This window comes from Phyllobates terribilis, unplaced genomic scaffold, assembly GCF_046119375.1.
Source record: "Phyllobates terribilis strain yellow unplaced genomic scaffold, ASM4611937v1 Scaffold_1__5_contigs__length_1240528914, whole genome shotgun sequence".
In the NCBI taxonomy this organism is placed as follows: Eukaryota; Metazoa; Chordata; class Amphibia; order Anura; family Dendrobatidae; genus Phyllobates; species Phyllobates terribilis.
Window position 1 is genome coordinate 209,143,591 of NW_027362761.1, and position 117,287 is coordinate 209,260,877.

At 52.0% G+C, this 117,287-nt stretch overlaps 1 protein-coding gene across 1 annotated transcript; it reads left to right on the top strand.

Annotated features, from left to right (window-relative positions):
- The first annotated feature begins 61,213 nt into the window (after positions 1–61,213).
- On the top strand, positions 61,214–105,627 carry LOC141253902 (fructose-1,6-bisphosphatase 1-like). Its single transcript, XM_073670969.1, has 7 exons — positions 61,214–61,523; positions 82,498–82,660; positions 85,674–85,766; positions 86,767–86,907; positions 87,075–87,212; positions 99,811–99,930; positions 105,285–105,627. Exons 1-7 carry the CDS (start codon positions 61,354–61,356, stop codon positions 105,474–105,476), a joined length of 1,017 nt encoding a protein of 338 aa, XP_073527070.1. The 5' UTR covers positions 61,214–61,353; the 3' UTR covers positions 105,477–105,627.
- The last annotated feature ends 11,660 nt before the right edge of the window (positions 105,628–117,287 follow it).

Consider the following 117,287-nt stretch of genomic DNA (forward strand, 5'->3'; position numbering starts at 1 on the left):
TTCATTTAGTGAATGACACATTCGAGTAGAGCTCACTTAATTTCCAGGGGGGGTTCTCCAGAATCTAAACCTTCCATTGCGTGCTTGTTTCTGGAAATCATCCATTGAGTTAAAATGGTCACTAAACCCATAGATGAATTCCCAGAGGGGTTTCATTTCCAAAATGGGGTCACTTCAGGGGGGATTCTTTAGCTCTGGTACTCTGAAAAGTGCCAGAACAGCATAATCCCCCCTGAAGTGACCCAATTATAGAAATGACACCTCTGTGGGAATTCATCTATGGGTTTAGTGACCATTTACCTATCTACTTATTTTCCCACCACTAGATTAATTTATACAGAGGAGTAGATTGTAAAATTCGGTCACTTGTTGTGGGTTTCCTCTGTTTAGGCACCTCAGGGGCTCTCCAAATGCAACATGGCGTCCGCTATCCATTCCAGTCAAATTTCCATTCCAAAAGTCAAATGGCGCTCCTTATCTTCCAAGCCATGCCGTGCGCCCAAACAGTGGTTTTGCACCACATATGGGGTATCAGCGTGCTCAGGAGAAATTGCACAACACATTTTGGGATCCATTTTTTCTGGCTGCCGTTGTGAAAATTAAAAATTTGAGGCTAAAGTAGCAGTTTTGTGTTAAAAATGTGTTTTTTTATTTTCACACTTCAACATTATAAAATTCTGTGAAGCCCCTGGGGGTTCAAGGTGCTCACCACACATCTAGATACGTTCCTTGAGGGGTCTAGTTTCCAAAATGGGGTCACTTGTTGGGGGTTTCCTCTGTTTAGGCACCTCAGGGGCTCTCCAAATGCAACATGGCGTCCGCTATCCATTCCAGTCAAATTTCCATTCCAAAAGTCAAATGGCGCTCCTTATCTTCCAAGCCATGCCGTGCGCCCAAACAGTGGTTTTGCACCACATATGGGGTATCAGCGTGCTCAGGAGAAATTGCACAACACATTTTGGGGTCCATTTTTTCTGGCTGCCCTGGTGAAAATTAAAAATTTGAGGCTAAAGTAGCAGTTTTGTGTTAAAAATGTGTTTTTTTATTTTCACACTTCAACATTATAAAATTCTGTGAAGCCCCTGGGGGTTCAAGGTGCTCACCACACATCTAGATAAGTTCCTTGAGGGGTCTAGTTTCCAAAATGGGGTCACTTGTTGGGGGTTTCCTCTGTTTAGGCACCTCAGGGGCTCTCCAAATGCAACATGGCGTCCGCTATCCATTCCAGTCAAATTTCCATTCCAAAAGTCAAATGGCGCTCCTTACATTCCAAGCCATGCCGTGCGCCCAAACAGTGGCTTTGCACCACATATGGGGTATCAGTGTGCTCAGGAGAAATTGCACAACACATTTTGGGGTCCATTTTTTCTGGCTGCCCTTGTGAAAATTAAAAATTTGAGGCTAAAGTAGCAGTTTTGTGTTAAAAATGTGTTTTTTTATTTTCACACTTCAACATTATAAAATTCTGTGAAGCCCCTGGGGGTTCAAGGTGCTCACCACACATCTAGATAAGTTCCTTGAGGGGTCTAGTTTCCAAAATGGGGTCACTTGTTGGGGGTTTCCTCTGTTTAGGCACCTCAGGGGCTCTCCAAATGCAACATGGCGTCCGCTATCCATTCCAGTCAAATTTCCATTCCAAAAGTCAAATGGCGCTCCTTACCTTCCAAGCCATGCCGTGCGCCCAAACAGTGGCTTTGCACCACATATGGGGTATCAGCGTGCTCAGGAGAAATTGCACAACACATTTTGGGGTCCATTTTTTCTGGCTGCCCTTGTGAAAATTAAAAATTTGAGGTTAAAGTAGCAGTTTTGTGAAAAAAAGTTAAATGTTCATTGTTTTCTTCCACATTCCAAAAATTCCTGTGAAGCACCTGAAGGGTTAATAAACTTCTTGAATGTGGTTTTGAGCACCTTGAGGGGTGCAGTTTTTAGAATGGTATCACTTTTGGGTATTTTCTGTCACAAAGGCTCCTCAAAGTCACTTCAAATAAGATGTGGTCCCTAAAAAAATGTTTTTGTAAATTTTGTTGTAAAAATGAGAAATCGCTGGTCAACTTTTAACCCTTATAGCTTCCTAACAAAAAAAAAATTTTGGTTACAAAATTGTGCTGATGTGAAGTAGACATGTGGGCAATGTTATTTATTAACTATTTTGTGTGATATATCTCTCTGATTAAAGGGCATGAAAATTCAAAGTTTGAAAATTGCAAAATTTTCAAAATTTTCGCCAAATTTCCGATTTTTTCACAATCAAACGCAAGTGATATCAAAGAAATTTTACCACTATCATGAAGTACAATATCTCACAAAAAAACAATCTCAGAATCAGGGGGATCCGTTGAAGCGTTCCAGAGTAATTACCTCATAAAGTGACAGTGGTCAGAATTGAAAAAATTGGCCCGGTCACGAAGGCAAAAACAGGCTCTGGCGCGAAGTGGTTAATAAAAACCAAATATAATCCCATCTCACTTGTTTATTTTCACCAGGTAAACCAATATCAGTGCACAAAATTTAGAAATAAACATTTCTGACATGTAAAAACAAAAACCCAAAAAATTAGTGATCAATATAGCCACCTTTCTTTATGATGACACTCAACAGCCTTCCATCCATAGATTCTGTCAGTTGCTTGATCTGTTTTCGATCAATATTGCGTGCAGCAGCCACCACAGCCTCCCAGACACTGTTCCGAGAGGTGTACTGTTTTCCCTCCCTCTAGATCTCACATTCTATGATGGACCACAGGTTCTCTATGGGGTTCAGATTAGGTGAACAAGGGGGCCATGCCATTATTTTTTCTTCTTTTAGACCTTTACTGGCCAGCCACGCTGTGGAGTAGTTGGATGCATGTGATGGAGCATTGTCCTGCATGAAAATCATGTTTTTCTTGAACGATACCAACTTCTTCCTGTACCACTGCTTGAAGAAGTTGTCTTCCAGAAACTGGCAGTAGGTCTGGGAGTTGAGCTTCACTCCATCCTCAACCCAAAAAGGTCCCACAAGTTCATCTTTGATGATACCAGACCATACCAGTACCCCACCTCCACCTTACTGGCGTCTGAGTCGGAGTGGAGCTCTCTGCCCTTTACTGATCCAGCCTCTGGCCCATCCATCTGGCCCATCAAGAGTCACTCTCATTTCATCAGTCCATAAAACCTTTGAAAAATCAGTCTGAAGATATTCCTTGGCCCATTCTTGACGTTTTATCTTATGTTTCTTGTTCAAAGGTGGTCGTTTTTCAGCCTTCCTTACCTTGACCATGTCCCTGAGTATTGCACACCTTGTGGTTTTTGATACTCCAGTAACGTTGCAGCTCAGAAATATGGCAAAACTGGTGGCGAATGGCATCTTGGCAGCTTCGCGCTTGATTTTCCTCAATTCATGGGCAGTTATTTTGCGCATTTTTTGGCCAACACGCTTCTTGCGACCCTGTTGGCTATTTGCCATGAAACACTTGATTGTTCGGTGATCACGCTTCAAAAGTTTGGAATTTTCAAGACTGCTGCATCCCTCTGCAAGACATCTCACAATTTTGGACTTTTCAGAGCCCATCAAATCCCTCTTCTGACCCATTTTGCCAAAGGAAAGAAAGTTTCCTAATAATTAAGCACACCTTATATAGGGTGTTGATGTCATTAGTCAACACCCCTCCTCATTACAGAGATGCACATCCCCAGATTTACTTAATTGGTAGTTGGCTCTCAAGCCTATGCAGCTTGGAGTAGGACAACATGTATAAAAAGTATCATGTGATCAAAATACTCATTTGCCTAATAATTCAGCACACAATGTAGTATGAGCCTCCACATAGCCTTTCTATATACAGTATGAGCCTTCACATAGCCTCCTATATACAGTATTTGACCCCTATATACAGTAGGAGCCCCCACATAGTCTCTCAATGTGAGCCCTCACATAGCCTCCGATATACAGTATTGCATCTATATACAGTATAAGCCCCCACATAGCCCCTATATACAGTATTTGCCCCTATATACAGTATGAGCCCCCACATCCTTTATATATACAGTGTGAGCCCTCACATAGCCTCTCTGTATACAATATAAGCCCTCAAATAGCCTCCTAAATACAGTATGAGCCCCCACATAGCCTCCTATATACATGCAAACTGTTACGGGTCTGGGAGGTGGAACCTCTGAGCTATTATACGAAGGGGCAGTCTTTGTAAGGAGGCAGGTGGCTCCCAGGGAAGGCAGGAAGGTAGTCACGGCAAGTGACAGGGACAGTCTCTGGGTAGAAGGGCAGGAGGTCACGGCAAGTGACGGGGACAGTCTCTGGGTAGAAGGGCAGGAGGTCACGCCAAGTGACGGGGACAGTCTCTGGGTAGAAGGGCAAGTGGTCACAGCAAGTGACAGCAGGGAAAGAGTCTCTAGATAGGCTAGCAGGCAGGTATCAGGTGAGCGCTCCCAGGTGAGCGGGCAAGAGTCTCTGGACAGGCAGGTGGTCACAGCAAGTGACGGCAGAGCCTCCAGGTAGGCTAGCAAGCAGGTGAGCGCTCCCAGGTGAGCGGGCGAGAGTCTCTGGATAGGCAGGTGGTCACGGCAAGTGACAGCAGAGCCTCCAGGTAGGCTAGCAGGCAGGTAGCAGGTGAGCGCTCCCAGGTGAACGGGCGAGAGTCTCTGGACAGGCAGATGGTCACGGCAAGTGACAGCAGAGCCTCCAGGTAGTCTAGCAGGCAGGTAGCAGGTGAGCGCTCCCAGGTGAGCGGGCGAGAGTCTCTGGACAGGCAGGTGGTCACGGCAAGTGACAGCAGAGCCTCCAGGTAGGCTAGCAGGCAGGTAGCAGGTGAGCGCTCCCAGGTGAGCGGGCGAGAGTCTCTGGACAGGCAGGTGGTCACGGCAAGTGCCAGCAGAGCCTCCAGGTAGGCTAGCAGGCAGGTAGCAGGTGAGCGCTCCCAGGTGAGCGGGCGGGCAGATCCATAGACAGACTGACAGGTGTTGGAAGGCAGACTGTCGGACTGCAGGAATGCAAGCAGATAGACAGGAAACAGGTAGGTATCAAGCAGAGATCTGGCAGGTAACTGGTAACGGGACCTGAGGGCTGAAGCAGAGTTGAAAGGCTTTGCAACAACATTGCTCGGGTACCTCCATTTTGGAGGAGGTGCCTTAAATATGGGAGGTCCAACGGCAATTGGCGGGGACTCCTTAGGACGGCGCGCGCGGTCCCTTTAAGAGAGGGGGAGAGCGCGCGCGCCCTAAGCACACTGCCGGGGAAGGAGCGCGTGCCGGAAGCAGCGGGGAGAGAAGCGCTGGAGGACGCCGCGCCAGAAGCGGGGAGGTGAGAGGGACGGCGTCTCTGCCTAGCAAGGGGCAGAGACGCCGATGCTACAGTACACCCCCCCCCTTAGGCCCCCTCTTTTTTAGGCCAGAAAGAAATTTTTCAAGGAGAAGCGGGGCGTTGATGTTCTCCCTGGGTTCCCAAGTTCTCTCCTCAGGACCAAACCCCTCCCAATCTACCAGAAAAAAGGTCTTTCCTCTTACCCTCTTGGTGGCCAGAATACTCTCTACCTCAAAGACGTCTTCAGCAGAAACCGGAGCAGGTGGAGTACCTGGATTGTTGGAAAAAGAGTTAAAGACAACGGGTTTGAGGAGAGATACGTGGAAGGAGTTGGGAATCCGTAAGGTGGCCGGGAGTTTTAATTTGTAGGCCACTGGATTAATTTGCCTGAGGATTTCGAATGGGCCGATGAAGCGAGGACCTAACTTGTAGGAGGGTATCTTGAGCCGTACATGTTTGGAGGAGAGCCAAACCTTGTCTCCCGGACGGAATTGAGGCGGATCCAGACGTCTCTTATCAGCATATCTCTTCATCCGCTCGGAGGACTGAAGAAGAGCAGACCTAGTACTCTCCCAAATGGTAGAAAACTCGCTGACAAGAGACTGCGCGGCAGGGTTGTCCACAGAGGCGGAGACGGGAAACGGAATCCGGGGGTGCTGGCCAAAGACAATAAAGAACGGGGATTTGGAAGAGGATTCGCTCTCGTGGTTATTGTAAGAGAATTCGGCCCAAGGGAGGAGGTCCACCCAATCAGAATGGTGGGCATTAACAAAGTGCCGGAGATAGCTGGTAAGGATCTGATTGATCCGCTCCACTTGACCATTGGACTGAGGGTGGTAAGCGGAGAAGTCCAGGGTGACATCCAGCAGTTTACATGTGGCTCTCCAGAAGCGTGAGGTGAACTGAACCCCTCGATCCGACACGATGTGGAGGGGTAGGCCATGGAGACGGAAGATATGCCGGATAAAGTCCTTAGCCAGCTCAGGTGCAGACGGAAGACCAGGCAGGGGAATGAAGTGGGCCATTTTAGAAAAGCGGTCCGCGATCACCCAAATGACAGTACATCCGGCAGAGACAGGAAGATCGGTAATGAAGTCCATAGCGATGTGTGGCCACGGGGCAACAGGTATGGGAAGCGGCAGGAGATGACCAGCTGGTAAGTGTCTGGGAACTTTGTTGCGGCCACAAGATGAACAGGCAGAGACGAAGTCTACCACATCCTTACGCAGGGTAGACCACCAGTAATGTTGGGAAATGAGTAGGAAGGTTTTTTTTGGCCAGCATGGCCAGCTAGTTTAGAAGAATGACCCCAGCGAAGAACCCTCTCACGGTCAGGAGGCGCCACGAACGTCTTGCCGGGTGGAAGACGAGTCAAATCCAAGGGGGCCACATTCATTTCCTTGGAGGGGTCGATAATGTGCATAGGCTCCTCCTCTTGGTCGGAGGACAGGAAGGATCGGGACAAGGCATCAGCTTTGACATTCTTGTCCGCCGGGCGGAAATGAAGGATGAAATCGAAGCGGGCAAAAAAACAAAGACCACCGGGCCTGACGTGGATTAAGTCTCTGGGCATTTTGGAGATATGCAAGGTTTTTGTGATCCATGTAGATGATCACCGGGTATAGAGCCCCTTCAAGCAGGTAACGCCACTCCTCCAGCGCCAATTTAACGGCTAACAGTTCTCGGTCTCCTATGGAGTAATTGCGCTCGGAGGAGGAGAAGATTTTAGAGAAAAAGCTGCAGGTTACCATTCTCCCGGATGAAGACTTTTGGGTGAGCACCGCTCCGGCTCCAGAGGAGGAAGCATCAACCTCCAGGTAGAACTGTTTGTTGCAGTCCGGACAGGGGCAGAGGAGAAGGCTTGCTTCAGGGAAAGGAAGGCCTCCTCAGCTTCGGGTGGCCATACCTTGGGATTTGCTCCCTTACGGGTGAGCGCAGATATGGGAGCAGTCCGAGACGAGAAGTGAGGAATGAGGAGACGATAGTAATTAGCGAAGCCCAGGAATCGCTGTATCGCCTTCAAGCCCTCCGGACGGGGCCACTTTAGCACAGCAGAGAGCTTCTCGGGATCCATTCGCAAGCCTGTCTGGGAGATAACATAGCCCAGGAATGGAAGAGAGGTCTGCTCAAAAAGGCACTTCTCGTATTTAGCATAGAGGTGGTTCTGCCTGAGCCTAAGCAGGACCTGCCGAACATCCCTCCGGTGTGTGGGAAGATCCGGAGAGAAGACCAAGATGTCGTCCAGGTATACCACCACGCAGGAGTAAAGAAGGTCACGGAAGATGTCGTTGACCAGTTATTTGAAGACGGTGGCAGCATTGCAGAGACCGAATGGCATCACACGGTACTCATAGTGTCCGTCTCGGGTATTAAATGCCGTTTTCCACTCGTCTCCCTGACGGATACGGACCAGGTTATATGCACCACGTAGATCCAGCTTGGAAAAGATCCTGGCGCCTTTAAGGCGATCAAATAACTCAGAGAAGAGCGGAAGGGGGTATTTATTTTTAACCGTGATCTGATTGAGTCCTCTATAGTCAATACAGGGGCGTAGCGAGCCATCCTTTTTTTTGACAATGAAGAATCCGGCTCCAGCCGGGGAAGTAGACTTCCGGATGAATCCCCTGGCCAGATTCTCCTCTATGTACTCAGACATGGCCCGGGTTTCAGCCGCAGACAACGGATAAATACGCCCACGGGGTGGAGTGGCGCCAGATACCAGGTCAATCGGGCAATCATATGGCCTATGAGGTAGCAATGTCTCTGCTTCCTTTTTACCGAAGACGTCAGCATAGGGCCAGTAAGGAGCCGGAAGACCGGGTAAATTAGCTGGGGTAGGTGGAGGACGAACCGGAACCAGGCAAGTCTTATGGCAGGCCGGCCCCCAACGGAGTACTTCACCGGAATGACAGTTCAACACGGGTTCATGTAACTGGAGCCAAGGTAGTCCTAGCAATAGGGAGTGGGAGAGTCCGGGCAACACATGGAAGGAGATTACCTCAGAGTGCAGCATTCCCACCTGCAGGGTTATGGGTTCCGTGACGAGCAGGATGGTCACCGGAAGAAGTCTTCCATCCACGGAGGCGACTGACAAAGGTTCAGCCAGAGACTTGGTGGGAATACGGTATTTCTCAACCAGGGACTGGGAGATAAGGTTACCAGCGGATCCAGAATCCAGGTGAGCGAGTTTAAAATGACAGTTCTCTCCCCAGGAGATAGATACAGACAAAGTCAGGGTTGGAGAGGACTTATTTTTGTCTAGGGCGACCTCTCCGAGCGGTCCTAGACACTGGAGTTCCCCGGCCTCTCCGGGCAGGAACGAATCAGGTGCTCCTTGCTGCCACAATTGAAGCAGCTCCCCTCGGCTCGGCGTGACTCTTGGCGAGACTTGACCATCTTGGTCTGGTCGATCTGCATGGACTCGGGTGAGTGCGCCCGGGGAGTGACAGAAGAGGAGACAGGTTTCTGGAAAGTAGGAGCTAGGCGGGGAAACCTTCTCTCACGGGTGGTCTCTTTGGTGCGTTCTTGAAACCGGATGTCAATCCGGGTAGCCAGCGACACCAGGTCATCCAGGGTGGTAGGAATGTCCCGACCGGCGAGCTCATCTTTAATCCGACCGGAAAGACCCTCCCAGAAGACGGACACCAGGGCCTCATTATCCCAGGCAAGCTCAGAAGCGAGGGTGCGGAACCGTATGGCATATTGGCCCACGGTGAGACTCCCTTGGCGGAGACGTAGCAAAGAGGAGGCAGATGAGGTCTTTCGTCCCGGTTCATCGAAGACTCTCCGGAAAACAGTGAGGAAAGACGACAGGTCGGACACCAGGGGTCCCCTCTCTCCCACAGGGGGTTAAGCCATGCCAGTGCCTCCCCAGTGAGATGGGACATGATGAATGCCACTTTGGCCCAGTCGGAGATAAACTGGTGAACGAAGAGTTCAAAGTGCAGGGTGCACTGGTTTATGAAGCCCCGAGCTTGAGCGGGGTCGCCTCCGAAGCGAGGAGGTGCAGAAAGCCGGGGTCCGGGGCAGGATGCCATGGTATTGGTGGGCAGCGGCGCTGCCGGGGTGCGAGTCATGACACTAGCGGTGGTTGCTGGTGGAGCAGACAGTGTGTCCAGGCGGGAGTTGACATTCCGCAGGTGGTTCAGGATGGACTCCTGCTGGGATCTCTGACGGGAGACTTCATGGTATAGGTCAGAGAGCGAGGGAGCACCTGCACCTTTCAGAGTCTAAAGTGTCCCGTCACTTGCTCCTGTGCCCTGTAACTGATTCCTACACCGTGCCTGACTCAAGCGACCTGTCACTGGCTTCTCCCTCTGACTGCAGCAACTTGTCAATGACTACTGCGCCCTGCCTGACTCCAGCACCCTATCAGTGACTCCAGCACCCTATCAGTGACTCCCGCACCCTATCAGCGACTCCCGCACCCTGCCTGACTCCCGCACCCTATCAGCGACTCCTGAGCCCTGCCTGACTCGTGCATCCTATCAGTGACTCCTGCACCCTGCCTGACTCCTGCACCCTGTCAGTGACTCCTGCGCCCTGCCTGACTACTGCACCCTGTCAGTGACTCCTGTGCCCTGCCTGACTCGTGCATCCTGTTAGTGACTCCTGCACCCTGCCTGACTCATGCATCCTGTCACTGACTTCTGCACCCTGTCAGTGACTCCTGCAACTTGTCCGTGGCTCCTGCTCCCTGCCTGACTCCGGCAGCCAATCAGCGACTCCTGCACCCTGCCTGACTCCCGAACCCTATCAGCGACTCCTGCGCCATGCCTGACTCCCGCACCCTATCAGCGACTCCTGCGCCCTGCCTGACTCCCGCACCCTATCAGCGACTCCTGCGCCCTGCCTGACTCGTGCATCTTGTCAGTGACTCCTGCACCCAGCCTGACTCGTGCATCCTGTCAGTGACTCCTGCAACTTGTCAGCAACTCCGGCACCCTGCATGACTCCTGCACCCTGTCAGCGACACCTGCGCGCTGCTTGACTCGTGCATCCTGTCAGCGACTCCTGCGCCCAGCCTGACTCCTGTAACCTGTCAGTGACTCCTGCGCCCCCGATCATTGTCTCCTGCGCCCTGACTGACTCTTGTACCCTGTCAGTGACTCCTGCGCCTGGTCATTGTCTCCTGTGCCCTGAATGCCTGACTACTGCACCCTATCAATGACTCCTGTGCCCTGACTGACTCCTGCACCCTGTCATTGACTCCTGAGCCCTGCCTGTGACTCCTGCACTCCACCTGACTCCTGCGCCCTGACATCTGCACCCTGTCAGTGACTCCTGCGCCCTGCCTGACTACTGCACCCTGTCAGTGACTCCTGCGCCCTGCCTGACTCCTGTGCCCCGTCAGTCACTCCTGCGCCCTGACTGACTCCTGCACCCTATCAACGACTCCTGTGCCCTGACTGACTCTTGTGCCGTCAGTGACTCCTGCACCCTGCCTGACAATTGCATCCTGTCAACGACTCCTGCGCCCTGACGGACCCCTGCACCCTGTCAGTGACTTCTGCGCCCTGCCTCTTACTCCAGCACCCTGTCAGTGACTCCTGCGCCCTGTCAGTGATTCCTGCGCCATGTCAGTGACTCCTGCGCCCTGCCTGTGACTCCTGCGCCCTGCCTGTGACTCCTGCGCCCTGCCTGTGACTCCTGCACCCTGACTGTGACTCCTACGCCCTGACTGTGACTCCTACGCCCTGACTGTGACTCCTACGCCCTGACTGTGACTCCTGCGCCCTGACATTGACTCCTGCGCCCTGACATTGACTCCTGCGCCCTGCCTGTGAGTCCTGCGCCCTGCCTGTGACTCCGGCGCCCTGTCAGTGACTGCTGTGCCGTGCTTGTGACTCCTGCGCCCTGCCAGTGACTCCTGCGCCCTGTCACTGACTCCTGCACCCTGTCACTGACTCCTGCACCCTGTCACTGACTCTTGCACCCTGTCACTGACTCCTGCACCCTGCCTGTAACTCCTGCGCCCTGTCACTGACTCCTGCGCCCTGTCACTGACTCCTGCGCCCTGTCACTGACTCCTGCACCCTGTCAATGACTCGTGCGCCCTGCAACTGACTCCTGCACCCTGCCTGTGACTCCTGCGCCCTGTCACTGACTACTGAGCCCTGACTGACTCTTGTGCTGTCAGTGACTCCTGCGCCCTGCTTGACAATTGCACCCTGTCAACGATTCCTACGCCCTGACTGACCCCTGCACGCTGCCAGTGACTCCTGCGCCCTGCCTGTGACTCCTGCGCCCTGTCAGTGATTCCTGCGCCATGTCAGTGATTCCTGCGCCATGTCAGTGATTCCTGCGCCATGTCAGTGATTCCTGCACCATGTCAGTGACTCCTGCACCCTGCCAGTGACTCCTGCGCCCTGAATGTGACTCCTGCGCCCTGCCTGTGACTCCTGCACCCTGCCTGTGACTCCTGCGCCCTGCCTGTGACTCCTGCGCCCTGCCTGTGACTCCTGCTCCCTGACTGTGACTCCTGCGCCCTGACTGTGACTCCTGCGCCCTGACTGTGACTCCTGCGCCCTGAATGTGACTCCTGCGCCCTAAATGTGACTCCTGCTCCCTGCCTGTGACTCCTGCGCCCTGTCAGTGACTCCTGCGCCCTGACAGTGACTCCTGCGCCCTGACAGTGACTCCTGCGCCCTGCCTGTGACTCCTGCGCCCTGTCAGTGACTCCTGCGCCCTGCCTGACTTTTGCGCCCTGCCTGTGACTCCTGCGCCCTGCCTGTGACTCCTGCGCCCTGCCTGTAACTCCTGCGCCCTGTCACTGACTCCTGCACCCTGTCACTGACTCTTGCACCCTGTCACTAACTCTTGCACCTTGTCACTGACTCCTGCACCCTGCCTGTGACTCCTGAACCCTGTCACTGACTCCTGCACCCAGTCACTGACTCCTGCACCCAGTCACTGACTCTTGCACCCAGTCACTGACTCCTGCGCCATGTCACTGAGTGCTGCACCCAGTCACTGACTCCTGCACCCAGTCACTGCCTCCAGCGCCCTGTCACTGACTCCAGCACCCTGACTGACTGCTGCACCCTGTCACTGACTCCAGCGCCCTGTCACTGACTCCAGCACCCTGACTGACTCCTGCACCCTGTCACTGACTCCTGCACCCAGTCACTGACTCCAGCGCCCTGTCACTGACTCCAGCGCCCTGTCACTGACTCCAGCGCCCTGTCACTGACTCCAGCGCCCTGTCACTGACTCCTGCACCCAGTCACTGACTCCTGCACCCAGTCACTGACTCCTGCACCCAGTCATTCACTCCTGCGCCCTGTCAGTGACTCTTGCGCCCTGCCTGACTTCTGCGCCCTGCCTGTGACTCCTACGCCCTGCCTGTGACTCCTACGCCCTGTCACTGCCTCCTGCACCCTGTCACTGAATCTTGCACCCTGTCACTGAATCTTGCACCCTGTCACTGAATCTTGCACCCTGTCACTGACTCCTGCACCCTGCACTGACTCCTGCACCCTGCACTGACTCCTGCACCCTGTCACTGACTCCTGCACCCAGTCACTGACTACTGCACCCAGTCACTGACTCCTGCACCCAGTCACTCACTCCTGCGCTCTGTCAGTGACTCCTGCGCCCTGCCTGACTTCTGCGCCCAGCCTGTGACTCTTGCGCCCTGCCTGTGACTCCTGCGTCCAGTCACTGACTCCTGCGCCCAGTCACTGACTCCTGCGCCCAGTCACTGACTCCTGCGCCCAGTCACTGACTCCTGCACCCAGTCACTGACTCATGCACCCAGTCACTGACTCATGCACCCAGTCACTGACTCATGCACCCAGTCACTGACTCCTGCACCCAGTCACTGACTCCTGCACCCAGTCACTGAATCCTGCGCCCTCTCACTGACTCCTGCGCCCTCTCACTGACTCCTGCGTCCTGTCACTGACTCCTGCACCCAGTCACTGACTCCTGCTCACTGTCACTGACTCCTGCGCCCTGTCACTGACTCCTGCGCCCTGTCACTGACTCCTGCACCCAGTCACTGACTCCTGCACCCAGTCACTGACTCCTGCACCCAGTCACTGACTCCTGCACCCAGTCACTGACTCCTGCGCCCTGTCACTGACTCCTGCGCCCTGTCACTGACTCCTGCGCCCTGTCACTGACTCCTGCGCCCTGTCACTGACTCCTGCACCCAGTCACTGACTCCTGCACCCAGTCACTGACTCCTGCACCCAGTCATTCACTCCTGCGCCCTGTCAGTGACTCTTGCGCCCTGCCTGACTTCTGCGCCCTGCCTGTGACTCCTACGCCCTGCCTGTGACTCCTACGCCCTGTCACTGACTCCTGCACCCTGTCACTGAATCTTGCACCCTGTCACTGAATCTTGCACCCTGTCACTGAATCTTGCACCCTGTCACTGACTCCAACACCCTGCACTGACTCCTGCACCCTGCACTGACTCCTGCACCCTGTCACTGACTCCTGCACCCAGTCACTGACTACTGCACCCAGTCACTGACTCCTGCACCCAGTCACTCACTCCTGCGCTCTGTCAGTGACTCCTGCGCCCTGCCTGACTTCTGCGCCCAGCCTGTGACTCTTGCGCCCTGCCTGTGACTCCTGCGTCCAGTCACTGACTCCTGCGCCCAGTCACTGACTCCTGCGCCCAGTCACTGACTCCTGCGCCCAGTCACTGACTCCTGCACCCAGTCACTGACTCATGCACCCAGTCACTGACTCATGCACCCAGTCACTGACTCCTGCACCCAGTCACTGACTCCTGCACCCAGTCACTGAATCCTGCGCCCTCTCACTGACTCCTGCGCCCTCTCACTGACTCCTGCGCCCTCTCACTGACTCCTGCGTCCTGTCACTGACTCCTGCACCCAGTCACTGACTCCTGCTCACTGTCACTGACTCCTGCGCCCTGTCACTGACTCCTGCGCCCTGTCACTGACTCCTGCACCCAGTCACTGACTCCTGCACCCAGTCACTGACTCCTGCACCCAGTCACTGACTCCTGCGTCCTGTCACTGACTCCTGCGCCCTGTCACTGACTCCTGCGCCCTGTCACTGACTCCTGCGCCCTGTCACTGACTCCTGCGCCCTGTCACTGACTCCAGCACCCTGACTGACTCCTGCACCCTGTCACTGACTCCTGCACCCAGTCACTGCCTCCAGCGCCCTGTCACTGACTCCAGCGCCCTGTCACTGACTCCTGCACCCAGTCACTGACTCCTGCACCCAGTCACTGACTCCTGCACCCAGTCACTGACTCCTGCACCCAGTCATTCACTCCTGCGCCCTGTCAGTGACTCTTGCGCCCTGCCTGACTTCTGCTCCCTGCCTGTGACTCCTACGCCCTGCCTGTGACTCCTGCACCCTGTCACTGACTCCTGCACCCTGTCACTGAATCTTGCACCCTGTCACTGAATCTTGCACCCTGTCACTGACTCCTGCACCCTGTCACTGACTCCTGCACCCTGTCACTGACTCCTGCACCCAGTCACTGACTCCTGCTCCCAGTCACTGACTACTGCACCCAGTCACTGACTACTGCGCCCTGTCACTGACTTCTGCGCCCAGTCACTCACTCCTGCGCTCTGTCAGTGACTCCTGCGCCCTGCCTGACTTCTGCGCCCAGCCTGTGACTCTTGCGCCCTGCCTGTGACTCCTGCGCCCAGTCACTGACTCCTGCGCCCAGTCACTGACTCCTGCGCCCAGTCACTGACTCATGCACCCAGTCACTGACTCCTGCGCCCAGTCACTGACTCCTGCGCCCTCTCACTGACTCCTGAGCTCAGTCACTGACTCCTGCGCCCAGTCACTGACTCCTGCGCCCTGTCAGTGACTCCTGCGCCCTGTCACTGAGTCCTGCGCCCTGTCACTCACTCCTGCGCCCTGTGACTCACTCCTGCACCCAGTCACTCACTCCTGCGCCCTGTCACTCACTCCTGCGCCCTGTCACTCACTCCAGCGCCCTGTCACTCACTCCAGCGCCCTGTCACTCACTCCTGCATCCTGTCACTCACTCCTGCACCCTGACTGACTCCTGAACCCTGTCACTGACTCTTGCACCCTGTCACTGACTCTTGCACCCTGTCACTGACTCCTGCACTCAGTCACTGACTCTTGCACCCTGTCACTGACTCCTGCACTCAGTCACTGACTCCAGCGCCCAGTCACTGACTCCAGCGCCCAGTCACTGACTCCAGCGCCCAGTCACTGACTCCAGCGCCCAGTCACTGACTCCTGCACCCTGTCACTGACTCCTGCACCCTGTCACTGACTCCTGCACCCAGTCACTGACTCCTGCACCCAGTCACTCACTCCTGCGCCCTGTCAGTGACTCCTGCACCCAGTCACTCACTCCTGCGCCCTGTCACTGACTCCTGCACCCAGTCACTCACTCCTGCGCTCTGTCAGTGACTCCTGCGCTCTGTCAGTGACTCCTGCGCCCTGCCTGACTTCTGCGCCCAGCCTGTGACTCTTGCGCCCTGCCTGTGACTCCTGCGCCCAGTCACTGACTCCTGCGCCCAGTCACTGACTCCTGCACCCAGTCACTGACTCCTGCACCCAGTCACTGACTCCTGCACCCAGTCACTGACTCCTGCACCCAGTCACTGACTCATGCACCCAGTCACTGACTCCTGCACCCAGTCACTGAATCCTGCGCCCAGTCACTGACTCCTGCGCCCAGTCACTGACTCCTGCGCCCTGTCACTGACTCCTGCGTCCTGTCACTGACTCCTGCGTCCTGTCACTGACTCCTGCACCCAGTCACTGACTCCTGCTCACTGTCACTGACTCCTGCGCCCTGTCACTGACTCCTGCGCCCTGTCACTGACTCCTGCGCCCTGTCACTGACTCCTGCACCCAGTCACTGACTCCTGCACCCAGTCACTGACTCCTGCGTCCTGTCACTGACTCCTGCGCCCTGTCACTGACTCCTGCGCCCTGTCACTGACTCCAGCACCCTGTCACTGACTCCAGCACCCTGACTGACTCCTGCACCCTGTCACTGACTCCTACACCCAGTCACTGACTCCAGCGCCCTGTCACTGACTCCAGCGCCCTGTCATTGACTCCTGCACCCAGTCACTGACTCCTGCACCCAGTCACTGACTCCTGCACCCAGTCATTCACTCCTGCGCCCTGTCAGTGACTCTTGCGCCCTGCCTGACTTCTGCTCCCTGCCTGTGACTCCTACGCCCTGCCTGTGACTCCTGCACCCTGTCACTGACTCCTGCACCCTGTCACTGAATCTTGCACCCTGTCACTGAATCTTGCACCCTGTCACTGACTCCTGCACCCTGTCACTGACTCCTGCACCCAGTCACTGACTACTGCACCCAGTCACTGACTACTGCACCCAGTCACTGACTCCTGCGCCCTGTCACTGACTCCTGCACCCAGTCACTCACTCCTGCGCTCTGTCAGTGACTCCTGCGCCCTGCCTGACTTCTGCGCCCAGCCTGTGACTCTTGCGCCCTGCCTGTGACTCCTGCGCCCAGTCACTGACTCCTGCGCCCAGTCACTGACTCCTGCGCCCAGTCACTGACTCCTGCGCCCAGTCACTGACTCCTGCGCCCAGTCACTGACTCCTGCGCCCTCTCACTGACTCCTGCGCCCTCTCACTGACTCCTGCGCCCTCTCACTGACTCCTGCGCCCAGTCACTGACTCCTGCGCCCTGTCAGTGACTCCTGCGCCCTGTCACTGAGTCCTGCGCCCTGTCACTCACTCCTGCGCCCTGTGACTCACTCCTGCACCCAGTCACTCACTCCTGCGCCCTGTCACTCACTCCTGCGCCCTGTCACTCACTCCAGCGCCCAGTCACTCACTCCAGCGCCCTGTCACTCACTCCTGCATCCTGTCACTCACTCCTGCACCCTGACTGACTCTTGCACCCTGTCACTGACTCTTGCACCCTGTCACTGACTCCTGCACTCAGTCACTGACTCCTGCACTCAGTCACTGACTCTTGCACCCTGTCACTGACTCCTGCACTCAGTCACTGACTCCAGCGCCCAGTCACTGACTCCAGCGCCCAGTCACTGACTCCAGCGCCCTGTCACTGACTCCAGCGCCCTGTCACTGACTCCAGCGCCCTGTCACTGACTCCTGCACCCTGTCACTGACTCCTGCACCCTGTCACTGACTCCTGCACCCAGTCACTCACTCCTGCGCTCTGTCAGTGACTCCTGCGCCCTGCCTGACTTCTGCGCCCAGCCTGTGACTCTTGCGCCCTGCCTGTGACTCCTGCGCCCAGTCACTGACTCCTGCGCCCAGTCACTGACTCCTGCGCCCAGTCACTGACTCCTGCGCCCAGTCACTGACTCCTGCGCCCTCTCACTGACTCCTGCGCCCTCTCACTGACTCCTGCGCCCTCTCACTGACTCCTGCGCCCAGTCACTGACTCCTGCGCCCTGTCAGTGACTCCTGCGCCCTGTCACTGAGTCCTGCGCCCTGTCACTCACTCCTGCGCCCTGTGACTCACTCCTGCACCCAGTCACTCACTCCTGCGCCCTGTCACTCACTCCTGCGCCCTGTCACTCACTCCAGCGCCCTGTCACTCACTCCAGCGCCCTGTCACTCACTCCTGCATCCTGTCACTCACTCCTGCACCCTGACTGACTCTTGCACCCTGTCACTGACTCTTGCACCCTGTCACTGACTCCTGCACTCAGTCACTGACTCCTGCACTCAGTCACTGACTCTTGCACCCTGTCACTGACTCCTGCACTCAGTCACTGACTCCAGCGCCCAGTCACTGACTCCAGCGCCCAGTCACTGACTCCAGCGCCCTGTCACTGACTCCAGCGCCCTGTCACTGACTCCAGCGCCCTGTCACTGACTCCTGCACCCTGTCACTGACTCCTGCACCCTGTCACTGACTCCTGCACCCAGTCACTCACTCCTGCGCCCTGTCAGTGACTCCTGCACCCAGTCACTCACTCCTGCGCCCTGTCACTGACTCCTGCACCCAGTCACTCACTCCTGCGCCCTGTCACTGACTCCTGCACCCAGTCACTCACTCCTGCGCTCTGTCAGTGACTCCTGCGCCCTGCCTGACTTCTGCGCCCAGCCTGTGACTCTTGCGCCCTGCCTGTGACTCCTGCGCCCAGTCACTGACTCCTGCGCCCAGTCACTGACTCCTGCGCCCAGTCACTGACTCCTGCGCCCAGTCACTGACTCCTGCGCCCAGTCACTGACTCCTGCGCCCAGTCACTGACTCCTGCACCCAGTCACTCACTCCTGCGCCCTGTCAGTGACTCCTGCACCCAGTCACTCACTCCTGCGCCCTGTCACTGACTCCTGCACCCAGTCACTCACTCCTGCGCTCTGTCAGTGACTCCTGCGCCCTGCCTGACTTCTGCGCCCAGCCTGTGACTCTTGCGCCCTGCCTGTGACTCCTGCGCCCAGTCACTGACTCCTGCACCCAGTCACTGACTCCTGCGCCCAGTCACTGACTCCTGCACCCAGTCACTGACTCCTGCGCCCAGTCACTGACTCCTGCGCCCAGTCACTGACTCCTGCGCCCAGTCACTGACTCCTGCGCCCTCTCACTGACTCCTGCGTCCTCTCACTGTCTCCTGCACCCAGTCACTGACTCCTGCGCCCTGTCACTGACTCCTGCGCCCTGTCACTGACTCCTGCGCCCTGTCACTGACTCCTGCACCCAGTCTCTGACTCCTGCGTCCTGTCACTGACTCCTGCGTCCTGTCACTGACTCCTGCGCCCTGTCACTGACTCCAGCACCCTGTCACTGACTCCTGCACCCAGTCACTGCCTCCAGCGCCCAGTCACTGACTCCAGCGCCCAGTCACTGACTCCTGCACCCAGTCACTGACTCCTGCACCCAGTCACTGACTCCTGCACCCAGTCATTCACTCCTGCGCCCTGTCAGTGACTCTTGCGCCCTGCCTGACTTCTGCGCCCTGCCTGTGACTCCTACGCCCTGCCTGTGACTCCTGCACCCTGTCACTGACTCCTGCACCCTGTCACTGAATCTTGCACCCTGTCACTGAATCTTGCACCCTGTCACTGACTCCTGCACCCTGTCACTGACTCCTGCACCCTGTCACTGACTCCTGCACCCAGTCACTGACTCCTGCACCCAGTCACTGACTCCTGCACCCAGTCACTGACTACTGCACCCAGTCACTGACTACTGCACCCAGTCACTGACTCCTGCGCCCTGTCACTGACTCCTGCACCCAGTCACTCACTCCTGCGCTCTGTCAGTGACTCCTGCGCCCTGCCTGACTTCTGCGCCCAGCCTGTGACTCTTGCGCCCTACCTGTGACTCCTGCGCCCAGTCACTGACTCCTGCGCCCAGTCACTGACTCCTGCGCCCAGTCACTGACTCCTGCGCCCAGTCACTGACTCCTGCACCCAGTCACTGACTCCTGCACCCAGTCACTGACTCCTGCACCCAGTCACTGACTCCTGCGCCCTCTCACTGACTCCTGCGCCCTCTCACTGACTCCTGCGCCCTCTCACTGACTCCTGCGCCCTCTCACTGACTCCTGCGTCCTCTCACTGACTCCTGCACCCAGTCACTGACTCCTGCTCACTGTCACTGACTCCTGCGCCCAGTCACTGACTCCTGCACCCAGTCACTGACTCCTGCACCCAGTCACTGACTCCTGCTCACTGTCACTGACTCCTGCGCCCAGTCACTGACTTCTGCACCCAGGCACTGACTCCTGCACCCAGTCACTGACTCCTGCACCCAGTCACTGACTCTTGCGCCCTGTCACTGACTCTTGCGCCCTGTCACTCACTCCTGCGCCCTGTCACTCACTCCTGCGCCCTGTCACTCACTCCTGCGCCCTGTCACTCACTCCTGCGCCCTGTCACTCACTCCTGCGCCCTGTCACTCACTCCTGCGCCCTGTCACTCACTCCAGCGCCCTGTCACTCACTCCAGCGCCCTGTCACTCACTCCTGCGTCCTGCCACTGACTCCTGCATCCTGTCACTGACTCCTGCACCCTGACTGACTCCTGCACTCTGTCACTGACTCTTGCACCCTGTCACTGACTCCTGCGCTCAGTCACTGACTCCTGCGCCCAGTCACTGACTCCTGCGCCCAGGCACTGACTCCTGCGCCCTGTGAGTGACTCCTGCGCCCTGTCAGTGACTCCTGCACCCAGTCACTCACTCCTGCGCCCTGTCAGTGACTCCTGCACCCAGTCACTCACTCCTGCGCCCTGTCACTGACTCCTGCACCCAGTCACTCACTCCTGCGCCCTGTCAGTGACTCCTGCACCCAGTCACTCACTCCTGCGCCCTGTCAGTGACTCCTGCACCCTGTCACTGACTCCTGCACCCTGACTGACTCCTGCACCCTGACTGACTCCTGCACCCTGACTGACTCCTGCACCCTGACTGACTCCTGCACTCTATCACTGACTCTTGCACCCTGACTGACTTCTGCACCCAGTCACTGACTCCTGCGCCCTGCCTATGACTCTTGCGCCCTGTCACTGACTCCTGCACCCTGCCTATGACTCTTGCGCCCTGTCACTGACTCCTGCACCCAGTCACTGACTCCTGCACCCAGTCACTGACTCCTGCACCCAGTCACTGACTCCTGCGCCCTCTCACTGAATCCTGCGCCCTCTCACTGACTCCTGCGCCCTCTCACTGACTCCTGCGCCCAGTCACTGACTCCTGCGCCCTGTCAGTGACTCCTGCGCCCTGTCACTGAGTCCTGCGCCCTGTCACTCACTCCTGCGCCCTGTGACTCACTCCTGCACCCAGTCACTCACTCCTGCGCCCTGTCACTCACTCCTGCGCCCTGTCACTCACTCCAGCGCCCAGTCACTCACTCCAGCGCCCTGTCACTCACTCCTGCATCCTGTCACTCACTCCTGCACCCTGACTGACTCTTGCACCCTGTCACTGACTCTTGCACCCTGTCACTGACTCCTGCACTCAGTCACTGACTCCTGCACTCAGTCACTGACTCTTGCACCCTGTCACTGACTCCTGCACTCAGTCACTGACTCCAGCGCCCAGTCACTGACTCCAGCGCCCAGTCACTGACTCCAGCGCCCTGTCACTGACTCCAGCGCCCTGTCACTGACTCCAGCGCCCTGTCACTGACTCCTGCACCCTGTCACTGACTCCTGCACCCTGTCACTGACTCCTGCACCCAGTCACTCACTCCTGCGCTCTGTCAGTGACTCCTGCGCCCTGCCTGACTTCTGCGCCCAGCCTGTGACTCTTGCGCCCTGCCTGTGACTCCTGCGCCCAGTCACTGACTCCTGCGCCCAGTCACTGACTCCTGCGCCCAGTCACTGACTCCTGCGCCCTCTCACTGACTCCTGCGCCCTCTCACTGACTCCTGCGCCCTCTCACTGACTCCTGCGCCCTCTCACTGACTCCTGCGCCCAGTCACTGACTCCTGCGCCCTGTCAGTGACTCCTGCGCCCTGTCACTGAGTCCTGCGCCCTGTCACTCACTCCTGCGCCCTGTGACTCACTCCTGCACCCAGTCACTCACTCCTGCGCCCTGTCACTCACTCCTGCGCCCTGTCACTCACTCCAGTGCCCTGTCACTCACTCCAGCGCCCTGTCACTCACTCCTGCATCCTGTCACTCACTCCTGCACCCTGACTGACTCTTGCACCCTGTCACTGACTCTTGCACCCTGTCACTGACTCCTGCACTCAGTCACTGACTCCTGCACTCAGTCACTGACTCTTGCACCCTGTCACTGACTCCTGCACTCAGTCACTGACTCCAGCGCCCAGTCACTGACTCCAGCGCCCAGTCACTGACTCCAGCGCCCTGTCACTGACTCCAGCGCCCTGTCACTGACTCCAGCGCCCTGTCACTGACTCCTGCACCCTGTCACTGACTCCTGCACCCTGTCACTGACTCCTGCACCCAGTCACTCACTCCTGCGCCCTGTCAGTGACTCCTGCACCCAGTCACTCACTCCTGCGCCCTGTCACTGACTCCTGCACCCAGTCACTCACTCCTGCGCCCTGTCACTGACTCCTGCACCCAGTCACTCACTCCTGCGCTCTGTCAGTGACTCCTGCGCCCTGCCTGACTTCTGCGCCCAGCCTGTGACTCTTGCGCCCTGCCTGTGACTCCTGCGCCCAGTCACTGACTCCTGCGCCCAGTCACTGACTCCTGCGCCCAGTCACTGACTCCTGCGCCCAGTCACTGACTCCTGCGCCCAGTCACTGACTCCTGCGCCCAGTCACTGACTCCTGCGCCCAGTCACTGACTCCTGCACCCAGTCACTCACTCCTGCGCCCTGTCAGTGACTCCTGCACCCAGTCACTCACTCCTGCGCCCTGTCACTGACTCCTGCACCCAGTCACTCACTCCTGCGCTCTGTCAGTGACTCCTGCGCCCTGCCTGACTTCTGCGCCCAGCCTGTGACTCTTGCGCCCTGCCTGTGACTCCTGCGCCCAGTCACTGACTCCTGCACCCAGTCACTGACTCCTGCGCCCAGTCACTGACTCCTGCACCCAGTCACTGACTCCTGCGCCCAGTCACTGACTCCTGCGCCCAGTCACTGACTCCTGCGCCCAGTCACTGACTCCTGCGCCCTCTCACTGACTCCTGCGTCCTCTCACTGTCTCCTGCACCCAGTCACTGACTCCTGCGCCCTGTCACTGACTCCTGCGCCCTGTCACTGACTCCTGCGCCCTGTCACTGACTCCTGCACCCAGTCTCTGACTCCTGCGTCCTGTCACTGACTCCTGCGTCCTGTCACTGACTCCTGCGCCCTGTCACTGACTCCAGCACCCTGTCACTGACTCCTGCACCCAGTCACTGCCTCCAGCGCCCAGTCACTGACTCCAGCGCCCAGTCACTGACTCCTGCACCCAGTCACTGACTCCTGCACCCAGTCACTGACTCCTGCACCCAGTCATTCACTCCTGCGCCCTGTCAGTGACTCTTGCGCCCTGCCTGACTTCTGCGCCCTGCCTGTGACTCCTACGCCCTGCCTGTGACTCCTGCACCCTGTCACTGACTCCTGCACCCTGTCACTGAATCTTGCACCCTGTCACTGAATCTTGCACCCTGTCACTGACTCCTGCACCCTGTCACTGACTCCTGCACCCTGTCACTGACTCCTGCACCCAGTCACTGACTCCTGCACCCAGTCACTGACTCCTGCACCCAGTCACTGACTACTGCACCCAGTCACTGACTACTGCACCCAGTCACTGACTCCTGCGCCCTGTCACTGACTCCTGCACCCAGTCACTCACTCCTGCGCTCTGTCAGTGACTCCTGCGCCCTGCCTGACTTCTGCGCCCAGCCTGTGACTCTTGCGCCCTACCTGTGACTCCTGCGCCCAGTCACTGACTCCTGCGCCCAGTCACTGACTCCTGCGCCCAGTCACTGACTCCTGCGCCCAGTCACTGACTCCTGCACCCAGTCACTGACTCCTGCACCCAGTCACTGACTCCTGCACCCAGTCACTGACTCCTGCGCCCTCTCACTGACTCCTGCGCCCTCTCACTGACTCCTGCGCCCTCTCACTGACTCCTGCGTCCTCTCACTGACTCCTGCACCCAGTCACTGACTCCTGCTCACTGTCACTGACTCCTGCGCCCAGTCACTGACTCCTGCACCCAGTCACTGACTCCTGCACCCAGTCACTGACTCCTGCTCACTGTCACTGACTCCTGCGCCCAGTCACTGACTTCTGCACCCAGGCACTGACTCCTGCACCCAGTCACTGACTCCTGCACCCAGTCACTGACTCTTGCGCCCTGTCACTGACTCTTGCGCCCTGTCACTCACTCCTGCGCCCTGTCACTCACTCCTGCGCCCTGTCACTCACTCCTGCGCCCTGTCACTCACTCCTGCGCCCTGTCACTCACTCCTGCGCCCTGTCACTCACTCCTGCGCCCTGTCACTCACTCCAGCGCCCTGTCACTCACTCCAGCGCCCTGTCACTCACTCCTGCGTCCTGCCACTGACTCCTGCATCCTGTCACTGACTCCTGCACCCTGACTGACTCCTGCACCCTGTCACTGACTCTTGCACCCTGTCACTGACTCCTGCGCTCAGTCACTGACTCCTGCGCCCAGTCACTGACTCCTGCGCCCAGGCACTGACTCCTGCGCCCTGTGAGTGACTCCTGCGCCCTGTCAGTGACTCCTGCACCCAGTCACTCACTCCTGCGCCCTGTCAGTGACTCCTGCACCCAGTCACTCACTCCTGCGCCCTGTCACTGACTCCTGCACCCAGTCACTCACTCCTGCGCCCTGTCAGTGACTCCTGCACCCAGTCACTCACTCCTGCGCCCTGTCAGTGACTCCTGCACCCTGTCACTGACTCCTGCACCCTGACTGACTCCTGCACCCTGACTGACTCCTGCACCCTGACTGACTCCTGCACCCTGACTGACTCCTGCACCCTGACTGACTCCTGCACTCTATCACTGACTCTTGCACCCTGACTGACTTCTGCACCCAGTCACTGACTCCTGCGCCCTGCCTATGACTCTTGCGCCCTGTCACTGACTCCTGCACCCTGCCTATGACTCTTGCGCCCTGTCACTGACTCCTGCACCCAGTCACTGACTCCTGCACCCAGTCACTGACTCCTGCACCCAGTCACTGACTCCTGCGCCCTCTCACTGAATCCTGCACCCAGTCACTGACTCCTGCGCCCTGTCACTGACTCCTGCACCGAGTCACTCACTCCTGCGCCCTGTCACTGACTCCTGCACCCAGTCACTCACTCCTGCGCCCTGTCACTCACTCCAGCGCCCTGTCACTCACTCCTGCGTCCTGCCACTGACTCCTGCATCCTGTCACTGACTCCTGCACCCTGACTGACTCCTGCACCCTGTCACTGACTCTTGCACCCTGTCACTGACTCCTGCGCTCAGTCACTGACTCCTGCGCCCAGTCACTCACTCCTGCGCCCTGTCAGTGACTGCTGCACCCTGTCACTGAGTCCTGCGCCCTGTCACTGAGTCCTGCGCCCTGTCACTCACTCCTGCGCCCTGTCACTCACTCCTGCGCCCTGTCACTCACTCCTGCGCCCTGTCACTCACTCCTGCGCCCTGTCACTCACTCCTGCGCCCTGTCACTCACTCCTGCGCCCAGTCACTCACTCCTGCGCCCTGTCACTCACTCCTGCGCCCTGTCACTCACTCCTGCGCCCTGTCACTCACTCCTGCGCCCTGTCACTCACTCCAGCGCCCTGTCACTCACTCCTGCGTCCTGCCACTCACTCCTGCGTCCTGCCACTGACTCCTGCGTCCTGCCACTGACTCCTGCACCCAGTCACTGACTCCTGCACCCAGTCACTTACTCCTGCGCCCTGTCAGTGACTCCTGCGCCCTGTGACTCACTCCTGCACCCAGTCACTCACTCCTGCGCCCTGTCACTGACTCCTGCACCCTGTCACTGACTCCTGCACTCTGTCACTGACTCCTGCACCCTGACTGACTCTTGCACCCTGTTACTGACTCCTGCACCCTGCCTGTGACTCCTGCGCCCTGTTACTGACTCCTGCAACCAGTCACTGACTCCTGCAACCAGTCACTGACTCCTGCACCCAGTCACTGACTCCTGCACCCAGTCACTGACTCCTGCGCCCTGTGACTGACTCCTGCACCCTGCCTGTGACTCCTGTGCCCTGTCAGTGACTCCTGCGCCCTGACTGACTCTTGTGTCGTCAGTGACTCCTTCGCCCTGCCTGACAACTGCACTCTGTCAGTGACTCCTGCGCCCTGCCTCTTACTCCTGCACCCTGTCAGTGACTCATGCACCCTGCCTGTGACTCCTGCGCCCTGTCAGTGATTCCTGCGCCATGTCAGTGACTCCTGTGCCCTGTCAGTGACTCCTGCGCCCTGTGAATCCTGCGCCCTGACTGTGACTCCTGCGCCCTGCCTGTGACTCCTGCGCCCTGCCTGTGACTCCTGCGCCCTGCCTGTGACTCCTGCGCCCTGTCAGTGACTCCTGCGCCCTGTCAGTGACTCCTGCGCCCTGACAGTGACTCCTGCGCCCTGACAGTGACTCCTGCGCCCTGACAGTGACTCCTGCGCCCTGACAGTGACTCCTGCACCCTGACAGTGACTCCTGCGCCCTGACAGTGACTCCTGCGCCCTGACAGTGACTACAATGCCCTGACAGTGACTACAATGCCCTGCCAGTGAGTCCTGCGTCCTGCCTGTGACTCCTGCGCCCTGTCAGTGACTCCTGTGCCCTGCCTGACTCCTGCGCCCTGCCTGTGACTCCTGCGCCCTGCTTGTGAGTCCTGCGCCCTGACAGTGACTCCTGCGCCCTGACAGTGACTCCTGCGCCCTGACAGTGACTACAATGCCCTGCCAGTGAGTCCTGCGTCCTGCCTGTGACTCCTGCGCCCTTACAGTGACTACAATGCCCTGCCAGTGAGTCCTGCGTCCTGCCTGTGACTCCTGCGCCCTGTCAGTGACTCCTGTGCCCTGCCTGACTCCTGCGCCCTGCCTGTGACTCCTGCGCCCTGCCTGTGACTCCTACGCCCTGTCACTGACTCCTGCGCCCTGTCACTGACTCCTGCGCCCTGTCACTGACTCCTGCGCCCTGCCTGTGACTCCTGCGCCCTGCTTGTGAGTCCTGCGCCCTGACAGTGACTCCTGCGCCCTGACAGTGACTCCTGCGCCCTGACAGTGACTACAATGCCCTGCCAGTGAGTCCTGCGTCCTGCCTGTGACTCCTGCGCCCTTACAGTGACTACAATGCCCTGCCAGTGAGTCCTGCGTCCTGCCTGTGACTCCTGCGCCCTGTCAGTGACTCCTGTGCCCTGCCTGACTCCTGCGCCCTGCCTGTGACTCCTGCGCCCTGCCTGTGACTCCTGCGCCCTGTCACTGACTCCTGCGCCCTGTCACTGACTCCTGCGCCCTGTCACTGACTCCTGCGCCCTGTCAGTGACTTCTGCACCCAGGCACGGACTCCTGCGCCCTGTCACTGACTCCTGCACCCTGACTGACTCCTGCACCCAGTCACTGACTCCTGCACCCAGTCACTGACTCCTGCACCCAGTCACTGACTCCTGCACCCAGTCACTGACTCCTGCGCCCTGTCACAGCCTCCTGCGCCCTGTCACAGCCTCCTGCACCCAGTCACTGACTCCTGCGTCCTGTCACTGACTCCAGCGCCCTGTCACTGACTCCAGCGCCCTGTCACTGACTCCTGCGCCCTGTCACTGACTCCTGCGCCCTGTCACTGACTCCTGCGCCCTGTCACTGACTCCTGCGCCCTGTCACTGACTCCTGCACCCTGTCACTGACTCCAGCGCCCTGTCACTGACTCCTGCGCCCTGTCACTGACTCCTGCGCCCTGTCACTGACTCCTGTGCCCTGTCACTGACTCCTGCACCCTGACTGACTCCTGCACCAAGTCACTGACTCCTGCACCCAGTCACTCACTCCTGCGCCCTGTCAGTGACTCTTGCGACCTGTCACTGACTCCTGCATCCTGTCACTGAATCCTGCACCCTGACTGACTCCTGCACCCTGTCAATGACTCCTGCGCCCTGTCACTCACTCCTGCGCCCTGTCACTCACTCCTGCGCCCTGTCACTCACTCCTGCGCCCTGTCACTCACTCCTGCGCCCTGTCACTCACTCCTGCGCCCTGTCACTCACTCCAGCGCCCTGTCACTCACTCCTGCGTCCTGCCACTGACTCCTGCGTCCTGCCATTGACTCCTGCGTCCTGTCACTGACTCCTGCACCCAGTCACTGACTCCTGCACCCAGTCTCTTACTCCTGCGCCCTGTCAGTGACTCCTGCGCCCTGTCACTCACTCCTGCGCCCTGTGACTCACTCCTGCACCCAGTCACTCACTCCTGCGCCCTGTCACTGACTCCTGCGCCCTGTCACTGACTCCTGCACCCTGACTGACTCCTGCACCCTGTCACTGACTCTTGCACCCTGTTACTGACTCCTGCACCCTGCCTGTGACTCCTGCGCCCTGTTACTGACTCCTGCAACCAGTCACTGACTCCTGCACCCAGTCACTGACTCCTGCACCCAGTCACTGACTCCTGCACCCAGTCACTGACTCCTGCGCCCTGTGACTGACTCCTGCACCCTGCCTGTGACTCCTGTGCCCTGTCACTGACTCCTGTGCCCTGACTGACTCTTGTGTCGTCAGTGACTCCTTCGCCCTGCCTGACAACTGCACTCTGTCAGTGACTCCTGCGCCCTGCCTCTTACTCCTGCACCCTGTCAGTGACTCCTGCACCCTGCCTGTGACTCCTGCGCCCTGTCAGTGATTCCTGCGCCATGTCAGTGACTCCTGTGCCCTGTCAGTGACTCCTGTGCACTGTGAATCCTGCGCCCTGCCTGTGACTCCTGCGCCCTGCCTGTGACTCCTGCGCCCTGCCTGTGACTCCTGCGCCCTGCCTGTGACTCCTGCGCCCTGCCTGTGACTCCTGCGCCCTGTCAGTGACTCCTGCGCCCTGTCAGTGACTCCTGCGCCCTGACAGTGACTCCTGCGCCCTGACAGTGACTCCTGCGCCCTGACAGTGACTCCTGCACCCTGACAGTGACTCCTGCGCCCTGACAGTGACTCCTGCGCCCAGTCACTGACTCCTGCGCCCAGTCACTGACTCCTGCGCCCAGTCACTGACTCCTGCGCCCAGTCACTGACTCCTGCGCCCAGTCACTGACTCCTGCGCCCAGTCACTGACTCCTGCACCCAGTCACTGACTCCTGCGCCCTGTCACTGACTCCTGCACTCTATCACTGACTCTTGCACCCTGACTGACTTCTGCACCCAGTCACTGACTCCTGCGCCCTGCCTATGAGTCTTGCGCCCTGTCACTGACTCCTGCACCCTGCCTATGACTCTTGCGCCCTGTCACTGACTCCTGCACCCAGTCACTGACTCCTGCACCCAGTCACTGACTCCTGCGCCCTGTCACTGAATCCTGCACCCAGTCACTGACTCCTGCGCCCTGTCACTGACTCCTGCACCGAGTCACTCACTCCTGCGCCCTGTCACTGACTCCTGCACCCAGTCACTCACTCCTGCGCCCTGTCACTCACTCCAGCGCCCTGTCACTCACTCCTGCGTCCTGCCACTGACTCCTGCATCCTGTCACTGAATCCTGCACCCTGACTGACTCCTGCACCCTGTCAATGACTCTTGCACCCTGTCACTGACTCCTGCGCTCAGTCACTGACTCCTGCGCCCAGTCACTCACTCCTGCGCCCTGTCAGTGACTGTTGCACCCTGTCACTGAGTCCTGCGCCCTGTCACTGACTCCTGCGCCCTGTCACTCACTCCTGCGCCCTGTCACTCACTCCTGCGCCCTGTCACTCACTCCTGCGCCCTGTCACTCACTCCTGCGCCCAGTCACTCACTCCTGCGCCCTGTCACTCACTCCTGCGCCCTGTCACTCACTCCTGCGCCCTGTCACTCACTCCTGCGCCCTGTCACTCACTCCTGCGCCCTGTCACTCACTCCTGCGCCCTGTCACTCACTCCTGCGCCCTGTCACTCACTCCTGCGCCCTGTCACTCACTCCTGCGCCCTGTCACTCACTCCAGCGCCCTGTCACTCACTCCTGCGTCCTGCCACTGACTCCTGCACCCAGTCACTGACTCCTGCACCCAGTCATTGACTCCTGCACCCAGTCACTGACTCCTGCACCCAGTCACTGACTCCTGCGCCCTGTCAGTGACTCCTGCGCCCTGTCACTCACTCCTGCGCCCTGTGACTCACTCCTGCACCCAGTCACTCACTCCTGCGCCCTGTCACTGACTCCTGCGCCCTGTCACTGACTCCTGCACCCTGACTGACTCCTGCACCCTGTCACTGACTCTTGCACCCTGTTACTGACTCCTGCACCCTGCCTGTGACTCCTGCGCCCTGTTACTGACTCCTGCAACCAGTCACTGACTCCTGCACCCAGTCACTGACTCCTGCACCCAGTCACTGACTCCTGCACCCAGTCACTGACTCCTGCGCCCTGTGACTGACTCCTGCACCCTGCCTGTGACTCCTGTGCCCTGTCACTGACTCCTGTGCCCTGACTGACTCTTGTGTCGTCAGTGACTCCTTCGCCCTGCCTGACAACTGCACTCTGTCAGTGACTCCTGCGCCCTGCCTCTTACTCCTGCACCCTGTCAGTGACTCCTGCACCCTGCCTGTGACTCCTGCGCCCTGTCAGTGATTCCTGCGCCATGTCAGTGACTCCTGTGCCCTGTCAGTGACTCCTGCGCCCTGTGAATCCTGCGCCCTGACTGTGACTCCTGCGCCCTGCCTGTGACTCCTGCGCCCTGCCTGTGACTCCTGCGCCCTGCCTGTGACTCCTGCGCCCTGACAGTGACTCCTGCGCCCTGACAGTGACTCCTGCGCCCTGACAGTGACTCCTGCGCCCTGACAGTGACTCCTGCGCCCTGACAGTGACTCCTGCGCCCTGACAGTGACTACAATGCCCTGACAGTGACTACAATGCCCTGCCAGTGAGTCCTGCGTCCTGCCTGTGACTCCTGCGCCCTGACAGTGACTACAATGCCCTGCCAGTGAGTCCTACGTCCTGCCTGTGACTCCTGCGCCCTGTCAGTGACTCCTGTGCCCTGCCTGACTCCTGCGCCCTGCCTGTGACTCCTGCGCCCTGCTTGTGACTCCTGCGCCCTGACAGTGACTCCTGCGCCCTGACAGTGACTCCTGCGCCCTGACAGTGACTACAATGCCCTGCCAGTGAGTCCTGCGTCCTGCCTGTGACTCCTGCGCCCTGACAGTGACTACAATGCCCTGCCAGTGAGTCCTGCGTCCTGCCTGTGACTCCTGCGCCCTGTCAGTGACTCCTGTGCCCTGCCTGACTCCTGCGCCCTGCCTGTGACTCCTGCGCCCTGCCTGTGACTCCTGCGCCCTGTCACTGACTCCTGCGCCCTGTCACTGACTCCTGCGCCCTGTTACTGACTCCTGCGCCCTGTTACTGACTTCTCCACCCAGGCACTGACTCCTGCACCCAGTCACTGACTCCTGCACCCTGCCTGTGACTCCTGCACCCTGTCTGTGACTCCTGCACCCAGTCACTGACTACTGCACCCTGCCTGTGACTCCTGCGCCCTGTCACTGACTCCTGCACCCTGACTGACTCCTGCACCCTGACTGACTCCTGCACCCAGTCACTGACTCCTGCACCCAGTCACTAACTCCTGCACCCAGTCACTGACTCCTGCGCCCTGTCACAGCCTCCTGCGCCCTGTCACAGCCTCCTGCGCCCTGTCAATGACTCCTGCATCCTGACTGACTCCTGCACCCAGTCACTGACTCCTGCGTCCTGTCACTGACTCCTGCGTCCTGTCACTGACTCCAGCGCCCTGTCACTGACTCCAGCGCCCTGTCACTGACTCCTGCGCCCTGTCACAGACTCCTGCGCCCTGTCACTGACTCCTGTGCCCTGTCACTGACTCCTGCACCCTGACTGACTCCTGCACCAAGTCACTGACTCCTGCACCCAGTCACTCACTCCTGCGCCCTGTCAGTGACTCTTGCGACCTGTCACTGACTCCTGCGCCCTGTCACTGACTCCTGCGCCCAGTCACTCACTCCTGAGCTCTTTCAGTGACTCCTGCACCCTGCCTGACTTCTGCGCCTAGCCTGTGACTCCTGCGCCCTGCCTGTGACTCCTGAGCCCAGTCACTGACTCCTGAGCCCAGTCACTGACTCCTGCGCCCAGTCACTGACTCCTGCGCCCAGTCACTGACTCCTGCGCCCAGTCACTGACTCCTGCGTCCTGTCACTGACTCCTGCGTCCTGTCACTGACTCCTGCGTCCTGTCACTGACTCCTGCGCCCAGTCACTGACTCCTGCGCCCTGTCACTGACTCCTGCGCCCTGTCACTGACTCCTGCGCCCTGTCACTGACTCCTGCGCCCTGTCACTGACTCCTGCGCCCTGTCACTGACTCCTGCGCCCAGTCACTCACTCCTGAGCTCTTTCAGTGACTCCTGCGCCCTGCCTGACTTCTGCGCCCAGCCTGTGACTCCTGCGCCCTGCCTGTGACTCCTGAGCCCAGTCACTGACTCCTGAGCCCAGTCACTGACTCCTGCGCCCAGTCACTGACTCCTGCGCCCAGTCACTGACTCCTGCGCCCAGTCACTGACTCCTGCGCCCAGTCACTGACTCCTGCGCCCAGTCACTGACTCCTGCGCCCTGTCACTGACTCCTGCACCCTGACTGACTCCTGCACTCTATCACTGACTCTTGCACCCTGACTGACTCCTGCACCCAGTCACTGACTCCTGCGCCCTGCCTATGTCCCTTGCGCCCTGCCTATGTCTCTTGCGCCCTGTCACTGACTCCTGCACCCTGGCTATGACTCTTGCGCCCTGTCACTGACTCCTGCACCCAGTCACTGACTCCTGCACCCAGTCACTGACTCCTGCACCCAGTCACTGACTCCTGCACCCTGTCACTGACTCCTGCGCCCTGTCACTGACTCCTGCGCCCTGTCACTGACTCCTGCGCCCTGTCACTGAATCCTGCACCCAGTCACTCACTCCTGCGCTCTGTCAGTGACTCCTGCGCCCTGCCTGACTTCTGCGCCCAGCCTGTGACTCTTGCGCCCTGCCTGTGACTCCTGCGCCCAGTCACTGACTCCTGCACCCAGTCACTGACTCCTGCACCCAGTCACTGACTCCTGCACCCAGTCACTCACTCCTGCACCCAGTCACTCACTCCTGCACCCAGTCACTCACTCCTGCACCCAGTCTCTCACTCCTGCACCCAGTCACTCACTCCTGCACCCAGTCACTCACTCCTGCATCCTGCCTGACTTCTGCGCCCAGCCTGTGACTCCTGCGCCCTGCCTGTGACTCCTGCGCCCAGTCACTGATTCCTGCGCCAAGTCACTGGCTCCTGCGCCCTGTCACTGACTCCTTCGCCCTGTCACTGACTCCTGCGCCCTGTCACTGACTACTGCACCCAGTCACTGACTACTGCACCCAGTCACTCACTCCTGCACCCAGTCACTCACTCCTGCACCCAGTCACTGACTCCTGCACCCAGTCACTGACTCCTGCACCCAGTCACTGACTCCTGCGCCCTGTCACTGACTCCTGCACCCAGTCACTGACTCCTGCACCCAGTCACTGACTCCTGCACCCAGTCACTGACTCCTGCTCCCTGTAACTGACTCCTGCACCCAGTCACTCACTCCTGCGCCCTGTCAGTGACTCCTGCACCCAGTCACTGACTCCTGCTCCCTGTAACTGACTCCTGCACCCAGTCACTCACTCCTGCGCCCAGTCACTGACTCCTGCGCCTTGTCACTGACTACTGCGCCTTGTCACTGACTCCTGCGCCCTGCCTATGACTCTTGTGCCCTGTTACTGACTCCTGCACCCTGCCTATGACTCCGGCACCCAGTCACTGACTCCGGCACCCAGTCACTGACTCCGGCACCCAGTCACTGACTCCTGCACCCTGTCACTGACTCCTGCGTCCTGTCACTGACTCCTGCACCCAGTCACTGACTCCTGCGCCCTGTCACTGACTCCTGCGCCCTGTCACTGACTCCTGCACCCTGACTGACTCCTGCACTCTATCACTGACTCTTGCACCCTGACTGACTCCTGCACCCAGTCACTGACTTCTGCGCCCTGCCTATGTCTCTTGTGCCCTGCCTATGTCTCTTGCGCCCTGTCACTGACTCCTGCACCCTACCTATGACTTTTGCGCCCTGTCACTGACTCCTGCACCCAGTCACTGACTCCTGCACCCAGTCACTGACTCCTGCGCCCTGTCACTGACTCCTGCGCCCTGTCACTGACTCCTGCGCCCTGTCACTGACTCCTGCGCCCTCTCACAGACTCCTGCACCCAGTCACTCACTCCTGCGCTCTGTCAGTGACTCCTGCACCCTGCCTGACTTCTGCGCCCAGCCTGTGACTCTTGCGCCCTGCCTGTGACTCTTGCGCCCAGTCACTGACTCCTGCACCCAGTCACTCACTCCTGCACCCAGTCACTCACTCCTGCACCCAGTCACTCACTCCTGCACCCAGTCACTCACTCCTGCACCCTGCCTGACTTCTGCGCCCAGCCTGTGACTCCTGCGCCCTGCCTGTGACTCCTGCGCCCAGTCACTGACTCCTGCGCCCTGTCACTGACTCCTGCGCCCTGTCACTGACTCCTGCGCCCTGTCACTGACTCCTGCGCCCTGTCACTGACTCCTGCGCCCTGTCACTGACTCCTGCGCCCTGTCACAGACTCCTGCACCCAGTCACTCACTCCTGCGCTCTGTCAGTGACTCCTGCGCCCTGCCTGACTTCTGCGCCCAGCCTGTGACTCTTGCGCCCTGCCTGTGACTCTTGCGCCCAGTCACTGACTCCTGCACCCAGTCACTCACTCCTGCACCCAGTCACTGACTCCTGCGCCCAGTCACTGACTCCTGCGCCCAGTCACTGACTCCTGCGCCCTGTCACTGACTCCTGCGCCCTGTCACTGACTCCTGCGCCCTGTCACTCACTCCTGCACCCAGTCACTCACTCCTGCACCCAGTCACTCACTCCTGCACCCAGTCACTCACTCCTGCGCCCTGTCACTGACTCCTGCACCCAGTCACTGACTCCTGCACCCAGTCACTGACTCCTGCTCCCTGTAACTGACTCCTGCACCCAGTCACTCACTCCTGCGCCCTGTCAGTGACTCCTGCACCCAGTCACTGACTCCTGCTCCCTGTAACTGACTCCTGCACCCAGTCACTCACTCCTGCGCCCAGTCACTGACTCCTGCGCCTTGTCACTGACTCCTGCGCCCTGCCTATGACTCTTGTGCCCTGTTACTGACTCCTGCACCCTGCCTATGACTCCGGCACCCAGTCACTGACTCCTGCACCAAGTCACTGACTCCTGCACCCAGTCACTGACTCCTGCTCCCTGTAACTGACTCCTGCACCCAGTCACTCACTCCTGCGCCCTGTCAGTGACTCCTGCACCCAGTCACTGACTCCTGCTCCCTGTAACTGACTCCTGCACCCAGTCACTCACTCCTGCGCCTTGTCACTGACTCCTGCGCCTTGTCACTGACTCCTGCGCCTTGTCACTGACTCCTGCGCCCTGCCTATGACTCTTGTGCCCTGTTACTGACTCCTGCACCCTGCCTATGACTCCGGCACCCAGTCACTGACTCCGGCACCCAGTCACTGACTCCTGCACCCAGTCACTGACTCCTGCGCCCTGTCACTGACTCCTGCGCCCTGTCACTGACTCCTGCGCCCTGTCACTGACTCCTGCGCTCAGTCACTGACTCCTGCGCCCAGTCACTGACTCCTGCGCCCAGTCACTGACTCCTGCGCCCTGTCAGTGACTCCTGCGCCCTGTCAGTGAGTCTTGCGCCCTGTCACTCACTCCTGCGCCCTGTGACTCACTCCTGCGCCCAGTCACTCATTCCTGCACCCTGTCACTCACTCCTGCGCCCTGTCACTCACTCCAGCGCCCTGTCACTCACTCCAGCGCCCTGTCACTCACTCCAGCGCCCTGTCACTCACTCCAGCGCCCTGTCACTCACTCCTGCATCCTGTCACTCACTCCTGCACCCTGACTGACTCCTGAACCCTGTCACTGACTCTTGCACCCTGTCACTGACTCCTGCACCCTGTCACTGACTCCTGCACCCAGTCACTCACTCCTGCGCCCTGTCAGTGACTCCTGCACCCAGTCACTCACTCCTGCGCCCTGTCACTGACTCCTGCACCCAGTCACTCACTCCTGCGCCCTGTCAGTGACTCCTGCACCCTGTCACTGACTCCTGCACCCTGACTGACTCCTGCACCCTGACTGACTCCTGCACTCTATCACTGACTCTTGCACCCTGACTGACTTCTGCACCCAGTCACTGACTCCTGCGCCCTGCCTATGACTCTTGCGCCCTGTCACTGACTCCTGCACCCTGCCTATGACTCTTGCGCCCTGTCACTGACTCCTGCACCCAGTCACTGACTCCTGCACCCAGTCACTGACTCCTGCACCCAGTCACTGACTCCTGCACCCAGTCACTGACTCCTGCACCCAGTCACTGAATCCTGCACCCAGTCACTGAATCCTGCACCCAGTCACTGACTCCTGCGCCCTGTCACTGACTCCTGCACCGAGTCACTCACTCCTGCGCCCTGTCACTGACTCCTGCACCCAGTCACTCACTCCTGCGCCCTGTCACTCACTCCAGCGCCCTGTCACTCACTCCTGCGTCCTGCCACTGACTCCTGCATCCTGTCACTGACTCCTGCTCCCTGACTGACTCCTGCACCCTGTCACTGACTCTTGCACCCTGTCACTGACTCCTGCGCTCAGTCACTGACTCCTGCGCCCAGTCACTGACTCCTGCGCCCTGTCACTCACTCCTGCGCCCTGTCACTCACTCCTGCGCCCTGTCAGTGACTGCTGCACCCTGTCACTGAGTCCTGCGCCCTGTCACTGACTCCTGCACCCAGTCACTCACTCCTGCGCCCTGTCAGTGACTCCTGCACCCTGTCACTGACTCCTGCACCCTGACTGACTCCTGCACCCTGACTGACTCCTGCACTCTATCACTGACTCTTGCACCCTGACTGACTTCTGCACCCAGTCACTGACTCCTGCGCCCTGCCTATGACTCTTGCGCCCTGTCACTGACTCCTGCACCCTGCCTATGACTCTTGCGCCCTGTCACTGACTCCTGCACCCAGTCACTGACTCCTGCACCCAGTCACTGACTCCTGCACCCAGTCACTGAATCCTGCACCCAGTCACTGACTCCTGCGCCCTGTCACTGACTCCTGCACCGAGTCACTCACTCCTGCGCCCTGTCACTGACTCCTGCACCCAGTCACTCACTCCAGCGCCCTGTCACTCACTCCAGCGCCCTGTCACTCACTCCTGCGCCCAGTCACTCACTCCTGCGCCCAGTCACTCACTCCTGCGCCCAGTCACTCACTCCTGCGCCCTGTCACTCACTCCTGCGCCCTGTCACTCACTCCTGCGCCCTGTCACTCACTCCAGCGCCCTGTCACTCACTCCAGCGCCCTGTCACTCACTCCAGCGCCCTGTCACTCACTCCTGCGTCCTGCCACTGACTCCTGCGTCCTGCCACTGACTCCTGCGTCCTGTCACTGACTCCTGCGTCCTGTCACTGACTCCTGCACCCTGACTGACTCCTGCACCCTGTCACTGACTCCTGCACCCAGTCACTGACTCCTGCACCCAGTCACTTACTCCTGCGCCCTGTCACTTACTCCTGCGCCCTGTCAGTGACTCCTGCACCCTGTCACTGACTCCTGCGCCCTGTCACTGACTCCTGCGCCCTGTGACTCACTCCTGCGCCCTGTGACTCACTCCTGCACCCAGTCACTCACTCCTGTGCCCTGTCACTGACTCCTGCACCGTCACTGACTCTTGCACCCTGTTACTGACTCCTGCACCCTGCCTGTGACTCCTGCGCCCTGTTACTGACTCCTGCAACCAGTCACTGACTCCTGCACCCAGTCACTGACTCCTGCACCCAGTCACTGACTCCTGCGCCCTGTGACTGACTCCTGCACCCTGCCTGTGACTCCTGTGCCCTGTCACTGACTCCTGCGCCCTGACTGACTCTTGTGTCGTCAGTGACTCCTTCGCCCTGCCTGACAACTGCACTCTGTCAGTGACTCCTGCGCCCTGCCTCTTACTCCTGCACCCTGTCAGTGCCTCCTGCACCCTGCCTGTGACTCCTGCGCCCTGTCAGTGATTCCTGCGCCATGTCAGTGACTCCTGCGCCATGTCAGTGACTCCTGTGCCCTGTCAGTGACTCCTGCGCCCTGTGAATCCTGCGCCCTGACTGTGACTCCTGCGCCCTGCCTGTGACTCCTGCGCCCTGCCTGTGACTCCTGCGCCCTGCCTGTGACTCCTGCGCTCTGCCTGTGACTCCTGCGCCCTGCCTGTGACTCTTGTGCCCAGTCAGTGACTCCTGCGCCCTGACAGTGACTCCTGCGCCCTGACAGTGACTCCTGCGCCCTGACAGTGACTACAATGCCCTGCCAGTGAGTCCTGCGTCCTGCCTGTGACTCCTGCGCCCTGACAGTGACTACAATGCCCTGCCAGTGAGTCCTGCGTCCTGCCTGTGACTCCTGCGCCCTGTCAGTGACTCCTGTGCCCTGCCTGACTCCTGCGCCCTGCCTGTGACTCCTGCACCCTGACAGTGACTCCTGCGCCCTGACAGTGACTCCTGCGCCCTGACAGTGACTACAATGCCCTGCCAGTGAGTCCTGCGTCCTGCCTGTGACTCCTGCGCCCTGACAGTGACTACAATGCCCTGCCAGTGAGTCCTGCGTCCTGCCTGTGACTCCTGCGCCCTGTCAGTGACTCCTGTGCTCTGCCTGACTCCTGCGCCCTGCCTGTGACTCCTGCGCCCTGTCACTGACTCCTGCGCCCTGTCACTGACTCCTGCGCCCTGTCACTGACTCCTGCGCCCTGTCACTGACTCCTGCACCCTGTCAGTGAGTTCTGCACCCAGTCACTGACTCCTGCACCCAGTCACTGACTCCTGCACCCTGCCTGTGACTCCTGCACCCTGCCTGTGACTCCTGCACCCAGTCACTGACTACTGCACCCTGCCTGTGACTCCTGCGCCCTGTCACTGACTCCTGCACCCTGACTGACTCCTGCACCCAGTCACTGACTCCTGCGCCCTGTCACAGCCTCCTGCGCCCTGTCACAGCCTCCTGCGCCCTGTCAATGACTCCTGCATCCTGACTGACTCCTGCACCCAGTCACTGACTCCTGCGTCCTGTCACTGACTCCAGCGCCCTGTCACTGACTCCAGCGCCCTGTCACTGACTCCTGCACCCTGTCACTGACTCCTGTGCCCTGTCTCTGACTCCTGCACCCTGACTGACTCCTGCACCAAGTCACTGACTCCTGCACCCAGTCACTCACTCCTGCGCCCAGTCACTCACTCCTGCGCCCTGTCAGTGACTCTTGCGCCCAGTCACTCACTCCTGCGCCCAGTCACTCACTCCTGAGCTCTTTCAGTGACTCCTGCGCCCTGCCTGACTTCTGCGCCCAGCCTGTGACTCCTGCGCCCTGCCTGTGACTCCTGAGCCCAGTCACTGACTCCTGAGCCCAGTCACTGACTCCTGCGCCCAGTCACTGACTCCTGCGCCCAGTCACTGACTCCTGCGCCCAGTCACTGACTCCTGCGTCCTGTCACTGACTCCTGCACCCAGTCACTGACTCCTGCGCCCTGTCACTGACTCCTGCGCCCTGTCACTGACTCCTGCGCCCTGTCACTGACTCCTGCGCCCTGTTACTGACTCCTGCGCCCAGTCACTCACTCCTGAGCTCTTTCAGTGACTCCTGCGCCCTGCCTGACTTCTGCGCCCAGCCTGTGACTCCTGCACCCTGCCTGTGACTCCTGAGCCCAGTCACTGACTCCTGCGCCCAGTCACTGACTCCTGCGCCCAGTCACTGACTCCTGCGCCCAGTCACTAACTCCTGCGCCCAGTCACTGACTCCTGCGCCCTGTCACTGACTCCTGCACCCTGTCACTGACTCCTGTGTCCTGTCACTGACTCCTGCACCCAGTCACTGACTCCTGCGCCCTGTCACTGACTCCTGCGCCCTGTCACTGACTCCTGCACCCTGTCACTGACTCCTGCACCCTGTCACTGACTCCTGCACCCTGACTGACTCCTGCACTCTATCACTGACTCTTGCACCCTGACTGACTCCTGCACCCAGTCACTGACTCCTGCGCCCTGCCTATATCTCTTGCGCCCTGCCTATGTCTCTTGCGCCCTGTCACTGACTCCTGCACCCTGCCTATGACTCTTGCGCCCTGTCACTGACTCCTGCACCCAGTCACTGACTCCTGCACCCAGTCACTGACTCCTGCACCCAGTCACTGACTCCTGCACCCAGTCACTGACTCCTGCACCAAGTCACTGACTCCTGCGCCCAGTCACTGACTCCTGCACCAAGTCACTGACTCCTGCGCCCTGTCACTGACTCCTGCGCCCTGTCACTGACTCCTGCACCCAGTCACTCACTCCTGCGCCCTGTCACTGACTCCTGCACCCAGTCACTCACTCCTGCGCTCTGTCAGTGACTCCTGCGCCCTGCCTGACTTCTGCGCCCAGCCTGTGACTCTTGCGCCCTGCCTGTGACTCCTGCGTCCAGTCACTGACTCCTGCACCCAGTCACTGACTCCTGCACCCAGTCACTGACTCCTGCACCCAGTCACTCACTCCTGCACCCAGTCACTCACTCCTGCACCCAGTCACTCACTCCTGCACCCAGCCTGTGACTCCTGCGCCCTGCCTGTGACTCCTGCGCCCAGTCACTGACTCCTCCGCCCAGTCACTGGCTCCTGCGCCCTGTCACTGACTCCTGCGCCCTGTCACTGACTCCTACGCCCTGTCACTGACTCCTGCGCCCTGTCACTGACTCCTGCGCCCTGTCACTGACTGCTGCGCCCTGTCACTGACTCCTGCACCCAGTCACTGACTCCTGCACCCAGTCACTGACTCCTGCACCCAGTCACTGACTCCTGCACCCAGTCACTGACTACTGCACCCAGTCACTGACTACTGCACCCAGTCACTCACTCCTGCTCCCAGTCACTGACTCCTTCGCCCTGTCACTGACTCCTGCACCCAGTCACTGACTCCTGCACCCAGTCACTGACTCCTGCTCCCTGTAACTGACTCCTGCACCCAGTCACTCACTCCTGCGCCCTGTCAGTGACTCCTGCACCCAGTCACTGACTCCTGCTCCCTGTAACTGACTCCTGCACCCAGTCACTCACTCCTGCGCCCAGTCACTGACTCCTGCGCCTTGTCACTGACTCCTGCGCCTTGTCACTGACTCCTGCGCCCTGCCTATGACTCTTGTGCCCTGCTACTGACTCCTGCACCCTGCCTATGACTCCGGCACCCAGTCACTGACTCCGGCACCCAGTCACTGACTCCGGCACCCAGTCACTGACTCCTGCAACCAGTCACTGACTCCTGCAACCAGTCACTGACTCCTGCTCCCTGTAACTGACTCCTGCACCCAGTCACTCACTCCTGCGCCCTGTCAGTGACTCCTGCACCCAGTCACTGACTCCTTCTCCCTGTAACTGACTCCTGCACCCAGTCACTCACTCCTGCGCCCAGTCACTGACTCCTGCGCCCAGTCACTGACTCCTGCGCCTTGTCACTGACTCCTAAGCCCTGCCTATGACTCTTGTGCCCTGTTACTGACTCCTGCACCCTGCCTATGACTCCGGCACCCAGTCACTGACTCCGGCACCCAGTCACTGACTCCTGCACCCAGTCACTGACTCCTGCACCCAGTCACTGACTCCTGCGCCCTGTCACTGACTCCTGCGCCCAGTCACTGACTCCTGCGCCCAGTCACTGACTCCTGCGCCCTGTCACTGACTCCTGCGCCCTGTCACTGACTCCTGCATCCTGTCACTGACTCCTGCGTCCTGTCACTGACTCCTGCACCCTGTCACTGACTCCTGCGCCCAGTCACTGACTCCTGCGCCCAGTCACTGACTCCTGCGACCAGTCACTGACTCCTGCGCCCTGTCACTGACTCCTGCGCCCTGTCACTGACTCCTGCGCCCAGTCACTGACTCCTGCGCCCAGTCACTGACTCCTGCGCCCAGTCACTGACTCCTGCGCCCTGTCACTGACTCCTGCGCCCTGTCACTGACTCCTGCACCCAGTCACTGACTCCTGCACCCAGTCACTGACTCCTGCACCCAGTCACTGACTCCTGCACCCAGTCACTCACTCCTGCACCCAGTCACTGACTCCTGCACCCAGTCACTGACTCCTGCTCCCTGTAACTGACTCCTGCACCCAGTCACTCACTCCTGCGCCCTGTCAGTGACTCCTGCACCCAGTCACTGACTCCTGCTCCCTGTAACTGACTCCTGCACCCAGTCACTGACTCCTTCGCCCAGTCACTGACTCCTGCGCCCTGCCTATGACTCTTGTGCCCTGTTACTGACTCCTGCACCCTGCCTATGACTCCGGCACCCAGTTACTGACTCCGGCACCCAGTCACTGACTCCTGCACCCAGTCACTGACTCCTGCGCCCTGTCACTGACTCCTGCGCCCTGTCACTGACTCCTGCGCCCTGTCACTGACTCCTGAGTCCTGTCACTGACTCCTGCGTCCTGTCACTGACTCATGCGCCCTGTCACTGACTCATGCGCCCTGTCACTGACTCATGCGCCCTGTCACTGACTCATGCGCCCAGTCACTGACTCCTGCGCCCAGTCACTGACTCCTGCGCCCAGTCACTGACTCCTGCGCCCAATCACTGACTCCTGCACCCAGTCACTGACTCCTGCTCCCAGTCACTGACTCCTGCACCCAGTCACTGACTCCTGCGCCCTGTCACTGACTCCTGCGCCCTGTCACTGACTCCTGCGCCCAGTCACTCACTCCTGCACCCAGTCACTCACTCCTGCACCCTGCCTGACTTCTGCGCCCAGCCTGTGACTCCTGCGCCCTGCCTGTGACTCCTGCGCCCAGCCTGTGACTCCTGCGCCCTGCCTGTGACTCCTGCGCCCAGTCACTGACTCCTGCGCCCAGTCACTGACTCCTGCGCCCAGTCACTGACTCCTGCGCCCAGTCACTGACTCCTGCGCCCAGTCACTGACTCCTGCGCCCTGTCACTGACTCCTGCGCCCTGTCACTGACTCCTGCACCCAGTCACTGACTCCTGCACCCAGTCACTGACTCCTGCACCCAGTCACTGACTCCTGCACGCAGTCACTCACTCCTGCACCCAGTCACTGACTCCTGCGCCCTGTCACTGACTCCTGCACCCAGTCACTGACTCCTGCTCCCTGTAACTGACTCCTGCACCCAGTCACTCACTCCTGCGCCCTGTCAGTGACTCCTGCACCCAGTCACTGACTCCTGCTCCCTGTAACTGACTCCTGCACCCAGTCACTGACTCCTGCGCCTTGTCACTGACTCCTGCGCCTTGTCACTGACTCCTGCGCCCTGCCTATGACTCTTGTGCCCTGTTACTGACTCCTGCACCCTGCCTATGACTCCGGAACCCAGTCACTGACTCCGGCACCCAGTCACTGACTCCGGCACCCAGTCACTGACTCCGGCACCCAGTCACTGACTCCGGCACCCAGTCACTGACTCCGGCACCCAGTCACTGACTCCTGCACCCAGTCACTGACTCCTGCACCCAGTCACTGACTCCTGCGCCCTGTCACTGACTCCTGCGCCCAGTCACTGACTCCTGCTCCCTGTAACTGACTCCTGCACCCAGTCACTCACTCCTGCGCCCAGTCACTGACTCCTGCGCCTTGTCACTGACTCCTGCGCCTTGTCACTGACTCCTGCGCCCTGCCTATGACTCTTGTGCCCTGTTACTGACTCCTGCACCCTGCCTATGAATCCGGCACCCAGTCACTGACTCCGGCACCCAGTCACTGACTCCTGCACCCAGTCACTGACTCCTGCGCCCTGTCACTGACTCCTGCGCCCTGTCACTGACTCCTGCGCCCTGTCACTGACTCCTGCGTCCTGTCACTGACTCCTGCGTCCTGTCACTGACTCATGCGCCCTGTCACTGACTCATGCGCCCTGTCACTGACTCATGCGCCCTGTCACTGACTCCTGCGCCCTGTCACTGACTCCTGCGCCCAGTCACTGACTCCTGCGCCCAGTCACTGACTCCTGCGCCCTGTCACTGACTCCTGCACCCTGTCACTGACTCCTGCACCCAATCACTGACTCCTGCACCCAGTCACTGACTCCTGCTCCCAGTCACTGACTCCTGCGCCCTGTCACTGACTCCTGCGCCCTGTCACTGACTCCTGCGCCCTGTCACTGACTCCTGCGCCCTGTCACTGACTCCTGCGCCCTGTCACTCACTCCTGCACCCAGTCACTCACTCCTGCACCCTGCCTGACTTCTGCGCCCAGCCTGTGACTCCTGCGCCCTGCCTGTGACTCCTGCGCCCAGTCACTGACTCCTGCGCCCAGTCACTGACTCCTGCGCCCAGTCACTGACTCCTGCGCCCAGTCACTGACTCCTGCGCCCAGTCACTGACTCCTGCGCCCTGTCACTGACTCCTGCGCCCTGTCACTGACTCCTGCGCCCTGTCACTGACTCCTGCACCCTGTCACTGACTCCTGCACCCAGTCACTGACTCCTGCACCCAGTCACTCACTCCTGCACCCAGTCACTGACTCCTGCGCCCTGTCACTGACTCCTGCACCCAGTCACTGATTCCTGCTCCCTGTAACTGACTCCTGCACCCAGTCACTCACTCCTGCGCCCTGTCAGTGACTCCTGCACCCAGTCACTGACTCCTGCTCCCTGTAACTGACTCCTGCACCCAGTCACTGACTCCTGCGCCTTGTCACTGACTCCTGCGCCTTGTCACTGACTCCTGCGCCCTGCCTATGACTCTTGTGCCCTGTTACTGACTCCTGCACCCTGCCTATGACTCCGGAACCCAGTCACTGACTCCGGCACCCAGTCACTGACTCCGGCACCCAGTCACTGACTCCTGCACCCAGTCACTGACTCCTGCACCCAGTCACTGACTCCTGCACCCAGTCACTGACTCCTGCGCCCTGTCACTGACTCCTGCGCCCTGTCACTGACTCCTGCACCCTGTCACTGACTCCTGCACCCTGTCACTGACTCCTGCACCCTGTCACTGACTCCTGCACCCTGTCACTGACTCCTGCACTCTGTCACTGACTCTTGCACCCTGACTGACTCCTGCACCCAGTCACTGACTCCTGCGCCCTGTCACTGACTCCTGCACCCTGTCACTGACTCCTGCACCCAGTCACTGACTCCTGCACCCAGTCACTGACTCCTGCACCCAGTCACTGACTCCTACGCCCTGTCACTCACTCCTGCGCCCTGTCACTCACTCCTGCGCCCTGTCACTCACTCCTGCGCCCTTCCTGTGACTCCTGCGCCCTGCCTGTGACTCCTGCGCCCTGACAGTGACTCCTGTGCCCTGACAGTGACTGCTGTGCCCTGACAGTGACTCCTGCGCCCTCACAGTGACTCCAGCGCCCTGTCACTGACTCCTGCGCCCTGTCACTGACTCCTGCGCCCAGTCACTGACTCCTGCACCCAGTCACTGACTCCTGCTCCCTGTCACTGACTCCTGCACCCAGTCACTCACTCCTGCGTCCTGTCAGTGACTCCTGCACCTTGACTGACTCCTGCACTCTATCACTGACTCTTGCACCCTGACTGACTCCTGCGCCCATTCACTGAATTTCTGCGCCCTGCCTATGACTCTTGCGCCCTGTCACTGACTCCTGCACCCTGCCTATGACTCTTGCGCCCTGACACTGACTACTGCACCCAGTCACTGACTCCTGCACCCAGTCACTGACTCCTGCACCCAGTCACTGACTCCTGCGCCCTGTCACTGACTCCTGCGCCCTGTCACTGACTCCTGCGCCCTGTCACTGATTCCTGCACCCAGTCACTGACTCCTGCGCCCTGACAGTGACTCCTGCGCCCTGACAGTGACTCCTGCGCCCTGATAGTGACTCCTGCGCCCTGACAGTGACTCCTGTGCCCTGCCTGACTTCTGCACCCTGCCTGTGACTCCTGCGCCCTGCCTGTGATTCCTGCGCCCTGCCTGTGACTCCTGCGCCCTGCCTGTGACTCCTGCGCCATGTCACTGACTCCTGCTCCCTGTCACTGACTCCTGCACCCAGTCACTCACTCCTGCGCCCTGTCAGTGACTCCTGCACCTTGTCACTGACTCCTGCACCTTGACTGACTCCTGCACCCAGTCACTGACTCCTGCGCCCTGTCACTGACTCCTGCGCCCTGTCACTGACTCCTGCGCCCTGTCACTGACTCCTGCGCCCTGTCACTGACTCCTGCGCCCTGCCTATGACTCTTGCGCCCTGTCACTGACTCCTGCACCCTGCCTATGACTCTTGCGCCCTGTCACTGACTCCTGCACCCAGTCACTGACTACTGCACCCAGTCACTGACTCCTGCACCCTGCCTATGACTCTTCCGCCCTGTCACTGACTCCTGCACCCAGTCACTGACTCCTGCACCCAGTCACTGACTCCTGCACCCAGTCACTGATTCCTGCACCCAGTCACTGACTCCTGCGCCCTGACATTGACTCCTGCGCCCTGACAGTGACTCCTGCGCCCTGACAGTGACTCCTGCGCCCTGACAGTGACTCCTGCGCCCTGACAGTAACTCCTGTGCCCTGCCTGACTTCTGCACCCTGCCTGTGACTCCTGCGCCCTGCCTGTGATTCCTGCGCCCTGCCTGTGATTCCTGCGCCCTGCCTGTGATTCCTGCGCCCTGCCTGTGACTCCTGCGCCCTGTCACTGACTTTTGCACCCTGTCACTGACTCCTGCACCAAGTCACTCACTCCTGCACCCAGTCACTCACTCCTGCGCCCTGTCAGTGACTCCTGCACCTTGACTGACTCCTGCACCCAGTCACTGACTCCTGCACCCAGTCACTGACTCCTGCGCCCTGTCACTGACTCCTGCGCCCTGTCACTGACTCCTGCACCTTGTCACTGACTCTTGCACCCTGACTGACTCCTGCACCCTGTCACTGACTCCTCCGCCCTGCCTATGACTCTTGCGCCCTGTCACTGACTCCTGCACCCTGCCTATGACTCTTGCGCCCTGTCTCTGACTCCTGCACCCAGTCACTGACTCCTGCACCCAGTCACTGACTCCTGCACCCAGTCACTGACTCCTGCGCCCTGTCACTGACTCCTGCGCCCTGTCACTGATTACTGCACCCAGTCACTGACTCCTGCGCCCTGACAGTGACTCCTGCGCCCTGACAGTGACTCCTGCGCCCTGACAGTGACTCCTGCGCCCTGCCTGACTTCTGCACCCTGCCTGTGACTCTTGCGCCCTGCCTGTGATTCCTGCGCCCTGCCTGTGACTCCTGCGCCCTGCCTGTGACTCCTGCGCCCTGCCTGTGACTCCTGCGCCCTGCCTGTGACTCCTGCACCCTGCCTGTGACTCCTGCACCCTGCCTGTGACTCCTGCACCCTGTCACTGACTCCTGCACCCTGTCACTGACTCCTGCACCCTGCTTGTGACTCCTGCGCCCTGTCACTGATTCCTGCACCCTGCCTGTGACTCCTGCGCCCTGTCACTGACTCCTGCACCCTGTCACTGACTCCTGCACCCTGCTTGTGAATCCTGCGCCCTGTCACTGATTCCTGCACCCTGCCTGTGACTCCTGCGCCCTGTCACTGACTCCTGCGCCCTGACTGACTCCTGCTCCCTGACTGACTCCTGCTCCCTGACTGACTCCTGCACTCTGTCACTGACTCTTGCACCCTGACTGACTCCTGCACCCAGTCACTGGCAATTGCACCCTGACTCCTGCACCCAGTCACTGACTCCTGCGCCCAGTCACTCACTCCTTCGCCCTTTCAGTGACTCCTGCACTGTGACTGACTCCTGCACCCTGACTGACTCCTGCACCCTGACTGACTCCTGCACCCTGACTGACTCCTGCACTCTGTCACTGACTCCTGCGCCCTGTCACTGACTCCTGCGCCCTGTCACTGACTCCTGCGCCCTGTCACTGACTCCTGCACCCAGTCACTGACTCCTGCACCCAGTCACTAACTCCTGCACCCAGTCACTAACTCCTGCACCCAGTCACTCACTCCTGCTCCCTGTTAGTGACTCCTGCACCCTGTCACTGACTCCTGCACCCTGACTAACTCCTGCACCCAGTCACTGACTTCTGCACCCAGTCACTGACTCCTGCGCCCTGTCACTGACTCCTGCGCCCTGCCACTGACTCCTGCACCCAGTCACCGCCCTGCCTATGACTCTTGCGCCCTGTCACTGACTCCTGCACCCAGTCACTGACTCCTGCACCCAGTCACTGACTCCTGCACCCAGTCACTGACTCCTGCACCCAGTCACCGCCCTGCCTATGACTCTTGCGCCCTGTCACTGACTCCTGCACCCAGTCACTGACTCCTGCGCCCTGTCACTGACTCCTGCGCCCTGTCAATGACACCTGCACCCTGTCACTGACACCTGCACCCTGTCACTGACACCTGCACCCTGTCACTGACTCATGCGCCCTGTCACTGACTCCTGCGCCCTGTCACTGACTCCTGCACCCAGTCACTCACTCCTGCACCCAGTCACTCACTCCTGCGCCCTGTTAGTGACTCCTGCACCCTGTCACTGACTCCTGCACCCAGTCACTGACTTCTGCACCCAGTCACAGACTCCTGCGCCCTGTCACTGACTCCTGCGCCCTGTCACTGACTCCTGCACCCAGTCACCGCCCTGCCTATGACTCTTGCGCCCTGTCACTGACTCCTGCACCCAGTCACTGACTCCTGCGCCCTGTCACTGACTCCTGCGCCCTGTCACTGACTCCTGGGCTCTGCCTATGACTCTTGCGCCCTGTCACTGACTCCTGCACCCTGCCTATGACTCTTGCGCCCTGTCACTGACTCCTGCACCCAGTCACTGACTACTGCACCCAGTCACTGACTACTGCACCCTGCCTATGACTCTTGCGCCCTGTCACTGACTCCTGCACCCAGTCACTGACTCCTGCACCCAGTCACTGACTCCTGCACCCAGTCACTGACTCCTGCACCCAGTCACCGCCCTGCCTATGACTCTTGCGCCCTGTCACTGACTCCTGCACCCAGTCACTGACTCCTGCGCCCTGTCACTGACTCCTGCGCCCTGTCACTGACTCCTGCGCCCTGTCACTGACTCCTGCACCCAGTCACTGACTCCTGCACCCAGTCACCGCCCTGCCTATGACTCTTGTGCCCTGTTACTGACTCCTGCACCCTGCCTATGAATCCGGCACCCAGTCACTGACTCCGGCACCCAGTCACTGACTCCTGCACCCAGTCACTGACTCCTGCGCCCTGTCACTGACTCCTGCGCCCTGTCACTGACTCCTGCGTCCTGTCACTGACTCCTGCGTCCTGTCACTGACTCCTGCGCCCTGTCACTGACTCCTGCGCCCTGTCACTGACTCATGCGCCCTGTCACTGACTCCTGCGCCCTGTCACTGACTCCTGCACCCAGTCACTGACTCCTGCACCCAGTCACTGACTCCTGCACCCAGTCACTGACTCCTGCACCCAGTCACTCACTCCTGCACCCAGTCACTGACTCCTGCGCCCTGTCACTGACTCCTGCACCCAGTCACTGACTCCTGCTCCCTGTAACTGACTCCTGCACCCAGTCACTCACTCCTGCGCCCTGTCAGTGACTCCTGCACCCAGTCACTGACTCCTGCTCCCTGTAACTGACTCCTGCACCCAGTCACTGACTCCTGCGCCTTGTCACTGACTCCTGCGCCTTGTCACTGACTCCTGCGCCCTGCCTATGACTCTTGTGCCCTGTTACTGACTCCTGCACCCTGCCTATGACTCCGGAACCCAGTCACTGACTCCGGCACCCAGTCACTGACTCCGGCACCCAGTCACTGACTCCTGCACCCAGTCACTGACTCCTGCACCCAGTCACTGACTCCTGCACCCAGTCACTGACTCCTGCACCCAGTCACTGACTCCTGCGCCCTGTCACTGACTCCTGCGTCCTGTCACTGACTCCTGCGCCCTGTCACTGACTCCTGCACCCAGTCACTGACTCCTGCACCCTGTCACTGACTCCTGCACCCTGTCACTGACTCCTGCACTCTGTCACTGACTCTTGCACCCTGACTGACTCCTGCACCCAGTCACTGACTCCTGCGCCCTGTCACTGACTCCTGCACCCTGTCACTGACTCCTGCACCCAGTCACTGACTCCTGCACCCAGTCACTGACTCCTACGCCCTGTCACTCACTCCTGCGCCCTGCCTGTGACTCCTGCGCCCTGCCTGTGACTCCTGCGCCCTGACAGTGACTCCTGCGCCCTGACAGTGACTGCTGTGCCCTGACAGTGACTCCTGCGCCCTGACAGTGACTCCAGCGCCCTGTCACTGACTCCTGCGCCCTGTCACTGACTCCTGCACCCAGTCACTGACTCCTGCACCCAGTCACTGACTCCTGCACCCAGTCACTGACTCCTGCTCCCTGTCACTGACTCCTGCACCCAGTCACTCACTCCTGCGTCCTGTCAGTGACTCCTGCACCTTGACTGACTCCTGCACTCTATCACTGACTCTTGCACCCTGACTGACTCCTGCGCCCATTCACTGAATTTCTGCGCCCTGCCTATGACTCTTGCGCCCTGTCACTGACTCCAGCACCCTGCCTATGACTCTTGCGCCCTGTCACTGACTACTGCACCCAGTCACTGACTCCTGCACCCAGTCACTGACTCCTGCACCCAGTCACTGACTCCTGCGCCCTGTCACTGACTCCTGCGCCCTGTCACTGACTCCTGCGCCCTGTCACTGATTCCTGCACCCAGTCACTGACTCCTGCGCCCTGACAGTGACTCCTGCGCCCTGACAGCGACTCCTGCGCCCTGACAGTGACTCCTGCGCCCTGACAGTGACTCCTGTGCCCTGCCTGACTTCTGCACCCTGCCTGTGACTCCTGCGCCCTGCCTGTGATTCCTGCGCCCTGCCTGTGATTCCTGCGCCCTGCCTGTGACTCCTGCGCCCTGTCACTGACTCTTGCACCCTGTCACTGACTCCTAAACCCTGTCACTGACTCCTGCACCCAGTCACTCACTCCTGCACCCAGTCACTGACTCCTGCTCCCTGTCACTGACTCCTGCTCCATGTCACTGACTCCTGCTCCCTGTCACTGACTCCTGCACCCAGTCACTCACTCCTGCGCCCTGTCAGTGACTCCTGCACCTTGTCACTGACTCCTGCACCTTGACTGACTCCTGCACCCAGTCACTGACTCCTGCGCCCTGTCACTGACTCCTGCGCCCTGTCACTGACTCCTGCGCCCTGCCTATGACTCTTGCGCCCTGTCACTGACTCCTGCACCCTGCCTATGACTCTTGCGCCCTGTCACTGACTCCTGCACCCAGTCACTGACTCCTGCACCCAGTCACTGACTACTGCACCCAGTCACTGACTCCTGCACCCTGCCTATGACTCCTGCACCCTGCCTATGACTCTTCCGCCCTGTCACTGACTCCTGCACCCAGTCACTGACTCCTGCACCCAGTCACTGACTCCTGCACCCAGTCACTGATTCCTGCACCCAGTCACTGACTCCTGCGCCCTGACATTGACTCCTGCGCCCTGACAGTGACTCCTGCGCCCTGACAGTGACTCCTGCGCCCTGACAGTGACTCCTGCGCCCTGACAGTGACTCCTGTGCCCTGCCTGACTTCTGCACCCTGCCTGTGACTCCTGCGCCCTGCCTGTGATTCCTGCGCCCTGCCTGTGATTCCTGCGCCCTGCCTGTGATTCCTGCGCCCTGCCTGTGACTCCTGCGCCCTGTCACTGACTTTTGCACCCTGTCACTGACTCCTAAACCCTGTCACTGACTCCTGCACCAAGTCACTCACTCCTGCACCCAGTCACTCACTCCTGCGCCCTGTCAGTGACTCCTGCACCTTGACTGACTCCTGCACCCAGTCACTGACTCCTGCACCCAGTCACTGACTCCTGCGCCCTGTCACTGACTCCTGCGCCCTGTCACTGACTCCTGCACCTTGTCACTGACTCTTGCACCCTGACTGACTCCTGCACCCTGTCACTGACTCCTCCGCCCTGCCTATGACTCTTGCGCCCTGTCACTGACTCCTGCACCCTGCCTATGACTCTTGCGCCCTGTCTCTGACTCCTGCACCCAGTCACTGACTCCTGCACCCAGTCACTGACTCCTGCACCCAGTCACTGACTCCTGCACCCAGTCACTGACTCCTGCGCCCTGTCACTGACTCCTGCGCCCAGTCACTGATTACTGCACCCAGTCACTGACTCCTGCGCCCTGACAGTGACTCCTGCGCCCTGACAGTGACTCCTGCGCCCTGCCTGACTTCTGCACCCTGCCTGTGACTCTTGCGCCCTGCCTGTGATTCCTGCGCCCTGCCTGTGACTCCTGCGCCCTGCCTGTGACTCCTGCGCCCTGCCTGTGACTCCTGCGCCCTGCCTGTGACTCCTGCGCCCTGCCTGTGACTCCTGCACCCTGCCTGTGACTCCTGCACCCTGCCTGTGACTCCTGCACCCTGTCACTGACTCCTGCACCCTGTCACTGACTCCTGCACCCTGCTTGTGACTCCTGCGCCCTGTCACTGATTCCTGCACCCTGCCTGTGACTCCTGCGCCCTGTCACTGACTCCTGCGCCCTGTCACTGACTCCTGCACCCTGCTTGTGAATCCTGCGCCCTGTCACTGATTCCTGCACCCTGCCTGTGACTCCTGCGCCCTGTCACTGACTCCTGCGCCCTGACTTACTCCTGCACCCTGCCTGTGACTCCTGCACCCTGCCTGTGACTCCTGCACCCAGTCACTGACTTCTGCACCCAGTCACTGACTCCTGCGCCCTGTCACTGACTCCTGCACCCAGTCACCGCCCTGCCTATGACTCTTGCGCCCTGTCACTGACTCCTGCACCCAGTCACTGACTCCTGCACCCAGTCACTGACTCCTGCACCCAGTCACTGACTCCTGCACCCAGTCACCGCCCTGCCTATGACTCTTGCGCCCTGTCACTGACTCCTGCACCCAGTCACTGACTCCTGCGCCCTGTCACTGACTCCTGCGCCCTGTCACTGACTCCTGCGCCCTGTCACTGACACCTGCACCCTGTCACTGACACCTGCACCCTGTCACTGACACCTGCACCCTGTCACTGACTCATGCGCCCTGTCACTGACTCCTGCGCCCTGTCACTGACTCCTGCACCCAGTCACTCACTCCTGCACCCAGTCACTCACTCCTGCGCCCTGTTAGTGACTCCTGCACCCTGTCACTGACTCCTGCACCCAGTCACTGACTTCTGCACCCAGTCACTGACTTCTGCACCCAGTCACAGACTCCTGCGCCCTGTCACTGACTCCTGCACCCAGTCACCGCCCTGCCTATGACTCTTGCGCCCTGTCACTGACTCCTGCACCCAGTCACTGACTCCTGCGCCCTGTCACTGACTCCTGCGCCCTGTCACTGACTCCTGGGCTCTGCCTATGACTCTTGCGCCCTGTCACTGACTCCTGCACCCTGCCTATGACTCTTGCGCCCTGTCACTGACTCCTGCACCCAGTCACTGACTACTGCACCCAGTCACTGACTACTGCACCCTGCCTATGACTCTTGCGCCCTGTCACTGACTCCTGCACCCAGTCACTGACTCCTGCACCCAGTCACTGACTCCTGCACCCAGTCACTGACTCCTGCACCCAGTCACCGCCCTGCCTATGACTCTTGCGCCCTGTCACTGACTCCTGCACCCAGTCACTGACTCCTGCGCCCTGTCACTGACTCCTGCGCCCTGTCACTGACTCCTGCGCCCTGTCACTGACTCCTGCACCCAGTCACCGCCCTGCCTATGACTCTTGCGCCCTGTCACTGACTCCTGCACCCAGTCACTGACTCCTGCGCCCTGTCACTGACTCCTGCGCCCTGTCACTGACTCCTGCGCCCTGCCTATGACTCTTGCGCCCTGTCACTGACTCCTGCACCCTGCCTATGACTCTTGCGCCCTGTCACTGACTCCTGCACCCAGTCACTGACTACTGCACCCAGTCACTGACTACTGCACCCTGCCTATGACTCTTGCGCCCTGTCACTGACTCCTGCACCCAGTCACTGACTCCTGCACCCAGTCACTGACTCCTGCACCCAGTCACTGACTCCTGCACCCAGTCACCGCCCTGCCTATGACTCTTGCGCCCTGTCACTGACTCCTGCACCCAGTCACTGACTCCTGCGCCCTGTCACTGACTCCTGCGCCCTGTCACTGACTCCTGCGCCCTGTCACTGACTCCTGCGCCCTGTCACTGACTCCTGCGCCCTGCCTATGACTCTTGCACCCTGCCTATGACTCTTGCACCCTGCCTATGACTCTTGCACCCTGCCTATGACTCTTGCGCCCTGCCTATGACTCTTGCGCCCTGTCACTGACTCCTGCACCCAGTCACTGACTCCTGCACCCAGTCACTGACTCCTGCACCCAGTCACTGACTCCTGCACCCTGCCTATGACTCTTGCGCCCTGTCACTGACTCCTGCACCCAGTCACTGACTCCTGCACCCAGTCACTGACTCCTGCACCCAGTCACTGACTGCTGCACCCAGTCACTGACTCCTGCGCCCTGTCACTGACTCCTGCGCCCTGTCACTGACTCCTGCGCCCTGTCACTGACTCCTGCACCCAGTCACTGACTCCTGCACCCAGTCACTGACTCCTGCACCCAGTCACTGACTCCTGCACCCTGTCACTGACTCCTGCGCCCTGTCACTGACTCCTGCGCCCTGTCACTGACTCCTGCACCCAGTCACCGCCCTGCCTATGACTCTTGCGCCCTGTCACTGACTCCTGCACCCTGTCACTGACTCCTGCACCCAGTCACTGACTCCTGCACCCAGTCACTGACTCCTGCACCCAGTCACTGACTCCTGCACCCAGTCACCGCCCTGCCTATGACTCTTGCGCCCTGCCTATGACTCTTGCGCCCTGTCACTGACTCCTGCACCCAGTCACTGACTCCTGCACCCAGTCACTGACTCCTGCACCCAGTCACTGACTCCTGCGCCCAGTCACTGACTCCTGCGCCCAGTCACTGACTCCTGCGCCCAGTCACTGACTCCTGCGCCCAGTCACTGACTCCTGCGCCCAGTCACTGACTCCTGCACCCAGTCACTGACTCCTGCACCCAGTCACCGCCCTGCCTATGACTCTTGCGCCCTGTCACTGACTCCTGCACCCTGTCACTGACTCCTGCACCCTGTCACTGACTCCTGCACCCAGTCACTGACTCCTGCACCCAGTCACTGACTCCTGCACCCAGTCACTGACTCCTGCACCCAGTCACTGACTCCTGCACCCAGTCACTGACTCCTGCACCCAGTCACTGACTCCTGCACCCAGTCACTGACTCCTGCGCCCAGTCACTGACTCCTCTGCCCAGTCACTGACTCCTGCGACCAGTCACTGACTCCTGCGACCAGTCACTGACTCCTGCACCCAGTCACTGACTCCTGCACCCAGTCACTGACTCCTGCACCCAGTCACCGCCCTGCCTATGACTCTTGCGCCCTGTCACTGACTCCTGCACCCTGTCACTGACTCCTGCACCCAGTCACTGACTCCTGCACCCAGTCACTGACTCCTGCACCCAGTCACTGACTCCTGCACCCAGTCACTGACTCCTGCACCCAGTCACTGACTCCTGCGCCCAGTCACTGACTCCTGCACCCAGTCACTGACTCCTGCACCCAGTCACCGCCCTGCCTATGACTCTTGCGCCCTGTCACTGACTCCTGCACCCTGTCACTGACTCCTGCACCCTGTCACTGACTCCTGCACCCAGTCACTGACTCCTGCACCCAGTCACTGACTCCTGCACCCAGTCACTGACTCCTGCACCCAGTCACTGACTCCTGCACCCAGTCAGACTCCTGCACCCAGTCACTGACTCCTGCGCCCTGTCACTGACTCCTGCACCCTGTCACTGACTCCTGCACCCTGTCACTGACTCCTGCACCCAGTCACTGACTCCTGCACCCAGTCACTGACTCCTGCGCCCTGTCACTGACTCCTGCGCCCTGTCACTGACTCCTGCGCCCTGTCACTGACTCCTGCACCCAGTCACTGACTCCTGCACCCAGTCACTGACTCCTGCACCCAGTCACTGACTCCTGCACCCAGTCACTGACTCCTGCGCCCTGTCACTGACTCCTGCGCCCTGTCACTGACTCCTGCACCCTGTCACTGACTCCTGCACCCTGTCACTGACTCCTGCACCCAGTCACTGACTCCTGCACCCAGTCACTGACTCCTGCGCCCAGTCACTCACTCCTTCGCCCTTTCAGTGACTCCTGCACCCTGACTGACTCCTGCACCCTGACTGACTCCTGCACCCTGACTGACTCCTGCACCCTGACTGACTCCTGCACCCTGACTGACTCCTGCACCCTGACTGACTCCTGCACTCTGTCACTGACTCCTGCGCCCTGTCACTGACTCCTGCACCCAGTCACTGACTCCTGCACCCAGTCACTCACTCCTGCACCCAGTCACTCACTCCTGCGCCCTGTTAGTGACTCCTGCACCCTGTCACTGACTCCTGCACCCTGACTAACTCCTGCACCCAGTCACTGACTCCTGCGCCCTGTCACTGACTCCTGCGCCCTGTCACTGACTCCTGCGCCCAGTCACTGACTCCTGCACCCAGTCACTGACTCCTGCACCCTGACATTGACTCCTGCGCCCTGACAGTGACTCCTGCACCCTGACAGTGACTCCTGCGCCCTGACAGTGACTCCTGCGCCCCGACAGTGACTCTTGCGCCCCGACAGTGACTCTTGCGCCCCGACAGTGACTCCTGCGCCCTGACAGTGACTCCTGCGCCCTGACAGTGACTCCAGCACCCTGTCAGTGACTCCTGTGCCCTGCCTGACTTCTGCACCCTGCCTGTGACTCCTGCGCCCTGCCTGTGATTCCTGCTCCCTGCCTGTGACTCCTGCGCCCTGTCACTGACACTTGCACCCTGTCACTGACTCCTAAACCCTGTCACTGACTCCTGCACCCAGTCACTCACTCCTGCACCCAGTCACTCACTCCTGCGCCCTGTCAGTGACTCCTGCACCTTGTCACTGACTCCTGCACCTTGACTGACTCCTGCACTCTATCACTGACTCTTGCACCCTGACTGACTCCTGCACCCTGTCACTGACTCCTCCGCCCTGCCTATGACTCTTGCGCCCTGTCACTGACTCCTGCACCCTGCCTATGACTCTTGCGTCCTGTCTCTGACTCCTGCACCCAGTCACTGACTCCTGCACCCAGTCACTGACTCCTGCACCCAGTCACTGACTCCTGCACCCAGTCACTGACTCCTGCGCCCTGTCACTGACTCCTGCGCCCTGTCACTGACTCCTGCGCCCTGACAGTGACTCCTGCACCCAGTCACTGACTCCTGCACCCAGTCACTGACTCCTGCGCCCTGTCACTGACTCCTGCACCCAGTCACTGACTCCTGCGCCCTGACAGTGACTCCTGCGCCCTGACAGTGACTCCTGCGCCCTGACAGTGACTCCTGCGCCCTGCCTGACTTCTGCGCCCTGCCTGTGACTCTTGCGCCCTGCCTGTGATTCCTGCGCCCTGCCTGTGACTCCTGCACCCTGCCTGTGACTCCTGCACCCTGCCTGTGACTCCTGCACCCTGCCTGTGACTCCTGCACCCTGCCTGTGACTCCTGCACCCTGTCACTGACTCCTGCGCCCTGTCACTGACTCCTGCACCCTGTCACTGACTCCTGCACCCTGCTTGTGACTCCTGCGCCCTGTCACTGATTCCTGCACCCTGCCTGTGACTCCTGCGCCCTGTCACTGACTCCTGCGCCCTGACTGACTCCTGCTCCCTGACTGACTCCTGCTCCCTGACTGACTCCTGCACCCAGTCACTGGCAATTGCACCCTGACTCCTGCACCCAGTCACTGACTCCTGCGCCCAGTCACTCACTCCTTCGCCCTTTCAGTGACTCCTGCACCCTGACTGACTCCTGCACCCTGACTGACTCCTGCACTCTGTCACTGACTCCTGCGCCCTGTCACTGACTCCTGCGCCCTGTCACTGACTCCTGCGCCCTGTCACTGACTCCTGCACCCAGTCACTGACTCCTGCACCCAGTCACTGACTCCTGCGCCCTGTCACTGACTCCTGCGCCCTGTCACTGACTCCTGCACCCTGTCACTGACTCCTGCACCCAGTCACTGACTCCTGCACCCAGTCACTGACTCCTGCACCCAGTCACTGACTCCTGCACCCAGTCACTGACTCCTGCACCCAGTCACTGACTCCTGCGCCCAGTCACTCACTCCTTCGCCCTTTCAGTGACTCCTGCACCCTGACTGACTCCTGCACCCTGACTGACTCCTGCACCCTGACTGACTCCTGCACCCTGACTGACTCCTGCACCCTGACTGACTCCTGCACCCTGACTGACTCCTGCACTCTGTCACTGACTCCTGCGCCCTGTCACTGACTCCTGCACCCAGTCACTCACTCCTGCACCCAGTCACTCACTCCTGCACCCAGTCACTCACTCCTGCGCCCTGTTAGTGACTCCTGCACCCTGTCACTGACTCCTGCACCCTGACTAACTCCTGCACCCAGTCACTGACTCCTGCGCCCTGTCACTGACTCCTGCACCCAGTCACTGACTCCTGCACCCAGTCACTGACTCCTGCACCCAGTCACTGACTCCTGCACTCAGTCACTGACTCCTGCACCCTGACATTGACTCCTGCGCCCTGACAGTGACTCCTGCGCCCTGACAGTGACTCCTGCGCCCTGACAGTGACTCCTGCGCCCCGACAGTGACTCTTGCGCCCCGACAGTGACTCTTGCGCCCCGACAGTGACTCCTGCGCCCTGACAGTGACTCCTGCGCCCTGACAGTGACTCCAGCACCCTGTCAGTGACTCCTGTGCCCTGCCTGACTTCTGCACCCTGCCTGTGACTCCTGCGCCCTGCCTGTGACTCCTGCGCCCTGCCTGTGACTCCTGCGCCCTGTCACTGACACTTGCACCCTGTCACTGACTCCTAAACCCTGTCACTGACTCCTGCACCCAGTCACTCACTCCTGCACCCAGTCACTCACTCCTGCGCCCTGTCAGTGACTCCTGCACCTTGTCACTGACTCCTGCACCTTGACTGACTCCTGCACTCTATCACTGACTCTTGCACCCTGACTGACTCCTGCACCCTGTCACTGACTCCTCCGCCCTGCCTATGACTCTTGCGCCCTGTCACTGACTCCTGCACCCTGCCTATGACTCTTGCGTCCTGTCTCTGACTCCTGCACCCAGTCACTGACTCCTGCACCCAGTCACTGACTCCTGCACCCAGTCACTGACTCCTGCACCCAGTCACTGACTCCTGCGCCCTGTCACTGACTCCTGCGCCCTGTCACTGACTCCTGCGCCCTGTCACTGACTCCTGCGCCCTGTCACTGACTCCTGCGCCCTGACAGTGACTCCTGCGCCCTGTCACTGACTCCTGCACCCAGTCACTGACTCCTGCACCCAGTCACTGACTCCTGCACCCAGTCACTGACTCCTGCGCCCTGTCACTGACTCCTGCACCCAGTCACTGACTCCTGCGCCCTGACAGTGACTCCTGCGCCCTGACAGTGACTCCTGCGCCCTGACAGTGACTCCTGCGCCCTGCCTGACTTCTGCGCCCTGCCTGTGACTCTTGCGCCCTGCCTGTGATTCCTGCGCCCTGCCTGTGACTCCTGCACCCTGCCTGTGACTCCTGCACCCTGCCTGTGACTCCTGCACCCTGCCTGTGACTCCTGCACCCTGCCTGTGACTCCTGCACCCTGTCACTGACTCCTGCGCCCTGTCACTGACTCCTGCACCCTGTCACTGACTCCTGCACCCTGCTTGTGACTCCTGCGCCCTGTCACTGATTCCTGCACCCTGCCTGTGACTCCTGCGCCCTGTCACTGACTCCTGCGCCCTGACTGACTCCTGCTCCCTGACTGACTCCTGCTCCCTGACTGACTCCTGCACCCAGTCACTGGCAATTGCACCCTGACTCCTGCACCCAGTCACTGACTCCTGCGCCCAGTCACTCACTCCTTCGCCCTTTCAGTGACTCCTGCACCCTGACTGACTCCTGCACCCTGACTGACTCCTGCACTCTGTCACTGACTCCTGCGCCCTGTCACTGACTCCTGCGCCCTGTCACTGACTCCTGCGCCCTGTCACTGACTCCTGCGCCCTGTCACTGACTCCTGCGCCCTGTCACTGACTCCTGCACCCAGTCACTCACTCCTGCACCCAGTCACTCTCTCCTGCGCCCTGTTAGTGACTCCTGCACCCTGTCACTGACTCCTGCACCCTGACTAACTCCTGCACCCAGTCACTGACTTCTGCACCCAGTCACTGACTCCTGCGCCCTGTCACTGACTCCTGCGCCCTGTCACTGACTCCTGCGCCCAGTCACCACCCTGCCTATGACTCTTGCGCCCTGTCACTGACTCCTGCACCCAGTCACTGACTCCTGCGCCCTGTCACTGACTCCTGCACCCTGTCACTGACACCTGCACCCTGTCACTGACACCTGCACCCTGTCACTGACTCCTGCACCCTGTCACTGACTCCTGCGCCCTGTCACTGACTCCTGCGCCCTGTCACTGACTCCTGCGCCCTGTCACTGACTCCTGCACCCAGTCACCGCCCTGCCTATGACTCTTGCACCCTGTCACTGACTCCTGCACCCAGTCACTGACTCCTGCACCCAGTCACTGACTCCTGCACCCAGTCACTGACTCCTGCGCCCTGTCACTGACTCCTGCACCCTGTCACTGACTCCTGCACCCTGTCACTGACTCCTGCACCCTGTCACTGACTCCTGCACCCAGTCACTGACTCCTGCACCCAGTCACTGACTCCTGCACCCAGTCACTGACTCCTGCGCCCTGTCACTGACTCCTGCACCCTGTCACTGACTCCTGCACCCTGTCACTGACTCCTGCACCCAGTCACTGACTCCTGCACCCAGTCACTGACTCCTGCACCCAGTCACTGACTCCTGCGCCCTGTCACTGACTCCTGCGCCCTGTCACTGACTCCTGCGCCCTGTCACTGACTCCTGCACCCTGTCACTGACTCCTGCGCCCTGTCACTGACTCCTGCACCCAGTCACTGACTCCTGCACTCTGCCTGTGCTCACTCTCCTGTGGACTTTAGCCAGATGTGCTAGCTGCACAGGAGGGGGAAGGTAACAAGACGTTGCACAGATATGTGTCTCCTCACAGCTCTGGAACCAGTCCTGTCCTACACCAGCTGTGCGCTGATTGGAGGAGAGCCGGCTGCAGCGCCGCCCCCCGCACACCCACCGCCTGCCCCCTGCCTGACTGGCAGTTCCTGGTGGGGCGGAGAGCACGTCTGTACTTATAAAGTGGCACCGCTGGCTTCTTGCTTCCCCGTCCACCTAGCAGTCGGCTACACCTGACTCCAGGCTCACCAACACCTGTGCACTCACTGCAAGCGCCAACATGACGGACCAGGCCCCCTTTGACACCAATGTGATCACCATGACCCGCTTCGTGATGGAAGAGGGCATCAAAGCTAAGGGCACCGGAGAGATGACCCAGCTCCTAAACTCTCTGTGCACCGCCATCAAAGCCATCTCCTCGGCCGTGCGCAAGGCTGGGCTGGCTAACCTGTGAGTAGTCCCATCCGTCTGTAACTATATTCATGTGCTGTATCTGTGTAGTGTTACTGCGGATAATGCAGCCATTCACTCATTACTTGCCATTGAGTTCTGCCAGGACTAGGACAGACCCCTCAGTAATAACTGGGGTCCCACTACTTTCATTTGGGTCACTTGTGAAAGGATCCGTTTGGGACATTAATTCTGTTTTTTAGTGAAAACCGACCAGATTAAGAGGATGTCCTGACACTAGTGTGAATGTCGCCTGAGATGCCATTGCCCATCACAGACGTATATAAGCATCCGGCATTGTCGCTGGTTCCTACAGCACTGGGATGGGGGCATTGAGCGTTTCCAAACCATGAGGTTTAAGCTTTCTTTGTGGAAATTCTATAAATTTGCTGCAAAGGGTGAAATCTGCAGTGTAAATTGACATGCCGCAGAATGAAAATCTACAATGACTACATTACAATACACTACCGTTCAAAAGTTTGGGGTCACCCAGACAATTTTGGGTTTTCCATGAAAACTCATACTTTTATTTATCAAGTGAGTAGCAAAATGATTAGAAAATATAGTCCAGACATTGACAAGGTTAGAAATAATAATTTTTATTAGAATAATTTTCTCCTTCAAACTTTGCTTTCGTCACAGAATGCTCCCTTTGAAGCAATTGCAGCATTGCAGACCTTTGGCATTCTAGCTGTTAATTTGCTGAGGTAATCTTGAGAAAGTCCCCCCCATGCTTCCTGAAGCCCCTCCCACAAGTTGGATTGGCTTGATGGGCACTTTTTGCGTGCCATACGGTCAAGCTGCTCCCACAACAGCTCAATGGGGTTGAGATCTGGTGACTGCGCTGGCCTCTTCATTACAGATAGAATACCAGCTGCCTGCTTCTTCCCTAAATAGTTCATGCATAATTTGGAGGTGTGCTTTGGGTTATTGTCCTGTTGTAGGATGAAATTGGCTCCAATCAAGCGCTGTCCACAGGGTATGGCATTGCAAAATGGAGTGATAGCTTTACTTATTCAAAATCCCATTTACCTTTTACAAATCTCTCACTTTACCAGCACCAAAGCAACCCCAGACCATCACATTACCTCCACCATGCTTGACAGATGGCGTCACTCTTCCAGCATCTTTTCAGTTGTTCTGCATCTCACAAATTTTCTTCTGTGTGATCCAAACACCTCAAACTTTGATTCGTCTGTCCATAAAACTTTTTTCCAATCTTCCTCTGTCCAATGTCTTTTGCCCATATTAATCTTTTCCTTTTATTAGCCAGTCTCAGATATGGCTTTTTCTTGCCACTTTGCCCTGAAGGCCAGCATCCCTGAGTCGCCTCTTCTCTGTAGACATTGACACTGGTTGTTTTTCTTGTACTATTTAATGAAGCTGCTAGTTGTCGAGCTGTGAGGCGTTGATTAACGATGACTGAAAGCGTTATAAAAGCTGTGTTCATGTCACTGGCAGGCACAGACAGAGAAGGGCCCCTGTACAAGAACAATATATGGGCCCTTTGCAGCCCAAGAGCTCCTAAAAAATGCAAAATTGCACTTGCTTTGGAGGAGGTAGAAATGGATCCCCTTAACTCTTGGACAGTGATCACAGAATGGTTGCTGCTGCCACAGACTGCCCTGGTCGGCCATAAGTACATCATAGGTGGGGTCCCCCAGCTCAGTTTATGGATGGATTGTCTTAAGACCACTTTTATAATGTGGCTACACCAGAACACAAGACTAAAATCTCCACCAACACGTTGTTTTCATAGCTGAGCTTTAGGCTACGGTCAGACGGCTATAGATTCTCTCATTCGAGTGAATCAGGACAACTATACCAATGACTCTCCAATCTGTCAGCATAGTGTCATCCGATTCTCTCCAATGAGTGAATCTGAGCACACTGTGAGAAGATGGAGAACAAAACTTCTCCCATCTTCTCCATTCTGAGTCCACAGAAACAACTGCACTCAGATATCCGAGTGCAGTCAGATGAAAGACTTGTATGGGTGAATGGAATGACCTATGATTTTAGAGTGATATGGCAGCATGCTGCAACTTTTTTTTTTTTTTTTCACTGACTGATTGTCAGTGAACAAAATCTGGCATCAGCACTGCCCCATTGATTAACATTGGTCCAAGTGCTATCGATTAAAAAAAAAAAAGCACTTGTCCGATGTACAGTCAAGGCCAAAAGTGTTGGCACCCTTGAAATTGTTCCAGAAAATGAAGTATTTCTCCCAGAAAATTATTGCAATTACTCATGTTTTGTTATACACATAAAAACAGAAAAAAAGGCAAATTGGACAGTTTCACACAAAACACCAAAAATGGAACAGACAAAATTGTTGGCCTCCTCAACTTAATATTTGGTTGCACACCCTTTGGAATAAATAACTACAATCAATCGCTTCCTATAACCACCAACAAGCTTCTTACACCTCTTAACTGGAATTTTGGACCATCCCTTCTTTTGCCAACTACTCCAGGTCTCTCATATTTGATAGGTGCCTTCTCCCAACAGCAATTTTAAGATCTCTCCACAGGTGTTCAATGAGATTTAGATCCGGACTCATTGCGAGCCGCTTCAGACAGAACTCTCCAGCACTTTGTTTCTATCCATTTCTGGGTGTTTCTTCAAGTATGTTTGGGGTCATTGTCCTGCTGGAAGACCCATGACTTAGGACGCAAACACAGCTTTCTGACACTGGGCACTACATTGCGACCCAAAATCCTTTGGGAATCTTCAGATTTCATGATGCCTTGCACACAGTCAAGGCATCCAGTGCCAGAGATGGCAGAACCTCAAAACCTCTTTGAACTTCCACCATATTTGACTGTAGGCACTGTTTTCTTTTCTTTTTTAGGTCTCATTTGGTTTTCGGTAAACGGTAGAATGATGTGCTTTACCAAAAAGCTCTGTATTGATCTCATCTGTCCACAAGACTTTCCCAGAAGGATTTTGGCAAACTACAGTCTGGCTTTTTTATGTCTAGCTTTTTTTATGTCTCTTGTCAGCAGTGGGATCCTCCTGGGTCTCCTGCCATAGCGTTTCATTTAATTCAAATGTCGACAGATGGTGTGTGCTGACACTGATGCACCCTGAGCTTGTAGGACATCTTGAATTTCTTTGGAACTTGATTTCAGCTGCTTATCCACCACTCGGACTATCCTGCATTCCAACCTTTCATCACATTTTTTTCCATGAAGATTAGGTACAGTGACATGGGTTGTAAACGTCTTGATTATGTTGCACACCGTGGACAAAGGAACATCAAGATCTCTGGAGGTGGACTTGTAACCTTTAGATTGTTGACATTTTTCAACAATTTTGGCTCTTGCTTCCAGTCAGTTCTTTTCTCCTCTTTCTGTTCTCCATGCTTGGTGTGGCATATGCAATGCAAGGATTGAGTAAACTTCTCCCCTTTTTATCTTGTTTCAGGTGTGATTTTCATATTATCCACAACTGTTACTTGCCACAGGCGAGTTTCAATGAGCATCAAATGCTTAAAGCAAAGTTGTTTACTCACATTTTTGGAAATGTGTATAGCAAAACATATAATTTTCTGGAACAATTTCAGGGTTGCCAAAACTTTTGGCCATGCCTGTATATGGTGGTGTGAGCAAGCCCTTAAAGGCATATTCTGAACTTGGACATTGCTGGTGTATCCTGAAGAATTCAGGTCATGATGTTCAGTTCAAATGGCTGTAAATGGCAGAAGTAGCGATTTCCATAACTTTTTTGCGCTATAAGAAAGAGCCATGCACATTCACAGCCCACCCCTTCCGATTGATATGTTCAATGTGGGCATTGTCGGAATACCCTTGTCAGGGTACCCCTGATAAGAGAAAAACAAGGATTGCATTTGTACAAGAAAGTGACATCTGAACGAGCCCTTAGATGTCACAGGTGTCATCATTGTGACCAGTGGTGTAACTTGAAGCTCATGAGCCCCAGTGCAAAAGCTCCTACAGGGCCCCCAGCTATCACAGGTCTGTAACAATAGTCCTTTCATATGGACCTTTTGGGCCCTCTTGGGCTCTGGGGCGTGGGTGTGATTGCAACCCCTGCACTTATTATAGTTACTCCCCTGTTTGTGACCATTCATGTACTAAGCATCACGTCATATTTCTATAGATGTAGAAATAACTATTAGCTGATTCCAACAGGTCAGTCTGTTTGGACAGCCTGAACATGAAGGTAATTTTTCTCCAGCATTTGTCTTGTCCTACCAGATATGAATGATCGGGAGTAATGAGTGGCACAGCGGGCATTAGGAAAGGTTGACTTATTACTGGACTTCGGACTATCTGGCACAGGCACACTGGCCGGATGACCCCAGTGTTTGTATTATGATCGCTTTCACTACGTATACACAGGGCTGTGGAGTAATAATCCGCAGGCTCCATCTTGTTCCTATGTCTATTTACAATATACCTATATCCATGTGAGCACTGTGCTTTACTGTAGTACAGACACCGTGGCTAAGCGCTCTAGGACTGAGCATGTGACCATTAACACATTCATGCCTGCAGCTCATTTTGACTGTCATCTTGTCTCTGGTATGATAATAGAGCTGTATACAATGGCTTCCTTATATATTCTTGTTGGAAATCCCTCATGCTCCTCTGAGCATTATCTGACTACATATCCTGCCCATCAGCTGTTGTAACATCAAGCTGTATGTCTGAAATGAAAAGCTGAAAGCTGCTTATGTGCAACACGTTTCTCCACACTTTTATGCAACAGGAAAAGTGTAGCAACCAGACTGTTATATGATCTTGAAATGCTATGCTTAAAGGGAGTCTGTCAGCAGTATTTCACACCCCAAACTGTCTATACATGCATGTAGCTCTTTCCAAGCCAAATCCAGCAATACCTTTAAATGGCCAGTCCGTTCTTTCACTATTGAGAAATCTGTATTTAAATTGATGTACAAATTAGGCTCAAGAGCTAGGTTAGGTCTGAAGCCTCTGTCACTCAAGTTCTATTCCACCCACAGCACCGCCTCCTTCTGCTTGACTGACTGCTCCTTTGCCTGACAGCCTTGTCACAAAACAAAAAGGCTGTCAAACAAGCAGTAGGAGGCAGCATTGGGCGAGGAATAGAGCTGGAGTGACGAAGGCTTCAGATCTACCATCACTCTTCAGCCTCCTTTGTATAACAATTCAAATATATTTCTCAGTAATGGAGCAACATACTGTCTAGGTAAAGGTATCACTGGACTTTTTGAAAGGGCCACATGGACATATAGTGTTTTGGGGAGGGGTGAAATCCTGCTATGTGCCCACGATGCAGACATGAAGCGGAAAATTTCCGCTTAATTTCTGCATGTCCTTGGCCGGAAAAACGCGTGCGGAATTTGATGTGCGTGTTTGAAGCGTTTTGCACATGCGGAATTGCCATGTGTTTTTCTAATGCATTGAAGATGGCAATTCCGCATGCGTAAACGCACAAATAATGGACATGCTGTGGAAAATTCCGCAACATGGGCACTGAACTTGCGGAATTTCATTGGGGACCATGGGGGACGAATTAGCTAGCGTTTAACAAGCTTTTACGCTGCAAAATTTCCGCAGCAAAAACTCTTGGAAAAACAAAACGCATCGTGGGCACGGACCCTTACAGAGTTTTTCCACAAACTGTCTTTCCACAGGATAGGAGATAAAGGAGTGATACTGAGAACAAAGCTTCCTAAAGTCCTCTGTGTAAATGGAGGTGTAGTGATAAAAGGCCCCGTCACACTTAGCGACGCTGCAACGATCCCGACAACAATACGACCTGTCAGGGATCGTTGCTGCGTCGCTATGTGGTCGCTGGTGAGCTGTCAAACAGGCAGGCTCACCAACGATCAGGGAGCAGCGACATTGTGGAAAGAATCTTTCCACGATGTCCTGCTCCTGGTTACGAGCCTGCTGAAGCAGAAGCAGGCTGGTAACTATGGTAAACATCGGGTTACTAGGGGCACACGCACACCTAGTAACCAGCTGTTTATCATGGTTACCACTCTGCTACAGTGAGCGGGAGGTTACCGCTCACTTTAGCAGGCTCGTAACCATGATAAACGGGTTACTAGGTGCGCGTGTGCCCCTAATAACCCGCTGTTTATCATGGTTACCAGCCTGATCGCTGCTCCCGCTGGTCACACACAGCGATGTGTGCTGACCAGCGGGAGAGCAACGACCAAAAATGGTCCAGGACACTTTGCAGCGATCAGCGACCTCACAGCAGGGGCCTGATCGCTGCAAAGTGTCACACATAGCGACATCGCGGGTGAGGTCGCTGTTGCATCACCAAAACCGTGACACAGCAGCGATCTCTCTAGCGATCTCGCTATGTGAGACGGGGGCTAAATACAGAATGCAACGGGCTCAGCCTAATTGAAATGCCAGTATTGATCTTGCTCACTTATGTCACCATTACTTTCCACAGCGCTTTACAGACCTTATCACACTCCCCATTGGGGCTCATAATCTAAATTCCCTATCAGTAGGTCTTTGGAGTGTGGGAGGAAAAAGGAGAAACCAAAGGAAACACACAAAAAACTTGTAGATGTTGTCCTTGGATCAGCACAGTATCCATGCAATCGCTAACACTTGGATGACCATAAGGGTGGGTCATTTTTTTTTTTATTTATTTATTTTTTTCCCCACATCATTTTTTTTTTTTTTTTTTTTTTTTTTTGCGCCTGCTCTTGGTAAATCTTCCGAACATCTTTTGCCTTACGCTGCACATCAGCCATACTTTAGTGCTATTGGTGTTACCTTTGCATTATGACATTTTTGTTACATAGAATTTGAAGAAGTCATATCTGTCAGTCTGGGGTTTCACTTTGTAAGAGCAGAGCATGGATTTACTCAACTATATAGGATGACAAAATAATATATAACATCATTAAATAATCATTTAACATAGGTTGTGGTCAGTCGTGGAGTAAGAGTCTGCCCATTTTGGTGGAGTCTGTATAAAATGGACCAACTCCGACTCCTAAAATACATAATAAATTGGGTACAGTAGTGCAATGCAGTTTGAGGGGAATATTTTTTTCATAAGAATTTGGGAAAGTTATGAAATGTTCTATAAATGTCTGTCCTATTCCTGATCTAAGGGTCTAGACTTTTAGCGGAGATGAATCTGTGCTACAGTAAACGTATCACTTAAACATGAGCCGTGTATGAGGGAGTCGGAGTCGGTGTTATGGAAATGTCGGAGTCGGATGTTTGGCTTACTGACTCCGCAACCCTGGTTGTCATGTCATGTTTTTTTTTCTTCTCTGCGTGACGGCGAAGGTTTTTCTAATATTTGTGCAGGCTTGTTACCCTTTTGTCTCTTGACTGTAATCCCACACTCTGGTTTTGTTCTACCAGGACTTGATATATATCAGTTACATAATTGAATTTAAATCTAAGAGTAGTAGACCAGATTATTGGCATACCTTATGCATGATGGTGCATCTTTTTGGGTATAGGATATCAGCGGTGCCACTAGAATTTTTCATGACGCAGTTGCTTCACAAACACAATGCAGTCACTGCCATCTTTTCAGCCTTTTTTTTTTTTTTTTTTTGCTGTGTCTCTTATTCAATACTTTCAATTATAGAGATCAGGCGGCTTCCAAAGAATTACCATGGTACTTCTCTCTGAGCACTGTTCATTTTATGGGGCTCTTTGATGGCGGTTTTTCAGACTGTTTCCAAGCAGAATCCGCCTGTAAGATGCTGTTTACATACTCGAGGTATTTTTAAACCTTTGTGACTTTTATGATTTGGTAATATAGTTTAACATTTTAGGCATGCTCCTGATTTATACACTTTTGTTAAAGGGAAGCTGTCACCCCTGGCACTTATCTGACCTCTACTATGAGCATACAGGTGATAGAAATGCAAATCTATTCCTTCCTGCATGCCCCATATTAGAGATCTTGTTGCTGTGAAATGTCTTTTCATTCAATCATGGATCTGATTCTTGCAGAAAAGGGGCCCTGAAGAAATCCCTGACTACTGTTTTAATTACAATGTTTCCCCCCTCCTCTGCATGTCAGTGCCTGGATTTGGCTGTGGCAACTGTACATGACGGGGCACTGTGACATGCTGGGGAGGGGGGAAACATTGTAATTCATATAGTAGGTGAATATTTCTTCCGTGACCACAAGCATCAGAAACTTGATTGATTAAAAAGACATTTCACAGCAACAAGACCTCTAATATGAGGCATACAGGTAGAAAGGAATAGATTTCCATTTCTACCTGTATGCCCATCTTAGAGGTCAGATAAGTGTCAGGGGGTGACAGATTCCCTTTAAATTAAGCGGTAGTGCACACGTGGTGATTGCTCTATTTGTTTCTGTGGGACTGACAGCCTTTCTGTCCCTTAACGTTTGTGTTTCCAATAAGGAGAGTAGAATAAACTGCCAGACACCTCTGGTGATGCCTTCTAGCATAGCTTTCCCCCAAAATCTTCTGTTGAGTAAGAGTTAGGACAGTAGATCTTAGAACACTATGCAAAAAAAACAAAACGGTATCTGTGTGATTTTTATTTTATTCGGTCGTCCATGACGGCACCACGTGAGAGAGAGGATCCGCCCATCAAGGACAGGAAACCTACAGGTTAAAAAGGGCAGCCCTCTCTTCCCGCCTCAGTTTAGGTTTCCTGTCCATGATGGGGGACCTTGCAGGCTTACCTGCAGAAGATGGACTCCTGTCCCAGAGAGGGCCACAGCAGGTGGTTGGAGCCGGTCCGTCCCGGTCCTCTGGAGACGCCACGGCAGGGCTCATGGGGGCGCCTCCGTGAGCGTTGCGGCAGGCGCGACATCGCCTCACGGGGTGGGGTGGGGCCGCTAGCGGGCTTCGTCCCCCGCCCCCCCCCGCTACCGCTTGTAGGAGATCCAGGTCGCGCCGGCGGCGCACGTGACGGGCGCGACCTTCTGACGCGACTTCCGGTGCGCCGGGCAGGAAGCCCTGTGACGTCACCGGAAGGGGCGGGGCTCGTTTGAATTTTTTGGCGCGAGCAGCTGAACGCCGGGGGATTGAGGACCTGGCGGCGAGTAGCCCACCTGGATCCCACCTGGACCTGGGGAGGAAGACAAAGGAGCAGGTAACGTCCTCCTGGGTAAAAAAAAAAAAAAAAAAAAAAAAAGGAAACACACACCCACACATGGTACCGGTATGGCCAGTATATAAAGGGTCTGGTAACATACAGAGGTGCTTCCCAGCCCATTCTTACATTGTAAGCTATGGAAGATTCACAGGAGCTGTCACCTAGGCAACAACATCTGCTGCAGGAGCAGCCCTCTGGGGAGCCCTCACAACTAGTGGCGCAGCGTCATTCCCGGCTAGGGTCTGGTCGTGCAACTAGAAGAGCTACCACTAAGAGCAGGAAGGACGGTCCGGTGCGGCGTGATTCCTCGCCATGCATGCTGGATTCTTCTGCTTCTACGGTACCGAAGGTTCTGTGGGGTGAGTGGAATCTTCGTGAAAGTTCTACTAATGTTTCCTCCTTCTTTCTATCTATGACTTTCTTTTAGAGCAAGAAATGTTCCTCGAAGTCCAAGCACAGAGAGTGTGCCTTATGCAGCTGTCCACTCCCTGATTCTTATAGCAAAAGGTTGTGTCAGCTTTGTATCAGCAAAATGATATCGGAGGAGACCTCAGATTTTTCCCTAGGCCTAAGAACTTTAATAAGGGAAGAAATAGGCAAAGCATTGCAAGGTTCAGAGTCTGGGCATATTCCTCAAGAAACCCAGTCGGGTTCAGACTCTGAGCTATCGGTCGCTTCCTCCTCCGCCTTCTCTTCCTCTGATAGTGAGCCAGACAGACAGTGCTTCCCCCTGAAGGAGGTCGATGCCCTAGTAAAAGCCGTCCGATCTACAATGGGGATAGTGGACTCGAGGGTAGAGAAGTCAGCTGAGGATGTTATGTTTGGTGGTCTGGGGCTAAAGAAGAGAAGGGTCTTTCCAGTAAATTCAAGGGTGAAAGACCTCATTGATAAGGAGTGGAGAAAGCCTGACAAGAAGGGTAGTGTTCCTCCATCCTTTAAAAGGAAATATCCGTTTGAGGATGCTATGTGTTCCTCCTGGTTAAAAGCACCCAAGCTGGATGTTGCTGTTACTAAAGCAGCGAAAAGAACTTCCCTCCCATTCGATGATATGGGTGCATTGAGAGACCCCCTAGACAGACGGGCTGATACTTTCCTGAAAGGGGCATGGGAGACAGCTGCGGGAGCACTGAGACCAACAGTAGCAGCTACCTGTACGTCCAGAGCCCTGATGGTGTGGCTTGAACAGCTAGACAGTCAGTTGAAGGATGGGACTTCTAGGAAATACATTATTTCTTCCCTTCCACTGGTTCAGGGGGCGGCAGCTTTTCTTGCTGATGTATCTGTGGACTCGGTGAGGTTGGCAGCAAAGTCAGCAGCACTGTCAAATGCGGCTAGGCGAGCCTTGTGGATTAAAAGCTGGCCAGGGGATTTAAAAACTAAGTCCAGACTGTGCACAATCCCGTGTGAAGGGGAATACCTCTTTGGCCAGACCATGGACGACTTATTGGAGAAAGCGAGGGACCCTAAGAAGGGGTTTCCATCAGTTCCTCTACCCTCCTTTAGAGATCGTTCCGGAAGAGATATTTCAGGGAGCAAGACAAGTCTGATGAAAGCGGTCGAAAAGGTAGAGGTCTACTCTTTGGTCCGTCTCCAAAAATTGAGCAGAAGCCAGGGGATACACAATCAGCCCAGGTGGGAGGGAGATTGTCATTTTTTGTCCCAGCTTGGGAACAGATTTCTCATAGTAATTGGATTTTGAGCCTGATTAAGTATGGTCTTAAGTTTCAATTTAAAGCATTACCTCACAAAAGGTTCATGGTTGTTCCCTCCAGTTCTTCCCCAGAATGCCAGGCTGCCCTCGTTTCGGAAGTACAAACCCTAATAAGAAAGCACGTCCTGATTGAGGTTCCGGAGGCTGAAAAAGGTCTTGGTTTCTACTCCCCGCTCTTCTTGGTTCCGAAACCGGATGGAAGTTTCAGGACCATCATAAATCTGAAATCCCTGAATAATTTCCTTAAAATACACACCTTTAAAATGGAGTCTTTAAAATCCGTAATAAAGTTACTTTTTCCCCACTGCTATATGGTAGTGCTCGATCTAAAAGATGCGTATTACCATATCCCAATTCATAGTGATTACCAGAAATACTTGAGGCTGGCCATTGAAATAGACGGGGTGGTTAAACACTTCCAATACACTGCACTCCCCTTCGGTTTAGCTATAGCCCCACAGGTTTTTACTAAAGTAATGGTGGAAGTTATGGCCCATATAAGAGAAAGGGACATTCTAATTATCCCTTACCTGGATGATCTCCTGATAGTGGGGAATTTGTTGGTTCAATGCGAGACCCACCTGCAGGAGACCATGTCGGTCTTAAAGAGTTTGTGGTGGTTTCTAAATTTAGAAAAATCTACACTATCTCCACTCAAGGTACAACAATATCTGGGGGTCATATTAGATTCCAGGAAACAACTATGTTGTCTTCCAGAAGAGAAAATTTATAGAATCCGGGAGTTGGTAGAACAATGTATACGTAAACCTTCTATCTCACTCCGTAAGGCCATGTCACTATTGGGAACCTTCACCTCCACTTTTCCTGCGGTTCGTTGGTCACAATTGCATTCAAGAGCCTTTCAGTGGGATGTGTTGTACAATAACGCAGCTTTAGAGGGGCATCTAGACCGTAAGTTTACGCTAGGTCCTCGTGCCATATCGTTGGTGGTTACGACAAGACAATCTTGCTATAGGGGTTCCCTGGGAATGTAGTCCAACTGCAGTCTTGTCCACTGATGCAAGTGCTACAGGTTGGGGAGCTCACTTTGAAGGGAAATTAGTGCAGGGAACCTGGTCAAGCAGTGAGCAACAGTTGTCATCAAATGTTAAGGAGCTTCTGGCGGTGCAGCATGCGTTCAACGATTTCCTTATATATTTACAGGGCCAGCATGTCCGTATACTCTCGGACAATCAAGTCACGGTAGCTTACATAAACCACCAAGGGGGAACCCGCTCAAGAAACTTGATGAAGGTTGCGAACGCACTTCTGCTGAAAGCCGAAGATCACGGTCTCTCTCTTTCGGCTACTCATCTAAAAGGCAAGGAAAACATCACAGCGGATTTCCTCAGCCGTACTTCTGTAAAAGAAGGAGAGTGGTCCCTAAATACACAAATATTCTCCAGAATCATAGAAATGTGGGGCCTTCCGACTGTGGACTTATTCACAACAAGAGCCAATCGGAAAGTGGAAAATTTTTGTTCCATAGACCCCAGAGAAGTACCCCTGGCAGTGGACGCCTTTATGGTTCCCTGGAGGTTTCCTCTGGCATATGCCTTCCCTTCCATGTTTCTGCTCCCAGCGGTGATGAAAAAGATCAGGGCAGACCGGGCCAGAGTGATACTCGTATGTCCCTTTTGGCCCAAAAGACCGTGGTTCCCTTGTCTCTGGAAGATGTCCATATCAGATCCCTGGGTTCTTCCGGAGATTCCGGACCTCCTCACTCAAGGGCCACTTTCCCATCCTCCAACCCCGAGTCTACATTTGACGGCGTGGAATTTGAGGGTGTTATTGACCAACAAAGGATTCCCTGCAAATGTAGTGAATACTCTCCTGGCTAGCAGAAAACCTGTTACCACCCGTATTTATGCCAGGACCTGGAGGAAGTTTCTGTCCTTTGCAGAAGTTAAGGTGGAGGAGGGGCCCCCTATTGGGAAAATTCTGGAATTTCTGCAGCGAGGCTTAGAATTAGGTCTCACTACCAGTACCTTGAAAGTACAGGTGTCGGCGTTGGGAGCTTTAGTTTCTTCCAATATTGCAGATAACTATTGGACAGGCCGTTTTATAAAAGCTTCCTTTTAGGTGTAGACCCATTACCAAAGCAAAGATGTCTCCCTGGGATTTGAATTTTGTCTTGGATGCCTTGACCAGTCCTCCTTTTGAGCCACTAGATTTAGTCTCCCCCAAAATTATTTTCCTAAAGACGGTCCTGTTAGTAGCCCTAACTTCAGCCAGGAGAGTCGGTGAACTACAGGCCCTTTCAATATGCCCTCCATTCACGCAAATTCTGGACGATAGGATTATATTAAAACCTGATCCAGCCTTTCTTCCTAAAGTGGCCACTCGATTCCATAGAACCCAGGAAATAGTTCTCCCAACTTTTTGCTTTCCGCCCAAAAATCAAAAAGAGGAGAGACTTCACACTTTAGACGTTAGGAGGTGCGTACTAAGGTACTTAGAAGTATCACATGGCTTTAGAAAGGATAAGTCCCTATTTATTTGCTATCAGGGGGCTAGGAAGGGTTGTAAGGCCTCAAAGGCTACAATCGCTAGATGGATCAAGGAGGCCATTTCCCTCGCATACTCCTCAGGGGATAAAGAGATACCAGAGGGATTGAGGGCGCATTCTACCAGAGCGGTGTCAACCTCCTGGGCGGAGAAGACAGGGCTTTCCATTGAGGAAATTTGTAAGGCTGCCACTTGGTCTTCTCCCTCTACTTTCTATAGGCACTATAGATTGGATCTGGGTGGCTCTGCAGATCTCACTTTCGGGAGAAGGGTGCTTCAAGCTGTGGTCCCTCCCTAATTTCCTTCGTCTCTGTAATTCTCTCACGTGGTGCTGTCATGGACGACCGAATAAAGCCTTAGTTACTTACCGGTAACGGGATTTTTCGGAGCCCATGACAGCACCCGTATATTCCCTCCCTTCACTGGTGTTGTGCACTCCTGTAGATTTGATTTCTTTTTGTGCACCCTTGTGGGAAATTGATGAAAAGTAATGTACTTAATGTGATTATGTTTTGTTATAACTAACCTTGGCGGTACTCTCATGCTCTGTTAACTAAACTGAGGTGGGAAGAGAGGGCCGCCCTTTTTAACCTGTAGGTTTCCTGTCCTTGATGGGCGGATCCTCTCTCTCACGTGGTGCTGTCATGGGCTCCAAAAAATCCCGTTACCGGTAAGTAACTAAGGCTTTCTTTTGTAATTTTGCAATAGTCAGATGTTCAGCTTTTTACTTCCAAAGTCTGTCTGGAATTATCATGGTGATGGAGAGGGAGCCACACTGTGCTTAGGCTTTTGTTTTATCGCAGTGTTGACCGTAAAGTTTTGGAATTCAGCAGCGACTATGTCTAGTCTTTGGTTTATCCTAGCCGGTTCCCAGGCATGGTGTGTGAAGGAAGCACTGTGATCACCCAAGTTCCACTAACCTTAGCGGTGCAGGTAATCCTACATCAAGCTCCTGGACACTCCTTGTGTTCTGCACCATTGCTTGAGGGCCATCCGCTCACTGGCACGGTTCCATACTTGGTAAATGCTGCTGTGTGCCCAGGATATTCCTCATGTGTATCTGTATTTTTGGCCAAACTGATCATATGAGTTCAATGTGGACCAATACCCATGGTTCTTTGTGTAGAATATAAATCCCACAGTTTGTGGGCCTATTTAGTGTTTTGGATGTATAGGTATCATACTGTTAAGACAAAAACTAAGGGCCTTTGAGTTTAATGCCTAGACAACTTAGATGTGACATGGTTGGGTGGTGTCTATATGAAGGGTCGGGTATATGTCATTAAAAATTTTAGGGCCTACAATTTTTTTTTTGTTAAATTGCTCTAGTGATTGGGAACCCTTGTACACATTAGTCAGCTGTTCCAGGTCAAATTAACTAACATTCACCTAAACTATACGGCACCCTATGTGCATTTATCCTATAGAGATGAGTCAGGGGAGGGCACTAGTTTAGTATCCTGCAGACACTGGATATGCTATTTGCCATCTCAAAAAAGGTCCAATATAACATTTTTATCCTCCTGTAAGTACATAGGTTCACGTGACTGCGACGGGAAGATGGGTTGCTATGGGACCAGGTAACTACCAGTGCGCATGCGCCAAACAAACCATGTTTATTGGACCAGACAGAACATGTGACCGCCAGGTCCTGCAATTTAATACAGGACATGTTTCATCTTAGGCCATGCCCCCTGAGGAAGCCAGATGGCAAAACGTGCATTGGGGTCACGGATGCTGACATGCCATCATAACACTGAACCATGGGTAAATAAATAAGTTATATTATGACCCTTACATGCCCCTGCATGATGTCATTATGTCTGACACCCAATGGGTGGCATTACAGGTGACAACATATCCTTAATGCATGGGTACCATATGCACTCTTGTGCTCGGATTAATTTAATTATCTGTCTTAGTAATCGGATATATTGTCGTCACATCTAGTATAGGGATACAGATTATCATTATTTCCAGCCGGAGTGGTGTCTACTTTCAGGGCCTACCCTTATATAGTTCTGTGCAGCACTTAGCAATTCTACTGATATATGGTAGCATTATCAACCCATACAGGGTTCTTTGTCATTCTAACACACTATCTTTGTATGTAATGTTCATTTTTTAACTTATTGTTAAATGAACTTTTATACTTTTTAGTATTAAGTAGCATAGACTCGTTTTTCTCTTTTTCTGTGTTATTTACCATGTCTACGTTCCCTGCTGCAAAACAGCTCTAAGGAAAAACTTTTTACCTATTAACCTTTGACCCCGCACAGCCAAGCAAGGAAACCAGATAACAAGCTGTGCATGTAGCCTAACAAGGGGTGGAATTTTCTTGCTGCAAAGACTGTAGTTTACCTGCTGGCAAAGAGGGTAAAGGTTTTAGTAACATAATTGGACAAATGTATTACTAAAGTTGTGTGGAAAATGCTCTTTAAAAACTCCTTTATTTGTGGAATTTATGAAGCATAGGAAGTTACTAACAAGTGACCGCTGCCGCCAGTCAGTGGTTTACATGGTAACGTAGCATTACTGATCATTGATTGGAGTTATGATGGCAGTAATACAAAATGTGACCACATTGTGCACTGATTAGCTGCAGTTGGAATTGCTAGCCACTGAAGATCGGAAGCCTTGCTGGAGCTTCTGCACTACATCGTTGGAGGGGAGAAGATGTGCGTATTGTTTAGTGTTTTCACTTCTGCATTTTGTAAAACATTTTATAAGGCTGAATAACCCCTTTATTATTTGTAAATTGAATAAGGCTCCCGCCCAAATGTGTCTCATAAAAAGTTAAGTACCAATATATTAGGTAATTTTTTTTTTCTAAATACACTGCTCAAAAAATAAAGGGAACGCTCAAATAACACACATCCTAGATCTGAATGAATGAAATATTCTCATTGAATTCTTTGTTCTGTACAAAGTTGAATGTGCTGACGACAAAATCACACAAAAATCATCAATGGAAATCAAATTTATTAACCAATGGAGGCCTGGATTTGGAGTCACACCCAAAATTCAAGTGGAAAAACACACTACAGGCTGATCCAACTTTGATGTAATGTCCTTAAAACAAGTCAAAATGAGTCTCAGTATTGTGTGTGGCCTCCACGTGCCTGTATGACCTCCCTACAACACCTGGGCATGCTCCTGATGAGGTTGCTTATGGTCTCCTGTGGGATCTCCTCCCAGACCTGGACTAAAGCATCTGCCAACTCCTGGACAGTCTGTGGTGCTACATTACGTTGGTGGATGGAGCAAGACATGATATCCCAGATGTGCTCAATCGGATTCAGGTCTGGGGAAAGGGTGGGCCAGCCCATAGCTTCAATGCCTTCATCTTGCAGGAACTGCTGACACACTCCAGCCACATGAGGTCTGGCATTGTCCTGCATTAGGAGGAACCCAGGGCCAACTGCACCAGCATATGGTCTCACAAGGGGTCTCAGGATCTCATCTCGGTACCTAATGGCAGTCAGGCTACCTCTGGCGAGCACATGGAGGGCTGTGCGGCCCTCCAAAGAAATGCCACCCCACACCATTACTGACCCACTGCCAAACCGGTCATGCTGAAGGATGTTGCAGGCAGCAGATCGCTCTCCATGGCGTCTCCAGACTCAGTTACGTCTGTCACATGTGCTCAGTGTTCTGGGGAAAATGCCAAGCATCCTGCACGGTGTTGGGCTGTAAGCACAACCCCCATCTGTGGACGTCAGGCCCTCATGGAGTCGGTGTCTAACAGTTTGTGCAGACACATGCACATTTGTGGCCTGCTGGAGGTCATTTTGCAGGGCTCTGGCAGTGCTCCTCCTGTTCCTCCTTGCACAAAGGCGGAGATAGCGGTCCTGCTGGATTGTTGCCCTCCTACGGCCCCCTCCACGTCTCCTGGTGTACTGGCCTGTCTCCTGGTAGTGCCTCCAGCCTCTAGACACTACGCTGACAGACACTGCAAACCTTCTTGCCACAGCTCGCATTGATGTGCCATCCTGGATGAACTGCACTACCTGAGCAACTTCTGTGGGTTCTAGAGTCCGTCTCATGCTACCACGAGTGTGAAAGCACAACATCAGCCAGAAAGCATTGATACGGAGATGTGGTTTGTGGTCCCCACCTGCAGAACCACTCCTTTATTGAGTGTGTCTTGATAATTGACAATAATTTCCATCTATTGTCTATTCCATTTGCACAACAGCATGTGAAATTGATTGTCAATCAGTGTTGCTTCCTAAGTGGACAGTTTGATTTCACAGAAGTTTGATTCACTTGGAGTTATATTCTGTTTAAGGCTGCGTGCCCACGTTGCGTATTACAAGCGTATATGCTGCGGAACTTCCGCAGCGTAAACGCTTGTAAAACGCATGTATATCCGCACCCCATGGTCCCCAATGGCATTCCGCAATGTCAATGCCCATGCTGCGGATTTTTCCGCAGCGTATATGCTGCAGTCAAAAATCCGCAGCATGTTCATTAATTTTGCGGAAGCGCAGCGGAATCAATGTGCGGATGGTACCCAAGTCTGGATGAGAGGAGACTCTCATCCAGACCTGGGTACCAAAGAACCTGTAAAAAAAAGAATAAAATAAAGTTTATACTAATCTTCTGATGTTTTCCCGCCGTCGCGCTTGTTTGTGAAGGACCTGCCACGTCATTGAGTCATGTGACCATCACATGACTCAATGACGTCACCGCAGGTCCTGCACACAACAGCGTGAGCCGCTCAATACTCCGGACGGGGCAGAGAATGCATCGGAAGGTGAGTATAAACTTTATTTTTTACCATTCTGATTCTTTTTTTTTTTTTTCAACTATTACTTGGTCACACTATATAAATCCATGCCGGTTGCATGGATTTATATAGTGTGAACAAGTTGTCAAGCACTTTTTGCTTAAATCACTTGGAGAAGTGCTTGATAACCCGCATACGGAAATGCATGCAAAGACGCCTCACAAACGCTTCTACCTGGCGGGTAAAACCGCATGTAAAATCCGCATGCGACTTTCCCGCCAGGGAGAAGCGTAAAAAATATGCTTCAGTTCCGCAACGTGGGCACTTGGCCTAAGTGTTCCCTTTATTTTTTTGAGTAATGTATATTGAAGATTTACTGCTACCTGTAGTGTAAACAGGATGTCCAGGAAATAGTGTTTTTAAAAGGGCTTGCCACCACTGATCCTAAACCCCCCCCCCCAACCCCACCTGCTTCTGGTATCCACTTCCTGGTCCAGTCCTAACTCCATCAATGGCCATCAATGACCTGCCAGTCAATTTCTGACTGAGGTGGGTCCTTGCTGTGGTCCTCAATTGGCTGATCATTTTCCAGCCACTGCTAGTATATAAAGATTACTTTTAGCTTCTGGACATGCCTTACATGTAATGCCTGCAAAAATTGATGAATTGTGCCTAAACAGTGGTATGTTCTTCTAACACAAGGAGAATCTATTGCAGTACAACACTGGTAAGAGTGTATGTGGCTCGGGGAGTTGTCTTTGACTAGCCAGGCCACTGTGTTTTATATTCTAATTCTGTTTTGTCTTCATAGATAAATGTGGATTAGAGCTCTACTGCCAAAACTCGTTTCTTGCCTAGCTCTCGCGTAAATGAAACGGATAATTAAACTTTTATAAATTAATATTTACGGACTGGTTTTTCTAACTTGAATGACACTTTTGATCCAGAAATTACTAATATTCAGACAAATCTTTCTGTGTATTCTGCATTATGTAGTCAAAATTGGTTTTGCAGTTCCTATTTTATCTGGAAATTCCTCTAATTCGACAACCAATTTTTCATAAATCCCTATAATCTAGCATGCCCCATAATGGATAAGCAAATTATCTCATCGCTCTAATCCCCCAAAAATGACTATTAAGCCACCTACCCCCATACACAATAGATCATTCGTAGACCATTATCTCTTCCGAGTGCCCCTGAATCAGCAGTCCAAAATTGGATTGATCAGATTCTGTGATGTCACTGAAAATGGATCCTTTATATCATGTTTTAGATATGTGTACACACCAGCTGCAGGATATTCTTTATGGATCCTTCAATCCTAGATCTGAGGAACCATCTGGGAGGGAAACGTGTTGAGATGACATGTGGACTAAGTATCTTGGTACATATCACTGTTTTTTTAAAGAATTTTTAGATTGACACATGAAAGTTAATTTGTCAGTTTATACCTATATAATATACTTGCTATCTAAGGGCGAAAAAGGTGACAATTTACAACCCATATGTCAGTTTAGTAAATAATCTTGATATGTGCAAGTTTGCCACCCTATGTTTTTACTATGCTGACCATCTATGTAGCATTTGTGTTTACCCATCCTGCGAGTTTACATTGATCCTTCATGTAGTTGATTTATTGGACTTGTATCCTCTTAATGTAAAACAGTATGTGTAATTGCTTTACTTGTGACGGGGGGGGGGGGCGCCATTTACATTCTGTTTTAGGGTGCCAACCCCTGTGTCCAGGAAGGGTCAGTATAGGGGAAAGTAGATGCATTTCCCTATCTTGTATCCAACTTCTTAGTTTTCCCCAATAGATAATTTCTTGATTGATATTTTTGATAATTATTGCGTTTTCTCCTCCACTGAAGAGGGCCACACAGATATAGTATAATTTATCAAAATATCAATTATAATCTCTGTTGGAGGTACCAACAGAATGAGATAGTGGAGGAATAGATAAACTGGAACACCAATGCAGAAATAGTTCTAATGTAGTATAGATAGAGATAGAGATAGAGATAGAGATATAGATGATACATCTTGGGGTACAATTTGAAGTGCATGTTGTAAAATCTGGGATATATATAATTTTTAGCTATCCTAATAATAAAAGTAAAAGTTTTAAGGGGATGATTACACCTGCATACACATTAGATTAATTGGTCTATCCCGGCGGGTACAGACACTTCTTCATAGTCCTGCTCCTCAGGTAGGAGATTTGGCAAAAGCAACTATATAGAACCGGGCAGTATGAGTTTATCAGGCAGGGCCCAGAGCTACCAAAGAGGGGGAGAGCCACAACAGCACAGGCTGTAAATATTCCACCATTTCAGTGGAATTCCCATTGACATTGGTTTGTGGAGAATTTCCCTCATGCGACAAGTTGGACATTGAATTGGCCAATTCAATGTCCTATTGTTAGTGTTAACCACCTTGAATAGTCCCAGTTTGGCCACGGCCCCACTATCAGTATTTGGTCAGTAATTTTTTTTTCTCAGGAGTGGGTGATAAATGCAGAATTGGTGACTTGTTTCTATTATACCTTTTTCTCTGTTCCTCACCTGGTTTTGGCTCCCACTCCTGAGAAAAAATACTGATAGTGGAGCCGTGACCTAAATCATGAAACCACCAAGCATCTGTGCTCGAGTTTTGTATTTTACTTTGCCTGCCATTCATCCTGTGCTGTTTCCCAGCTGGGTAAAGAACCACTTCACCACCCACCTCTATACTCAGTCATTGGGGCACTTACTTCAGCCCTTGGCCTACACAACTAGTATAGGTATATGAAAGCCTTCAATCTTCTTCTTTCAGTTCTACTAATAGGTATAGATTATTGATTTCATATTCACAGACAAGGTGGACCAGTGCTCTAAATCTGATAATTGATATTGTATTGCATAGCCTTTTAATCATGAATACCATACTTCTTTTCAGATATGGAATTGCTGGATCCACTAATGTAACAGGAGACCAAGTGAAGAAGCTGGACGTCCTTTCGAATGACCTCGTTGTTAATATGTTGAAGGCCTCATTCAGTACCTGTGTCCTGGTGTCAGAGGAAGACCCACATGCCCTTATTGTCGAAGGTGATAAGAGGGTGTGTACATATCTGTATACTTTACAGTTACACTGTCTATCCATATAGTGGGGAATTGTCTGCACAACGTTCTGGCTTCCTGCAATAACAGTCTTGATGCAATTTCTCCTTTTTATAATGTTTTACATCATATTGTTGCAATGAATATTTAGGAAGTATACATCTATTTCATTGTATTACTTTCCTCCCATATGGTGCCAGAATATGTCTCCATAAAAACTAAAGGCCCTTCTGCACATTCGTCTCTATCTCCACCTAGAGATGTTGGGGCCGATGAGGACTGAGCAGTTTTGTTTTTTTTCTCCCAGAAGTGTATATGGGGCAATTGGGAGAGAGTGCTTGACCAAACCTGCCTTCAGTGATTTAAAGGGAATCTGTCACTGGGTGTTTTCTACCCCATCTTAGAGCAGCATGATGTATGGTCCGAGACCCTGATTCTAACGATATATCACTTACTAGGCTGCTAGCTGTCATTTTGACAAAAAATCCCTGTTTTCTCTGCTGCTGACCGAACAGTTCTCTGAATGCTGAGCTCTGTATAGCTCCACCCACACTACTGATTAACAGCTTTTGGCGTACAGATTTCTGCCTATCAGTGGTGGGGGCGGGGTTATAAAGAGCTCATGAATATGGAGGACTACCCGGCAGCAGGTTTTCTAATCATTAATGATAAAGCATTGATTTTTCTCAAAACTGCAGTAAGCAGCCCAGTAAGTGACAGATGCTAGTCAGTCTCTACATACTGCTGCTCTCAGATTATTTTGGCAAAAAAAACTGATTGTATGAGTACCTAAAAGGGTACTGGTTTTGACAAGACAAAATGCATACATTATAAAATATCTTACACCTGATAAGGCTGGTGTACTTAATTAAAAAAAAAAAAAAAAAAAAGTTCATGTCACAATGACTGTATAATCCATTTTAGAAAGTCCTTCTCACAGGGATTTTCAAAATGAGCATCCTAGTTTATAAATCTGGATGCATGGTTACATTTTTATAGCCTTCTGTTCCCATCAATATATAGAACACACTAACCAATATTTATTGATTGCTTACAAAATGTTCCCATTTTTTTTTCTTTGCTTGCAAAGTGCAGTATAATTCAGGACATGTAGTGCATCAAATGTATTATAGGACAGGGCTAAAAAGACGTAAATGTGCCAGCTTCATTCACCACATGCATTTTTTTTTTTTTCTGTACAATATGCGGTTTTAAATAAGTCAGGCATAAGATGGCATATGTAACAGAAGTGTATAACATATCTAATGCGTGGCACCTAATTTGTAATTCTTTGTACAAAATTTATCAAAATGGAGCACAATTTATGCTTTATTTAACATCATGTAAAAGTCATGTGTCGCACCCCCGTGGGCCTTACTGTTTGGGGACAATAGATTGATAGATAGATGAGATATCTCTATCACGGTGGCTGGCCCAGGGCGGACAGTGCACAAAAGGGGGTAGCGATTTATTAAGGGTTCTGAGAATTTCGTGACGCCACCTGTGGTGTCTGGTGAAGGTCACCAGCGCTGCAGCAGTCCTCTGAGGCAGGTGACAAGGCAGCTAAAGATGGTACAGCGGGCCTCAGGGCAGTATAGATAGATGGTGGGTGCGCTGGGTGTTGTGGTGCAGTTAGAGATATAATGGCGCAGCCGGAGTAACGGACAGAGACAGGGGGTTTTTGCTTCGTTACCTTTACTGGTACAGCTGGTAGATATGGTGAAAGGCGCACTTTCGGACTTCTCCCCAGGGAGCGGGTATAAGGCCTCCTGATCCGCGTCTGCCTCTGTGTAAGCTCCTGGCCAGCCTGCAACTGTGCCTAGCTTATGTGTCTTGCTTTTTACTCTTCCTGTTGCTCTGAAGTAGGACCTCCGGTTGGTGACCACTTTCCCTGGACGTCGTGGCCTTCGTGGTACCTGGTCCTGTACGTGTCTAGCTTCAGGTTTACCAGGGACTTGTAGTCCTCCTGGGATTCCGGTTAACCCTACTGGGTGTGAAGGGTCCCTGTAGGCTCAGACCCGGTGTCCGGTATATATATTGGGGTGAGCCTGGTATGCTCCTCTGCCCCCTTTATCACTCCTTTTCTTCCACTCGCCTTCGGCCACGCTCGGGGCCCTCACTAGGCTTCAGTACTGCTGGAGGCCTAGCTTGCCTCACACAGCAGCCTGCGTGCTGCTCACTCTTCAGAGCACACTGCACTGTAACTAAACTGAGCTGCCTGGCTCCACCTTCCCTTTATATATATATCCCTAACAGGGCTCCCTCTGCTGGTATGAGGTGGAAGGTGGAGGTGTTTGCATGTATTGAGGGCCTCTTGTGGAGAAATCCGTCCGTGCCGCCTTCTGGGTTCTGTGGCACCATGCGCAGCAGGGCGCCACATTTGCATTCCATAATACTATTGAAAAATTCCACTAAATGTTTCATGTTCACTTTCCTCCAGTATTTAAAGGGAATCTGTCAGCAGGTTTTAGCTACCTCCTCTAAGAGCAGCCTGATTTAGGTGAAGAGAAGCTGATTCCAGCGATGTATCACTTAGATTACTGGCTGAAGCCGTTATGATAGAATCTGTTTCTCTGCTGCAGATCTAGCAGCTCTGAATGATGAGCTGTGTATAACGCCTCCCCCATCACTGATTGTCAGCTTTCTGTGCACATTGTATATTGACAGAACCACTGCTAATCAGTGGTGGGGGCGGGGTTGGACCAGGAAGCACAAGATAGCTAGTCCTCTAGTGATAATAATCTCCTGCTGATAAAACACTGATATTATTGAAACAGAAAACCACAGCCCACTAAGTGATGCATCACTGGAATTGGGATCTCTGACCCTACATAGTGCTGCTCTCAGATTACATCGGAACACCTGCTGACAAATTCCCTTTTAGACATATATTAAAGCTCAATGCTATTACCTAAGGTGTAAACATGTGACCAAAATGACATATTTTGTCATATATTGGCCCAATATTCAGTCACTATGGAGCTGCACTGACATATACATTTTTTTTAATAGGGTAAATATGTCGTCTGTTTTGACCCATTGGATGGCTCCTCAAACATTGACTGTCTTGCTTCCATTGGCACAATTTTTGCCATATACAAAAAGGTAAGATCAGCTATTTTTAAACCTCTCTGAATGGACTCGTGGTATAAAGACCTATACCTAACATATGCTACATTTATATGTGTAAGACTGTGCAATAATTCATGTGTATTATAATGAATATGATGTATTTATAGGGGTTGTACAGTGAAAACAAGTTATCACCTTGCTGATCGTGTTTGTCCGACTGCTGGGACCCGTTGTAATCCGCAGAATGGGGAAACTTCTCTTCGGGGAACTTCTTTCCTCATTGCAAAATGACATGGCTGGTGTGACATCAAACCGCTACTCAGCCCATTCTCTCTAGGGATTCTGGAAAAAGCCCGGTGAAGCACCATAAGGAATGAATAGAGCAGTGCTCCATTTTAACGAGGATAAAAGTTCCCCATTTTGCCAATCAGTTTGTGTCCCAGGAGTTGGACTCCCACCAATCAACAGGTTCTCACATGTCCCATAGATGAGAGATTTATTTTTTTACCACCGGACAACCCCTTTTAGTACACTATTACTTTATTATCTTTGGAAAGAATGGTCTCCAGTAAATACAGAAAATCCTTAGTCAGGCAGTGCCTAACTATAGCCAGCAGGTGGCACTGTCTTCTATTATAAAGTACAGTATAGTGGTGGATTCTACTTGTGTTGGATTCTTACTATGCAACCTCGGTTTCTTGGGGGGGGGGGGGGGGGGCAGCGGCATACTATTGGTCTAACATATGCAGTCGCACAGGGGCCCTAGAGGTAAGGGGACCACATCGACTTCCGAAGGGGCAACCCGCTTCTGGTACAAAAACACAAAAGTGTGCGTTATGATTTGCTATTATACTGCAAAGGACCATATACTGTTCTTGAACAGGGGTCTTCTTCTTTGTGCCCACCAATCCCTCTTTGTATATTAAAATGGCAAATTGTATCTTATTAGGTGCAAGAAACCTTTCTGAGTACACGGCTAACTTTTTTTTTTTTTTTTTTTTTTTTTGTGTGTGTGGACTTCTATATTGTGCAGACAACAGATGGAGAACCCAATGAGAAAGATGCTCTGCAACCAGGACGAAATCTCATCGCCGCAGGATATGCCTTGTATGGGAGCGCCACAATGCTGGTCCTAGCCACTGAATGTGGGGTCAATTGCTTCATGCTGGACCCTGTAAGTCACAGTATCATAACTGCACATTGTGTTCTAGCTGTTCCACCATTGAGTGGATGACCACTGAGCTGTGTGTGAGGGTTGTAGCCCATTCCACTGTAACATTTACAACATGGTCTTTGGTTTATATAGTAGTAATGCAATAGCTATGTATGTATGTGTTCTAGGCAATTGGAGAATTCATCTTGGTCAATAAAAATGTGAAAATCAAGCCAAGAGGTAATATCTACAGTCTTAATGAAGGATATGCAAAATACTTTGATGCCGCGGTTACAGAATATCTCCAGAAGAAGAAGTTCCCAGACGTAAGTGTTTGCTTGCCAAATTCCCAAAACTGTTCGTTCTGAGCCCACAGCTAGCCATCCACTTACAAACTGGCATTGATCATAGTTTACCGTAAATAATTGTAGTAATCTAGTGGTTTTAATACCACACCCAAAAAATGTCTGACCCTGTAAAAAATATTTTTGCTGACCTATACACCTATGTGTAGTTTAAATTTATTTATTTCTGGTGCTAGATTGACTGATGTTCTTGTACAGCATGTCAATGCACTAGTGGGTATATGGTTGGGAAGATGAGTTATTTGGTAGAAAGCATTATTTATTTAGTTATTTTGTATTTTTATTAAAGGGACTGTCAGCACAGAATGACTGTTTAAACCAAGTACAGACGCTCAATGCATCATGGCGGGGCCAATCCTTTATATACACCTTCCCACCGGCTTGGTTTCCATCTGACTGGCCACATCTTTGTGCACCGAGTGGCTGTACTTGGTTTGAACACTCATTCTGTGCTGACAGTCCCTTTAAAAATAAATTACAATGATAGTCACACAAAAGCCATAAAAACTGTAATGCAATTAATGGTAAAGTGGCATGTTCTCCCTTGCCAAATACACATCTGTATTCACCCCACGTAAGTAACAGAATCTAAAATTATGGATGAGTTAAGAGGATGTGCATATTTAGCTCCAATAACTTTTATTGAGGGAGTTTCAAAACTATATTTTACTTTTTTGGACACCTGGATCCAGTAGGTAGTCTAGAATAAAATATCCAAACCTTTGCTTTTTTTCTTTATACTATACGCACACCGAAGTAGTATTTTTACATGGTAAGGGGCTGTTCACATTACTTTTTTTCTTTTTTACGTTGCGGTCAATATATAGTCAATACAGTTGCGTCATATGCTGGGTCCCTGACTGATGCGTGCTCGCAAGCTGAGCCTGCTTCTTTCCCTGCAGATGGCTGTTTTTCAGTCATCTACCTATACCAGCCACCTGGGAGCAGAGCTCTGCCCACTGCTATTAACTTGTTAAAAACCATTGTCAATCTGTGACAGTGGCATTTAGTATATGCTGGCAGGTGGACGAGTCATTCTGTGTAGCCAGTCACGTGATAAATAATATATGCGTGCGTGTTCAGGTCACCTTTCTTTTCCCCCATTAAACAAGGAAATACTTTTATGAATGCAGCAATGCCAAATATGTATTTTTTTTTTTGTCTGATCCATCAGAATCTAAAATTAATTAAACTGGTAAATGGCTTAATGAGAAATAAAACAAAACTAATTACAGTTTTTTCAGCCGCCGCAACACTGCAATAGAATGCAACAAGAGGCGTATCCACCTCAAAACTGTATCAGTAACAATGTCAGCTCAGGGTGCAAAAAAGGCATTACACAGCCCCACCAACTAAAATTGAAAACATTACACATCTCCGGAAATTTCATTAATTACTAGTGATGAGCGAGCATACTCGCAAGTACTCGGTACTCACCCGAGTATCTCAGTACTCGAGATGCTCGGAGCTCGCCGAGTACTTGCGAGATGTTCAGGCGGATGCTCTGGTCCCCTCCCTGCATGTTTGGTGCTCTTTAGAGCGCCAATCAACATGCAGGGATTGCCTGCCACTCATTGTAATGCCGCAGCCATGTTGGTTGTGGTATTAGTGATTGGCTGGCCTCACAGCGTCATCAGGTCTATATCAGACCTGGCGCCGCAATGCACGTCACAGTCACTCCGGAATCAGAGTAGGGAGAGGTGCTGCTGGGTCAGGGAGAGATTTGCTTGTGTATTAGGTAGGGAGAAAAACCAGACATTACACATATCCATCTTAACAAACAGTCCTTCTGAGGACTAATCCATCTGCAGAGATATCAGGCAGGCAGGGTGTATAGGCAGGCGGTGTATATAGCAGACTGCAGTGCATATAGCACAAGAGGCTCCATTCCAATTCTGCCTTCTGCTGCTGTTAGATATTTCTATACAAAGGCCCAGGTCTCAGGGGCCAGGAATACTTTTTTTTGGATATTAATCCTCATTGTTTGCTTAAAAAGCAATCCAGAGAACACCGTTTTTCTGCGCCATTTGCTTGTTGGCACTGCAGAATACAGCCAGGTCCTTTAAAAATTACAGCGCTAGAAATCCAGCTATTTAAAACTGTTTTCTCCATCACATGAATCATATACGTTGTCAGAAAATACTACCATTTCTGCCCTCCATTAAAAATATCTTTCTGTGTGTCAGTGAAGCAATTCACACCAGTTTGCTGTTCAAACTAGTTACCTACAGGCCAGGTATTTAAAACTGTTTTCTCCGTCACACGGATCACATATAAGTTCGCTCCAAACTCGGTCGTTTGTAGTGAGTGTGGAAGATACTATCCTCCATTTAAAATGGGCAAGGCACGTGGCAAGGGACGGGGAACTGGACGTGATGGTGATGGTGCATGCAGAGGACAAGGCCGTGGGCAAGCTGAAATTGTGCCACAACAAACACCCACATCTTCTCTCCCGACCTTCCTGTCCCAATTCCTAGGGGACCGCAGCACACCACTATTGAACCCAGAGCAGTGTCAAAAGGTTGTTGGTTGGATAGCGGATAATGCTTCCAGTCACTAAGCCACTACCACCACCCTGTCTTCCACACGGTCAAGTCTCAGTAGCCGTGAGTCTGGACCGCATATTGATCACCCTGATGCTCCTTCTTCCCACCATGCCGAGTGCCCGGAGACAACTTATCCCACACTTGGACACTCTGAAGAGCTGTTCACTCTTCCATTTATAGATTCGGCTTCTCACCCGGTCCACTTGAAGCGGGGCAAGAGGAGATCGCATGTAGCGATGCCCAAATATTTGAGCGGCCACGGTCACACGAAGGCGACGGTGGGAAAGTGTCACAAGAGGTGGACGATGATGAGACACCATTACCAGAAAGTCAGGAGGAGGACCAGGGTGCGGAAGTGGAAGACTAGGTGGTGGATATAGTAACTGACCCAACCTGGCAGGAGGACATGCAGAGCGATGAGAGCAGCACATAGGGGGAGGGAGGCAGAGCAACCCAGCAGGCAGAAAGAAGCAGTGTGGTGGCCGCAGACAGAAGGAAGACAACCATTCCCCGTAACACCAACACGAAGGAAGTTGCCAGTACAACTATTCTGTCTTATCAAAAAAGGGAGGGAAAGGGGAAAAAGGTGTGGATATATACTAATTTAAAAATTCTTACTTTATTAGGTTATTAAAATAGATAATATGAGTGTAAATTACTCATGCATCCACAGATGCATATAGGGTGACCATCCTGTAATGCAAGCTGTAATGATCTATTGCATAGAGACAAATAATTAACACTCTATCTTATATAAATATATATTTTTGAGCAAACGAATTGTTGGTCAGTTTTAAGGCAAATATCTATCTATGGGGAATTCCATGTACATTATACAGCTATAGCCCAATGATTTAAGGGACTGGGCTGGAGCATTCCAAATTTGAATCAAACACACCATTCAACCAGATTTATTCAGTGGGTACAGTCTTTGGTAAAACAGGATGGTCACCCTATATGCATCTGTGGATGCATGAGTAATTTGCACTCATATTATCTATTTTAATAATCTAATAAAGTGTATGAATTTTTAAATTAGTATATATCCACACCTTTTTCCCTTTTCCACTCCCGCCCCCCCCCCCCCTTTTTTTTTTATATGATTTAATCGGTGGTGTACACCCATGGATACAGGTCTGATGAGATTTGACTATGTTCTGCAACTATTAGGTCTTCCTGAGTCTGGTTGTTTTCTAAAGACTCTGCCGATGGCCTTTTTGGGGTTATTTACACCAGCTGCCAGGCCAGCATCAGCAGAGGTGGCAAAACGACCAGCCTGACCACCACCAGCATGATCAGGCACATGGCAGCAAAGCACCCAACTTTGTGGGCCACACCCCAGGGTCCAGGAACAGTATCTGCGGGTGGCACCATTGCTTCTTCTGCTGTCGTGCATGCGAAGATGCCTCCTGCCCTGCACCTGTCATTGCACACTCTCAAGTAGCTGCATCAGGAAGCACGTCCACGTCCTTGTCGCAGTGTTCAGTTGTCCATACCCCAGTCCCTGGAATGCAAGCGCAAATACGCAGCCAACGCCCCACAGGCCACACTACTAAATTCTCACATTTCACGACTGCTTGCGCTCTAAATGTTGCCTTTTGGGCTCGTGGAGACAGAAGCATTCCGCAACCTGATGGCGGTGGACGTCCCCAGCCGCCACTATTTCTCCCGGTGTGCCGTCCCCGCATTACACAAGCACGTGTCCCAAAACATTAGCCGTGCCCTCAACAACGCAGTTACCGGGGAAGTCCACCTAACCACGGACACGTGGACAAGTGCTTGTGGGCAGGGACAGTACATCTCGCTGACGGCACACTGGGTTAACATAGTGGAAGCCTGGACCCAGTCGGACCTTGGGATGGAACACATCCTCCCGATGCCAAGGATTGCGGGCCCTAGGTCAATCAGGGTTGCCCCCACGGTCTACAGCTCCTGCACCTCAGCCTCCTCCTCCTCTTCAGCCTCAATCTCCGAAATGACCACCAGTCACAAGCTGGAAGCACTGCCTCGGCCAAGCGGCAACAGGCTATGCTGAAGCTAATATGCTTAGGTGACAAACCGCACAATGCTGAAGAGTTGTGCACAGCTCTGAAAGAGCAGGCAGATCTGTGGCTCACACCGCTGAACCTACAGCCAGGCATGGTCGTGTGTGACAATGGCCGGAACCTGGTGGCGGGTCTGAGACTAGCTCACACACGTACCATGCCTGGCCCATGTGCTTAGCCTCGTGGTTCAGCGGTTTCTCGAATCCTACCCGGAGCTGCCAGATCTGCTTGTTAAAGTACGCAGCCTGTGTGCCCATTTTAGAAAGTCAGCTACAGCTTCCGCCGCCCTTGCCGTGTTTCAGCAGCGTTTGCAGCTTCCGGCTCACAGACTGGTGTGTGATGTTCCCACGCGTTGGAACTCTAAACTGCAGATGTTGGGAAAGATTTGTGAGCAGAAGAGGGCAGTTGTTGAGTACCAGCATCAACTAGGCCATTGGTAATCGGTTCAACTCCACACATAAGACCTCAGGAGTGGACATGGATGTCAGACATATGTACCATCCTCCAAAACTTTGAGGACTCCACAAAGATGGTGAGCGGCGATGACGCCATAATTGGCGTCACCATCCCGCTTCTGTCTTCTGAAACGCTCTCTGCTCACAATCAAAGAGGATGCATTGCAGGCGGAGCATGATGAGATGGAGCAAGGAACCATACAGGGTGATTACACACAGCCCAGCCTCATCTCATCCCAACGTGGATTGGGTGACAATGAGGAGGAGGAAGGACAGGAGCTAGTTTCATGCGCTATAGACGGTACTACCTGCACAGCTGTCATACAGTCTGTTCAGCATGGATGGCCAGAGGACAGAGGAGGAGGAGAGCATGGTCAGTCATCCTCTTGGTGAGGACACGGAAGTCTTGCCTGTTAGTATTCTGGTACGCATGGCTGAGTTTGTTACGGTGCCTCTCCCATGGCCCTCGTGTTCTCAAAATTTTGGGTGACAGTCATTACTGGTTGATGACACTTCTAGACCCACGCTACAAGGAGAACTTTATATCTCTTATTCCTGAGGTGGACAGGTCTACAAAAATGGGGCTGTACCAGAAGGCCCTTGTTGCGGAACTATTTAAAAAAATTCTCATCTGAAAACGCTGGCGGCAGAGGGCACACTTTGTTGGACAACCAAGGAGTACAGGCGAGAGAGACACAACTTCAATCCAGCAGAGGCCGGGGAACACTGTCAAAGTTCTGGGAGTTTTCTCAGCCCCTCCCATCGCACAGGCCCTGAGGTACCCTCACAAGGAGTGCAAAGTTTGGGAAGACTCTGAGGGAGTACCTTGCCAACCGTACCAATATTTGACCGTATTTGCTCTTGTCCTCCTCCTTCTCCTCATCCTCCACCACCATATCACCAGGGTGACCGTGGTCCGTCATGCAACACCCACATCATTTTTTTAAAGGGTGTTTATGATGACCGTAAAAAAAAAAATATTTATACAGTATGTTCATGTATACCCTCCAGGGGTAAATGTTTGTCAGCCCATACACTTAGTGCATGGGCATTACAAGTATAGGAGGCCCGCTCCTTTCTAATGGGAACATTTTTTTTGAGGCTCTCCTCCACGTCTCTTCCAAGGGGCATTGGAGTGCCTCCCAATTTTTGGCAGCCCTTGCATTCACTGCATAGGCAAACACAATGGGAGACCCACTTCCTAATAATGGGAATATTGTTTTCAGGAGGCCCTCCTCCAAGTCTCTTCAAAGGGGTATTGGGGTGCATCCAAATTTTGGGCAGCCCTGGCACTCACTGCATACGCAATAACAGTATAGGAGACCCACTCTTTAGTAATGGGAACAATAAAACCTAGCCGGCTGATGGCTCTCTAAGAATCGTAAAGGCCGCCTGATGGCCTTATAAAAATAAGCTTTGTGACTTTCAGAGTCCCTGCTTCATAAATGAAACCTGATGTGTCTGAGATCTCACACTCAACATAGCCAGATAAGGTTATAAAATGTTAAAATGACATTTCCTGGTGAATCATTTGTCACGGTTGGAAGCAATGCAAAAGTGCAAAAATGCATCAAAAACGCTACGTGTGAACATAGCCCAAGGTGTGGAGGAGTATTTTGTTTTTTTATTTATTTTGCTTTATATACAAGTCATTACCCTGGAAAGGATGTTCCTTAACATATTTCCCAGGAAAATCCATTTTGGTTTAGTTTTGGTATGTTTATGGTGAGTCTGTAAAAGTGGCTTAATACTCTGCCAATGTTGACAGAAGTGACTTGGGAGTCAGAAATGCTTCCAGGGGTCTTCCCATGTCATTTGAGCACTGTTCCCATCGATTTGGGCAATTTTTAGGCCCTCTGCAGACCGCCGGGGGGAGCCGCCTGAAAAATGCTTGCGTTTCCCATAGACTTACATTGGGCTCTTGGCTCGGGTCGAGCACCCGAGTATTCCATTGTGCTCGACCCGAGCATTTTAGTGCTCCACAATAAATAGGATGGCACTCCACACTAATACCACAACAAAACCTCAGAACCAATGTATTAGACTGAGTAGCAATCCATCAATTAAAACCATATTTCACTTGTGGTGCCCTTTTCCGAGACCCCAACAAAACCTCAGAACCAACATATTAGACTAAGTTAAGAAGAGATCCATCAATTAAAGCCATATTTTATTGAAATTAAATAAAAACAAAAACAATAAAAAAGCAGAATACCGTTTAGGGGGGACGCTGAACTAAATTTCAATACTATTACAGTACAGATATATTATATAGGGGGAGCATCCAAGAATACAAGTACAGAAAGTATCATTTCAGCCTTACAGATATGCCTTATAGATCATGTTGTCAACAAATTGGTATATATCAATAGTAACCACAAGTAGGTATCATCTAGGCACTGCTCAAAATAAAGACACGTCAAAGGTAAGTACTCCATTATATACACCCTTTATATATACTAAGTATAGAGCTGGTGCATCATATTTATAAAAATATACAAGAATGAGTCATTCTTCTGAAGAAGCTGGCGACGAAACGTGCGACGGGGGTGAGGGGACGCTGACTGTCTATTTGGACTCCACTCAGGGGATCCTAGTACCACAGATATTTTACTTCTTAAATACTTTGGAGTCACTAATGTATTGGTATTTCCACGGAGTTCATTGTGGTATATGGTGGATTCCAGAACCTACAATTGTGACACTTGGTCATTTGCCTTGCCAGATACATGCAAGACAATTAAAATTGCTTCCAGGTCATCTGTTTTGCAAACAGTTATCACCATTTGTATTTGTGCCATTTATATTCTGGCTGCTACGATCATCCACATTCACCGTTCTCCCACAAATTCGGCACACTTCATCCATATTAACACCTCTCTCCTCTCTTCTCCTATGTACAGCTGTCATGCTCTCTTCACAATGTTATACCACACAGATCCATTCATTCCCACCATACAACACAGGAAACGCTCTCACAAATCACTCAACCATCTGCTCACTCTTTGTATCTTCCTTCTCTTAGTCGCAGGTGATATTTCTCCTAATCCAGGACTCTCCAGTAATAATAACACTAACTCTTTCCCTGTTACATTCAGAAACCCTGCTAATCTCATTAATATTCCCTGCATATCTTCTGTCTCATTCAACTGTGCCCTTTGGAATGCGCGCTCAGCATGTAATAAACTCTCTTGCATCCATGACTTTTTCCTCTCGAATTCCCTCAACCTTCTGGCTCTCACCGAAACCTGGATCCAGCAGTTAGACACCACTGCCGCTGCAGCTCTCTCCTATGGTGGCCTACACTTCTCTCATACCCCGTGACCTGACAACAGATCAGGTGGAGGTTTTTGTCTGCTTCTTTCAACAAAATATACTTCAGGTTATCCCCCCCCCCAGTACCCTCCCTTATCTTGCCTTCTTTTCAGGCCCACAGTCAGACTCTACCGGCCCTTCTCCCTGCGAGTGACGGTTGTCTATCGCCCTCCAGGTCCCTCCCATCAGTTCCTGGATCACTTTGCTGCCTGGCTTTCAAATTTTCTATCCTGTGACATCCCCACTCTAATCATGGGAGATTTTAACATCCCAATTGGCGATTCTCTTTCCCCATCTGCCGCTCATCTTTTATCCCTAACCTCCTCCTTCGGCCTTTTCACAGCTTGCTAATTCTCCTACACATGAAGACGGGAACACATTGGACCTGATCTTCTCCCAGCTTTGCGCAGTACATGACTTTACTAACTCTCCTCTTCCACTCTCTGACCATAATCTTCTTTCATTCTCTGTCAAGAACTGTGAGGCTACTCAAGAAACCCCCACTTTCCACACTTTTAGAAATATATACGCGCCATTAACACCCAGAAATTTATGAAAAAGTTGCAATCATCATTGGCTCCAATCTCCTCCCTCTCATGTCCCGACTCTGCATTGAAGCATTATAATGAAATATTGCTATGAAGCCGCACCTCCTACACAAAGAACAATTCGGCATAGACTGCGACAACCCTGGCACACGCCTCAAACACATCTTCTCAAGAGGTGCTCCAGGTATGCTGAAAGGCTGTGGAGAAAATCTAATCTGCCCGAAGATTTCCTCCATTATAAATTTATGCTGAAAACATATAACTCTGGTCTTCACCTCTCCAAACAAACCTACTTTAACAATCTCATCATCTCACTTTCCAATAATCCTAAATGCCTCTTTGACACATTTCATTCTCTCCTCAATCAAACAGCACATGCCCCGACCACCGACCTCCGCGCTGACTATCTGGCCAATTATTTCAAAGAAAAAATTGATCATATCCGACAGGAAATTTTCTCCCAATCCCCAAACGTTATGCATGCTCTCCCCCGCCACATTGTATCTTGCTCACTTTCTGACTTCGAAACAGTCACAGATGATTAAGTGATAAGGCGCCTTGCATCTTCTCGCCCTACTACCTGCACCAGTGACCCTATTCCCTCACATCTCCTTCAGTCCCTTTCTACAGCTGTCACCACTCACCTAACTAAAATTTTCAACCTCTCCCTCTCATCTGGTATCTTTCCCTCTTCTCTTAAATACGCCAGCATACATCCATTACTTAAAAAAACATCCCTTGACCAGAACTGCATGGCCAACTACAGACCTGTTTCCAATCTTCCATTTATCTCTAAACTCCTTGAACGCCTGGTCCATTCCCATCTAATCAGCTATCTCTCAGACAACTCTCTCTTCTTGACCCTCTACAATCTGGTTTCCACTCTTTACATTCTACTGAAACTGCCCTCACTAAAGTCTCTAATGATCTACTAACAGCTAAATCTAATGGTCACTACTCCCTGCTGATTCTCCTGGATCTCTCTGCAGCATTCAACACTGGATCACCAGCTCCTCCTCACTATGCTCTGCACTATTGGCCTCAAGGACACTGTTCTCTCCTGGTTCTCCTCCTATCTCTCTGACCGCTCCTTCTGTGTCTTTTGCCGGCTCCTCCTCCTCCTCTCTCCTTCCCCTTACTGTCGGGGTTCCTCAAGGATCAGTCCTAGGCCCCCTTCTTTTCTCCTTATACACTGCTCCTACTGGATAAACAATCAGCAGATTCGGTTTTCAGTACCATCTCTATGCTGATGGCACCCAATTATACACCTCTGCTCCGGACATCACCCCTGCATTACTACAAAAGACCAGTGATTGTCTTTCTGCTGTGTCTAACATTATGTCCTCCCTCTGCCTAAAACTGAATCTGTCAAAAACTGAACTACTCGTATTTCCTCCCTCCACTAACCTACCTGTGCCCGATATTGCTATTTCCGTTTGTGGCTCAACCACTACTCCCCAGCAACAAGCCTGCTGTCTTGGGGTCCTTTTTGATTCAGATCTTTCCTTCACTCCTCACCTCAAACCACTCGCTCGTTCATGTCATCTACACCTCAAAAACATCTCAAGAATCAGGACATGTCTCTCACCTTTGATTCGGCAAAAGCTCTTACTGTAGCTCTTATTCATTCTCGTCTCGACTATTGCAACTCTCTACTAATCTGTCTCCCTCTTGCTAAACTCTCCCCTCTCCAATCCATCCTTAACGCAGCAGCCAGGATCATATTCCTCGCCAACCGCTACACCGATGCCTCTTCCCTGTGCCAGTCATTGCATTGGTTACCCATCCAATATAGAGTTCAATTTAAACTTATCACACTTACCCACAAAGCGCTCCATGCTTCAGTACCCCCCCTACATCTCCTCCCTTGTCTCGGTCTACCACCCTACACGTGCCCTCCGTTCTGCCAAGGACTTAAAACTAAAATCCTCCATAATCTGAACTTCCCACTCCCGTCTCCAAGATTTCTCGCGTGCTGCGCCAATTCTTTGGAATGCACTACTCAGGACAGTTAGATTAATTCCCAATACCCACAGTTTCAAGCGGACCCTAAAAACTAATTTCTTTAGACTGGCGTATCACCTAAACACACTATCTGTCCGTCCCAGTTTTCCCCCATATTAAAATCTTCCTCAATTTCAGGTTCATATCATCCATGTAGTTAATAGCCTCGGTCAGGACTGTACACATACTGGCTGGCGACCAGTCCATGTATTATTATTTATCCTATTTAGTATATGAAGGCTGCATTATACAATATATGTACATTCTACCTTTTGTGTCTCCCCCATTTCCTGTAGACTGTAAGCTTGTGAGCAGGGCCCTCCTTTCGATATGAGATATGCTTATTCTGTATTGTCTGTAGAAGTCCCCCCTAAAATTGTAAAGTGCTGCGGAATATGTTGGCGCTATAAAAAATTATTATATACTTGCCTTGAATAATTCTTGTATATTTTTGTAAATATGATGCAACATCTTTTATACTTAATTATATACACTTATTACATACATACATACATACATACATACATACATACATACATACATACATACATACATACATACATACTACTTACCTTTTGGCATATCTTTTTGAGCAGTGCCTAGATGATACCCACTTGTGGTTACTATTGATATATACCAATTTGACAACCTTATCTGTAAGGCTGAAATTATACTTTCTGTACTTGTATTGTTGAATGTTTGCTCCCTATATTCTGTACTGTAATAGTATTAAAATTTAGTTCAGCGTCCCCCCTAAACGGTATTCTGCTTTTTTATTGTTTTGTTTTTATTTAATTTCAATAAAATATGGCTTTAATTGATGGATCTCTTCTTAACTTAGTCTAATATGTTGGTTCTGAGGTTTTGTTGGGGTCTCGGGAAAGGGCACCACAAGTGAAATTTTTTTTTTCGTATGAAATTTGTTTAAAAAAAGTGTTTTTCACCACTTAAATAATAACAAAGTCTGCATGTTTGGTATCGGCATAATTATACTGCCCTGGACAATCATATTGCCACGTCAGTTATACCATATAGTGAAATTGGTAAATAAACCCAAAAAGCAATTTGCAGCTGTTTAGCCGCACCTGGAATTTCTTTCCTACTTACCAGTACATTACATAACACTGATAATGTCATTCAAAAGTACAACTCGTTCCGCAAAAAAAATGGAAAAAGTAAAGTGATAATTTGTGATCTGCTTAAACAGTGCAGAAGGATGAGATTGTGAGCAACAATGGAATAGCTGAATCAGACACCTGCAAGCCAACTCGGCCTTCACTCCGCAAAAAAAGGGAGGGGGAAGGGAAGAGCGATAGTATGAAGATTGGTTATAGGATCAGGGGATCACTGCTCAAAGCTGAGATGTTAGACAGTGCTGCAAGGAGAATCCTGTTCTTTGACAATGTGGTCAGCCTTCAAGGAATCACTTAGGACTATAGTCCTTAATTTGTAGCCAATACCAAGAAGGAGAAAAACAGTTAGTGGGAAAGAAGACCAAGAAAGAGACAAGAGCCCACCAGTGCAGAGCCAGAGTAGTCAGCATGTCAAAGTAACAGATATACAGGAGAGTCCACATGCCATGATTGTTTCCTGATTGTCAGTGTCTTGTGAGATCCATGAACTGATTGTTTTCGATTCCGCTACAGGATGGTAGTTCCCCATATGGAGGTAGATATGTTGGTTCCATGGTGGCAGATGTTCATCGGACATTGGTCTATGGAGGCATCTTCCTGTACCCTGCAAACGTAAAAAGTCCAAAAGGAAAGGTAAGTGATATCTACTTCTAACACCGCAGGCAGCAGCATGGGTTGTTATAATTTCCTTTTAATGGTCATCTTATATCTTTCTCCTTATTTCAAAGTATGAGGCTATGTTCACATCAGGGTCGGAGGCTCTATTTGGCTTCTGTGCAGCGATCTTTCTCTGTGAAAATTAAAGGGTAATTCAGTAGACCTAAACAGACTATCGAAAATCAATCCATTGGGGTCCTCTGGCTGCCTGTTGTGTCGGATTCAGCACGGAGTCATGATTTCAAAAAAACGTGGACAGAGCTTTAATGTATGCATTTATTTGCATGTCTGGAAGTTCATTCTAATTGTTTAGACAGTACTAGATCTACAATCGCCTTAAAGAGCAACTGTAACCCATAGACCTGCCATCTACAGCCTCTCATCCAGTTAACCAAACCCTTACTTTGCACTGATGAGGCGCAAGAAGCCCAAAACACATGTCTGTTAATGAAAATTTAGGTTTGGCTTTCTATCTTGGAGGGTTTGTTCAAAACCTAATGGTGATCCTAATATTCAATATGTAACTTTTTTAATTTTAAAAAGTAGCTACCTTTGTAATGTACATCAATTAAAAATTCCCTGCCATTCCCTCTGCACTTTAACTTCCATTTGGCTGTTATTTTTTTCCCACTTCTGACTTGCCATTTGAGTCTCCAGAATGCAAATATTGTTCTTTCAGCTAACCACATGTCAGGATACACTCACATTCATGTATTAAAAAAATAAATAAAAAAAATTGGTCCCATTCACATCCTGAAAAGTGGTATGATTTTACTTCCGCGGTTGTCATCCTTGTTCTGCCCCCCCCCCCCCCCCCCCCCTGATTTTCATCCGATTTATACACTTGTCTGAGCAAGCCCTTAGAGATCACTATCCCAGGCGACTTCCAGGGTAGACAGTCTGTGGTCTGGATGCGGTGCATGGAGTATGCACCCTTCTGGCTTCCAGGTCCAATAACGCTCAATGGTCTAAAACTGAATGTTCTCCAGTACCAAAGGGAAGTAGAGAAAACTTAGTCTTTTATCCTATAGGATAAAAAAAGGCTGCGCGGGTGCGATCACCGCCGGGTTTCAGCAGATTCTGACACCCGACACTCAGTGCCAGGAGCTGTGCCTGCACCGCTCCCAGCACTTTAACACCCTAAATACGATCACAGATGCCCCCCCCTGCTCTTGGATCGGAGACCCCGCCCTATCAGCGCGGGGGCCCGATCATTGCCATGGTGACCTGATGTCTGACTACATCCGGGTCACCGGGCACCAGCAAGTTAGCTTGACCTTTCACTGCGCATGATCAAACTAACTTGTGTCTGCAGAGCAGACAGGTCATAAGGTATAGTAGTGATCCCATAGTAGGACTAAGTAAAAAAAAGTATATAAGAAAGTTTTAAAAATATATATATTTTATTACCCATAGATAAATAGTATTATGGAAAAAAAGTGCACACATTTGGTATTGCCGCGTCCGGAACGACCTCGCCTATCAAACTGCCACTAGTTAATCCCTTTAGTGAACACCATAAAAAAAACAAAGCAAAACATGGTGCTTTATCATACCGCCGAACAAAAAGTAGAATAAAACCCAATCAAAAAGACTAATGTAAATTAAAATTTAATTAAAATTAAAAATGGTACCCCTGAAAACATTATCTTGTCCTGCAAAAAACTAGCCGCCATACAGCTCCATCAGCTGTAAAATAAAGTTATAGCTCTCAGAATAAAGCAAAAAATATATTTTTTTTCTATAAAAGTTTGTGTAAAAGCGCCAAAACATAAAAAAATATAAATGTGGTATCGCTGTAAATGTACTGACCCGAAGAATAAAGCGGTCTTATGAAATTTTACCACATGCAGAACTGCATAAAAAAAAAAAAAACAATTCCTGAATTGTTGGTTTTTGTTTATTGTGCCTTCCAAAAATCGGAATAGAAAGCATTAAAAAAGGCCTTGTGCCTGAAAATGGTACCAATAAAAAAAAAAAAACGTCAATTCGCCCCACAAAAAACAAGCCCTTATTGCTCTCAAAATATGGCAATGCAAAAACGAGTCTTTGCAAAAGAAAGCTTTTTAGTGTGTGAAAGCTGCCAAACATAAAAACCCGATATAAATCTGTAATCGCTCCGACCCGAAGAATAAAGTCGTCTAATCACTTATACCGCACAAGGAACGACGTAAAAAATAAATAACAAATTCTTCACAGGCTGCTGATTTGTTCATTCTGCCTCTCAAAGATCACAGTAAGGCTCTGCTCACATTTATCCTGCGTTGAGCGCTTAGACCGGGGTTTCCATGTACATCTCTGAAATGCGTGATTCAGACAGAACCCCCGGTGGAAGATTCCCTGTAATGAGGCAGATGGAGGCCGTCTGGCCTGTGAACCCACGGTGTCCGTCTTTTTATTAGGCGTGCATAAAAGGGCCGTCGGCCACAGTCTTGTGAACCTCTGAAAAAAAGGCACTGCTATACAGAGGCCAGATGGAGTCCAGAGTAAGGCCGGTTTCACACGTCCTGATATGTCCGGTACCGGAGATGTTCGTGTGCACCTGTGTGGCAACCGTGTGCCGCATCAGGATCACACGTCCCACCGCCTGGAAATCGGTGTACAGTTAGCGCTGTTCCCAAGCGCCGGGTGCTGAACGCTGCCCTCATCGTTGTCCCCTGCGATCAGCGTGACCATGGATCAGTGTTGAGAGTAGTATTCTGCTCCTGCTGTGTCCTGGTGTAAAAATAAGAATATAATAAAAAAAAATTCCTTATCCTCCCCTGTCCGAAGATGTCCCCCGGCTGTGACCCAACTGACTGCTCACGCTGAGTAGCTGCAGAGATTTACTGACTCACTCAGTGAGCGGTTTCCTGTCACTCACTGAGCTCAGCGCAGCTCTGGGGCTCGCTCAAGTGAGTCATTCTTCCCGGCACCTCTGCGAGAGCGGTCAGGTTGATTATCGCGGGGGACATTTTCGGACAGGTGAGTATAAGGATTTTTTTATTTTATTCTTATTTTTACACCAGGACACAGAGGGAGCAGAATACTGCTTTCCTCATTGACCCTTGCTCGCGCTGATTGCAGCACAAGCAGGGGACAATGATGGTGGCAGCATTGAGCACCCAGGGCTTGGGAACAGTGCTAACTGTTCACTGATTCCCAGGCGCCGGTACGTGTCATCCGTGTATCATCAGTGTGGGACGTTTTGCAGCCCGTGCAGCGTGAAAAAATGGACATGTCAATGTGTTTTGCCCACGGACACACTGTCCGTGGAAACACACTGACATGTGAACAGACCCATTCATTTGATTGGGTTTGCATGTGAATGTGTCTCTGGTACGTGTGGGAACTGTCGCCCCACCTACCGAACACACTGATGTGTGAAGGAGCCCTAACTCTGCTGCCTCATTTATAGTGAATGGATCCCTCAGGGTTCATCTGAATTATACTACAGTATGTACAGTACAGACAAAGTTTGGACAGCTTCCAAAAGCAAAAGGTGGCTACTTTGAAGAACCTAGAATATAAGACATATTTTCAGTTGTTTCACACTTTTTTATTAAGTATATAATTCCACATGTGTTAATTCATAGTTTTGATGCCTTTAGTGTGAATGTACAATTTTCATAGTCATGAAAATACAGAAAAATCTTTAAATGAGAAGGTGTCCAAACTTTTGGTCTGTATATGGAGACTGCATACTACTCTAAGAAAATCTGTGCTCCATTAGGGCTCCGTCCCTCCCGAGTCTCACCGTGTGGCTAAGCAGTACTGTACAGCCACATGGGGTATTTCTACATTCTGCTTAAATTGTGTGACAAATTTTGGTTACATTTTTACCCATTTCCCACTGTGAAAATGTAAAAAAAATTGTGTCTAAAGTAACATTTCCGTGAAAAAAAAAATGAAATGTTCATTGTTTTCTTCCACAAATTTATAAATTCCTGTGAAGCACCTAAAGGGTTAAACTTCTTGAATGTGGTTTTGAGCACCTTGAGGGGTGCAGTTTTTAGAATGGTGTCACTTTTGGGTATTTTCTGTCATAAAGACCCCTCAAAGTCACTTCAAATGTGAAAAATGGTTTTGTAAATTTTGTTGGAAAAACGAGAAACTGCTGGTCAACTTTTAACCCTTATAACTTCCTAACAAAAAAAAAACTTTTGGTTCCAAAATTGTGCTGATGTAAAGTGTGTCTCTGTGTCTCTGTGTCTCTGTGTCTCTGTGTCTCTGTGTCTCTGTGTGTCTCTGTGTCTCTGTGTGTCTCTGTGTGTCTCTGTGTGTCTCTGTGTGTCTCTGTGTGTCTCTGTGTGTCTCTGTGTGTCTCTGTGTGTCTCTGTGTGTGTCTGTGTGTGTCTGTGTGTGTCTCTGTGTCTCCGAATCAGTTTGGATCCGTTCCAGAGTTATTACCTCATAAAGTGACACGGACATTCTCTCAATTTTTTTTTCCTATATTATGAAAGGCTAAGTTTCAACCATTTCCATTTGGTGCTGGAGAGCGTCCCCTTCTCCCAGCATGCACTGGGGACTCTCAAAGGACATAATCAGTGGGCCAGGGCTAACGTCACTTGCCACTGTCTCCTATTTTTTTTTTTTTTAACCCTTCCCTCTTTCCCACCCTGAAACTGTCATCAGGGGCTGGCACTGCAGTCACTCCCCACATCTGCTGTCAACACCCTGCAACAGGACGTCAACAGTGATGTTTGTTTCAGGGGCTGGTCTAGTCTGTTTTACTGAGCGTGTCATTTGTCAATTCCAATACATGCTCTCTTGCCAGCTCATCACTTTAGAGCCAACAAGGGAGCGCACTGGCCGTGCACATTGAAAAGGAAATGAAATCAGCAAGCAGGGAAAGCATGCATCGGAGTGACTGCAGCACCAGCCCCTTGATGAAGTACTTTTACAGGGTGAGGAAAAAAGCAGCAGTGAGTGACACAAGCCCTGGCCCCCTGATGACGTTCTGTTTGAGAATCCCCAGTGCATTCTGGGAGACACCAACGGAATGTCATTGGAAGTGGAAAGAAAAACTGACAAAGGAAGTTAAAGTAGAGAGGGAATAGTAGGGAATTTTTAATGTACATTACAAAAGTAGTAGTTTTTAAAATTAAATATTTATATCTGATTAGGTTCACTGTTGGTTTTTGGACAACCCCTTTAAGTTATATGGCAATTATGAAAGGGTCCTTAATGGCTTATAGGACTGGTACTTCCATTAGGTGGCATTAGAGACTGGTTCTCTTCCTCTGCGAAGAGACTATTTGCATATAGATCCACTGATAGCACTTGCAGACATTCATATGATCTGTTGATTCCCTTTTATAATTTGACTTTTTTCATTTGTTTGGTAATAGTTGAGACTCTTGTACGAATGCAACCCCATGGCATATATTATGGAAAAGGCTGGAGGCCTAGCCACCAATGGATTGGAGAACATTTTGGATATTGTACCAGACAACATCCATCAAAGGATGCCCATAGCTCTAGGCTCTCCAGAAGATGTTAAGGAATACATTGAGATTTTCAAAAAACACGCCAAGAAATAAAAAGCCGCTGGACCAAACTGAAGAGAACCAAAGAAAATATTCCACGTCTGCAATATTTCACACGTATTCAAGACCGCAACTTTCTTACTTTTATACACAAAGTGCCTGTTTAACTAAGAAAGAAAAAATAAATTTTTATATTATGCTTGAAGACGCATGTCTGACATTGTCTATGAATTAATTAAGATCTGTCAGAACAGATACTTGTTTTGTTAACAGTTGTATAGTTTGGTAGAAAAAAAGACCTCTCCATCAAAGTCTATCGAGGAATGTGGATTATGGGAAAGAGTATGGGTGATTAGAATTATGTACCCTCCCCCAAAACCCCTTTGAGCCAATAACACCACCTGATACTTGTTCTATAGCCATGTTTGTGACAGGTTTTTCAGCTAATGTGAAGTAGCTATCTGTAACAGATACACGACTAGCCCTATCCTCACCTACTATATCCCTTGAAGACTGTGAGCCCTCACGGGCAGGGTCCTCTCTCCTCCTGTACCAGTCGCCGTCACATTTTGTTCAAGATTATTGTAATTGTTTTTGCTATGTATACCCCTTTTTCACATGTAAAGTGCCATGGAATAAATGGCGCTATAATAATAAATAATTTAGCAGAGTAGGTGGGGGGGGGTCATACCTTCTGACACTTAGAAATTGGTAGAGGACATCTACTGTAGTAAATATGACCTTCTTGAAGCCCCTTACTCTTCTCACCCACAATACCCCTTTCAAGGCCATTAGAGTATGATGCTCCCAAAAATGCCTCCGCTTCACCCACACACAAGTATAAAATATCCCTACAAGTGAATTCCCGACCCACAATATGAATGAACCCACTACCCCATAGCGTACTCTTTCACCAACCACAGTATAATACTCACACATCATAATGCTCCTAACATGCCCCCCTCACCACAGTATGATATCTCCATAGTTCCCAAACGCACAGTATCTTGGCACCTACATTGTGTGATGACCTGTCAGTATGATAGCACCCCCCACACACACAGTATGATATTCAAACAGCTCCTACTGAGTATGATGGCCCCCATAGTTGCACTCTCAGTATGATGGCCCCCACAACTCTCCACCCAGCTTGATGGCCACCATAACACCCCAAGCAGTATGATGTATCCTGCAGCCCCCCTTGCAGTACGACTTCCCACTCAGTATGATAGTTCCTACAACTCCCTCATACACACAGTATAAGGCCCCCCACAACCCCCACTCACTATGATGGCTCTCACAGCCCCCCACACAGTATGAGGTTTGCCACAGCCCGTTCAGTATATTGGCATCACATTATACCACTCAGGATGAGTTTCCCCATAGGTTTTAAAACATTTTTTATGTTTTACTGTTCTTATTAGTCCCGCTTGTGCTATATACAGCAATATCACAGTATTGCTGCATATAGTAAAACTCAGTCGCTTTTGAAGCCCGGCCACAGTTTCAAGGGAGCTCTATAATGACAAGCACAGAGGTCTTTAAAAGAGCCCCGGCTGTCATAGCAACCCATCGGCGGCCCACGATCACGTCAGACACGCCGATGGGCGCATAGAATGATGCTTCACCATGCTGGCACATTGATAATGCCACTGTCAGAGTTTGACAGCGGTATTTAATAGGGTAACAATCGTGGGTATGCTATTAGGTGCCGGATATGGGGTGAGCTCACTATGCACCCACTTCTGACTTGTGCCTTACCTGTACGGCGTATGTCATGAAGGCGTTAAGACTGTCTGAGTTAGACGGCTTTGGCATATCCGCTCCACTGCAAGCACTCTGCATGGATGTGAATAAGCTTCTGTCCGCAATATAAAAAAAATTGTACAAACTACAGTTTCCTGGAGATACAATTAAAGCACCACTTTTTTTTAATTTCACATCTGGATTGGTATCACTACTGCATGTTCTCAGCAAGTATTCTACTACAGGCAATCACAGATACCGGTGCTTCTCACAAAATTAGAGCATGATCAGAAAGTTAATTTATTTCAGTTCTTCAATACAAAAAGTGAAACTCATTATATAGAATCATTACAAACAGAGTGATCTATTTCAAGTGTTTATTTCTGTTAATGTTGATGATTATGGCTTACAGACAATGAAAACACAAAAGTCATTATCTCAGTAAATTAGAATAATTAACAAAAAACACCTGCAAAGGCTTCCTAAGCATTTAAAAAGGTCCCTTAGTCTGTTTCTGTAGGCTCCATAATCATGGAGACGACTGCTGACTTGACAGATGTCCAGAAGGCAGTCATTGACACACTCCACAAGGAGGGTAAACCACAAAAGGTCATTGCTAAAGAAGCTGGCTGTTCACAGAGTGCTGTATCCAGGCATATTAATGAAATGTTGAGTGGAAGGAAAAAGTGTGGTAGAAAGAAGTGCACAATCAACCGGGATAACCACATGCTTGAAAGGATTGTTACGAAAAGGCCATTCAAAAATTTGGGGGAGGTTCACAAGGAATGGACTGCTGCTGGAGTCATTGCTTCAAGAGCCACAACACACAGACTTATCCATGACATGGGCTACAAGTGTCGCATTCTTTTTGTCAAGCAACTCATGACCAATAGACAATGCAAGAAGCGTCTTACCTGGGCCAAGGAGAAAAAGACCTGGACTGTTGCTCAGTGGTCCAAGGTGTTGTTTTCAGATGAAAGTAAATTTTGCATTTCATTGGGAAATCAAGGTCCCAGAGTCTGGGGGAAGAGTGGAGAGGCCACAATCCAAGCTGCTTGACGTCTAGTGTGAAGTTTCCACAATCGGTGATGGTTTGGAGAACCATGTCATCTGCTGGTGTAGGTCCACTGTGTTTTATCAAGACCAAAGTCGACACAGCCGTCTACCAGGAAATTTTAGAGCACTTCATGCTTCTCTCTGCCGACAAGCTTTTTGGAGATGGAAATTTCATTCTCCAGCAGGACTTGGCACCTGTCCACACTGCCAAAAGTACCAATACCTGGTTTAAAAACAACAGTATCACTGTGCTTGATTGGCCAGCAAACTCGCCTGACCTTAACCCCATAGAGAATCTATGGGGTATTGTCAAAAGAAAGATGAGAGACACCAGACCCAACAATGCAGACGAGCTGAAGGCTGCTAACAAAGCTAGGGCTTCCTAACAACCTGGGCTTCCATAACACCTCAGCAGTGCCACAGGCTGATCGCCTCCTTGCCACGCCGCATTGATGCAGTAATTGATGCAAAAGGAGCCCCGACCAAGTATTGAGTGCATTTACTGACCATACATTTCAAAAGGCCAACATTTTGGATTTTAAAATTTTTAAGCTGTTGTTATAAAGTATTTTAATTTACTGAGATAATGGCCTTTGTGTTTTCATTTGCTGTAAGCCATAATCATCAACATTAAAAGAAATAAATACTTGAAATAGATCACTCTGTTTGTAATGACTTTATATAATATGAGTTTCACTTTTTGTATTGAAGAACTGAAATAAATTAACTTTTTGATGATATTCTAATTTTGTGAGAAGCACCTGTAACAGCAGGGAGAATCGTGCAGAACCCACCGCTGCCACCAGTTTGTTCGTAGAGTTCACGCAGATACCACCAATTTTGTCAGGGGAGTCAAAACCACTACCTCCAATCGTCAGGACAATTAGGCAATTGTCTGACGAGTGATGGACGAGACTGTGACTGTTTCCACTACTAGGCCGATTTATTGGGGAACTTACAGTGAGCGTATGGTAAATACACCTTTGTTTCCAACGCATGGAATATATATATATCCCGATACGATCATTGCCAACTCCACAATAACTAAAGAAACTACTAGCTGCCACCTCCAATCGTTTATACAGGCCGATTGGACAACCTTTACAGGTAGCGTATATTTTCAGGGGTGCGATTTACAGAGCCAGAGGAACAGAACTATTCCAGTTTATATATTAAATCTGGGAAGGTAGGCAGTGTTTTTTTAAAAAAAAATATATAAAGATGTTACAAAATGGGATTAAAACAATATGGTATATACAATCACAGAGTAAAAGGGATAACAAAAGAAAAAGTACTAAACCTGTGTCGCGGAAATGGCTCAGAGCTTAGCGGAGAGATGTACTCCTTAGGAAAACACACAAAATTACAGCTATCTGATCAAAGTTACACCCACATACCTCCACTTGGTGAGCTCATATGGGGGCTGGTCTTGGAATGTGCAAGATGTTTTAGAATTTTTTGAGATCTCCAGCTTTCAGGATATCTTCTCCCCTGGAGGTCCCAGGTGGGAAATATCATGGTCATATTTCCTATTACTATTTTACCTTTCTATAGAGGTGAAACATGGCATGGATAACATCATCCATCTTCCCGATAATATGTTGGATGTCTTCGGCTGGCCATACAGTGATGTGAGTGAATGCGTTATGTTGGTCCCTTTGCTGCGATGCCAAAAATATATCTCCCATAAATATCTGATCGATGCAAACCCCAATAATCATCACTGACCAATAGCTCCAGAGCGTTTGAGACAATCCTTTGAACAGAGGAAGCCCCTGTACTTCTCCGCCTCTGTGTATGCGAATCCTAGACTTAACTCTCAGAGTAGATCTCTGCTGTAATTACATGTTCACTGCAGGAGGTTCTAATTCAATTGGGGTTGGTGTGTCAGCTCTCTTACTTCCCCAGTTATAAATAATCCCATATGTTCAATGTGATGGTGATATGTCCCCGGAGATGTCTTTATGGATTTTACAATTTTTCTCTACCAGAACCAGCCGTCGCTCTGTTCGTCTTCTGCTAGTTGTGACTAGTTGGATCTCTCCAGTGTTTGCTGTATGGAACGGAAGTGCTGGTCACCATTACTGGCACCCCTTTATTTTTTTCATAGACTTGACAATATCTTCAGAAATAAATGGAAATGTACCAAAGTTACATACTTGGGATATTTAAATTAGTGGGTCCAAAGTAATACAACAATAAAACATTGTTTTTCAATTTCCATGTTGCAATTTCAAAGAAGAAACAGAATAAACAGCATGTGCAGCAATAAAGGCACCCCTAATTAATACTTGGTTGCACAACCTTTGGCATTGCGGACAGCCTCCAAACTTTTCTTGTAGCCATCTATACGAGTCTTGCACTTCTCAGCTGGAATTTTCTCCCACTCTTCCTTTGCAGTTTGTTCAAGCTCTTGAATGTTTGCAGGGTTCTTTTTCCTAATGGCAGATATCAGCTCACCCCAAAGATTTTCAATGGGATTGAGGTCAGGACTCATTGCTGGCCATTTTAAAACAGTCCATTTTTTCTTTTTCAACCATTCCAGTGTACTTTTAGATGTGTGCTTTGGGTCATTGTCTTGCTAGAGGTCCCATGATCTTTGACTCAAACCGAGTTTTTTTAAACTGGATAGGACATTTCGCTTTAAAATCTCTTAATAATTCTCTGATTTCATGATTCCTTTGATACGATCAAGGCCTCCAGTACTAGACTCAGCAAAACAACCCCACAACATTATGGATCCTCCACCATGCTTAACTGTTGGTAAGGTGTTCTTTTCCTTAAAAGATTCATTGCGCGGTGTGTAAACAAACTGTTGCTTTGCATTGCCAAAAAGCTCTATTTTTGTTTCATCTGTCCACAGAACATTTTCCCAGAAGGATTGTGATTTGTCAAGGTACTCTTTGGCTGAGATCAGTCATTCCTTTTTATATCTTTTCTTCAGCAATGGTTTCTTCCTTGGCCTTCACCCATAAAGCTGTGCTTGGTTTAGTGTGCTTATGATACTTGTTGAAACCATGACCCCAGACTTTTCCAGGTTGTTCTTCAAGTCTTTGGATGTTTGACATGGTATTTTTCCACCATTCGCACCAACCTTCAAAAACATTTTTGTCAATTTTCCTCTTTCTCCCACATCCAAGGGGGTTCTTGACGGTTCCATGCTTAGCAAACTTCTTAATAACATTGTGCACTGTTGAAACTGGGATACCAAGGTCTTTGGAGATGGCCTTATACCCTTTGGAAGTCTTGTTTTTGCTAATAGCAGTTCTGATGCCCTCAGACAGCTCCTTTGTCTTCACCATTGTGACAAAGGAACAGGGCCTACTATGTGGCTTTTTAAAACACTGAAGTCATCATTTATTTGCTAATTCATGTCACATGGGCACCAACAATTAATCACAGGTAAACCTCTTTTGTGATTTAACACAATGTGTTTCCATACTAAGTTAATGTAAAGGGTGCTAATAACAGTGTCACAGCAAGCTTCAGGTTTTTCTATTTTTCCCTCCAATGTTTTTTGTTTTAAATTATTGGTTATCATTTGCTCTTTTGTATTTAACATGAGTGCCCTATACAAGAAAACTGTTTCACTTGATTCATTTTTCAGAAGATATTCCACATTATGTACTTAAACTTCATGTGTGCCAATAACGATGAGCAGGACTGTACATGGAGAGCTTCTGACTTTCATTCAATCAGGAGCTGTGGTCACAACATGGTGGAACGGGTGGAGCATCACCAAAAAAAAACAAAAAAGACAGCAGTTGGTGTTTTACTATGGGCAGGGAACAGACATTAGTGATACCACTTTGGAAGTTTAAAAAAAAAAAAGAAACACCAGCGTGGTGCTTTACCTTGCTTTATCTGAATATGTATTGTGCTCTCACGGTACAGTGTGTTCACCTTATAGTGGTCGTCCTGAAATGAATTAGCATCATAACTTGAGGGGGTCACTGACACTGTACAGTATCCACAGAATCCAGCTGAGTTCAGATCTGTGTTTCCCTCCAATAAGTTCTGATACTCTTTTACACAAGGGCCCCCATAGACGGTGACCTGTGCATTTGGAATCCATAGTAAACTTTATTCACACAGTTTTGTACAAGGTGTAATTGGAGGCTGTTGCCCGACCTTTATCCAAATGTCACAGAGTCCATATCATGGGGCTAAAAATATAACCGTGTCTTACTTGGTAAAAGTGACAGAAGGTCAAGGCTTAGTTATATGTTCATCTTCAACCTGCAGATATTTTCATATACGGTACTTCTGCAGCTACGTTCCATACTACAACTATAGTACTACAGGCCTTTGTCCCGTAAAGACCATTCCCAGCTTCCACATTAAAATCATCTTTCATTGTAATGTTCATGAGGAGGGGAGAGAGGTGAGATATTCATGGTTCACAAATTGGCTGTCACATCTAGGCACTATTATACAACCCCTGGCAAAAATTATGGAATCACCGGGCTCGGAGGTTGTTCATTCACTTGTTTAATGTTGTTAAAAAAAAGCAGATCACAGACATGGCACAAAACTAAAGTCATTTCAAATGGCAACTTTAGGGCTTTAAGAAACACTAAAAGAAATCAAGATTAAAAATGTGGTACTCCGTAAGGGTAATTTTTTTCAGACCAAGCAGAGGGAAAAAATTATGGAATCACTCAATTCTGAGGAAAAAATTATGGAATCATGAAAAACAAACACACAAAAGAACACTCCAATACATCACCAGTATTTTGTTGCACCACCTCTGGCTTTAATAACAGCTTGCAGTCTCTGAGGCATGGACTTAATGAGTGACAAACAGTACTCTTCATCAATCTGGCTCCAACTTTCTCTGATTGCTGTTGCCAGATCAGCTTTGCAGGTTCGAGCCTTGTCATGGACCATTTTCTTCAACTTCCACCAAAGATTTTCAATTGGAATGAGATCCAGACTATTTGCAGGCCATGACATTGACCTTATGTGTCTTCTTTCAAGGAATGTTTTCACAGTTTTTGCTCTATGGCAGGATGCATTATCATCCTGAAAAATGATGTCATCATCCCCAAACATCCTTTCAATTGATGGAATAAGAAAACTGTCTAAAATATCAATGTAAACTTGAGCATTTATTGAAGATGTAATGACAGCCATCTCCCCAGTGCCTTTACCTGACATGCAGCCCCATATCATCAATGACTGTGGAAATTTGCATGTTCTCTTCATGCAGTCATCTTTATAAATATCATTGGAACGGCATCAAACAAAAGTTCCAGCATCATCACCTTGCCCAATGCAGATTCGCGATTCATCACTGAATATGACTTTCATCCAGTCATTCACAGTCCACGATTGCTTTTCCTTAGCCCATTGTAACCTTGTTTTTTTCTGTTTAGGTGTTAATGATGGCTTATGTTTAACTTTTCTGTATGTAAATCCCATTTCCTTTAGGCGGTTTCTTACAGTTCGGTCACAGACATTGACTCCAGTTTCCTCCCATTCGTTCCTCATTTGTTTTGTTGTGCATTTCCTGTTTTGGAGACATATTGCTTTAAGTTTCCGGTCTTGACGCCTGATGTCTTCCTTGGTCTACCAGTATGTTTGCCTTTAACAGCCTTCCCATGTTGTTTGTATTTGGTCCAAATTTTAGACACAGCTGACTGTGAACAACCAACATCTTTTGCAACATTGCGTGATGATTTACCTTCTTTTAAGAGTTTGATAATCCTCTACTTTGTTTCGATTGACATCTCTCGTGTTGGAGCCATGATTCATGTCAGTCCACTTGGTGCTACAGCTCTCCAAGGTGTGATCACTCCTTTTTAGATGCAGACTAGCGAGCAGATCTAATTTGATGCAGGTGTTAGTTTTGGAAATAAAAATTTACAGGGTGATTCCATAATTTTTTCCTCAGAATTGAGTGATTCCATAATATTCTCCCTCTGCTTGGTCTGAAAAAAATTACCCTTACTGAGTACCACATCTTTAATCTTGATTTCTTTTAGTGTTTCTTAAAGCCCTAAAGTTGCCATTTGAAATGACTTTAGTTTTGTGCCATGTCTGTGATCTGCTTTTTTTCAACAACATTAAACAACTGAATGAACATCCTCCAAGCCCGGTGATTCCATAATTTTTGCCAGGGGTTGTAATGCAGTACTATGTTGGAGAAGAATGTGGACCTGACTGAGTAGTGGGTTTTATTCATATTTTAAACTGTGTTTCTCAAACTGAATTCCACCGTGATATGCAAGGTTAAAGTGGGTAATAATGAATGTAACGGAATCCAATGCTTTTATAGTCTATGGCCTGACCGTAAACCAGAGTAAGGCTACTGTCACACTATCAGTATTTGGTGAGTTTTTCACAACAGTATTTGTAAGCCAAAACCAGGAGTGGGTGATAAATGCAGAATTGGTGACTTGTTTCTATTATACCTTTTCTCTGATTGTTCCTCAACTGGTTTTGGCTTACAAATACTGATGTAAAAAAACTGACCAAATAGTGATAGTGAGGCCGTAGCCTAAGAATGATGGGAGAACGATGGCTTAAACCCCATCTGTCAGCTTTTAGATAAACTGAGATGCTAACCGGACTTTTTCTCAAAGTCTTGGTATCAGATCAGTAGCCTTCAGGGCTCATGTATACGACCATATTTTCAATCCGAGTGCTATCCATTAAAAAAAAAAAAACAGACTGCACTTGGACCAATGTTATTCAATAGGTCAGTGCAGATGAACAATTTTTTTCACTGAGTGAATCTGCATATGAAAAAGATGCACGATTTTCTTCTAGAAACCAGATGAGACTCACCCATTCAAGTCTACAGATATAAGGGGAAAAAATCAGATTCCAAATGGAGCTACAGTGGAGCATTTTTTTTTTTATTTTTACGGATACATTGCAATTCTTTAACAAGGGAAACTGTAAATGGTCCTGTACAGGGCCGGCTCCATGTTTTCATGGGCCCCGGGCGAAAAAGTCTCAGTGGGCCCCTTTAACACATACCACGATTCATGATGCACAGATACGGTGGTGAAATATAGCTATACAACAAAGGGCCCAGGCTGTCCCATCATCCTTCACATATGCAGACATGCACACGGTACGCAGACATGCACACATACACACATACACATGGTACACAGATATGCGCACATACACAAATACGTACACAAAGACATACATACATACATATTTGAACACAAATTCTTAAAAACACATAAAACGGACATAAATATATATACACACACTGACATGCACAGACATTTACATCATACATGCCCACACACACATTAGAAATATTTTTAATATGGGGATTGGGGAAGCTGGCAACAAGCCTCACTCACCTGCCCCCGGTCCTGTCTCCAGTCCAGCTCCTCTGCCATGGGGCTATGCAGGGCGGCCGGAATGTCACAGACGTGGGACCCTGGACCATCAAAGGGGCCCACTCACTGCCGGGGCCTGGGCTGCTCCCCCTCATCTGTACAGGGCCGTCGGCGTGTCACAGACATGGGACCCTGGACCATCAGAGGGGCTCACTCACTGTCGGGGCCTGGGCTGCTCCCCTTCATCTGTGCAGGGCCACCGGCGTGTCACAGACATGGGGTCCTGGACCATAAGGGGGCCCACTCGCTGTTGGGGCCCAGGCCGCTCCCCCTGCATCTGTGCAGGACCTCTGGCGCTGCTTAATTGCCGGCACCTAACCAGACATGGCTGCGCGCAGTGCGCTGTGCAGCTGTGTCTGCTAGCAAGGACGCGACTGGGGTGACACACAAGCAAAATTAAAGGCGCAGTGTCGCCCCTGCCGTGTCATTACTACCAGACACAGCGCACTGCGCGCAGTCATGTCTGGTGAAGTTCCGGCAATCAAGCAGCGCCGGCAGTCCTGGCTGCACACATGCTGGGGAAGCGGACCGGGCCCCGACAGCGAGTGGGCCCTTCTGATGGTCAAGGGCCCCGGCACTTGCCCGGGTACGCTGGGTGCTGATGCCGGCCCTGGTCCTGTAAATGATTAATTGCTGCTGTAAAAAAACGGATTGTATACGAACAGCACACAGATGATAAGTGAGAGAAAATCGTCCCACTTTTCTGGATGAAACTCTGAATGATTTTTTATACTGTCATCTGATCCTAGCCTTATGCTAATTGCATGAGAAGTCCAGATGCCATATATCTAATTGAAAGTGTTTTCAGGAGCATTTTATGCACCATAGAGTTCAGTTAGAAAAGCAGTAATTAATAAAAAAAAATCCCAAAACCTACAAATCATCTAATGTGGCCTACATTTAGAGGGCTGATGGTTGAAACCTATTAGGCTAAGTGTAGATTGAGTTTTTTCAAATGGAAACCACTTCAGGAAACTCTTACTTTGGGGAGCTTTTCTTTTCCTCATGCAGTTTTGAAGGGTTTCTTTCCTGAAGAGGTTTTTGCTGCCTTTTGATTGGACAGCGCCTAGTTTGGAGCAGATTCCATCAGGAGCCTCTTCAAAGAAGTGACATGCAGTTTCTTTTTTTTCTACCAGGTGTTTTTCAAAACCTGAAGTGGAATAAACGCAGAAAACAATGAACATATGAACAACAAAGTGGTTTTACACTAGAAATGAACATAAAGAATATTCCATGGAGTTTTTTTAAGAAATTTTTCAGACATTTTTTGACCCACTCAATAAAAAAAATTCTCAAAACACTCTGGGCCGATTCATTATGTTCGCATTGGTCTTGATGAGTGGGCGTGCTGGACTCAGACGCTCCTAATTCATGAAAAGGTGCAAACGTCTTCATGAAACAGCCACCACTTCTGTATTTATCACCCTCTTCTGGTTTTGACTTACAAATACTGATGTAAAATACTGACCAAATTCTGAATGTGTGAACGTGGCTGAAGACTAATTTCTTCATGATACATATCACTTTTTACTTGCATAGTGTATTAGGCCATGTGCACACGTTGAGTATTTGGTGAGTTTTTCACCTCAGTGTTTGTAAGCCAAAACCAGGAGTGGGTGATAAATCCAGAAGTGGTGACGAGTTTCTATTATACTTTTCCTCAAAAAACTCCACACTTCTGAGTAAAAATAGGATA

Coding starts and splice junctions, on each gene's coding strand:
- LOC141253902 (XM_073670969.1), top strand. CDS start 61,354: ATGACGGACCAGGCCCCCTTTGACACCAATGTGATCACCATGACCCGC. Junction 87,213..99,810: donor AGAAGAAGAAGTTCCCAGAC/GTAAGTGTTTGC, acceptor ATTCCGCTACAG/GATGGTAGTTCCCCATATGG. Junction 99,931..105,284: donor TAAAAAGTCCAAAAGGAAAG/GTAAGTGATATC, acceptor GTTTGGTAATAG/TTGAGACTCTTGTACGAATG.